General features: G+C 44.8%; 1 protein-coding gene and 2 long non-coding RNA genes across 4 annotated transcripts; 2 read left to right on the top strand and 1 right to left on the bottom strand.

Annotated features, from left to right (window-relative positions):
* Positions 1-2,208: 2,208 nt before the first annotated feature.
* On the top strand, positions 2,209-54,795 carry OLFM1 (olfactomedin 1). 2 transcript variants are annotated; one of them, XM_083722352.1, is made up of 6 exons: positions 2,209-2,841; positions 35,256-35,405; positions 41,747-41,902; positions 44,280-44,499; positions 51,721-51,827; positions 53,452-54,795. In XM_083722352.1, the coding sequence occupies exons 1-6, from the start codon at positions 2,776-2,778 to the stop codon at positions 54,124-54,126; spliced, it is 1,374 nt and encodes a 457-aa protein (XP_083578478.1). In that variant the 5' UTR covers positions 2,209-2,775; the 3' UTR covers positions 54,127-54,795. The 2 variants fall into 2 exon arrangements, with proteins under 2 accessions (XP_083578478.1, XP_083578477.1); XM_083722351.1 differs by lacking the exon at positions 2,209-2,841 and adding an exon at positions 25,848-26,646.
* A 17,268-nt stretch (positions 54,796-72,063) lies between these two features.
* On the top strand, positions 72,064-79,503 carry LOC310836847. The gene is made up of 3 exons (XR_014560263.1): positions 72,064-73,792; positions 77,878-77,952; positions 78,987-79,503. It is a non-coding gene; the product is annotated as an uncharacterized lncRNA (long non-coding RNA).
* Positions 79,504-93,909: 14,406 nt separating this feature from the next.
* Positions 93,910-105,458, bottom strand: LOC310836841. The gene is made up of 3 exons (XR_014560257.1): positions 105,338-105,458; positions 98,609-98,693; positions 93,910-94,844 (listed from the first exon to the last, which is right to left on the bottom strand). It is a non-coding gene; the product is annotated as an uncharacterized lncRNA (long non-coding RNA).
* Between the last annotated feature and the right edge of the window lie 38,721 nt (positions 105,459-144,179).

A 144,179-nucleotide genomic window follows, 5' to 3' on the forward strand; every position in this document is an offset into this window, starting at 1 on the left:
AAGGCCACCTAGCTAAATAATCCCTGGCAGATGGCCACCCAACTTCTTAAAAGTCTCCAGTGAAGGAGAGTCCACCACCTTCTGAGGGAGTCCTTTCCACTGCCAAACAACCCTTGCCACCAGAAAGTTCTTCTAAATTATTCAGATTCTCCTCTCCTGTCATTTTAATTTCCTTTGTTGGTGGCTTTTAAAGAGAGGTTAGAATCTCACAGGGATTCCTTAGCTGTGCTTCCTGCATTGCAGGGGGCTGGACCCTTCTATGATTCCATGAGTCTGACATGGGGAAGGTGTGTTGTGGTTTGGGATAAATGTCCTCCTTGGCCAAATTGGGAGCCAGTGCCTAGAGGAAGCAGTGGTGCAGTTGCTCACCCTTCTATAGATACTACTCTAGATTTCCAGAGATTATTCTTGGCAAGCTGTTAGAGCATTGCTGCCTATACTTTTTGCCACTAAAGCACATTCTTTCCCTCAAAGAATTCTGGGTACTGTAGTTTGTGCCTCACGTAATTGTGATTTCCAGAAACCCTGAACGAACCACAGTGGTCACCATCTTGATAATTTGTGTCCTATTTTTATACAAGAAGCATAAGACAGCATGTGATTTTCTTCTGAATTTGTAAATATTTGGTGTGTTTTTTAAGCACTCTGCTGCTGCCACTGCAGTTAAAGTCTATCATTAGATGGTGACCTGTTCAGGATTCTTTGGCTGTGATTCCTGCATTGCAGGACAGAATGACCCTTGTGGTCACTTCCAACTCTAAATATTCGATGATCCTATTATTATTATTATTATTATTATTATTATTATTATTATTATTTCCATATTGCAGTTGGAATGAACAAGCAAAAGGGGGAAGATGCTCTGAGTCAGGATCTCATTGGAAAATCCTACCACTGTGAGTTTCTGGGAGGGAAGAGGCAGCAGCGTCAGCATTTGGTGAATCAGGGCTTTGGAATATAGGACGCAGCTCAGAGGTATATCTAGGGCAGTGTTTCCCAACCTTGTGCCTCCAGCTGTTTTTGAACTACAACTCCCATCATCCCTGACTAGCAAGACCAGTGGCAAGGGATGATGGGAATTATAGTCCAAAAACAGCTGGAGGCACAAGGTTGGGAAACACTGATCTAGGGGTTGGTGAAACTGGTCTCCACTATGGGCACAGGCCCAGGGTGGTGCAAAAACCACTCCAGAAAACCATCTCCAGTTATCTGTGTAAGGTTGTGAGTTTAGACAAGAGCTGGGAGCTAAGCCGTAAGAGAAGTGCCAAGGTGATGTGAAGGTAGACCACTGGAGACTATGGCGTGTATAATGTATATTATTGTGGCAATGTGACACCTCTGTCATGGTGAGATCTTGCACTATGGCACAAAGATGCGTGAGTTTTTTCGCCCTTCCTCCTTGCCACACAATTACTCCAGATGCTTCGAGAACTTGAGTCACATAAAGTGTAGTCATTTCTAATGTGGTTATTGCAGTAAAGTGTGTGGTTTTTTTCCCTATGGGGGTGCTGATACAGTTTGCCAAAGGCAAAAGGGACCCTAGGTACACCTCTGAAACTTCCTTATACAGAGTCATGCTGGTCCAACTAGCTCAGTGGTGTAGACACTGACTGGGAGCAGCAGCAGCTATCCAGGGTTTCCCAGCCCTATGTGGAGACACCACTGGGCTTGAACCTGGGAACTTCTGCATGCAAAGCAGGTGTCCTGTACGTTGAGATACCTCTCTTCCACAGAGGGACTGCTCCTCCTGGGAAGGCTATTACTGCCAGGGAAAGTCCACTCGCTGCCCCCCCCCACCCACAAAGCTCCTTCAACTTGCATATTCAAAGCAAAGCAGTTGTCATTATTGGGGGGGAGCACCCAGTATTTCCCAGTTTATCTCCAGTAAAGGTTCACTGAGCACGTGGACCTGCCCCTGAACTCCCCCATCCGTGGGAATTTTGGGGTGAGGAGGGCATGAAGCGTAGTTGAAACGGGAGGTTTAGAGGAGGGGCTACGTTTTCCCATATGGAGCTGGGGTGCATCTTCAGAAGTGGAGGTTGACCATAGAGAGCTGTTCTCGATCTGGGTGGGAGGGGAAGTCTTTCCAAACACCCTGGGCCCCTGGTCAGCCCCCTTCCCCTCCCTCCCAATGCATCCACCCACCCGATCCAGCCTCACTTTCCCTCTGTTTAGTCAAATTCACCCCGCCTTGGCTGATGTCACATCCTGCTCCGACAGCCCCCCCCCCTTCCCAGTCAGTGCCTTGCAAAGCTTCCTCTCTTTCTCTCTTTTTCTTATTTTTAATCCTTACTTTAGCCCCCCCTTCTTTCCTCCTTCCTCCTCAACCCCCCCGCTTTTTTTCCCAAGGCAAACTTTTGGCAGGAGAGAGAAAGGAGAAAGACACACCATCCTTTGGGGTTGGCTTGAAATCCTTCCTCTCCGATGCTTTTCCGATCAGGGGAGCCATTGAAACACCCAGTGGGGGGGAATCATATAACCAGAGACCGGGAAAGGAAAGAGCTCTGAGAGGACGAGAGATAGAGGGGAACTGGGGGGCGCATTGCCAGAAATAGAGGAAGATGCCCGGGGCCGCTGAAGCTGGTCGCTGTCCCTTCCCAGGGTGGTGCTGAACCTCCTCAAGAGAGGCAGCGAAGCATCCTTTGCAACGGGCTGCGACGGAATCCGGGAGCTGAAGAGGCGGCGGCAGCAGGAAGGAAGAGACCCCCACCCCACCAAGCCCCGAGGACGAGGCGGCTCAGTCTATGCCCGAGCCTGGAGCCCCCCGCAAGAGCCATGCGACCCGCCAGCAAGCTCCTCAGCCTCCTCTTCCTCCTCCTGATGGGCACAGAACTCACCCAAGTAGGTGCCTTTCACCCTAACGTCACCCCATCCTTCCTTCCCCCTCCCATTAATGCCATGCACAACCAACACCACTCTACACACACACACACACACACACACACACAAACACACACACACACACACACACACACACACACACACCAAAGCACAGAAGCTTTTCAGCTGTCCCCTCTCCACCGTTTCCCCTCACCCCACATTTACAAACCAGCATGCCATTAAAGGTCATTATTTTCTCCTCCTTCTGTAGGGCCGGGGGGGGGGCTAAAATTGGTCTGGAGAGGGTGGGGGTGTCTAAGGCTGATGTATTTCATTTGTGGAGAACCGCTGCATCTTTGGAGACCAGATGCCTGAATGCTCCCCCGCGCGCGCACACAAGCTGCAACTTCAATTAAAAGTTGAGGTCCTGCCCCAAAGGGCAGAGTCCCTTTTTCTGTTGTGCTTTCGCACTTTTCGTTTGGGGCGAAAGAGTGAGAAGGAGAGAAGACTGAGGTCAGCGGTGGCAGGAGCTATCCAATGTCCTGAAGACGGGTGCTGGCTGCTCCCCCCACCACCCACAAGCTTGGGAGTGGTGCGGAGCAGGTGGGACGCTAGGGAGGGAGGGGGGAAATGGGGGCGTTGCTTCTAGGGGAAGCCTCTAAAGGAAATCTGGCCTGGCAGATACTTCTCAAGTTACTTAGCAAGAGGATAAGCCAGGGGGAGATGGGCAACCAAGACTTGAAACTGAAAAAGAGGCTGCAGACCTCAAAATATCTATTATTTCAAAGATTTCAAGAATTGTAGAGTTTGAAGGGACCCAGGGGTTTACTACTCCAACCCCCTGCAATGCTTCTGTCTATGTATGCTTCCAAGTTCAGATTCTACAACCTGTGTCTTTTCCTACCCTTTCAATAAAAATCAAAGGAAGTGGAGGGTGTTGGGATTTGTAGAGAGTGGTATTCAAATGCCACTTCGATGTTTCTTGCAGGAAGAGTGTGGGAGCCCTTCCCCCACCTTCACTTTCCCCTCCCCCAACCAGGTAAATGAGTCTGCAAGGGAGAAAAAGATGACTTTTTTCATGGGGAGTTATTTGCTTTTCTTCAGCCCGTTTTCCCATCCCGTGCTGGGGAGAGGGCATGGTGAGAAGTCCTCTGGATATGTTGTATCCAAGCTGTGACCAAAGAGAGAAAGGAAGGGAGTAAATAGGAATAAGAAAAGGACCCTCTCTTAAAGAATCCTTGTTCTCTACTCTGTTCAGGGGGGGAAATCCTGCCATTTTCCTGCCTTTTACATCCCTTCCCTTGTTTCCCTGCCTGGTTTCCTTTGAACCTGAAATGTATTGAAGAGAGCACATCTTTAAAACTGCTTCCAACACAGGTCTGTTAATAATACAGAGGACTGGTGGCTAACTGGGAGGGTGTTAGAAAGATGTGGGTTTTTTATTTTAAAAAACCAGGGATGGGGAGAGAGGGTTTGGGAGTGGGGAGGTCTGGCTTTTGGGGGGAGGCTGAAGAAGGCTTGCACCTGGCAACCAAAATTTCGGTGTGAGTGTGTGGAGAGAGGGGGGGTGATCATGCCTATTAAGGGAAACTGCGCATGTCCCAGGGTTGGACAAAGGCAAGGGTGAAACGGGAAAGACTTGCTCTGAAATTGACAAAGAGCAGCTGGTCTGTTAATGTGCTGAGACAACACTGTGTTAAAGTATCCCTGCTGAGTGGTACAATTCTCTATCTCCCACCTACCCCCAGAGATGAATAGGGGAGGCATTTCTTTCATGGGGTGTCTCAAACTGGTAGCTGGTGCCCCTTCCCTACCCACCACCCCCACCCCTCCAATGCAGCCCATACTACTCCAAATTGCATTTATGATCAGAGGCACCTGTTCTCCCCACCCTGATTCCCCCCCCCATCTTTTTGGTCAAGGACAATGGAGGCATTTGTCAGGGAGAGAGGGAGGGGAACAGGTCCTTGCATTCTGCATCTGGACACAGGAATAGTGTGGGGAGAGGCAGGTGGGAAAGTAGATGAGGAGGACAAATGAGACAGGGACAGGCTTTACTCAGCATCACTCTCAGGTTTATTGCATATACCCCAGAGATGGAGGGTGGTGGGTGAACCAGGTGGCAGAAAGGGTATGGCTTGTCTCCTGTGTCCTGAGACTGGTGGTGGTGACAATAATAAGAAATCAATTATTACACACAAACACACACACACACACACACACACACACCATGGTTAATTGGGGAAGGGCCATGGCTCAAGTGGCAGAGCACCTGCTTTGCATGCAGAAGGTCCCAGCTTCAGTTCCCAATGGCATCTCCAGGTGGAGATGAGAATGTTCTCTGCCTGAAACCTTGAGGAGCAGCTGCCAGTCAGTGTCTAACTCAGTACAAGGCAGCCTTATGTGTTCCTATTCAAATTAGCCTTTTACTCAGTGTTGTATGCAGAAGGTTCCCCCATTTCTATTTATTCAGAACAATGAGGACTAGGTTGTTACTTTTTGTTTAAGGGAAGGGTCATAGCTTAGTGGCGGAGCATCTTCTTTGCATGCAGAAGGTCCCACCTTCAACCCCCAATGGCATCTCCAGGTGGGGTGGCCTGAAGTCCTGGAGAGCTTCTGCTGCCAGTCAGTGTAGACAATACTGAGCTACATGGACCAATGTTTGGACTCTGCACAAAGCAGCTTCCCATTAACTGAATTATGATTTGATAAATGCATATCCAGAGATTAATATTAATGTTGTTGTTGTTTCCAAACCAGAGCATCAGTGCTGATGACCACAAGTTGCACAACAGTTTACGATACTGAAAGCATGTTACAGGGATTCAGTCATCCTTACATAACAACTCTGAGAGGCAGTTCAATATTGTTGTTACTTATCCCCTACAATGCAGACTGAATGGGGGTGGGGAGTGGCAGATAGGCCGAAATGAATTTATGGCTGAGGTGAGATTTGGAGGAGGGTCCTCTGTGCACTCTTTGCCAGAAAAGTGCTGGTGTGGTAATGGTGGCATTGGAAAGAATGTCTCTGAATGTGTGGGTTTCATTCTCCTGGCTTTCACTGCTCCATTCCCATCACAGGCCCACTTCCATCATCCTGAAGACCTCCTGATAGGACAGTGTCTGCAGGGTGCCTTCTCCTGCACAACACAGGGGTTGGTTGGAGATGTAGGGGATTTTTATTTCTTTATTTCATGAAATTTATGCACTGCTTAATTAAAAAAAAAACAAAAACAACCTCAACGTAGTTTCCCCCCCCCAAAAAAAATGGCAAATAAAATTATCAATAAGAAAAATTAAGAGTAATTTAAGACTTCCAGAAAAGTTAAAATAACAGTAGGGATAAATCAGATTAAAACTCGGAGCAACTTTCTAAACATCCAAGTAGGTTTGTCTGAACATAAATGCTTTTAGCAGGTGTTGAAAAGAGAAGGTGAAGATGCCTGCCCATTTTTAATAGGCAGGGAGTTCCAAAGTGTAGGTGCTGCGACACTAAAATATCAATTCCTTACAAATGCACAATGGTTATTATGTGGCTCTTGTCACAGTGACAGTTCTACCCATCACAGCAGTGGGCATATATGAGGGATGATGTGATCTTTTGGGAAATCTGCATAAGGCTTTATATACCAATACCAGCACCTCGACCTAGCCTAGATTTATTATGTGAATATTGTGTAATGGAATGGAGGGCTTTCAGGAGAATAGCAAAGGTGCCTGTCTGATGTAGTTGGTTGTTGGGCATGCAAATAGATCTGAGGCGAGGGGTGTGGAAATATTTCCACTTCCACAGTTCCAAGTTAGAAGCAGCAGGGCGGTGTTGGGAGCTCACTTCTGGAGGAAATGCTTCTCTCACACACGTTTCTGACCGTACATCTGACTGGATGCTGCTAAAGCATCTCCAGGCTCCCAGTTAACTCCTGATGAATATAAGGGTATAGGAAGATAGATGGATGGTCCATTGCTGTACATGGCAACTTTCTAAATTCTATTGTAATCTCCCCCTTTGTTCAGAACAATGAGGACTGGAATCTTGCTTTATAAAGGTGAAGAGCCACCGCTTAAAGGTAGATAAACTGCTTTGTGTGAAGAAAGTCCCAGATGGCAATTGCCCCAATTGCATCTCTAGACAGTGCGGGGGAAAGGCTCCAACTTGAGCAGAGCTGTGGCCACTCAGTGTGGACCCCACACTGAGCTAGATGGACCAATGATCTAACTCAGTGTAAGACAGCTTTCTTATGTTCCTGGGGAGGGCAGTAGCTCAGTAACAGAGCATCTGCTTTGCATGCAGAAGATTCCAGATTAAACCCCTGGCATCTCCTAGTAGGGTCAGGAATTTTCCCTGCCTGAAACCCTGCTGAGATGCTGCCAGTCAATGTTGAGAATTCTGAACTTGATGGACCAAGAGTCCTATGTTCCTGCTCCTTGCTTTGCTACCTCAATGCTATTTGATTTCTGCAAAGGAATCTTCCTGGGCTGTTCAAATTGAAGCTCTTGCTCTTTCACCACATAGCCCAGTTTCTAATTCCTGGACTCCGCAGGGGTTTCAGATTTCCATTAATCTTTATCACCTGACACACACAGTCCTCACTAATGGCTTTGTTCCAGACTCCACCCAGTCCCCATTGCCTGCAGGATCTCATTTATATTTCTGTGCCAAATCTACATTTCCAATTCCTTCTCCTGTCCTCTCTCTTTCTCCTCCAAGCCACTGCCTCCCCATCCCTGATGAAAACCAGCCCAAGAAAGGCATCATTGACCTTTAAGGAGATATAATGTTTTGGTCCATAGGGAAAGGTTTGGGTTTGTTCATGATGGCTCAAAAAAACAATGTTCATGGCTAAATGCAACAATATGCATTCTGCTTTCAGAGCCAATGGAACAGACGTTGCAACAGTGTAGCAAAGGTTGACCCAAAGATTGGGGGGGGCTGATGCACATTGCCCTCATGTGACATCATACATGTCTCCCAACACTATGCAGGCCAGACCGGCGCATCCTAGCAGAAAGCTGGACCAGCCTGTGTGGTGTAGGGAGACACCATGCAGGCCAGTGCAGCCTTCTACTAGGCCTCACTGGTGTCAGAAGATGCTGCAGGGGCTGGCACGACCTAACACGAGGTTGCACAAACCTGTGCAGCATCTCCCAACACTGTTCAGGTCAGATCAGCCTTCCACTAGTGTCAGGAGATGTTGCACAAGCAGGTGAGACCTTGCTTCTTCCAACAGTATCTCCTGACACTGTGCAGGCCATTGCAGCCTTCCATTGATGCTACGCTGTGCTTGGCTTGGCAATTCAGCCTTCTTCGCCCTCTCTGTATTTGGGGGACTGAGCCCCCTGCTAAGGAATATTGAGGAAGCTGATGATACCTCCACCCCCTAAAGTCTACAGCGCAGGCCTGAGTAGAGTAGGAAGATCGGCTCAGAAGAGCATAAGAAGAGCACTGCTGCTTGATCAGGCCAACGGCCCATCTGGTCCAGCTTCCTGTTCCCACAATGGCCAACCAGATGTCTCTGATAAAATGGTGAATGAAAGCAGATCAGAGAAGGATGAAATGGGAATTAAAGAGGACTCAGAAACTTTGTAGAACAGTATGAATGATTGCTAAATTAGGAGGGCGAGGTGTTAAGAGTTGGAGGCAACAGATGGTAAAATGGAAAAGTCCTTCACACAGGTGTCTCGAGGAACGGAACAGCCAAATGGCGGAGTAGTGATGTTGGAGGAGTGGAATAGAGCCATGGATGGAGAGATGGAGAGAGATTCTGAGCTGGCAGAGATAGAGTTGAGAGGGAAAGGACTCTGTGTACAACTTGGAGTGAATTCAGAGGGGAAAGCTATCAAACCTCTGGCACTTTTCTTGGAAAAAATAATGAAAGAAGCATAAATGGAAGGGATAATTTTTTTAATCAAGATGTAAAACCACTGCAAATACAACAGGAAATGGGAATGGAAGAAACAGATTTGGGTGCAATAATTTGTGTGCAATAATTAATACATAATAAGTAAAGAACTATGGAATATAATTTAATATATTATCACAGCGGAGGGACTCCTGTGTGGACAAGGCTGGAAGGACTTGATTTGATTAGATAAAATCTATTGCTGGCATTTATTAATAATAATTATTATAAATGTATTTTTGGACTTTATTGTACAAAAAGGAAAATCTGTTTTGTGTGAAAGGGAAATTGTCTGGGTCTGAAGACTGGGAAAATATTGCCTAACAGAAAGTTGATTGGTTGGGTGTCATTCTAGAGCGAATATTTCGAATAATTTCCTTTATGTAACTGACAGGTGGAAAATTGGAAATCCTTTATATTTTCCTATTTTTTGAGTTTCCTTTTCTCTCTCCCCCCCTCTGTTTTTGTTTTTATTTAGATTTGTTTCTTTTATCTTACAGTAATCCAAAAAAAACTGAATAAAATCTTATTTAAAAAGCAACAATGATGAAAGGAACCAGGTTCAGTCCCTGATAACACGCAGCTAGGGCTACGGAAATAAAACCCTGGAGAGCCACAGCCTATCAACAGTACTTAGCTAGACAAAAACAATGGTCTGACTCTGCCTAAGGCTGTTTTCAAGGTTCCTATTTAATTCAGCAATTCAGTCCAAACTAGGGGGCACAGCTCTCTCATAGAGCACCTGCTCTGCATGCAGAAGGTCTTGGATTCAATCCCTTATGGCATCTCCAAGTGAGGCTGGGAATGTCCCTTGCCTGTAGAGCTGCTGCCAGTCATTGTAGGAAGAGTTGAGCTAGAGGGACCTGGGGTTTGACTCGGCATCAGGCAGCTTGCATCCTTCCTACTTAAGTCATCAGAACTAGGTGGAACAGAATCTTCTTTAGTTTGGTGGTCAAGGGCCATAGCTCAGAGGTAGAGCACCTGCTTTGCATGCAGAAAGTCCCAGATTTAATCCGCAGTGACATCTCCAGGTAGGGCTGTGAATGTCCCCTGCCTGAAGCCCTGGACAGATACTGCCAGTCAGTGTAGACAATACTGAGCTGGATGAACCAGCGAGCTGACTCAGTATAAGGCAGCTTTTACATTCTAGATTTGTCAATTCATAGCAAGTCCATGACTGAGCTGGGTCTTTTCATGCTTTTGATTGCTTTATTCCAACCTGTTCTCTTATGAGGTGTGGGAACCTATAAACTGAGACGATGCACTAAACATGTCAGTAATGAGTAGCACTTAGCAAACTGTGTGCAGATCACTTTGCATTCATTATCTTAATAATCTTTATAGTAATCAATTATGGTAGGATGTGTTTGGGGGCCTTTGCTTTATTTTGCCACCCCTTCCCCTGAATCAGACTATCTCATTCCATTTCTCATTTCTCCCGTCATAACTTTATTCCCAACCCCTGCCATTTTTGCATCAATATGCAAAAAAGAAAGATCCCTTGTAAAGATTTGCCTGTGTTTTCACACACTTCTCTCCTAATATGCCCCAAAACATGTACATTTTTGCAAGAAATCTTCCTTAATCAACGTAATGTTACATACCACCCCAATCTCCATGAGTGGTGCAAGATTCCAGGGGTTGAAAGCAGGGCCAGATTTAGGTTTGATGAGCCCTAAGCTACTGAAGGTAATGGGGCCCTTTATATGTCCAGCTGTCCTTTGTCAACAACAAATTGTCGCTGTTTTGTTTTGAATATATGCTATATGGTAATTTATGAAACTAATAATTTATGAAATCCCTGCAACGGGGTGAGCTCCTGTTGCTCGGTCTCTTCTCCTGCCATGCCAACCTAGCAGTTCAAAAGCGCGTCAAAGTGCAAGTAGATAAATAGTAGGTACTGCTCTGGTGGGAAGGTAAACGGCATTTCCGTGTGCTGCTCTGGTTTCGCCAGAAGCGGCTTAGCCATGCTGACCACATGACCCGGAAGCTGTCTGCAGACAAACGCCAGCTCCCTCAGCCAGTAAAGCAAGATGAGCGCTGCAACCCCAGAGTCGTCTGCGACTGGACCTAACGGTCAGGGGTCCCTTTACCTTTACCTTTTAATAGGTATCTAAAGCCATTTGCACACAACAAATAGGAGCCTACACAACACAAAATACTGTTGCTGTGTGTAGGTTTTATTTTATTTGTTTTATATTTTGGAAATGTACATCCAGGGTTTTTTTCCTTAAAATTTTTTGGGGACCTCCAAGAGAGAGGGGCCCTAAGCTATAGCCTGTTTAGCTTATACGTAAATCCAGCACTGGTTGCAAGTGGTTTATTTACACATACATACAACCTGCACCTAGATGGAGAGAGTGCAGGTCATTTACATCCCAAGAGGATCCTGTTTCTCCCATTGCTGTAGCTTCAGATTCCAAGAGACCCCAGACTTCATGCCTGACCCTCTCTGCAGCATAAAATAGACTGCCTGACTTCATTCTCTGGGGCCCCTCCTGCTTGCAAAAGGAACACTTCTTTTCCTATATTGCTTACCACATTGCCCACTGTAACCCAGGAAGCTGTCGTGAATTCCACAAGCAATTCCCAATATAATTCGCGGCCTTAATACTCTTAGCCCAGTACTTAATTGGAAGATTTGCATCTGCTAACAATGCTTTCATTTGTGTCTGCAAGACACCTCCCCTACACTCTGCTACTCCATTCTCCTGAGGCGTTGCCACATTGGTAAGTCTATGTTAAATCCCTTGGGAACGCAACCAGTTTCTTAGGGAGCTTGCCATAAACTCTCCTCCCCTGTCTGTCTGAATAGAGCACACCTTTTCACCAAGTTGCCTTTCTACCCTTCTTACCCAGAACTTCAAAGTTTGGGCAACATCAGACTTTTGCTTTAATGGATAGACCCAGCCAAATCTAGAATAGTCATCCACTAGAATCAAACAGTACTTGTTATGGGAGACACTTGGTGGAAAAGGGCCAGTTACATCAGCATGAATCAACTCCAGTGTTGTTGGTTTTTTTTTTTTGGTTTCTCTCTGGCTTGCTCTTGCTACTGGGCAAGTCCTGCTTTTAACCTCCTTGCAGATACTACAGTCTAAGTAATTATCACAACTTTTTATGTTTTTCATTCCCCCACACAACTCCAATGTTTTGTTCAGCACCTTAAAGCTAGCATGAGCCAGACGCCTGTGAAGGAGATGAATACACATATCATGGGTTGGGACATTTTGCACATTCACAACCTTAGACTCACACTGCAGTACATACATATTGGTTCTAAGGTTAGCATTTGCCAACACTGCCCCATTTTGCTTTATCTGGCACTGATCTCCCACAAAGTTTACTTCAAAGCCTGCTTTTGCCAAGTCAGGAATGCTCAGAAGATTGTTTTGCAAACTAGGCACACACAACACATTCCTGAATGTGTGTCCCAGCTGTGGGAACACAACCTCCCCCTCACAAACCACATTAGCTTTCTGGCCCGTAGCAAGACTTACATGTTTTTTGTTTGAAGCCCTAGCATCAGTCAGCAATGCTTTTCTTTTACAAAAGGTTTGAGAAGCTCCACTGTCCAGAACCCACAGATCTTCATTTTCTTGACCATCTGCAGACACCCAAGCGGTAGACTCCCTCTGCTGCCTCCTGTGCTTCTGCTGTTTTTGTTGTTTTCTCGGGCAATCCCGAAGCAGATGTCCACTGGACTTGCAGCAAAAACACCTTTTTACTTTGTTGACCACCGGCTGGTCTGCAGCAGCTCCTCCTGGCTGTTTCTCCGGCTCCCAACACCTCTGCTCCTCCTGGCTGTTGTTCCTTCTGGGATGCTCCAACAGCTGGGCTGAGGTCATATTTCGCTCTGCACGCCTGTCCTCTGCATACAACCGTCCGGTAACGTATTCCAGAGTCAGCTTATCAGTCTCTACCGACTTGAGGGAATTGACCAGCATATCATAGCTGTCATCAAGGGAACTCAGGACTATAAAGACTTTGTCCTCTTCCCCCACAGGCCTCCCTCTTAAGACTAGCTCCTGGAAACAGCCTGTTAGGAATTTTAGGTGGTTCACCAGGGAGTCCCCCAGTTTCTTCCGACACCGATACAGTCTCCTGGTCAGTGTTATCAGTGAGCCAGCTGTCTCTCGCACATGGACAACCTTGAGTGCATTCCACGCCTCACTTGCCGTCACCTTATCAGCTATGTAGACTAGCTGGCTGTTGTCCACTCCAAGGATGATCGTAGCCAAAGCTTTCTCATCCTTTTCATCCTCCTCAGGGGGCTGCAGTGGAGTTTCCACCACTTTCCACAGGCCCTCACGCTTGAGGAAGTGTTGCATGCGGACCGACCAGGTGCTGTAGTTCGTGGCCGTCAGCTTCTCCAGCAACATGCCACTTCTGGACTGCTCCATCCCTGCAGCTCACCTCCAGCACCCACGGCTAGATAACTGCCACCTGTACTCTGGCGCAGCAGAAGCGTGCTGGGCCCATAACCCTGTTGCGAATTTCTCGCAGCACTTTTTAGCGAAACGCTCAGAGTCCCAGGTTTCTTTTCAGTGCAGTCTTTTTAATGTGAGCTATATACAAGTATTTACAAAAACAGTCTATACAGAGTACCTGCTCCTTAAGGCAAACGAATACTCTACACCACAGCACCACCATACCACAGCACAACCACCACAATTACTGTTAAAACAGGTGATAGCCAATCATATTCCTGCTGAGTCACTCTGACCCAGCACTTCACAGAGTATTGCATCAGCCTGTTGAAGCCTGCAGACTTACTCAGCATCCTGCGAATCCCAACAGAAACTTTCCCCACCGATCTCTGGTATTGTCTTTTGCTAATTACCCAGAGCTCAGGGCAGGGTGTCCTCACTCATCAAGCTCCTGCTAGGCTGGCCTGGGTCATTAGCACTGGCAGGGTCTAGGGATTTCCAAATTTGGTACAGTTTAATGAAACCTTGATTAATTCTAACTTTTACTAAATCCAAGAATTATTGGGGAGGATCTGGCACTCAGGAGTTTAGGGGATCCTTGCCCCCTCAAAACTTATAACAATAACATAAGCATTGGTGCACACTCTCCTCTAGTGTTGGAGTCAGAATGTGTTACCAGCTATACTCAGAGTAGACTCATGAAAAGGAATGAGCTAAAATTAAGCGTGTCCACTGCTTCTCTCTCTCTCTCTCTCTCTCTCTCTCTCTCTCTCTCTCTCTCTCTCTCTCTCTCCTTGATTTCTTAACTTATATTCAGTGTTAGAAACTGAGATATGAAACCTAGGAGCTAAATGGCACCTTAATCCTAGGTTATGGGCACAACAACGGAAAGTCTAGACACACTTTTTTATAACAAGAATACAAAGCTGAATATGAATGAACTGCAGCTAAAATATTATGTTCATTTTTCACATGGTCTAGTCCTTCCCCTGCTTACCCCCTTAATATTCTTAAGAGGGTCTCTTCTCCAGTCTTCAGGGAGTAGCTGGAAGAGGGGAGGCAGAAAAAAGGTCCTCCTTTCCTTCCACTCTGCTTATATCCCTGCCTTTCCGCTCGAAAGAGCCTGGAGTGGCAAAGAACAGGCAATAAAATCATAATAAACATCTTTAAAATAATTATAGTGCAGATGCAGACTGGGAAAGATCTTCATTTCAAAGGCTTGTTGGAAGAGGAAGGTATTCAGTGGATGCCAGAAACAGTGCTTGTCTAATACCAAAGGGAAGTGAGTTCCAAAGGGAAGGTGCAGCAATGCCAAAGAACTGATTCCTTTCACTGTGCAGAACAGACCTTCTGATAAGATGGCATTTGCAGGAGGCCCTCTCCCACACAGCACAGTAATTGACTGGGTGTGTAAGGGGTGAGACAATCATTCTGGCATCCTAATCCCAAACTCCATGGGGCTTTATGCACCAAAAACAGCACCTTGAAATTAGCCCATGGTCAGGTGTTGTGTCTACCTAGAGAGCCAGCCAAAGAGCCTCCCCCCCCATCATCACCAACAGTCCAAGAGAGAGAAGGACAGAATGGATACAGGTTTCAGCCATGGACTAGAAAGAAGTGTGTGTGTTTTATAAGCAAAGTACTGTTTATCTTGAGTGTAGGTAAGTAGATGATAAATAGATGATGATAGATAGATGATAGATATAGATAGATGATAGATAGATAGATAGATAGATAGATAGATAGATAGATAGATAGATGATAGATAGATAGATGATAGATAGATAGATGATAGATAGATAGATAGATAGATAGATAGATAGATAGATAGATAGATATAGATAGAAGAGAGAGAGAGAGAGAGAGAGAGAGAGAGAGAGAGATGATGATGATGATAGATAGATAGATAGATAGATAGATAGATAGATAGATGATAGATAGATAGATAGATAGATAGATAGATAGATAGATAGATAGACAGATAGATAGATGATAGAGATAGATAGATAGATAGATAGATAGATAGATAGATAGATAGATAGATAGATAGATAGATGATAGATAGATAGATGATGATAGATGATAGATAGATGATGATAGATATAGATAGATAGATTAGATAGATAGATGATAGATAGAAAGATAGATAGATAGATAGATAGATAGATAGATAGATAGATGATAGAGATAGATGATAGAGATAGATAGATAGATAGATGATAGATAGATAGATAGATAGATAGATAGATAGATGATAGATAGATAGATGATAGATAGATAGATAGATAGATAGATAGATAGATGATAGATAGATGATAGATAGATAGATAGATAGATAGATAGATAGATAGATAGATGATAGATAGATAAATAAATAGATAGATGATAGATAGATAAACGATAGATAGATAGATAGATAGATAGATAGATAGATAGATAGATAGATGATAGATAGATAGATAGATGATAGATAGATAGATAGATAGATAGATAGATAGATAGATGATAGATATAGATAGATAGATAGATAGATATAGATAGATAGATAGATAGATAGATAGATAGATAGATAGATAGATAGATGATAGATAGATAGATGATAGATAGATGATAGATAGATAGATAGATAGATAGATAGATAGATAGATAGATAGATAGATGATAGATAGATAGATAGATGATAGATAGATATAGATAGATGATAGATAGATGATAGATAATAGATAATAGATAGACAGACAGATGATTGATTGATTGATAGATATAATTTCATTTGTGATTCCACATTTTTATGAAAGTCTTGGTGTTTTCTACTATTCTGTTATGGGCTATGGAATAATGCAATAAACACAATTCACTCATTTGTATTGATGAAAAACTCTGGAAGCTCATATTGAAGAAGGTCCACTCTTCTGGAGAAATCCACTTCCCTTCAAAAGTGGCCCCAGATATATATATATGGAGGCCCCTGGAACCCAGAGCAGCTGGGTACTGAGATCTCCAGCCTCGTCTTGGCATGCACAGGATTGTGTCGAGCACTCCCACTTTGTTAAGCAGCATGGAACCAGGTGCCTGGTGTTGTAAAAGAGGGTCTCATCCATGCAGGATTGAGCAGTGGAAAAAAGGGCTGGACTCTTTGGCCCTCCCCACAGCTCCCACCATGCCTGGTCATTTGACACAATGATGGAGTCCAGAAGCATCTGAAGGGCACCAAACTCCCTGACCAATGTTAGAAGCGGGACCTGTTGATGCCTTCATGCTCCTGGTGGAACACTGGGGGCCCTAAAAGAAGCCAGAGTGACTTGGGCCTTGTCCACCTCTCTGTTTGTCCTATGCCTAGAAAGCATGGGGTTGAGAGGGGTTTTTTGCTTGTCCCATGCTTTCTAGCCACATGTCTGAATGGTCTTTTCTGTTTGCTCCACTACTTTCCCCAGGAAAATCCACTGTTTACAACTGAATCAGAGCAAACATCAATCCAATCCATGGAAAACCCAACAGGCGTATGCTCTAATTCAGTGATAAAGAGTGGGTTTTCCCAGAGAAAAGCGACTGAAGAAGTGGAAGTGTGGATGAGCCCTTAACCCAGAGGCAGCAATTCAAATGGGCAAGTTGCAAATTGGATGGTGGTGGACTGAGTTCAGATCTTGCCTCTCTGCCACAGATCAGACCAACCAGTTCCATATCTTTGCTGCTCAATCAATTCCAGCAATGCCTGTGGCTCAAATCGGGGGGGGGGGGGGAGGAATAATCATGCCGCATGCTATTCCTTGCCACCTGGCCATAAAAGAGCAAAACAGATGAAGGCCATGTGTGGATCAGGAAAATTAACTACGAGCCCCCCCCAAATTTGGGATCCTCTCCAAACTGGCACCAAGGATTTTTTCCTGCAGCATTTTGCAGCAAAAAAACCCATGTTTTGCAGTGCTCCACAGTCTGAGCAATTGATATATCAAACATGGGGTTTGTACTTAGCATGAACTATGAACCCCAACATTTTGGATCCTCTCCAAATGGTGCCAAAGTGTGAATCCACAACCAAGCAAATGAAATGGATGGCTTCTTGTTCATAAGCTAACCTTGGGCCCTCTCCACACACACAGACACACACACACACACACACACACACACACACCCCTCCACTGGTCAATGCCTCTTACGCTCTTCACCTGTCCAATTCAGTTCAATGGCAATTAGTTTGGCATCACTTTGCACAAGGACACTAATCCTGATTATGAGGACAGATAAGACCAGTAATAAATATAACCTGAGGCTGAAAATGACCTCTCTCTCTCTCTTTATTGGTGAAAGCTGAAGTTGGTGAAATGTGACATGAATTGGCTCATGAAATGAGGCAGCTACCTCAAGTGATGGACTGGAGGGTTGCCATTTGATTCTTCCTCCGTTTCCACAGGTATCCTCCTCTCATCATGCTGATAACACACAGGTGCGGGGAGGAATCAAGGGCAGAGGTGCCCTAACAGGCAAGGCAAGATTGGGGCCATCATTATAATTTATAACATAGCAGGGCGAGAGGCAGGCAGGCATGATATCTGGGACACAATCTGCTAGCAAAAATGGAAATTAGCTGCCAAAGAGCAACTGAGCTAAGTTCAAGGCACTGTTTCAGTTTAGGACCTGGATACACCGATCGAGCACTGCACTCTGCAAGGGAGGGCCTCCTGTAGATGCCATCACCCCACTGGCAGAGGAAGAGACATGTGGGGGGGGGGAGTGCACTACCCCTGGCAGTGCGATCCCAGCAGGGTGCCATTGTGGCTGCACCCCCACCTGTGCTGGGCGCCACGCCCCTACAGGCAGCACACCACACCTCCGGGACACGCGTCAAGTCCCTACAGGCGGCACGCTCCACCTCCTGGGGCTGGAGCATGAAGCTCTGCCACTGCATCACCCCAGGATGTCCCTTATGCACAATATAGGAATCAGGCCTTTAGTGTTGTGCTGCCTGCCTTTGGAACGCCCTGCCCTTGGGTGTTAGATATGCTCCATCTCTGCTGTCTTTTTGGCAACCACTGAAGACCTTTTGAAGAGCCTTTTAAGTGGAGATCTTTCACAGTCTGCATGTGTACTGGAATTCTTTTTAGCATGTTTTTACTGTCTTATCACTTCCTGATTGCCGGCCAGGGCTCCTTTTATTAAATATAAATTTAAATAAATAAATAAAGCTATCTAATCATCTCTTCCCTGTCTCTTCTTCTGGCTACAAGTATAAGCTGACCCCATCCACCTTTTCCTCGCTGGCTCTGATTTCAAGGCCACACAATATCTTTGTCCCCTTCCTCTCGGGACATGCTCCAGTGTGGTCAATACCCTACTTAAAACATGGAGTCCAGGTCCTGAATAATTTAAACCCAACAGTGCAAATTAAGCAAATGTTATTTGGTCAGATGCCATCAGATTTGATTGATGAGGCAGACACCTGAGCTGGTGTCATCTCATGGATCACTCCAAGCTTTGCTTGCATGAAGACGCTCTGTGCCAAGGCCCATATGCCAGAGGATGACGCAGGAAGCCCCTTCAGTCTCTAGTATCTTGGGGTGCTGAAACCCCAAGTTCTTTGAGGGGAAGAGTCAGTCAATAACCAAAACTTCAAGAGAAAGAATAGAAAGGAATGGAAGGGAGCAGATAAAAGAAAGGACTGCTTCACACTGTGCATCGTTAAACCATGGAAATTGCTTTTTCTGCAGAAGGCAGTGATGGCCACCAACTTAGATGGCTTTAAAAGAAAATTGGACAAATTCATGGAGTTTTAGTAGAAAGCTACCAGTAGCTACTAGCCACAGTGGCTATGCTCTGTCTCCACAGCTGGAGGCAGCAATGCGCCTGAATACCAGTTGCTGGAAATAACAGGAGGGAAGTTCTGCTATTGTGCTCAAATCCTGTTAGCTGGTTTCCCACAGGCAACTGTTCAGTCACCGTGAGAACAAGATGCTGGAGTAGATGGACCCAGTCCAGCAGGCTTGTCTTATATTCTTAAAGCTTACTCTCCCACCCCCAGTCCAACTGAATGACTATTTTGCAATTTGTCTTGCGATTCACATCTTTAGCAACTTTCCAACTGATCCAGGTTTCTCATTTTGCTCTTAAACAGCACAAAGCCTGATCAGCTGGAATGTTGCTAAAGATCTCACGAAACCCTCAGCTGCTTAGGCATTGCCTAGGGAGGTCTTATTCCAATCAACTGAAGCCACGGTTCTCAAAGCGAACAAGGACTAGGGAGGGCTAGATGGCTTTAAAAGAGGTTTAGACAAATTCACGGAGGAGAGGCCTGACAATTATGTTCTTCCTCCACAGTTGGAGGCAGCAATGCTTCTGAATGCCAGTGGCTAGAAACTGCAGGAGGCAAGAGAACTGCTGTGCTGAGGTCCTGCTTTTGGGCTTCCCATTGGGGATATCTGGTGGACCATTGAGAGAACAGGATGCTGGCCTAGATGGGCCACTGGCCTGATCCAGCACACTCCTCTTGTGTTCTTATGTTAAGGGAGGTACTGAAAACTTATTGTAGGGAGTTTTTTCCTCTCTTTTGCTGAGTTTGCTGGGGAGGGGAGGGGACGTATTGTCAAAAAGAAAGGGAATAGGAAGAATGGATTTTGTGTGTGGACCTTTGGGGAAGCAGGATGGTCATGCCCCATCGATATTTGCAAAGCCAGACCAAAGTAGGCACCTCCTAATTCAATTTTAAAATCTTGATAGAGAGCCACCTGTTCCCATTTAAAATTAATTGTCATTTTTTCATGTACTCAAAATGAAATGAAGACTTTCCCCGTCAGCTCTGCTTTATTCTGGGGCCTTCACTGCTCAGCCTACATGCTTCTGCCATATGTGGCTTGTTCCATTGCTGATGTAAGGACCAGCTGCTCTGAGAAAGGAAACATCCTCCGCGCAAAGCAGAGACATCTGCCAAGTGGGAAGAGGAGCATCACTAGATGGGCTTTAAGGATTTCAAAAACATCAAAACACGTCTTGATGTCCCTCTGCCAGTCCTCAGAGTGGCAGGTGATTGGGTGGGAGGCAGGTTGGAAACAGAGCCTAAAGTTGCATGGAATAATCTCCAGTTTCATTTTGGGGTTACCAATTGCAATTTCAGAGGAGCAGAAATATTTATTGACAAGAAGGAAAGGGGGAAAAACAATTCACATGAACTCATGCAATACTAGGCTGCATCAACAGAAGTCTCCAAATCAAGGGGTGGAATAAGCCTGCTGTATTCTGCCTTGGTCAGGCCCCACCTGGAGTCCTGTGTCCATCTCTGGGCACATTAGTTTAAGAAAGATATTGACAAGCTGGAACATGTGCAGAGGAAGGTGACCAAGATGATGAAGGGTCCAGAAACCAAGCCTTAGAAGGAATGGTCACGGGAGCTGGGTATATTTAGCCTGAAGAACAGGAAACTGAGAGGAGCCATGAGGGCAATCTTCAAATATATGGAGGTCCATCCCATGGAAGACGGAACAAGCTTGTTTTCTCCTGTTCTGGAGGGTAGGACCCCAAACTAATGGATTCAAATGTGAAGAAAGGGGATTCTGACTAAAACTTAGGAATACAGTGGACACTTGGGTTGTGAACGTGATCCGTGAGGGATGCATGTTCGCAACCCGCAGCGTCCACAACCCGCAGTGGCACGTCTGTACATGCATGGGTTGCGATTCGGCGCTTCTGCACAGGCGCAAAGCACGATTTAGCGCTTCTGCGCATGCACGACCACCAAAACCCAGAAGTAATCCGTTCTGGTACTTCTGGGATTTGGCAGGTCTATAACCCAAAAAAACGCAACCTGAAGCACCTGTAACCCGAGGTATGACTGTAGCTTTCTGGGGGTGAGAGCCATTTGACAGTGGAATGAACTCCCTCGGGAGGTGGTGGACTCTCCTTCACTGGGGGGTTTCAACCAGAGGTTGGATGGCCTTCTGACAGGGATCCTTTAGCTGTGATTCCTGCATTGGAGGGGGTTGGACTAGATGATGCTAGAATTCATTCTCTCAGGCTTTAGGGCTGCAGAGAAAAGTATTTCTCAGCCATCAAATACCTGGGTAAAGAAGAACATTTAAAAATCCCCCCTGAAAGTCATGTTGGAGACAGGCACACCTCACCAGGGATGCCATGCCACAAGTGAGGAATTTGCACTGAAAAGGCCCTGACAGGGGTTAAAGCCAGCTGGCTAGCACCCCAGCGGTCTCACCACCAACAATGTCATGTCTGTCAGTCATAGGATATTATTGTTACAATTATTCAATTCAGGCTTGTGTGTGCACGGTTGAATTTTTATTGAATTGTGTTTTGTTGTGTTTTGTTTTGTTTTGTTTTATCATATATATATATTGTAAAGAACTTTTGAGACTTCCTTTTTTTTAACGTGTATTGCAATATGCAATAAATCAACTCAAAATCAAAGCCCTGTACACATGCGAATCACACACAGAGATACAAGAAGGGGAAGATTTGGTTCTGCAGAAGTATTAATGTAAGCATCTAAAGACAAGTTGAGCATAAGCCATTCGTGTGATGCAGCAGTTACTAAAGCTAATGCAATCTTAAGGCTCTATTAACACGAGTGTCGTGTCCAGATCAAGTTTCCTTCATATTAGATGCTGGTCAGATTAGTCCTTGAGCTCTGCATCCAGGTGTGGGCACCACTCTTTTGACAAAGAATTGACATAAGAGCCTGTCCAGAGAGAATGCATAAACCATGATGTTTATGCAAAGGCTTTATTAAAGGGAAATCAATGGTCATCAAGAACCCAAAAGGGAGGTGCTGTACCTCAGTGGTGGAACAGAACACCCCAGGTTCAATCCTCAACTGCCTCTCCAGGTAAGACTGGGAGAGATTCCTTGCCTGAAACCTGAAGAGTCCCTGTCAATCAGTGCAAGAAATCCTGAGCTATGTGGATCCAGGGCAGTAGAAGTCAATTGCCTATGATGATTTATTTACACATTTAATCATGAAATATTTATATACCACTATATCACAAAAATAATATATATCAAAACAGTTTACAATAGTAAAACTAAGACATAACAATACAATAAAAGCTTAACAAGCTAAAAACAAAAATGCTAAAAGAAATATTTTATATATTGTAAATAACTCTTCATTCCTTTATTCGGAATTATGAATATAGCCCTTTTTCAGGTAAGAACTGTAGCTCAATGGTAGAGCATCTGCTTTGCATGCAAACGGTCCTGGGTTCAATCCCCCAGTGGCATCTCCAGGTGGAGCTGGAAATGTCCCCTGTATGAAACCCTGGAGAGATGCTGCCAGTCAGTGTTGGCAGTATTGAAAGAGATGGACCGATGGGCCAACTCAAAACAAGGCAGCGCATATATATGCAATTATATTATATATATACAATTATATTTATTTATACTCCATCTTTTTCTCCAGACAGGCACTCAAAGTGGCTTACAGCTAAAATAAGAACAGTTAAAAACATGGGGGGAATCATTAAAAATCATTTAAACATTAATGAAATTAAATCTATAGCTATATACACAGAGAAAGAGAGATAGCTATAGCTAAAGAAATATGGAGAGACATATACAGAGATATGATATATTTTTAAAAATACAGACCGTCCCAATAAAAACAGCACAGCACCATCCACCTCATTAAAAGCACTCAGTTCCCAAAAGCCTGTTGGAACAAGAAGGTCTTTGCCTACCGGCAAAAAAAAACCAGCAATAAAGGGAGCCAGCCTGGCTTCTCCGGGGAGGGCATTCCAGAGTCTGGGAACAGCTTGTTTATTTAGAATCATAAGGACTGGGATCTTAGTTTTGAGGGAGAACCATAACTAAGTGGCAGAGCACCCCTTTTGCATGCAGAAGGTCCCACATTCAATCCCCAATGACATTGCCAGGTAGGGCTGGGAGAAATTCCCTGCTGAAACCCTGGACAGCCACTCCCAGTCAGTGTAGACAACCCTGAGCTAGGGGGACCAAAGTTCTGAATTGGCATAAGGCAACTTCCTTTGTTCCTATTTAATTCACCCCTTCTAACTGCGGCACCTCCTTGGGGGGAGATTGCAATTCCAGTCTACTCTAGAAGGTGGCACCAGAGCCCAGCAATTCTTCAACATCTCTGGTGGCAGATGTGTGTCATCCCTCCTTTACGGTCCTTTGTCTGCAAAGAGGACAGAAACTCTGAACATCTGGGTTTTGAGGGGAGGTTACTGTTTTTGTTTTGTCTTCTTGAGGAGTCCCCTGGAAAGGAAGGAAATGAATTATTATTCCGTGCTTTCTCCCTTCGCAGCAAAATATTGCACGTACTTCAGCAAATATTAGCCCCTATGGAGTTCATGGAGAGTTACATAGAGAAACGGGTGTAGGATTGCAGCCTTTTCTTCAGGTATCTGGAGAGTTGAGAAAGAGTTTGGTATTGGCGTTGAGGGACACTCTAAAGGGACATTTGGGGCTTCTGGACTTTAATGATTAATTCAATGGGGAAGCTTCATTTCACAGAATCATAGAGTTAGGAGGGACCCAAAGGGTCATCAACTCCAACCTAAGAATGCATCAAAAGAGTCAGTGGGTGACTCACCAGGTAGCTGGTGTGGGTGGGTGTGGGTGGGTGTGGGTGGGTGTGTGTGTGTAAGGAAAATACCAGCCGGTCCTGTAACTCCCAGACCACCTTGTTTGAGGAACATAACTCAGTAGCAAAGCATCTGCTTTGCATGCAGAAGGCCACAGGTTCAGTCCCCAGTAGCATCTCCAGACAGTCCCCTGCCTGAGACTCTGGAGAGCTAATGCTGCCAGTCAGTGTCAACAATACTGAGCAAGTGGACCATTGGTCTGACCCAGCAGAAGGCAGCTTCCTATGGTGCTATTTGATTCGGCTCTTTACTCAGAACTATGAGGACTAGAATCTTACTTTCTTTTTATGAGACAGGGTACAGATCAATAGCAGAGTGCTTGGTTTGCATGCAGAAAGTCCCAGATTCAGTCCTCTGGCCACATCTCCATATAGCGCTGGGAATTCTCCACAACTGACACCCAGGAAAGAGTTACTGTCAGTCAGTGTTGACAATACTGAGCTACATATTTGAGCTTTGTGTCTGACTCGGTATAATGCAGCTTCCTATGTAAAAAGAACAGCAGGATTGCAGATCCTGATGAGAACTCATGATCCAATACAGCTCATGATTAGACCAGATTGAATCATGTCAGTCTGTTTTGGAATGTGACTTTGGCAGAATCCTCTCCCATCCCTTATGTGGACTTTTGCATGACTGGGGTGTGTCACCAACTGTACAAAGGCACTTTTTTCCTCTGGCACTGCCCATGAATTGCAGGAAGGGTCAGTCATGAGGGGAAGTGGCCCTTGGGCTGAATCAAATGTTTATAGCCGTTTGGAGAAATTAAGATGCTTGCATGATCTTTGGCGACATTTTGGTTGGGCTCATTTATTGGTCCAATTATGGATTTTTGAATTTAAGGAACAGGAGACTTTAAAGTTGCTGAGGGTGGAATGATAGTTGCAGGGAGGGACGTGAATATCAGAAGAATCCTGCACCTGGATTGGGCCAGCCCCCGAGTGCAACAGACATTCTCCCTACCTGTGGTTCCCAGCAAGTAGAAGCATAGAATCACAGAGTTAGAAGGGCCCCTGAGGATCTTCTAGTCCACCCCCCTGCAATGCAGGGATAAGCAACTGTCCCATACAGGGATCAAACCTGTGACCTTGGTATTATCAGCACCATGCTCTAACCAACTGAGCTAGAGACGACCCCCCAAGGTATACTGTCTCCAACAGTGGGGATGTCTGGCTGCAGGATCAGTACAGAAGACCATCTAATCCACCAGTTCCTATAGTTACAAAGCAGATGCCCCAATGGAATGCCCACCACAAGACAAACGTGAGCACAACAGCAGTTCTCCCCACCTGTGATTCCCAGCAACAGGTATTCAGAGGCATCCTGCCTCCAATGCTGGGAGCAGAACATATGAAGAGCCCTGCAGCTGGATCAGGCCAAAAAGGGTCCATCTAGCCCAGCATCCTTTCCAGACAGTGGCCAACCAGATGCCCCAATGGAAAGAAGCCCACAAGCAGGATCTTAGTGTAACAGAAACTCCACAGTTGTTGTTCCCCATCATCTGGTATTTAGAGGTAGGCTGTCCCTGGGCATGGAGGTTCTACTAACCCAAGAGACTTCCATAAGAAAGGCCCTGCTGGATAAGGTCAGTGGTCCATCTGCTCCAGCATCCTATTCTCCCAGTGGCCAACCAGATGCCCATTATGGGAATGACCTAAGTGCTACAGCAACTCCCCTCACCTGCATCTCCTAGCAAGTGGTATTCAGAGGTGGAGTGTCCCTGAGCATGGAAGTTCTGCTATCACAATAGACTTCCATAAGAAAGGCCCTGCTATTGAAGGCCAATGGCCCATCCAGTCCAGCACCCTGTTCTTACAGTTGCCAACCAGGTACCCCACAAGCAGGACCTGTGTGCAACAACAATGCACTCCTGTGATTTCCAGCAACTGGCATTCAGAAGCATTGCTGCCTCCTGATGCAAGGAAGTTGCATCCCTGGTGGATTTTTCTTTCTCCCCTTTCCCTTCCCGTTTGATCTGAGACAGTTCCTAGGCAGGATTTCTTCTCCGCGCCTTACCAAGAGGGGTCCTTTGCGGTCCCCTCCTTTCTTTGCTGCCGGATGCCGCCAGGGGGCGTCAGCGGGCGTCAGAAAAGGCCGGGCGGGAAGAGGAAGGAGGGAGGGAGGGAGAAGAAGGTGGGCTCTGGAGGACGGCAGAGTAGAAGGATGCTTTAACACCAGCCTGCGCTTGCTGGGCACGGCGGCTCCTCCTACCCTCTCTCTCCGCCACCCGTTACATCCCCGCCCCGCTCGCCCAGGCAGAGCCAGCGCAAGAGGCGCAGGAACAGGGGATGCTTTTGCAGAGCGGGCGCCGTCCAGCTTTGCAAAGGCGAACAGAAGCAGAACCGTTAGCCTCCGCCCCTTGCGTCTCCGTCTCTTCAATCTCCTGCTTTTTTGCAGAGCTTCCTGACTGAACCATCAGCCTGGTGCGAACCATCAGCCTGAACCATCAGCCTGGTGCCATCAGCCAGGAGCGGGTGAGGAGCGCCCAGGAAGCCTAAAGGGAGCTAAGAGGTGGTTATAGTAGCCACCGGGTAGGGACCAGGTTGCCAGGCGCCAGGGCGAGCGGGATGTGGCAGGGTTGGCCGGCTGGTTTGGGTGGCTGGTGGGCGGCGGAGCCCAGCCTGGCGCGAAGCATGGAGCCCGGCTCAGAATGAAGGCGGCGGCGGCCGGGCTGCCCGTCGAGGCGAGGAAGGGGCGAGTCAGAAGAGGAGGAAGGAGGTGGAGGCGCCCCCCGACGACGCGATGTCGGTGCCTTTGCTGAAGATCGGCGTGGTCCTCAGCACCATGGCCATGATTACCAACTGGATGTCCCAGACCTTGCCGTCCCTGGTAGGGCTCAACACCACCAAGCTGACTGCAGCCTCCGGGGGCACCTTGGACAGGAGCACTGGGGTGAGTTGCCCCTTTCTTTGACAGGGGATGGGCTTGGGAGAGGGCGGGGAGGAAGGAACAGCAGAGGAACATGGACCCTTAGTCCATCCAGCTCAGTAGTGTCCACACTGACTGGCAGCTGTGGCTCTCTCCAGGGTTTCAGACAGAGGACCTTTGTAATTGAATCTGGGACCTTCTGCATGCAAAGCAAATGCTCTACCCATTAAGAAATAGCTGCTCCTGGTGAATGTAGGAAGCTGCCTTATCAGACCCTTGGTCCCTCTAGCCCAGTCCTGCCTGAACTAACTAGAAGAGGTTATCCCAGGTTTCTGGCAGGGACATTCCCAGTCCTGTCTGAAGAGGCCGTTGCAGGGTCAAACATGGGAACTTTTGCATGCTAAGCAAGCGCTGTCACTAAGCTATGATGGCCTTTCCCCAACTGGGTGGGTTCTTGCAGAACTGGGAGCCTCCAAACTCTCTCCTCCTAGGAGACACACCTTTAGGAGGGCAGGGTGGGTGCTGGCTGGCTGGAAGTGTGTAGATCACCTTCTGCCACCTGTGGTCAACTTGGCAAGCATCTACCCAATAGGGAAGGTTACATACACAGAGACAGACAGACAGACAGACAGACAGACAGACAGACAGACATATTGCATCCAATCCATCAGAGTCTTTTTAGCAGGTGACTTGGAGAGGGGCATATATCTTGTGTCACTCCCTTCCTCTCTTTCTAACTTAAAATAGTGTGTGTATGTGTGTGTGTGAAATCATCCACCTTATAAGCAAAGTTGTCTTAAAATACTAACTTTGCTTATAGGGTGGATGGCTTCACACACACAAACTCACACACACACCATTTAGTCGCCTCCCACCACCTAAATCCCCCCTCTGTAGATCATCAGATGCAAATTTCATACAAAGGCTTGCCATTGCAGGCCTCACTGCTTTGAGTCCTTAGCAATGCCCTGACCACCAGCAGTCCTGCCTGCAGTTAGACATTTTGGCTTTCAAAGACTTCAGCTCTCTTTTCTCCTCATCCAGTCCTTGGGTGTCTTAAGATTGGGAAGTGGCTGAGGATCCTCTTTAAAAAAGAAAAAAAGAAAAAGCAAGCAGTGTTTTGTGGGGGAGGGGGGCTCTGCCCTCTCCTCTCCATCCCATCCATCAGAGTCAGAGGGAGGAGAATGTGGTACCCAATTTATGCATCTGTCCACACATATGACCTGGTGCAGCACTTTATAAATGAAGGGATGGTTTGCATACCATCCTAGGACTGAAACATCAGATGAGGTCTTGGAACACCTGAATATGCTTCCACATGTCAAACAATGCAGAAATCCCCCCTAAAAAAACAGAATCACAGGACCTGTAGTTTTATCCCCCACAGAGTGACCATTTTCAGCACCCTTCACAAACTAGAGTTCCCGGGATCATCCAAGGAAGGACTATGCTTTAAATGCATGGCATGTATTCAGTCATGTACAATGCTGACCCAACCTTATTGCATGCAGAGTTTCATTCATACTTCTTTCAAGAAATGGCTTGTTCACCTTCATGTGTGAGCAGGTTCTGGGGTGAGATTTGGAAGTGTACTGTGGAGCAGGACAGTGTGTGAGCCTCAAAGAAAGAGAGCTTGCATCAGGATCCCAGTCCTGTGCACGCTTATATGTCCCATATAAAAATAAAATTGGTGTGTGGAAAGATGGATTGAGTGGTGATTGTGATTGGTGGGGAGCATTGAAATACCCACTCTAAGGGGAATCCTCTTAGTGTTGGTCTAACAAGTGGACTTAATGCAGCGGGTTTGGAGTCTGTGATGTGCTTTGCTGGTGGGGGGGGGGGAGAGAGCACTTTGTGGCTGAGAGCATGAACCCCCCCCCCCCATAATCCGTCTCCCTAATTGTAAGCCCAGTGAACTGTGGCTGACCATGTTCATTCTCCTCCTTCCTGTTTATCAATCTCTTGCCGTGTGCAATGTCAAAATTGTGGTGGTTTTTTTATAGCCACCTTATGATGTTGTGCAAGAAAACGGTGTACAGGTGGAGAAGTGTGATGGGGCCCACCAGTTCCCACCTGTCTCCTCCTCCATCACCACCATTCCCTTCCCACCCACCCCACCCCCCAAAAAGAGGCATGAAGGATATAGGAAGGAACAGCCTTGATTTGTGCAGCAATTCATTTTATTTTTTCATCTTCAAAACGGGAGGTAGTTTTTGTCCAGGAATTAAGATGGCAGGGTGCAGTTGACTCTGGATTAAGCCCCATCAAAAACAGTGAGACGTCCTTCTGAGCAAACAGATGCTCAGATTTCTGCTGCAAATCACGCTGTTCATTGCAATATGGGGTGTGTGTGTGTGTTGCTCAGAAATGATTGCTGACTAGGTCAATTACCGTGTGTATAGGGGGTGAAACACAAGATTTATAAAGCAGCTGTAAATCTTTGTGTGTATAGAGGGAGTAAAAACAACAACAACCAACAACACCATGTCCTGTATTTGCTGTTAAAACACAGGCTCTTTAAGGGATTAGAGCAAATGAAATTGAAAGAAGCAAGCTGAAGCGTGTGCAGAAAAGGGCGGCCAAATTGATAAGAGGTCTGGAAACCAAGTCTTATGAGCAATGGTTGAGGGAGTTTGGGGTGTTTAGCCTGGAGAAGAGGAGAAGGAGAGGGGATATGATAGCCAGTTTCAAACATCTGAATGCCTGCCACATGAACGATGGAGCAAGCTTGTTTTCTATTGCTCCAGAGGGCAGGACCCAAATCAATGGATTCAAGTGAGAAGAAGGGAGATTCCAACTAGACATTAGGAAGAACTTTCCAACAGTAAGGTCCATTCAACCGTGGAACAGACTTCCTTGGAAGGTGGTGGACTTCTTTACTTGAGATTTTCAAGCAGAGGTTGTGTGGCCACCTGTCAGGCATTATTTAGTTGTGATTCCTGCATTGCAGAGGGTTGGGCTGGATTACTCTTCCAATTCTACAGTTCTACAATTCTATGAAACCAATATGCTTTTGGGAATATTCCCTGTTGCTGAGGCTGATGTGCCATTTTTACAGTGGATGTCTCAGCTGAGCAGGGAAGATTAATGATCTATTCAGGGTCAGGAAGAGGAGAGGGAAGAATCTGCTACCCAAACTCTTTTTAGACTATTCCCTCCACACTCTTCAGATGAAATCCCACCCCACCCCCAAGAAATCTCTCGCTTGTGATCATTATAGCTATGATTTAAGGTGTCATTTTGTTAGCCAGTTTCCTGGATATAGGTTGTTTTAGAAAGCAGAAGTCTAATGTGGGTGGAGAAGGGTCTGATCTCTTTTCAAGGTGTGGTTTGGGTAATTTGCAAAAGGACCAGAGCTCTTGCATATGTGAGCCCCTGGATTTGAAAAGTACATTATTATTATTATTATTATTATTATTATTATTATTTAGGTAGGTATCCCACCTTTCCTCCAAGCAACTCAAGGTGTATACTGTAGTTCTCCTGCCTATTTTATCCTCGCAACAACCCTGTGAAGTAAGTTGGGCTGAGAGTAAGTGACTGGTGTAAGAGTTTCCTGACTGAGCAGGGGGCTTGAACCCTGGTCTCCCAGATGCTAGTCCAACCCTCTAACCACTATGTCATGCTGGCTCTATTAAGATATTGTCTTCCTATTTCCAGGTGAGAAAGACAAAGGGGAGTTTGAGAGAATGTGACTCTTTGGAATCAGTGCCAAAAGGGTGTGTGTTGTTACTGAAGCAGGATAATGTTGTGACGGGGGTGGAAGGGGTGTGTTGATGTGGGAAGGGGAGACAGTGTGTGAAAGCAGAAGACATCCCAGTGTCCCAGAAGCTGGGTCGGGGATGGTTTTGCTATGATTCCTGCATTGCAGGGGGTTGGACTAGATGAGCCTTTGGGATCTCTTCCAACTCCACAATTATGTGATCCAGTGATCCCTGCCCATCAACCATGCTGGCTGTCAGGGCTGGTGGGAGCTGTTGTTTATTTATTTCATAAAATGTATATACTGTTTGGTTGTATAAAACCTCAGTGTAGTCCAACAACATCTGGAAGGCACCAAGCTGGAGTCAACTCTGGCTGGCAGCAGCTCTTTGGGTAAGGGAATGCAGAATCTGGTGTCTCAGTCCTCTCTCCCCTTGTCTGAAACATACAGATTAAATGTGGAAGGAACTATTTTCATTTGTAGGATTTTTTTTACTTCTCCTCCTTCTCCTCCCCCCCTCCCCACCCACTTTGGTGAAACAGACTGACCATAAAGATGCTTTTAAAGTGGTTAATTATTTACAGAGCTACAAAAATAGTCCCTAGAGCCGTTCTCTGGAACTCCAAGTACCTGGAAAATTTGGACAAGATGTTTCTCTGTGCATTCTAAAAGAATCACAATAAACAGTAATGTGCATGATTGCAAATGGAAAGGTGGGAGTTGCCCAGTTTATCTGAGCATTGGGTTCTAAACAACCAGGTTCATACCCTCCTACATTTCTCTGATGAAATAGGGATGTCCTATTCCATTAGTAGTAGTAGTAGTACCCCGGACATCTGACTGGGTTGTCCCAGCCACTCTGGATGGCTTCCAACTAATAATAATAATACATTAAACATAAAAACTTCCCTATGCAGGGTTGCCTTCAGGTATCTTCTAAAGGTTGTATAGTTACTTGTCTCCTTGCCTTGGGGGTCACAAAACTCCATACCCTCCAACATTTCTCCGATGAAAATAGGAATGTCCTAAGGAAAAGCAGGACATTCTGGGATTAAATCAAAAATTGGGATGGCTTCTGTAAATCCAAGACTGTCCCTAGAAAATAGGGACACGGGGGGGGGGGGTCCTGCAGGTTTCACTCAGAGTAGACCCACTGATATCAATTGGCCAATGTTAGTCACAAGTGTTGATTTTAATAGGCCTGCCCCAAGTATGACTAATGCAGGATACAACCTCATGGAGGAGAGGGCTATCAGTGTCTACTGCTTTCACAGTCAGAGGTAGCAATGCTTCTGAATACCAGTTGTTAAAAGCTGCAGGTGGGGAGAGGGCTGCTGCACTCAAGCCATGCTTGTGGGCTTCCCATCTGGTTGGCCACTGTGAGAACAGGAAGCTAGACTAGATGGGCTCCCTTTGGAGCCAAGGTCTTCTTAAGGAGGTCTGTTGTGACAGCACAACCTCCATACCAGATAATGAGGAATAACAATTGAAGAGTTCCTTGTTTTGCACCGCTTTCCCATGTGGGTGCAAAGAGGGAGATTCAGGGCATGACGCAGATCCCGCCACCTTCAAAGTTAAGTGATGTGACTTGATTTCTCAGCATCCCTCCTAATCTCTCTCATGCGCAGATTAAAGGGGTGGAATAACTGCCCTGAGATCTGCAGATGAAGGATGGATAAGATAGAAGATAGATAGATGATAGATAGATAGATGATAGATAGATAGATAGATAGATAGATAGATAGATAGATAGATAGATGATAGATTAGATAGATAGATGATAGATAGATAGATAGATAGATAGATAGATAGATAGATGATAGATAGAAGATAGAGATAGATAGATAGATAGATAGATAGATAGATAGATAGATAGATAGATAGATAGATTAGATAGATAGATAGATAGATAGATATAGATAGATATAGATAGATGATAGATAGATAGATAGATAGATGATAGATAGATAGATAGATAGATAGATAGATAGATAGATAGATAGAGATGATAGATAGATAGATAGATAGATAGATAGATAGATAGATAGATGATAGATAGATAGATAGATAGATAGATAGATAGATAGATATAGATAGATAGATAGATAGATAGATAGAGATAGATGATAGATAGATAGATAGATAGATAGATAGATAGATAGATGATAGATAGATAGATAGATGATAGATAGATAGATAGATAGATAGATAGATAGATAGATAGATGATAGATAGATATAGATGATAGATGAGAGAGAGAGAGAGAGAGAGAGAGAGAGAGACAGAGAGAGAGAGAATAGATAGATTTCATGGTGGGTCCAAGCATCAAGGAGTTGCAGTGTGTGCTGGAGGGGGCCACTTTTTTGGTTCTTGGGACCTTGCAGTTTACCCTCAATTCAAGAGAAATTGTCCTCACACAACCTTCAGACCAAAACATCACAGTAAAAAGGCAGATTTTTAAATACAACTGTATGTTTTGCCCTGCCTCTACAGCTGGAAGCAGTAAATGCTTGTGGACTTCTGTTGCTGGAAACTGCAGGAAGGGAGAGGGCTCTTGTGCCCGGGTCCTTCTTTTGGGGTTCCCATAATGGGCATCTGGGTGGCCTCTGTGAGAACAGGAGGCTGGACTAGGTGGACTAGATGGCGTGAACCAGCTACAGAGCTCTTCTACCTCCACTATCGGAGGCAGTGTGTCCATGAATACCAGTTGCTGGGAACCACAGGGCTCTTGCACCCAAATACTTCTTTCAGGCTTCCCAGGAGAGGCATCTGGTTGCCGCAGCATAGCATGGGTTGCCACCGAGAGCCAAGCGGGGCCTGCCCACTCACGCAAGGGGGAGCCTGGCTGGCCAAGGCAGCTTTTGGTGGGCAAATCCCCCTAATGTCCTCAGAGAGGAGCACTGGGCCGGGCTGCACTGGGGTCTTCCCTTCCCACCTCCCTCCATCTGTGCCTGCCCACCGTGGGCCTGGGCTGCTCCCGCTGCTGTCTGGGGAGCACAGTCTGCTGAGCGAAAAGCAAGTGCCTCTGTGGTTGCCAGCCTCTGCTGGGGTCGGGGTGGTGAGGACAGGCTGGGCTCTAGGGCTCAGAGACCCCTTGCAGACAGGCATGGAAGCCAGGAGAGCTAGGGATGAGGCCTGCCAGAACCTGCATCGGCAGTGGCAGCAGCCCCTGACAGGCTGCTCTGTCACCTTTGCAGGACGGGACAGAAGTCCTAACAGAAGCTGTAGGGGTGCCTAGTTGTACGCTCGGGGCCATGGCCCCCCTAGTCTCCCCCATGCTACGCCACTGTCTGATTGTCCACTATGAGAACACAGTGCTAGACTATGTGGCCCCCCTTTGGTCTGATCCAGCAGAGCTCCTCTTATGTTCTTAAACTCTTGGCAATGTTAGATGTGGAGATTGATGGGTCTGTGTTGGGCAAGGAGGGACCTCAGAAGCCCCCTCCCTCCAGCTTGAAGCATTGTGAGGCTCTAAACATTACATCTCCCATGAGTTCACTTAAAGGTAAAGGTAAAGGACCCCTGACAGCTAAGTCCAGTCACGAACAACTCTGGGGCTGCGGCGCTCATCTCGCTTTACTGGCCGAGGGAGCCGATGTTGAGTTCACTTAGGTGGTCTTAAATGAGTGACACCCACACACCCAAAGCTACACATCCCACCATCAGCTGCAAGACAGGGACAAGAAAGAATTCTGGCCTACCCAGTGGTGTTGCATGAGCAAGCAGCGCCGGGGGCAGGCACATGCGTGACAGAAGGGTGCATGTGTGCCAGGTGCAGGCAGGGCAAAGAGGGTGAAGGAACCAGCCATGGCACTGCAGCCAACCCCATCAGAGCATCCCTGCCCCACCCTGGAGCCAAGCAGGGGCACAGTGTGCCCACCCACACAGAGGGGAGCCTGGCCAGATGAGGTGGCATTTGGCTGGTGCAAAGCAAGTGCCCCCACACTGGGACCCCCAGCATGGCCTTTCCCAGTGCTCCGCTCCACAAGCATTGGTTCCACCAACATCAGGGGAGGAGCACCGGACCGGGCCGTGTGGGGGTTGCCTGTATAGGGGGGCTGCTTTGCGCCACCTCAAAAATCTGCGTCCGGGGCAATGGCCCCTCTGGCATCCCTGAGCTACGCCCCTGGGCCCACCTTATAGGATTGTTGAATAGATTACTGAGATGATGTCTGTACTCTGAACACTGTAGTTACTAAACATTTTTATCTGTAGCATCTGGATGTGTAATACTTTGAATTTTGTTCTTTCTCTATATAATTATCATCCTTTGCATTAATTGTCACTCACAACATGAAATAAACAGAATACAAAATTCAAAATAACACCAAAAGTATAAAAAGAACATGATGGACTAAAGCTGTCCATCCTGTAATAAAATAAAAAAAGGATAAACCCTACCCCACCTGGCTGAAAAAATGTGGTGTTGTTGTTTTAATCTCCACAGTAGAAGCTGGTAATAATGGTGACATGCATTCTTTCTTTCTTTCTTTCTTTCTTTCTTTCTTTCTTTCTTTCTTTCTTTCTTTCTTTCTTTCAATCTTTGATCCATTTCCTTATTTTGCCAGTCCTCCCCTTTCGACTTTCTATCTAGCTCCCGATTGTCTGTCTCTCCGGTATGTGGGGAGGATGTGGGGAGGGCTATCCCTCATGCATCCACCCACATTGCCAGTTCCCCACAAGAATCTAGTGGGCTGCTGTGGGAAAAGAATGCTAGGCTAATGGCCCATTGGCCTGATCCAGCAGACTCTTCTTATGTTCCTACGGACCCTATGGAACCTCCAAGTCCAGAGGCAGTTCCTAGGTTCTGTGGGGTATTTGTCCCCTGTGAGAACAGGACACTGGCCTAGATGGGTCCCTTTTGGTCTGATGCATCTCTCAGGTTCTTATTCTGTGTTCTCTTATGCTTCCTTCCCCTATGCCAAACTAGGTGTTGCCTACCAACCCAGAAGAAAGTTGGCAGGTCTACAGTTCTGCTCAGGACAGCGAAGGGCGGTGTATATGCACAGTGGTGGCCCCCCAACAGACAATGTGCTCGCGCGACGCCAGGACGAAGCAACTGCGGCAGCTATTAGAAAAGGTAACCAGGTGTCCCAGGAAGACCCAGAGGATGGGAGGGCGTAATGACTACTCTGGGATGCAAACGGAGCTGAGCTTAACTACTGCATAACCAAGTATGGATTTGAGATAAAGATTGCCCAATTGCTCTCTTGTTTTTTGGGGAGGGCGGGAGGAGTGAATATTTGTAACAGAACTTCAGCTTGAATGTGTTGTTTCCCTACACTTGCCTTGCCCCACAACTACAACCTCTAATGGATTTTGGTGATAGGTTAATCATCTAAAGTTTTAAGTTGATTAATTGGTGGAACTTGCTTTTAAAAAAAACAAAAATCAACCACAACAGGGGGTTATGTCCCTGTACCTTCCACCAACCTACTGCTATAATCTTTAATGAACTTCAGTAGTAGATTAATCTTGCAGGTCCTCCTTTCCAAACACAATGCATCCTGTTCACTAGGCAAGCATTCATGTCATGAGCTGATTATTTCTCTTATTTCCCGTGGGAACATTTCTCATCTGGGATCTGTCCCTGCCACTCTCCATAGTTTCTGCCTGGAATTGGCTGCTGTTGACCAGCAATGCAAAAACAAGGGAGTGGGCAAACTCCTGCTGCTCAAATATGTGAATCAGCTATGCCTGGAGTGTGGCTTCAGGGTAATTCTTTATGTTCGGGTAACTGAATTGCAGATAATTAGTGTTCCGATAGCGGGACCTGCATGCATTTTTAAAGGGTTGTGTCTCCCATCCTTACTTCACTCCAGAAATACAATATTTAATGCACTTCAGTGGTAGGTTAATCAACTCAACTTTAGTTGATTAATTGGTGGGGCTGAAAGTTGGGAACTTGTTCCTTTAAAAAAAAAGTCTATTATTATTATTATATTAGGAAATAGAAAAACTGGTGATGAGTTCCAGCTGAGTCATCCTGAATGTCACCCAACAACTCTCCCTTCAGTGTATAAAATGTCAGTTATTTGCAATTTTATTTCATTTGAACCAACTGATTGAGGAAAAGGCAGTTGGTAAAATGGCTAAAATGTTTAATCTTTGCATAAGGTTCACAGTTCACAATTTTGAAATTCTTGCATTCGATCAGTAGAATTATATTGGTTGGAGAACATAATACCAAGTCCAGTTGTATGGGTGAAAACCTGGGTAATTATGAAATTGTGAGCAAAAAGAAATGCATAAAATCACACACACACACACACACACACACCCTTCTCCAGTTCTGAACTGTGATATCTTTATAGAGGATTTGGCCTTCTCCCTTCTGCAGGTACCTTTTATGAGATATAACCTTCCACGGTCAAACTTTAAATACTGATGCATGTCTGCTGCCAAACCCTGCCAAATTTCAAATATAGCAATTGCATGTCATGGGGTTCTTCTCACATTTTAAATACCTGAGCACCCAGGGGCATCTACCTAGGGAGAATATCTGACATTTAAAAACTTGCAGGGGAAACTTACCGGGAAGAGCAAATTTTGTTCTGGCTGTGGAAGGGATCAATTAATTTGCTTTCATTAATTCGCTATGCTTGGATGTTACGGTGCTGAAAGCCGCAGGAAAAAAATATTTTTGAAAGCTTGAAGCACTCTGATGCATTCTTGTTAATTAAAACCGTGAAAAGATCAAAGCCTTGGGTGTTGTCCCAAATAAATCAGCAACAGGAGTGGGTGAGTATTACTATCATCATCACATCGCCATGGTTTGCATTACTCTCCATTCACAGAATGCTTTAGCATTTTCAGAGAGCCAGTTGGCCCAATTTTTCCCTGATATATATATTTTTTAAAACATAGGAAGGAAGCAAAATTAAAATGGAGCACCATGCTGTTGTCTCTCTCCTCCTGACATTAAAGAAAAGCTAGAGTAAGATGACAGCATGGCCCACATCAAATGCTAGCCAAAAAAAAGGAGTTGTGATATGTAGCGATGTATATTTTACACCAACACTCACGTGATCTGATTTTAATAGCTTGGAGGGCAGAGAGATCAGAAGAATCTTATTAAGGGATATAATCTTAGGATCTAGGGATTCTTTGCTTAATGGTTTCCACTGATCATGCATAAATTCTTATGAAATGACATCTTTTCTACCCCCCTCCCTTTGAATTAATTGGATTCTTGTGGGTGATACCATTATCCCTGGCATTTGGAAGACTATCTGCCAGGATTTGATTAATATTTCCATATCTATATATCTATCTATTTTACCTCCAACTCTGGAAGTAAATCTTATCTGGTCCAGAATTTCTAAATCTATACTTCTGAATCCTTGCATAGGTTCAAACTGAAGTCCACTTGAGCTGCTGGTTCCCAAAAAAATTCTAGCCACCGACTACTTTCTTCCATAAAGTCATCCCCTGTGCCCCCTACCATACCCTACAAAAAAGAAAAAATCAGAATAGCAATCTGCATGAACCACTAAGGAAGATAATAACAATAAAATTCAAAGCAGTCTCCATGAATTGCACACCTATTCAAAATCCAATTAAAAGTATTTAGTTTAATTAATTCAACAAAATTGGTGAACTTGATCTGTTGATATCAGCTTTTTAAAGTTTGGTAGTCATTTACCCCTCCAGCACGTCCCTGCCAACCACTTGCCTCTTAGTGCATCCCAGGTAATCCCATCTCCCCACAGTGGGTGTACTGCCTACTTTGGGAACCATTGATTTAAATGAACACTCCATTTCTGACTGTGGACAGCCATTTACTTCTGGCAGGTTATGTCCTTCCGCTGACAATGGCCTCCGAATGATATTCAGAGGTATAGTTCTCCTGAGCATGGAGGTTCCATTGAATTGTTAGAGTTCGTAGCCACCCAGCAGGCCAAATCCTCTGTGAAGAAAGGTGGACTCTTGTAACTTTTGTATTACGAAAAATCACACCATACTTCATGGAGACGTTTTAAGCAGCACGGCTAGCGTAGCTTAACCCCTGGGAAGGGAAAGCAAGCTTAACTATGAATGATCAAAGATGGACTAGCCTTAGAGTGAAGGCTTGAACTATACTTCCAGAGGGGGGATTATCCTCCCAGGAGACTGGCGTGTGACAGAGGTGATCCCATAGCTGAAGGCATTTTGAAGGATAAATTGGTGCCTTCTCCCCATCCCATTTGCAAGAAGTGATGGATCCCATGACAGAAAATGGATCCTCCCTTTCTCATGACAATAGAACTTGTGGATATCCAACAAAGCTGGATGTTGAAAGATTCAGGACAGATAAAATGAAGTCCTTCTTCATGCAATGCATAGCTAAACTATGGAACTCATTGCCGCAGGAGGCAGTGATGGCCACCAACCTAGATGACTTTAAAAGAGGATTAGACAAATGCATGGAGGAGAAGTCTATCGATGGCTACTAGACACAAAGTGCTATGCTCCGCCTCTGTATTCAGAGGCAGCAGTGGGAATCTGGTTGGCCACTGTGAGCACAGGATGATGGACTAGATAGGTCCTTGGCCTGACCTAGCAGGGCTCTTCCTATTATGATAGCAGAACCTCCATGCCCAGGAACAGTCTACCTCTGAATACCAGACACTGGGGCTTAAGAACTGGAGGATACTATTGCACTCAGGCCCTGCTTGAGGGCTTCTCATTGTGGCATCTGGTTGACCCCTCTGGGAACAGGATGCTAGACCAAACGGGCCTACTTTGGCCTGATCCAGCAGGCTATTTTGATGTTCTTGTGTTGATTTCCTTATGCTATTTCCACATCACCATTTTTGCTTTTAAAGAACAGAATAGAGACACTTGTTCATCAGCCTCCCACACACAGAGAACTGCAAAAAAGAGGAAAAGGAAAATCTAATTATGTTTGGAGAGGCTGAAAGTATAACATACTATTAGTGGATTGTTATAGCAAGGCAGATCTGTAACAAATGGAAATGAAGGTGGTTAAAAACACACACACACACACACACACACACACACACACACACGGTTCAAACATAGAGAGAGAATCTCCTAGAGTGGCTTTTCACAACATTTTAAATAGAAAGTTGACATTTCTATGAAGGGGTGTAACCCTCTGCTGTTTGCAAAGCATGAAGGCTGCATACAGAACTGGATTAAATGAACATTAAAAGTATTCCTGGGCTCATTGTTGCTCAATGTCTTTGTAAACAACTTGGATGAAGATATTGAGGGAATGCTCATCCAATTTGCAGATATCACCAAACTGGGAGGGGTACTCAATGGTGCAGAAGTCAGAATTAGGATTCAAGATGTCCTTAAAAGATTGGAGAACTGGGTCAAAACTTACAAAGTAACATTTGATAGGGACAAATGTCAGGTTCTATGTTTAGGCAGGAAGAACCAGTTGCACAAATATGATATGGGGGTGCCTGGCTTGCCAGTAGTGCATGTGAAAAGGATCTAGGGGTATTAGTAGATAACAAGCTTCACATGAGTCAACAGTGTGATGCAGCAGCAAACAAAAAATGAATACTATTCCAGGCTGCATCAAAAGAAATCTAGTGTCCTGACCAAGGGAAATAATAGTACCTCCCTATTCTGCCTTGGTCAGACCACACCTGGAATACTCTGTCCAGATCTGGGCACCACAATTTAAGAAAGCTATTGACAAGCCAGACCAAAGCTAACAAAAGGAATTTCAATGGGGAAAATGTCAGGTTCTGTGTTTAAGCAGGAATTAGAAGCTACACAAATACAGGATGAGGAAAAGCTGGGAAATGTTATGTACTGTGTGTTATGTACACAGCATCAGTGTATAAAATCAGGCTGCATACATGCCATACATTTAAAGCATGCAGAAGCATGTACACACACACACACACACACAGAGAGAGAGAGAGAGAGAGAGAGAGAGAGAGAGAATTTTGGGAACTATAGTTTACCCACCACAGCTGCCAATTTCAAGCACCCTTCAGAAACCACAGTTCCCATGTTTATTTGTGTGGTTTTTTTTAATGGTGGGATTCTTTAAATGAATGGTGCATAGCCAGCCTTGGTCTCATTCATTAGATGGCTTTTTACATGGCACCCACCTCTTCCTGAGTCTCTTCTTGTGATTGATGCTGTAATATATCAAGGTGAGTTCATGGTGCCTAGCAACTGTCTCTATCGCTGGGGTTCCCGCTTTATCTGTATCCAGCAATCGATGACTGTCGGGTGTAAATGAAGAGGTGATCATTCACCTTACAGTGAAGACATCCTTCTTAGTCAAACACACCCAGGCGGTAATGAATTGCCTCCTCTGCTTCAGAAGACAGGTGAGTGAACAGAAGAATGAAAAAAGAGGCTCCATGATTGTCCTCATTTGCACTAAAGATGATGAGTTTAACTGGTTATAAGAACATTGGGGATGGGCTATAGCACCTACATGCTTATTCAGAATCATGAGGACTAGAATCTTGCTTTATTTTTAGAGGAAGGTTGGTAGCTCAATGGTAAAGCAACAGCTTTGCATGCAGAAGGTCCCAGGTTCAAGGCCCAATGGGATCTTCAGGTAGTTCTGAGAGAGAGACCCCTGTCTGAAATCTTTCCAGTCAGTGTTGTCAGTACTGAAGTACTTGGATCAGTGGCCTGACTCTACCTACTAACACAGCTTTCTGTTTAATTGAACCTTTTATTCAGAACTATGAGGACCAGAATATTCCTTAATTTTTAGGGGAAGGGCAATAGCTCTGTGGGTAGTGCCTGCATCCTCACCAATTTCATGGATAATAAAATGAAACAGCACCATAAGTTCAGAACAGGAGTCCATCCAGTCCAACAGCCAATTCTCACAGTAGGCACCTACAACAAGAAAACTCATCAGATGTTCCCCATTCTCTGGTATGTAGAGCTAATACTCCGTGGGCATGGAGGTTCTTCTATCACAATGGGCATCTATGAAAAGATGCCCTGTTGGATCAGGCCAATGGCCCACCAAGTCCAGTATCCTGTTATCCAACCAGATGCCCACTAGAGGAAGCCCCGCCCCCCATCAGAACTTGAACACAAGTGTCTTCTCCATTCCTGTAGTTTCCAGCAACTGGTGTTCAGAAGCATTGCTGCTTCCAACCATGGAAGCAGAACATGGCCATTATGGCTGTTGAAACCCTTGACCTCCATGAATTTACCGGTAATCTGTCCAATTCTCTTAAAAGCCTGTGATTCAGAGGGAACATGGCTTCCAGCTGATAGCCACTGATCAGCATGGATTTGTTCCATTAGAGTACCAAGCATAAGTAGAAACATATTCACTATTTTTCCTCCATTCACCTGTCTGTTGAAGCTGTGCTTGTGGGGCGGGGGTGGGAAACTGACTGCTTCTCAAGTTAACTGCTTCTGTTTATCTTCTGTGTGTCCCTGACCTGCCTCCCTCCAACCCACCTTTCTGCTCAGGTACAAAACATGTCCCAGTCAATAGAAGTGTTGGACAGGCGGACCCAGCGGGATCTACAGTACGTTGAGAAGATGGAGAACCAGATGAGAGGCCTGGAGTCGAAGTTCAAGCAAGTGGAAGAGAGTCACAAGCAGCACCTGGCCAGACAGTTCAAGGTGAGCTTGCTTCTTGCCCAGGGGATGAGACTGAGCTGCCTTGGGGGGGGAGGGTGGTCTTAGCTCAGCAGGTAGAGGGTTTGGTTTGCATGTAGAAGGTCCAAGGCTCAATCCCCAGCTAAAGCTGGGAAGTTCCCCTGCCTGAACCGCTGAAGAGCCTCTGCCAGTCAGTGTAGGTAATGCTAAGCTAGATGTACCAATGGCAGAAAAGGGCAGTTTCCTATGTTCCGATCGACTCAACCATTTATTCACAGCCATGAGGACTAGAACCTTGTCAAAAGAAAGGCACTAGCTCACTGGTAGAGCATCCGCTTTGCATGCAGAAGGTTCCGGTTCAATCCCTGACTTCTCTGGGTAGGGTTGGGAAGAGATTCCCTACCTGAAACCCTGGAGAGCTGCTGCCTGTCAGTGTTGGCAATACTGAGTTAGAGAGACCAATGGTCTGACTCAGTATCCCACAGCTTCCTGTATTCTGATTATTCAGCCCTCTCTTCAGAATTGTGAGCGCTAGAACCTTTGTTTGTGTGTGAAGGGCTGTAGCTCAGTGGCGGAGCATGCAGACAGCTCCCTAGCAGTATCTCCTATTATGGCTTAGAAAGTCCCCTGTCTAAGACCCTGGAGAGCCACTGCTAAGTCAGTGTGGACAATACTGAGCTAGACAGACCAATGGTCTGCCTCAGTATAAAGCAACTTCCTATGTTCCTATGTTTAATTCAGCCCCTCTTCCAGAACCGTTAGGACCGGAATCCTAATGTCCTTTTAGCTGGAGGTGCCTAGAGCCAAACCATTTTAGGACTGCATCGCAGATGCTCTATCACTGAGTTATGATCTATTCTCATAGAAAGGATGCAGGGCTGTGCACTTATAGTGCAGTTTACATAAAAGTCATGATGTGAAATCATTGGAAGGTTTCCTCCACACACACACACACACACACTCACACTCACTCACTCCCTCCCCGATGTATTCATTTAGAGGAGAAAGGAAATTGTCCAGCTCAGACTGGCTATTGACCCTTCCGCAACTGAATTTAGAAGGGGTTTTTTGTTTTGTTTTTGAGAGGGACCTCTTAAACCTCAGGGTCCTTTCCCCTTTACAACCCTACCATTGACAAAGTCACTGTGTGGATGAGAGAAGGATCCCATTCACACCATACATTGAAAGCATGACAAAAGCCACTTTAAGCAGAGAATTCTGGGAGTTCTAGTTTGTTAGTCTCCTCTCAGAGTGGTTTAACAGTTAATGCCTCTTTCAAGGGAACTCTGGGAATTGGAGCCCTTTGAGGAGAAGGGGGGAGGGGTGTCTCCTAACAACTCTCGGCACTCTGAACAAACTACAGTTTCTAGAAAACCCATAGCTGTTTAAAATAGTGTCAAGGTGTTTAAAACATAGGGTGTAACTGTGCCCAAGTCATTAAAGTGTTTTTCTTTTCTTGGGGGTGGGCTGGGGGTGGGCACCTGTTTTTCCAGATTGCAATCCCGCTAACTGCATTGACTTCCGAGTAAACCCACCGGGCTTGCTTGAGAGTCAAGCACAGTTAGGAAGACCAGAACCCATTATTTTATTTCGTCTTAATTGATTAATTCATGTTTTAAAAAGAAAAGAAACAGTCTGTTAATAGCTGCTGTCTGTTTAAGGAGGTTAGCAAGCTAGCTGTTCAACCGCCTCTCATTTTCTTGCTTTCAGGGCTAACTTAAAAGAAATTTTAACACCCAATGTCGCACTGACTGAAGAAGCCGTTCATTCCCCCTCCATGTAACCATGAAAAAAAAAGCAGAAAGCAGAGAGCCTTTCCCGCCATCCTTTGATTTCCTCTTCATTTGATTATTCTTAATTATTTTTGTTTCCGTTTTTTGGCAAATTAGCACCATTATTCCAGCGTCACAAACAGCCGAGAGTTCTAACTTTTGCATGTAAACTGTTAGAGATGCATTTCATGACTAGTTTTGCAAAAATCCTTGTTGATGCATTATTTATTTATTATTATTATTATTATTATTATTATTATTAATTTATGGAAAAGGGAAAAAAAGAATTTGTGTATGTGACTGAAGCATGTAACCTTAAGATGTTGCATTCTAAAAAAAAAAGAAAAAAAATTCTAAATAAAGGCCTTTTTTCCCAAATAAGATGGTGTGCTCCAGACTGTTTAATATTATATAATATATTTATATTTATATATCCTTTCCACATTTGGACACCCACCCCCACCCCTACTCAGCAAGCATTAATAATACTAATAATAATGGTGGTCTTTTGTTGTGAGGGTGTTGGAGAAAGCACATCCCAGGCAGGCAGCTCTCTTAGAGGTAGGCGAGGGGTGAGCAGGGCTTTTGCAGACCAGAGCATTGAAACCAAGCTTATTTTAACCTTGCAGGCGATTAAAGCGAAAATGGAGGAGCTTAGGCCCCTGATCCCTGTGTTGGAGGAGTACAAGGCCGATGCCAAATTGGTTTTGCAGTTTAAAGAGGAGGTCCAGAATCTGACGTCAGTTCTTAACGAGCTCCAGGAGGAGATTGGCGCCTATGACTACGAAGAGCTTCAGAACAGAGTGTCAAATCTTGAGGAGAGACTCCGGGCTTGCATGCAAAAATTAGGTAGGCCTGCACGACCCAAGCGAGCAGGAGGAGGAGGACCTGCCCTGGTGGAGGAGAGGGCAGGGGGCACATGCCTCTAACCCGTTTAATGTCAACCAGTCACCAAGACTCAAGAGGTTTAGGAGCTATGTGTACAGATCCGAGCTTTATGTCAAGATGACATAACCCTTCCTTGAGGGGAAGGGGGTGGTAGCGCAGTGGGTAGAGCATCTGCCTTATGTGCCAAAGACTGCCCAGTTCGATCCCCTGCATCTCGCGGTAGGGCTGGGGAAAGATTTGCTGGAGAGCTGCTGCCAGTCAATGTCAGAAACACTAGCTGCAGTGGCGTAGGGCGGGTTGTCAGCACCCGGGGCAAGGCAAGTAATTTGTGCCCCCTAACCCGTGGATTTGCGCCCCCTAACCAGTGGATTTGCGCCCCCTAACCCTAACCTCCAGGTGTTGCGCCCGGTGCGGCCGGCCCCCCCCTTCACCCCCCCATGCTACGCCACTGACGTGCTGTGATTCCTGCACTGCGAGGGGGGGGGGTTGGAACAAGATGACACTTGGGGTCCCTTTCAACTCTACTATGTTATGATTCCATGACCTTGACAGATGGTGGACTCTCCTTTATTGGAGGTTTTACGCCGGCTCCCTTGGCCAGTAAAGCGAGATGAGCGCCGCAACCCCAGAGTCGGCCACGACTGGACCTAATGGTCAGGGGTCCCTTTACCTTTACTAAGCAGAGTTTGGATGGCCATCTGTCAGGGATTCTTTAGCCTTGATGCCTTCATTCCAGGGAGTTGGGCTAGATGACATTTGGGGTCCCAACTTTACAATTCTCTAATTATATGATTCTACTGGGCAAGATACACCAATGGTATAAAGTAGCTTCCAATGTTCCTACTTAAGGCAGCTCTTTATTGAGAACAATGAGGACTAGAACCTTACTTTATTCTTAGCAGGAGGACCATAGCTCAGTGGCAAAGCACCTGCTGTTTATCCTCCCAGGAGGTCCCAGGTTCAGTCTCTGACATGTGTAGCTGGAGCTGGGGAAATACCCTTTTCTGAAAGCCTGGAGAGCCAGTGTCCATTTGGCCCCTTAATTCTGAACAATGAGGACTAGAAATGTAATATTTAGGGGAGGGTCTATTACACAGTGGCAGAGCACATATTTTGCATGCAGAAATCTCCATGGTCAGTCCCAGGAGGGGCTGGAAATGCCCCCCCTGGTCTAAAACTCTGGGAAGCTGTTGCCAGTCAGAGCAGATAGTACTAAGCTAGGTGGAGCAGCACCTGTTTTCAGTGCCAGTTTTAACCATGGAAAAGAGAGGGAGGGAGGAAAAAAATAAATAATGAGAGAAAGCGTAGGCAAAGGTGCTCATGAGGTGGTGCAGAGTGCATTTCCTTGAGTCTCATAGGATCTCCACAGATCAGGAATCAGGTTTCCAAACTGGGTGTTGTTGTTTGGCAGTGGCGTAGCGTGGGTTGTCAGCACCCGGGGCAAGGCAAGTAATTTGCGCCCCCTAACCCATGGATTTGCGCCCCCTAACCCTAACCCCCAGATGTTGCGCCCGGTGCGGCCGGCCCCCCCTGCACCCCCCACGCTACGCCACTGTTGTTTGGTTAGACTCCAAAGTATCAGGCAGCATGTTTCAGCTGCTCCTTGGGGCTTTGGATCAAGTGATTCTTGGAGAGCCCACCCCCATGGCGAGCCACATTGGAAGTGATAGGGAGTACAGTACTTCGATATGTGTTTAGGGTGTGTGTGTGCATTTGCTGTACAGAGGGAGAAGTGAAAAATCCCGCTGAACACACAAATCCTTGCAAGCACCAAAATATGTTCTTTGGCAAGCACTCTGAACATGCTCAGAGATACTCTCCTTTTTATCCATTTTGCAAAAATGGAGGAGGAAGGGGGGAAATAAGTCCCAGCTACTGCATGATTATGGTTCCAGCCCCAAAATGTCCTATAAGCTGGTCTGTGAACTTGGAGACAGCGATGCTCTTGCCTTGTTCTACGTCACACATTCCTGGAATGCATTGCTCATTGGCTACCATTGGGTCAAAGTTCAAAGGAGAACCTTGAAAGGAAACAAATGATTCAGGTAGCAAGGATATTGTTCATTAACTGCACACGTCAGCACATTCACACAGTAGGGAGATTTCAGAAGCACTGGAGTGATGCCCACAACTCTGTGCCAGGAGATAGGCTTGACATTCAGAAGGCCCCAGGTCCAATCCCCAACAGATCTCCAGGTACAGCTTGGAAAGCCCTCCTATCTGAAATTCTGGTGAGCTGCTACTTGTCAGCATCCACTGAACTGAACCAGGGGTCGCCAACCTTTCTGGAGTGTGATTTTTCGGGGGGTGGGGGAGTGCTACCACTCACCAAATGGCTGCCATGGAGGCAACAGCTGGGAATCACAAGCAGGGAGAGTTGCTGCTTCTGTGGTCAGGTTCTGCTCATTGGCTTCCTATTGTAGCATCCAGTTGACTGCTGTGGGAACAGGACACTAGACTTTAGAGGCCCCCTTTGACTTGATGTAGCACCCAGGCTCTCTTTAGGCTTATTACGAACACAGAACTATGAAGTCTTGGTCACCCCTGACAATCACCCCTGCTGATGCTTTTACTCCTGGGTCCACAACAGGTAGACCTCAGGCCCTATCTGTTTTCCTGGAGGGTGACTTCTGCTCTGCTGCCCTTCAGTTTCCAACAAAATAGGTGGCAACCTGGATGAGACTGCTTGAAAGGATGAGGTGGAGCCTTTTCCTTGTTTCCCATTACTCCTGTCTCAAAGTGATCCTCAGGCCAAATGAATCAGTTGTAGCCAATGATACTCCTACTTAGAGAAGACCCACCGAACTGATGGATGTTGCAAATTTAGGTATATTAATTACATCACCTCTTTTCTGACTAGAACTTAAGTTGGATGCCAGCATAATTGTCCAGTATTATTTATTGATTATATGCTGCTTACATGCCAAATTGGCTCCCAAGCGGTTTACAACTCTAAAACCAATCTGTAATTAAAATAGACAATAACAATTCCATTGGGGCACTAAGACATCCTTCATTAAAATAGACAATAAAACAAGCAATTGAGAAGCAAAACAGTTTTTAAAAATCAAAAGAGGTAAAACTATAAAATCAGAAGTTTGGTTCAAGGGAAGTGTTCTCAGGAATCAACAGGGCTCATATTTGAAATCACTGCACTGAAGACCCCTAGTCTGCCCACTTTCTGATTCACCAACTCTGTAACTGGGGCCAAATTGTTATCTTCTACTGTATTTCACACACACACATTCATCAGAACTTCAAAACCTGGGTGCTGAGTACCTTGACAGACTGAGATCATTTTGAAAAAGGATTAGATGCATTCTCTGAACCCACTTTTTTGGGGGGGGGCAGGTAAATTTTCAATGTGGGACAGAAAAATGTGTAAAATTGTACATTCATTCAGAATGAGAGCCAAAGCATTGCTCTCATTCCACATGGGCTTTATGACACCTGGTGGTGTAGCAGTACAGCCTCAACCTGCTCAGAATGCAATCCCCAATAAAGTGAGATGTTAGATCTTAGCAAATGGCACCAATTGAGGCAAGTAAGGGAAGGTGTCAATACAGGTAATGTGGAGGTAGGAAACAGTCACAGGAAGTGTGAGCAAAGTTTTGGAGAGTGGTTGTTTCCCCCAGCCACCTCTTTCCACACTGAAAATGATTGCACATTATCATTTGGTGAAGCCAGTAAATGGATTCTTGGTTCATATATGTGTGAATGCTAGTAAATGAAGTTTATATAAGAACATAAGGACAGGCCTGCTGGATCAGGCCAATGGCCCAACTAGTCCAACATCCCATTCTCACAGTGGCCAACCAAATGTTCCAATGGGAAACTCAATCATGACCTGAGCAAAAGAGCCTCCTCACTCCCTAGGGTTTCCAACTGGTTTTTAGAAACATTGCTCTCTCCAGCTGTGCAGGCAGAGCACAGCCATCATGGCTCCATGAATTTGCCCAGTCCTCTTTCAAAGCCATTCAAATCAATGACCATCACTCCTTCCTGCAGGAGTGAGTTCAATAGTCTTAACTATTTGCTGTATGAAGGAGCACATCCTTTTATCTGCCTCGAGTCTCTATCCACTTTCTCCATGCTATGCATCATTTTAGAAGTTCCTATCATGTCACTTATCATGTTACTTGCCTCTTCTCTAAACTATAAAGTCCAAAATGCTGCAGCCTTTCCTCCTAAGGGAGTCACTCTATCCCCTTGATCATTTTGGTGGTCCTTTTCTGAACTTTTTCCAACGTCCTGTCTGAGATGAGGGGACAAAAACTGAACACAGTACTCCAAATGTGGCCACACCATAGAACTGTATAACAGCATTATGCTTCAATTCAGCAGTTTTATTTTCAATTCCATTCCTAATTATGTTCCAAGGTGTACTTTGTGCCTCCTGTTTTGAGTGTGAGGTGCACATAAAATTATGGAACTGGTTAGGGGTTTGTGTCTTATTTCTGTGTTCCCAGTAACAGCTAGGGTCACAGACAAGAATGTAGGAAGGAAGGCCCATGGAAGGCTGTCTTGAACCAGATTCTTTCTGGAGAGGGTCAGGACCGTGCACAGGGACAACGGTGCAGGGTGGAGTACATGTGGAACACACATGTCAAGACCATGGACGTTGCAACTGACAGCAGGAAAGCCCTGTTTCAGGCATGGCCAAACTTGGTCCTCCAGCTGTTTGGGGACTACAACTCCCATCATCCCTAGCTAACAAGACCAGTGGTCAGGGATGATGGGAATTGTAGTCCCAAAACAGCTGGAGGGCCAGGTTTGGCCATGCCTGCCCTATTTGAACATACTTGGAACTGATCCTGGGACCTTTTGCATGTGAAACATGTAAAAAAAAAAAAAAAGCCCATCTCCTGAACTGGCTTAAACTGAGTCCATCAGCGTCCATCGGAGAATTGATCCATCTAAATCCATGAGAGAGGAAAAGGGGTCTTTGGACATCTCCCAACACCCTTAACAAACTATAGTGCCCAGAATTCTTTAGAGGAAGTCATGATTGTTTGAAGTGGCATCATAGTGCTGACGTGAACATGGCATAGGCAGTCCTAACAGCATTGAAAACATCAAGCAAGGAACTCTCAGTTAATACAGTGGCATGCCAGTGATCAAAAATGCCAGCTTAGATGACTGAGAAGCACTATAATTTTTGGCTCAATAGCAGCTGCCAAATACCAGTCATCCAACAAATCAGTGGTTTTGTAAGCAAGAGTGAAAACATGAAAGAGTTATCTCTGCTCCATCATCAAAAGTCCTGATTCTGGTCAATTTCCTTTCTTTGCTCCTTTGAACCATTAGCATCCCAGCTGTTTTCAGAACAATTTCCTTTCTTAGGAGTGCCAGAAGGCAGTTTTCTTAATAAGGCTGCTGTTTGTTAAGAGAAGGAGGCCACTGGATGTGGCTGACAATTCTCAATTTAATTACCATTAATTAGAGAAGGAGGAGGGAGTCATAAGCACTGTAACCGCTCTAATGCACCGTGATGATGATGTCAGCTGCTGTTTGGAATGTGCTGTTCAGATCTCCACTGCTGCCCAGTGTTTAGCACTTTCACAGCTGACTCGAGGTTACATTTTGCTACCCAGAAAGAATCCTAGAATTGGAGTATTGGAACCCCAGGGGTCTAGTCCAATCCCCTGCAATGCAGGAGTCACAGCCAAAGAATCCCCAACAGATGGTTATCCGACCTGTGTGGATGATCATTGGATGATCCAAGAAGGGAACCCCTGCTGTGTCTCACAAAACCAATCTTTTTGTTTTTGTTTTCACCTGAGCAGTTTATGAGTGTTCTGTGGCATCACAAACACCCTGGATGCTGATTGAATCATAGGATGGTTGAGTTGGAAGGTTCCCAAAGGGCCATCTAGTTCAACTCACTGCAATGCAAGGGGCTACATGCCTATCTGGGTGCAAGGTGCACTGGAATCCTAACATCCTGTGTCTCCTTCACTCACTTTGGTAAGGTCATCTCCAGGTAACAACTGGGAAAGTCCTGAAACCCTGGAGAGCTGCTGCCAGTCAGTGCTAACAATGCTTATCTAGATGAACCTGTGGTTTGGCTCAGTTAAAGGCAATGCCCTGTGTTTCCTCTTGAAAGAGGAGTGCTTTCTTTGTAAACTCAGTTTTTGAAAAGAGGGAATTTCCTTGCAGATGGATAGAACAGAAGAAGCTAAGAAGAGCCCAACTGGATGAGGCCAATGGCCCATCTAGCCCAGCACCCTGTTGTCCCAGTGGCCAAGCAGAAGTGTCAATGTGAAATCCATAAGCAGGACCTGAGCACAACAGCAACACTCTCCCCACTTGTGATTTCCGAGCAACTGGCATTCAGAGCTAGACTCCTCTTGGGCATGGAGGTTCTGCTCTTCTGTACTGTTCCCGTTGTCTTAGGAAAGCAAACAATATCCTGCAGGATGCATCTCACCCGGGACACAGTCTGTTTGTACTACTGCCTTCTGGCAGGAGATACAGAAACATCAAGTCAAGGACAAATAGACTGAAAAATAGTTTCTATCCAAGAGCTGTGGCCTTCTTAAATGCAGTAACTCGATAGTGTGACCTGGGAGTTTGATGGGTGTGGGTGTGGGTGTGGCTGGAATGTGGTTTGTTTGGTTGTTGTTGTTGTTGTGTTGCTTTTGTTGTTTTTAAGGGATGGCATCCAATTTCGTTGCACTTGTGCAATGTTGCACTTGTGTAATGACAATAAAGAATCTATCTATCTATCTATCTATCTATCTCTCACAGTTGACCTCCACATGGAGAGCATTGCTGGGGCCCCATCTAGTCCAATCTCCTATTCTCACAGTGGCCAACAGATGGTTATTATGGGAAGCCCCAAGCAAGACTGAGCACAATAACAACTTTCCCCTCCTGCAATTCCCAGCAAATGTTACTAAGAGTATGACCACCAGGGTTAGAAAAGGGTCTACTCAAGACACAGTGAAGTGTATACCTGTATAAGAATTCTGCACATGGTCTGCTAATGTTTACAGGGGCTTTCCTGTTCACATTCAGTGATAGTCCTCCAGCCAAGGACCTGACTGGGTGGCTTATGAAATGGAAAGCCATCCCTCCACCCCACCCCAAAAAAATTCCCAAGATAATGGCTGATTTAGACAGGGCACCATTAAAATTCATATAGTTTGCTCACTCCCATTGTGTTCAACCTTTCTGCAGCCTGTGGGAAACTGACAGCAATAAGTGACCCAATCACAGTCAAGACATCTGGATCCAGGTTTGGCTCATGGATGACAGACCCACTAGCTCCAGAGGGTGAGAGCAAGGTAAGATGATGAACCTCACTGCACCTGTAACATGATCCTGAGCTTCTTCCTTTGATCCCATACTAAACCATGGACTGCCACCAAGGGATATGTGGCAGTTCCCATTCACAGAATTATGCTTTCATGGAAACCCCCCCCCACACACACACACATAACTTTTCATTGTTTCTCAAAATGTGTCCATTATTTCGTAGCCAGGGTCAGGTTCCCTAAGGAACTGCCTTGTCCCATATATTCCTATGCTCCTTATATGGGATGCTGCAGAGAGTGTATCATGCCCTCTAGTATGTAATAGAAATGGGGCTTTTAAAAGTCATCGCTTGAATGCAGGGTATTTAATTACTATATTGCTTTACAGGACATGCAGTTAAATGTATGAACTGACTCCGTAGAAATATATTCCATCTGTAATGGTATTGTGGAGACCCCAATTTCCCAACTGAACCCACAAGCTGTTGATTAGCATTGAAACACAAGGTTGAATTAGTTCTCAGTTCATTCTTGGTGCTACTTACAACAGGCAGAAAATCAGAGTGTTGCATACAACTACTCAGAGTAGACCAATTTAAATTAGTATACCTAAGCGGGTCAAGACCAGCAACATAAGAAGAGTCTGCTAGATGAAGCTAAAGGCCCATCTAGTCCAGCATCCTGTTCTCACAGGATGGCCAACCAGATATCCATTATGGGAAACCAGTAAACAGGACCTGAGCCCAAGAGCTCTCTCCCCTTCCTGCAGTTTCCAACAACTAGCATTCAGAAGCATTCCTGCTTCTGACTGTGGGGACAGAGTACAGCCATCGTAGCTGGCAGTCATTAGTAGCCTTCTCTATGAATTTGGCTCCTCTTTTAAAGCCATCTAGATTGGTGGCCATTACTTCCTCCTGTGGAAGTCAGCTCCATAGTTTAACTATGCTCTGCATGAAGAAGCCCTTCATTTTATCTGTCTTGGATGTTGCAATATTCATCTTCTTGGAATGTCCATGAGTTCTAACCTTATGAGAGAGGGAGAGAGAGAAATCTCTCTCCACTTTCTCCATGCTGTGCATAATTTTATAAACGTCTATCAACTTACAGTTTCTCTAGACCAAAATGCTGCAACCTTCTTCTTTTTTTAATTGTTATTGTTGCTGCTGTTTGTCCTACACCCTAAGGTCCCAGGCATTAAAACACAATAAAAAACCATTTAAAACAACTGACAAACACAGTGGTACCTCAGGTTAAGTATTTAATTCGTTCCGGAGGTCCGTTCTTAACCTGAAACTGTTCTTAACCTGAAGCACCACTTTAGCTAATGGGGCCTCCTGCTGCCACCGCACCGCCATAGCACGATTTCTGTTCTCATCCTGAAGCAAAGTTCTTAACCTGAAGCACTATTTCTGGGTTAGCGGAGTCTGTATCCTGAAGCGCATGTAACCTGAAGCATATGTAACCCAAAGTACCACTGTTTATAAGGTGGCTCCTAAAAGCATGCACGTCAAGTGTCAGAAGCCTGGGCAAAGAGGGTGATGGATCTACTCTGAGTAGGACTAACTTTGGACACAACGTTGTATCTATACAGAATGTTTCTCAAACATCTTTTTTCCTTCTTCCTAATGCTGACATCTGTATGCATTTTCTGTAGGTCTGGTATATGGACAGCTATCACAACAATCGCTTTGTCCGGGAGTACAGATCCATGTCCGATTTTATTAACACAGACAACTTCACCTCCCACCGCCTCCCTCACCCATGGTCTGGGACTGGACAAGTGGTCTATAATGGCTCCATCTTTTTCAACAAATACCAAAGCCACATCATAATCAAATTTGACTTGAAAACGGAGACCATCCTTAAGACTCGTAGCCTGGACTATGCCGGCTATAACAATGTCTACCACTATGCCTGGGGTGGCCACTCGGACATTGACCTCATGGTGGATGAGAATGGCCTGTGGGCCGTCTATGCCACCAACCAGAATGCGGGGAACATTGTCATCAGCAAGTTGGACCCCAACACTTTGCAGAGCATCCAGACTTGGAACACCAGTTACCCCAAACGCAGCGCTGGAGAAGGGTTCATCATTTGTGGCACATTATACGTCACCAATGGTTACTCGGGGGGTACGAAAGTGACCTACGCCTATCAGACCAACACTTCCACTTACGAATACATCGATATCCCCTTCCTAAACAAATACTCCCACATTTCCATGTTGGACTACAACCCCAAGGACAGAGCTCTCTATGCATGGAACAACGGTCATCAAATCCTTTACAACGTCACCCTCTTCCACGTGGTCCGATCAGATGAATTGTAGTCCACTTTTTTCGTTGGGAAAGGAACTGAACCATTAAACAAAAAACAAACAAACCTGGAAGGGATACATACTATGGAAATATATTTTAAAAGAAAAAATAGATATAATGAAAAAGGAAAACAGCTGCCAAAATGTCAATGTGGGAGTCTCCGGTATTTAAACCTGCAAGAGATCTGCGCTCATACCTCTCCGAATTTTCAATCAAACATCTAACTCGTGTTATAGACCTTTGGGAGGGGGGGGGGAATGAAACCAACTTATTTGCAGCTGGAACTGCACTTGACAAATTAATTTTCTGTTCTTGGGTGTCTTATTTTTCAAGGGCAGATGGTCTGTCTGTTCTCTTTCCCTACTGTTCTGATAGCAAAGTTGTAGTTATAAAGTACAAAGTAAAAGGCGATGACTGTTGGGGGGAAAACTTTATCATGGGGATGTGGGGGGGAAGGGGGGACACCTGATTCTTCAATTGCTCTCTTATTTTTTGGTGCATTGCATGGACAGTTCCTTCCATCACAGTCAGCTATGATGAGGTGTTGAAGTTGACTCACATCAACGGGCTTCTCAATTTTAATTTTTTGATTTTACTTTTAGAAGGAATGTTGCAGGTAGATATTGTCTCCCATGGCGCCTACTCTCGAGTATTTCACTCTCTGCTTCTTCTTCTTCTTTTTTAAAAAAACAAACAAACGAACATCTCCCCCCTCTGTGTTTTATGTCACCTTTAGATTCATTGTCCTGGGACCCAAAGTAGCTAATGGATCTGTGTCTCTTTAAGTAGATATAAATACACAAATAAAAAAAAAATGAAAAAAAATATATAAAAAGGTATGTATTATGGACAAGTTGTTGTACCCAAATATTTGTTTGAACATGTATCCAGCCAATATCTTGTACAATGTTATGTCTGTTATTAACCAGAGGTGGTAAAAAAACAAAAACTTTGTATGTCCAAGTTTATGCAATGAATGTTGTAAATGCCAATGATGTCATTTGGATTAATAAATGAAGGTTTCATATCTTAAAAAGTGACTAACTGTGTGGAGTGTAAATTCATAGCACCATAGAACTGTAGAGTCAGGGTTGTATGGGGTGTATGGGGCGTTAGAAGAGGGGCGATACCTTTGATGGGGGACACAACTTGCTTCTAGGGTACTTCATACACCCTTGTTCCCCACTCTTACCTGTGTCTCCTAGAAGCTGTCTGCAAGTGACAGCAGCCACATCCCGGGAAATGGCTTTGACTGGCTGGCTAAAACAGCTGAAGGTGGGTCTCAAACCCTCAGTGAGTTAGGGATTTTGCCTGCATACGAAGACAGGCTCTGGTAGACTGAGCGAATGAGACCACTAGTGGGCCAATGGTCAAGAAGGCAGTTTCTGCAGCAGGGGCTTGTCAGTCTGAGAAGGTAGCCCTTCTTAGAGAAGGAAAACTCTGTTCCTAAACCTTTATTGCCTTGTGGGATATATTCGGGAAAAGAAAAGGCTTAAGGAGTAAACCTACACAAATCTGGAGTGGGTCCCTATGGCAGTTGGGTGGCACCTTGTACGTCTCCTTTGGGAAACTTCACCAGCCACGTTGGTGCCAAATGCATTGCTCTAGTTTCCTGTGGACTACATCAGCAAGGCCAAGAGGGGTGTTGTATTGTCTGGGCACCCCAGGACCTCCATACACACTGCGCTGCCAACCAAGCAGTTTGACTTCACCCCCAAAGGCACACTCCATTGTCTCTCAAGGCAGACAGATGCCAACAACCATTAGAGGGGATCCCAGAGGTCATCCAGTTCAACCCCCTGCCATGCAGGAAACACAACAAGCCTGGGGGAGGGTGGGGAGAGGCTATACAAACCTTATTAGCTTGCTTCAAGCAATTCACACTGTTGGTGTAATGTGAACCATGGGTTAAATTACACAGTGCTTGGGCTCGTGTCTTGAGGAGCACATCCCCCACATCTGGATGTGCTGAGATAAGGGTGCCAGGCGCACTGGGTTACCATAGCAACACCAGCCAGGTCAACTGTGTTCCTTTCTGAGCCATTCACCCTCCCATTGGTCCAGGCCATATGCCTATGTGTAGAGACGGGTATCATAGTCTCCAGGGCATTGCTTTCATTATGTCTAGTCCTGCTGCATGTTTGTGTCCTGCCCTTTTTTGCTGGCAAGGTCTGACTCTGAATCTGTGAGAGTCAGGGGAAGAGACTGTGGGTTTTCCATAGCAGTGTTAGCTAGCGTGGTGGTAGTGTTGATGGATCTCTCCGTACATATGTATCTTTACCTCAAGGTCATAAGAACTGCACATGGTAGATAGCAGTGTTTAGCTTTGTCTTGCATCTGGAGACAATAAACACTTGGTTACTTTGAACTGTGTGGGAGAGGAGTTTTCCTCTTAACTGGGGACTCTGGAAGAGGATGTTCTGCTGGGAGCAAGAAATCTCTGAAGACTCTGCTGGGGCTCCACATGCTCTGCAGATAACATCACACTGGTTGGGGTGTGGTGAATGACCAACTGACTTCCACAAGTCCCAACACACACAACCTAAGAGATAGCTGATGAACAGCACTGGCTTTGCAGAGCCTTCGTGCCTCACCTTCAATGCTGCCCCCAAACTGTGGGAGCTTTTCAAACAGCCAAAGCATACCATCCGTTGTTCCCTGTGGCCCCTCTGGTGTGCAAGTTAACTGAATTTGGTAGCTGCTGAGAGCATCCACAGCATATTACTTTTCAGAAAAGCAGAGGTTTGTTCCACTGGGAGAGCTGACAGATCTTTAATTACCAGCAGTCATTACTGCATTATCATAATGAGAGTACACACAGAATTCCCTTTCAGCCTGCCAGCTGTTCTCTTGACTTGGAAACATTTCAGCCCTCTGGCATCTGCTGCTTGACTTCAAATCATTCTTTCTAGGTGGCCTGAAAAACCACAGTCAGTTGTATGAAATTAAGTGCATGGCACTGGACGATCAGCAACGATTGTGGCAAGACTGTGTAACTGCCTGTCACCAGGCTCTCCAGTCGTGCCATGCACCTGACGTCAACCAAGGATCAAGATAAATTTGTGAGGTTTGGGAGAGTCACAATTTGCAAGCAGGATCCTGAAATTTCTACCTGGCTCACCTTTCAGATTTGTATTTTATTTGTATCTAGTCATCATAGAGTTGGAAGGGACCCTGACGGTCATCTAGTCCAACCCTCTGCAATGCAGGAATCCTGCCCACAGCCATCCCTGGGTGGGCTTGAACCACCAGCCTTCTGGTTAACAGTCAGGTGCCCTGACCTATTAAGAGAAGTAAACTCAGACCCAGGTCAACTGCAGCATGAACGGATTTTGTTTGATTTATTCCATTTATACTCCACCTTTCCCCCCCCCCCAAAGGAGTTCAAAGTGGTGTGCATGGTTCTCTCCCTCCGCATTTAATCCCCACAACAACCCTGTGAAGTAGGTCAGGCTGAGAGGCAGGGCAAGTGGGGATTTGAACCCTGGTCCCCTAGGTGCTAGTCCACCACTCTAAACAGTATACCATCCTGGCTCAATGTTAAGTTTGACAGATCACAAGATGCCCCTTTAAAAAGGAAAGACTCATTTAACAATTATTGAAATGGAATAAAATGGAATGGAATAAAATGAATGTATACAAATCTGAACAAAATCTCTCAAAACCTAAAAGCATAAAACAAGATCTAGACACTCCCTAGGAAGATGTACCATCCCCTCCTAGGAATCCTCCCATCAGTTGCTGAAGATGAAAAATGTGCTGTCTTCACTGTTGGATATTTCTCTTGTGTATCCAAATGAAAGATTCATAGTCTGATGTCTTCTCATCTCTCCTTAAACTTTGTCCCAAGTATTGTTTTCTCGGTGCATTATATACTAGACAACAATTGATGCTGTGGGTATCAGGGGTCAGTCTGGAAAATGCCCTGAGTCCCTTCCAGTTCTTGGGATCCTGTACCCAGTGAGGATTAGAATTTAATAGAGGATTGTATTGCTGAGATAGTAAGAAAAGCTTCTTTGTAGGACCTTAGCTGGCCACTTGAGTATCCTCATCAGCACCCCAAAGAATGGCCCAGGTCGCAAGATCCACAACTAAGTGATGGGGCCCTCCAGGTTAAGGGGTGGTGGGCCTTTCCTCCACCCCTTATCACTTAGCTCCTAGGAGAAATAAAGAGCCTGAGTGGAGTGTGAGAGTTGAGCTGGAAGCAGCCTGGAAGCTGGAGACACAGAGACCTGCTTGCTCTGCGCTGCATCCAAAGCTGCAACTAATGAAGAAGCAAGATCTGTTCAGAGTGTTAATGTGATGGCCTGGAAATCAAATTCGGAGGCTGAACCTGAGGAATCCCAGCCTGCACAGGACTCCCCGCCTCCAGAACCAACTGAGCCAGGGCTGGGGCATGAGCCTGAAGGGTCCTCACCTGTGCTGGATCCTCAGGTGAAGGCACCAGCTGAGTCTGCTCTGGCTCCTGAGGGGATGGAGGACCCATTGCCTGCAGGTGCTCCACTCTCAGCCCCGTCAGGGGAAGGTGAGGTTGCCTCTGGGTCCAGTAACCCTCCAGCCTCTCCTGAGCTGCAGAGGCTCAGGGCAGAGAGGCGGAGGGAACTAAGTTCCCGCAGGAGGAGTGCTTGTCTCCAGGCCAGGAGAGGTGAGTCTCCTGTGGACTGGGGCCGCCCTATGCCTTGGGGCAGATAAAAGCCAGCCAGCCCCAGTCCCAAGTTGCAGGAGCAACGTTGTTGGTAGCCAGTTCCAGCCTGATCCCTGACCTGCTTCCCTGCCGGAGCTCCTGACCTCACCCAACGCCCTGCCTTGCACCCAGCTTCAACTTCTACGGACTGCCTTCATTGCACCATCGACCTCGGACTGGACTCGGACCTCGCCTCTCAGTTAGCCCCCGGGACCAGCACAGTTAATGCTGTGAACCCCTCCGACTTATGCTCAGGTTGTATAGATGTGTAAATAAAACCATGTATCCTAATGATGCCACAGCCTCCCAAACCAACATTATGCACAAAATCTTCAACCCAGTTTAAACCACAAGCACCGTCACGTTCTTGGCCTATTGACTAGGATCAGGAAAGCAGCTGATGTCTATCCACAGTTCAAAAGTGTCGTCATTTTAAGAGATCAAAAGGCATGAGGACTAGAATTTTACTTCCTCTTTTGAGAGGATAGGCCATAGCTCAGTGGGTAGGGAATCTGCTCTACATGCAGAAGGTCCCAGGTTGAAGCCTGAAAGGTTCAGGCCCAGCTAGGAAAGTCTCCTCTAGGACTAAACCTTTTTAGGATTGCAAAGCATCACTGAGCTGTGATAGAAAGGATCCTTGTTGACCTTTTGCTGGCGTGCTCTGGTCCATGGGGTCACGAAGAGTCGGACACGACTAAACAACAACAACGTTTGGGAAGTCTATATTTAAGGAATTGACTTTTTATTGTTTTTTATCTGTAATTTTAATAGATTTGTTTTGTATTGTTTTAACCTCATTAGTTTTTAAATAATTGTCTTTTCTATGATTGTAGCTTTTTTATATTTTATCTGTGTTTTGCATTTTTATTTCTAAGCCACCTTGAGTCCCAGTCTGGGGAAAATGAGGCTTGTAAATAAGAAAAAGAAAAATAATGTATAATGAATGCACTAAGTTTAAATAAACTTCATGATGTAGAAGCCCCAGACTCAGACACAGACTGATGTATTCATTTCGACGGGAGAGGCTGCTAGCTAGTGACTCTTCAGGAGAACACTGGGTTGGACTGACCAGTTGCTGACTCTCAATATTATGCAGTTTCCTGTGTTTCTATGGAACCTCAGACCCATCACCCTCCTTGGGTCACAAGGAGGAGCAGATCTTAAGTCATCTATAAATACAAATACCATCTCCAGCCTTGCCATGAACCAGCTTCACTAAGTCTCTCCCTTTTGCTTGAAATGGTCCTCAGCTCTCCCAGGGAGAGAGAGATAGATTCATCCTGGGCAAAGCAGGATTTGGATTCCAGGGCCATATGGTCCTCCTGCAGCAGGAGGAATTGAAAAGGAAATTGCTCTCTTTTCAGATAATCAGCTGAGGAGGGTGGGGGGAGAAATGACAAGAAGGCCATCTACTTAATGCACGCGTTCTCGAGACTGATTGACGTGTTGTAACAACATAAGCCTTCCACTGAGCGATAGAGAATCCCCTAGCTGCTAGAGTTAAAGACTGGATTGCTAGCTCTGCTCTGAATGACACACAAACGCGCACACACAGAGGATTAGATTCCTTCAGCTGGAGACAGAATCAATAAGGTGATTATGACCTTGTTTTTCTTGCTACGGTTGGGAGATATCCATGGAGCTGGGGCTTCCAAAAACGGGAAGGGAGAAGCAGCCGCTAGGCAAATTGCAGGTCTGAGGCTGCATAAGCCTATTTTTTTAGCATGCTGTAGCAGATGGTAGATAGAATAATAGAATAGTAGCGTTGTAAGGGGCCCCCGAGGGTCAACTAGTCTAATGCAATGCAGGAATCATAGTCCTCCTGGCAGGGCAGCCCTCCAACCTCTGCTTGAAAACATCCAATGAAGGGGAGTCCACCACCTGGCCAGCGAGTCTGTTCCACTGTTGAATGGTTCCTACTGTCAGAAAGGTATTCCTAAGATTTATTTGGAATCTCCTTTCTTGCAATTCGACTCCATTGGTTCAAAACCTGCCTTCTAGAGCAGCAGAAGGCAAGCTTGCTCCATCTTCCACATGTCAGCCCTTTAGATAGTGGAGCCCTTCCAATATTCTGGAAGGAAGACAGTTAAATTTGGCCCTGCAGAAGCCACAGCAATACTTAGGGAAAGTCAGATTATGGCATAGGACCATATGAAGGGTTCTTATACTGAGTCAGATCCTTGGTCCATCTAGCTCAGTATATTGGTAGACTTGTAAAAAAGCTAAGAAATATTGGGTACAAACATATAAATGAGGTCCAGCTCCAAGGGCCTTCTGGCGGTTCCCTCACTGCAAGAACTGAAATTACAGGGAACCAGGTAGAGGGCCTTCTCAGTGGTGGCACCCACCCTGTGGAACACCCTCCTGTCAGATGTCAAAGAAATAAACAATTACATAATTTTCCAAAGGCATCTGAAGACAGTCCTGTATTGGGAAGTGTTTAATGTTTGAGGTCTCACTGTGTTTCTACATTATGTTGGAACCTGCCCAGAATGGCTGGGGCAACCCAGTCACATGGTGGGGTATACGTATTATTATTATTATTATTATTATTATTATTATTATTATTATCTTCTTCTTCATCATCATCATCATCATTACTACCACTACTACTACATTGATGCAGAATATTTTAAAGTGTAACATTAAAATGAAGCTTGCTAGGAATAATGAATATAAAATTGAACAATATTTCAATACATGATCACAGTGGTGAAACTTTTATATGTACGAAAATGGAAATATTCATCATGCCTACGATGGAGGAACAGTTATTGAAATCATAGGACTTAGCTGAGATTATGTGCTTAATCACAGGAAAATAATTGTCAATATTTACTAAAGATTGGAAACTCGTGCAAAATTTTTGCATGGAAAAGAAAACAAGCTTAAATCTGGGTTTTAGGATCAAAATATTGTCTTATAGAAAGAGGAATTGTTGGGTGTTATCTTGGAGTGGATGTTCTGAATAATTTTTTTGTATATAGATGGCAGATGAAGAAATGTAAGGTCTCCTCCTCTCCCCCCTCCTTTTCTTTTTCTTTTTTCTCTTTCTTCTTTCTTTTTTTTCCCACTTTTCCTTCTTTTGGTTTGTGTTTTTATTTAGATTAATTAATCTTTGGTGAAAAGCTATTGAATATTCGCTAAGAACCATTGTAGATCTTCTTTTTGATTTTTAATCGTAATAACGGGGTGAGCTCCCGTTGCTTGGTCCCTGCTCCTGCCAACCTAGCAGTTCAAAAGCACGTCAAAGTGCAAGTAGATAAATAGGTACTGCTCCGGCGGGAAGGTAAATGGTGTTTCTGTGCGCTGCTCTGGTTCGCCAGAAGCGGCTTAGTCATGCTGGCCACATGACCCGGAAGCTGTACGCCGGCTCCCTCGGCCAATAAAGCGAGATGAGCGCCGCAACCCCAGAGTCGGTCACGACTGGACCTAATGGTCAGGGGTCCCTTTACCCTTTACCTTAATAAAATTATTGGAAAATAAGAAAAGGTTTGTTTACAATCACTGGCAGCAATGGCTGTCTGGGGTTTCAGGCAGGATTTCCTCCCAACACCTACTTGTTGACGCTGGGGATTGAACCTGGGACCTTCTCCTTGTAAGACAGATGCTGTAATGCTGAGCTGTTGCCTTTCCCCACAAGGACTGACAGGACCACACAAAGGCCTTTTCCTCCAGGGCACAGTGGTGTTGAGCTTCCGTGGACACCCTCTGTGGCAACTTCCCACCTAAAGGTAGGCTGGTCCCTGTTGCAGCATCAGGAAGAGCAGCACAGAGTGGCTGCAGAAAGTGACCCACTTTCCAAACCAGCTGGATGCTGATGGGGCAATACAACAGCAGTCAAGATCTCCATGGCAACAGCCTTTAATTGCTTCCCAATGCAGATTTTTTTGGATCATTGGTACAGAGGTGTAGGGATTTTATATATTTATTTATCCAGATAAATATCCGTGTGTTGCTTTTCGGGTTGGGGCGTGTATCAAAGTGGATCAGTGAAAAGCACGCACATAGCCTCACCACAGCCCAACCTACTTGGTGTGTGGGTGTGGGTGCAGAGAGTGAGGAAGGAAGGAGAAAGCTGCAGACTCTGGTCCCAAAGCACCCACACCGTACCTCTGTCCGACAGACGTGGAACCATTTTTCCAGACAGTCCACCTAGCTCAGTGTGAACCCGCAGACTAGCAACAGACCCCAAGGGTTTCAAGACACAGGGGGGTCTCTCTCAGGACTACCTGGAGAGATAATAATAATAATTTATTATTTGTATCCCGCCCATCTGGCTGGGTTTCCCCAGCCACTCTGGGCAGCTTCCAACAAAGATTAAAAATATATCAAAATGTCATGCATTAAAAACTTCCCTGACACCTTCAGGTGTCTTCTAAATGTCAGGTAGTTGTTTATCTCTTTCACATCTGATGGGAGGGTATTCCACAGGGCAGGTGCCACTACCAAGAAGGCCCTCTGCCTGGTCCCCTGTAACTTTGCTTCTCGCAGTGAGGGAACCGCCAGAAGGCCCTTGGTGCTGGACCTCAGCGTCTGGGCAGAACAATGGGGGTGGAGACGCTCCTTAAGGTATACTGGGCCAAGGCCGTTTAGGGGACTGAGCCCAGGACCTTCTGCATGCCAAACAGGTGGAAATAGGGAACTTACTCCCATAGGAGGCAATGGTGGTTGCCAATGGCTAAGTCGTCCTTAAAAGAGGATTAGACAAATCCATGGAGGCAGATAAGGCTATCAGTGACTACTAGCAACAATGACTTGGCTCTGCTTCCACAGTCAGAGACAATAATGCTTCTGAATATTGTTCTATGCCACCCCAGTTGCCAAGTGCTGCAAGATCCCAGGGGCTTGGGTTTCCCAGGTCTGGGGTTTCTTTGGATATGAGACTCCTGGGAATTGTAGCTTATTAAGAGAGCTGGATATTTTAGGGGTAAATGACAGCTCTCGGGATTCTTTGGGGGAAGCCGTGCGCTTGACGTACGTACAGTGCATACACAGCCCAAGGGTATCAAATATCTGTCACAATATTAATATGCCCACAAAAGTAAAGCTGTGATTTACTGGGGGCACATGCCAGATAAAGGGCTTGTCTGGGCAAAGGAAAAGCTAGGTCAACAGTGCACAGAGTGAAGCAGAATGAGGCCTCCCCACCCCCCTTGCAATGTGCTCCATTCCCTTGCCCCCTCCCCTTTGCTCCCTGGATGATAGATGCTACCGGGTGTTTGTATGAGCACCATAGAAACTGGATGGGTATGGCTTAATTACTAAATCCCCCAGGTGCATTCTTGGGAAGATAAATGGATGCAATATATATATATATATATATATATATATATATATATATATATGCTTTCGTAGATTTTCACGGGTACAGGAATGCAGGTTTTGGTGTCCTCGGGTGTCTTCCCGTGTAAAAGTTGGGGTGTCTAGGCGACGTTTCGACGAGGTCTCACTCGTCATCTTCAGGCTGGTGCTTTCGGCTTCTTGTTACTGGAAACAGAGCGGGATCTCAATGTTTGAGTTCCTATAAATACTGTAGAGGGGGTGTGGTGTCTAGCCTCCAGTGTTCTGGGCAGAGAGGAAGCCAAAGCACAACTAAGTGCAATACAGCCATCTTCTCAGGAAAACTCTTCACAAAGTTCAAGAGGTCAAGACACAAAGACTTTAGCAACTAATCCACACCTAATGACCCACCTAAATGGTACTCAGGATATCACTCAAGAAATCACTCAAGGTATCTCTCAAGTAATTAAGGAACAAAAGAAGAAAAGGCACACTAGCCTGGGAACTTCCTCTCTGCCCAGAACATTGGAGGCTAGACACCACACCCCCTCTACAGTATTTATAGGAACTCAAACATTGAGATCCCGCTCTGTTTCCAGTAACAAGAAGCCGAAAGCACCAGCCTGAAGATGACGAGTGAGACCTCGTCGAAACGTCGCCTAGACACCCCAACTTTTACACGGGAAGACACCCGAGGACACCAAAACCTGCATATATATATATATATATATATATATATATATATAAAACCTATTGCAGCTCTCCCTGTATCTATATTTAGAAACCATTGCTCCTCCATTTATCCACATATGGCACACAGTCAGTAGTAGCACAGTTCAGAGAAGGTGAGCCAAGAGATGGCACAGGACTGCAGGTGCTTTTCTTCCCCAAAGCTTTTATTTGCTGTGAAAACACACAAAATGAAAACATAAAATGCCATTGTTAGCAAGGTCATTTAAAACAGCACAGAGTCCAAAGAGAAAAGTCCTGGCCTCACTTTACTGAGCGAACAAGAACAGCCTATAATTATTATATTTATTTGTATCCCACCTTTTTCTCGACCAGGACTCACAGATAAAATACAAAAAGCTAAAAACATATCTATAAGACCATCATTAAAAGTTAATTAAATAAATTAAAACAACATAAAACAAATCTATTAAAATACAGGTGAAAAAATAGCACAGCACTGTTGAAAGCCCTTTTCTTAAAATGTAGCCAGTTCACAATGGCCTGCCAGAGTAAAACAGTCTTCACTTGACAGCAGGAGAACCAGGAGTGAGCCAGTCTTAACTTCTCCAGTCTAGCTTCTCCTGGGCCTGAGCTGTATGGGGCTTTATAGGTCATAACCACTGAAAAGACTCAATTTAAGAATTACCGCCCCATCTCACTCCTAAATGTGGATTACAAAATTTTTGCAGATATTCTGGCAAGTAGACTTAAAAAAGTATTAAATGAAGTGATCCATAAGGACCAGGCTGGCTTTCTCCCTGGTAGGCATTTGTTTGATAACACAAGAAACATTATTGACATTTTGGAACTTCTACAAACAAATCTTAATACTAGAGCGGCTTTAATTTTTATTGATGCAGAGAAGGCCTTTGATAATATTTCTTGGATGTTCATGAAGAAAAATTTGGAAGGGATGGGAGTGGGGCGGGGGTTTGAAAATGGTATAGAAGCAATTTATACAGAACAAAAAGCTAAATTGATAGTAAACAATGTGGTGACAGAGGAGTTTAAAATTGAAAAAGGGACTCGCCAGGGGTGCCCCCTATCCCCCCTATTGTTCATCTCAGTTCTGGAGGTGTTGCTAAACATGATTAGAAAGGACCGGTTGGTTCAAGGAATTGAGGTCGGAGTGAAACAATATAAATTGAAAGCATTTGCAGATGACTTGGTATTAACATTACAGGAACCAGTCTCTAGTACTAAAAGAGTGTTAGAATTAATTTCTGACTTTGGTCGGGTGGCGGGGTTTAAGTTAAATAAGCAAAAAACCAAGGTTTTAGCAAAAAATTTGACAGTTACAGAAACAGATGAGTTTGTGAAAGAAACAGAATTAAATGTGGTTAAAAAAGTAAAATACCTAGGGGTGTATCTGACCTCCAAAAATTTGAATTTGTTTAAGGACAACTACGAGAAATGTTGGTCAGAAATCAAAAGAGATTTGGAAACATGGTCAAGATTGAAACTTTCCTTGTTAGGCCGAATAGCTGCTGTAAAGATGAATGTATTGCCGAAAATGTTATTTTTGTTTCAGGCCCTACAGATCGTGGACAAGGTGGAATGTTTTGGAAAGTGGCAGAAGGATATTTCTAAGTTTGTTTAGCAGGGCAAAAAGCCCCGAATAAAGTTTAAAATATTAACTGATGCGAAAGAAAGAGGGGGATTTGCCCTGCCAGACTTGAGGTTATATTACGAATCTGCAGCCTTCTGCTGGTTGAAAGATTGGATTTTACTGGAGAACACTGATGTCCTAGATCTGGAAGGGTTTGATAATGCGTTTGGGTGGCATGCATATTTGTGGTATGACAAAGTTAAAGTGCACAAATTGTTTAAAAATCATATTGTCAGAAAAGCAATTTTGATGGTCTGGACAAAATATAAAGACTTATTGGAGAGTAAGACTCCGAGGTGGCTCTCTCCGGTGGAGGCCAAGGCACGTAAGAGACTTAACATGGAGGCCCATTGGCCTAAGTATTGGGAAATAATTGAAAAAATTGGAGACAATTGGAGGTTGCTGAGCTTGGAAAAACTGAAAACCAAGGTGCGAGATTGGCTGCACTATGCGCAAATTCAGGAGGTCTTTAAAATAGATAAAAAGGTTGGATTCCAGGTGGAAAAATCGAAACTAGAGACTGAATTGTTAGAGCCAAAAAATAAACTACTTTCGAGAATGTATAACTTGCTGCTTAAGTGGAATACACAGGATGAGACAGTCAAATCCGCCATGATAAAATGGGCGCAGGATGTGGGGCACAACATTATGTTTGTAGACTGGGAAAGGTTATGGAACACCGGTTTGAAATTTACGGCATGCACTGCCTTGAAGGAAAATATTATGAAAATGGTATACCGGTGGTACATGACGCCAGTCAAGCTAGCTAAGATATACCATCTGTCCGACAACAAATGTTGGAAATGCAGAGAGGCGGAAGGGACATTCTTTCATCTCTGGTGGACCTGCCCGAAAGTGAAGGCCTTCTGGGAAATGATCCATAATGAACTAAAAAAGGTACTGAGATCTACCTTACCTAAGAAACCAGAGGCCTTCCTTCTGGGCATGGTGGACCAGAGAGTGCTTAAGAAGGACAGAACCTTTTTCATGTATGCTACCACAGCAGCAAGGATTCTGATTGCAAAATATTGGAAGACACAAGATTTACCCACGCTGGAGGAATGGCAATCGCAGTTGATGGACTATATGGAATTGGCCGAAATGACTGGCAGAATCCGAGACTTGGGAGAAGAAACAACTGAGGACTGGAAAAAGTTTAAGGATTACTTGAAAAAACACTATAAGTTGTATGAATGTTAAAAAAGAAAAATGCACCTTTTAGGAAACTCTAGCTTCAGCAAATATAAGTTAATGAAATGAAAATTAAGACACAAGAATTTAGAGGTAAAATAATGAAACAACTTTATTGTGTTTAATATAAAACGTACAAGAATTGGGTTACAGTAAAATTGAAATCAGGGAACATGATAAAATGGAAGATACAATAAGTTTTGAAATAAGTTAACAAATTGCTGAAGTTTTATATGACAGAGAATGCAGGGTTTGGAGGATGTGGGGAAGTCCTTTAGATTTGATGAAAAAAGAACACGGAAATTGGTTATTTTTTCTATTCTATTTTCTTATATCTATCCTTTATTCTTTTTTCTGTATTTTTTAAAATCAATAAAAAATATTATAAAAAAAAAATATAGGTCATAACCAGCAGTTTGAATTGTGCCCAGAAACAGATTGGTACCCAGTAGATTAAGAGTCTCATGCTCTGCTGACTGAGTTTACAAATGTGAAGGAGGTACCATGTGGCACCTGGAACAGTGCCAGTTCTGCCAGCTGAAGTGGTATAGTGGGCACAGGTAGGATGAGGTGTTCTTACAGGTCAACTGGTCGCAATTTGTTAAGGGCTTTATATACTCATGGGAACACCTTGAACCTGGCCCAGTAGCAGATCAGAAACCTGTGCAGGTCTCTGAGCAGGTTTTATATGCTAACAAGGCCTCACTCCTATCAGCAGCCATGCTGCAGCATTCCACACTAACTGTGGCTTCTGGATCAAGCACAAGGGAAGACCCACATGAAGCGCATTAAAGTAATCCATGATTAAAATCAGTTTGCAACAAATTACAGCCACAGGAACAGATCTTTGTTTTGGTCTACATGGTTTTGTTTTGTTTCGTTTGGAAAATGCAAATGTTGAAGTCTGCCTTTCTATGCAGAATGATGCAAATTTCTCTCCATCTCCTACCTGGTATGCATTTATTAGTTTTCTAAGTGTTGCAAAGCAGGTGAGGTGACTTTGCACTGAGATGGAGCGACCTGTAGACTTGCCAGTAGGCTTACAATTGAAAATTCATTTAATCTGACATTTTGGCCAGAAAAACACACACGTGCCTTGATTAGGGTGGGATTACTCCTTTGCAGCATGGATTAAAGTTCAAAATCCAGGAATGCCTCTGATGTTTGGAAGCCACAGCAGGAAAAGCTGGCCCATTCAGAGATACCCCTGATGGAGCCCAAACACTGGGGATTACAAATCATTTCTGAAGGATAAAGCACTGGGTAAGGGGTTCAGAAGTAAGGCTGTAGATAAGTGGTAGAGCATCTGCTTTGCATGAAGAAAGTCCCACGTACAATTCCCAGCAACATCTCCAGGTAGGGCTGTGTAATATTCCCTGCCTGAAATCCTAGAGGGCTGTTGCCAATCAGTGTGCAAAATGCAACAGAGGTATGGTTCAATATAAAGCATCTGGACTAGATGGGCCACTGGCCTGGTCCAGCAGGGCTCTCCTTATGGAAGTCTATTAAGAGCATAATAACACAAGAGCTTCCTGGATCAGACAAATGTCCCATCTAGTCCAGCATCCTGTTTTCACAGTAGCTCACCAGGTGCCCATTATGGGAAACCAGCAAACAGCCCTCACCCCTCTTGCAGTTTCCAGCAACTGGTATTCACAAGCATTCCTGCCTCTGACCATGGAGGCAGAGCATAGCCACCAAGGCCTGCAGCCATCAATAGCCTTCTCAATGAATTTGTCTAATCCTCTTTTTAAAGGCATATAGTTTAATTATGCACTGTTGTAGCAGAATCTCCATGCCCAGTCTACCTTGCAATGCCAAATAATGGTGAAGGACAATTGGAGAATACTTTTGCACACAGGTCCTGCTTTGGGGCTTTGCACTGAGGCATCTGGTTGCCGCAGTAAGGACAGGTTGCTGCACTAGATAGGCCCCCTTTGGCCTAAACCAATAGGCTCTTCTCATGTTCTTATGAGTGAATCTTTTGGTCCTCCTAGGTAGGTATTGTCTACACTGAGTAGCAGCTGCTCTCCAGGGTTTTCAGACACTGAGCCTTTTCCAGTCATATCTGGAGGTGTCTGCTTGCAGTCCAGTGTAGCTGCCATCTTGCTCCAAAAGACTCCTAGAGTAACTGCTGCATCATTTTAGCTCTTGCCTCTTCCTTACGCTGTTGAGTGAAAAGAGAAGAGGCAGGTTAGCAACTAAGGATGCTTCATCTCTCTGCTCCTTTTCCTCTGAAAAGTGACTCTCTTCCTCTGAAAAGTGCTCTATTGTATTTGCTTTCACATCTTAAGCCCTAGAAATAAGCAGCTCAGAGGTTTCCCTTGCATTCCTCAGCATTGGGGGGAAGGGATCTGTTTTGGCAGATCTTCCCAGTATAAAAATACAGGGTTGGGAGATTGAGGACTAAGCACCATCTGCTCTGAAACAGAGGCACCCAACTGATTAACAGGTGCAAACACTACATTATACTTCATTGGGTCCCTATTAGCTCTCTATTGGATTTTCCAACGTATCCAATTAATGGGGTGCAAACCAGCACCCTAATAGTCCTAGTAGTCCTCAGTGGACACCCATTAGCTCTCAGTTTGATTTCCCGAGTTGGCAAACAAGGCACATTTGACACAAGTAGACAGTGCTGGATCTGTCAGATCGTTGACCTTTGCATCTGAAGCAGGTCACTCCGATAATGAACTTGCCCTAAGCTCCTGCAGCTCATATTCTCCAAGTGCCCAACTCCACAGATTTATGCCCACCCATCAGTGTTATTGCTTAATTGGAAAATAGATTAATTGTCTCTTTCAATGCAGCTTAATTGGATTTGCATTCACACCCTCAGGTCTTTCCCCCATGCAGAGTTCCCTTTCCTATGCATAGAGGCGTAGGAGATAATGGGGCCATCAATCTGGAGAGGAAGATGGGCTGGAGGAGTCTGTGTGTGTGTGTGTGTGTGTGTGTGTAAATATATATATATATATATATATATATATATATATATATATATATATATATTTGCTTTCGTAGATTTTCACGGGTACAGGAATGCAGGTTTTGGTGTCCTCGGGTGTCTTCCCGTGTAAAGACCTCCGGATGCTGCACCCCCCTGCAATCCCTACACAGATCTGGCTGACACAAGCCACAAAACCACAGCTCGCCCCTATACACGAAGCCAAGCCAAAGCACAACTAAGTGCAATACAGCCATCTTCTCAGGAAAACTCTTCACAAAGTTCAAGAGGTCAAGACACAAAGACTTTAGCAACTAATCCACACCTAATGACCCACCTAAGTGGTACTCAGGATATCACTCAAGAAATCACTCAAGGTATCTCTCAAGTAATTAAGGAACAAAAGAAGAAAAGGCACACTAGCCTGGGAACTTCCTCTCTGCCCAGAACATTGGAGGCTAGACACCACACCCCCTCTACAGTATTTATAGGAACTCAAACATTGAGATCCCGCTCTGTTCCAGTAACAAGAAGCCGAAAGCACCAGCCTGAAGATGACGAGTGAGACCTCGTCGAAACGTCGCCTAGACACCCCAACTTTTACACGGGAAGACACCCGAGGACACCAAAACCTGCATATATATATATATATATATATATATATATATATATATATATATAAAATATCTCCCTTCAATATCATATTGATAATCAAGGACAAGATCAAACCCAGGTGTTAAATTAACTGCATCTCTGAGAAGAATAGTCCCTGAGTGAATCTGAAACAAAACCCCATGCATATTCCAAACATGACTACGGTATTGTTCCATCTGTTAGGAGATGCAGTGGATTTGCCATGGGGCATCAAGAAGAAGGTTGAAGGGGAACCCCGGTGGTATTGGATGGGATCCTGGAATTGTGGCTTGAAGTTGCTGCAGAGACTATTTTGGAACTCAGGTGGGCTCACAATCCAAGGGAAGGCGAAAGCTCTACATGGGAACCTCAAGAATCCCTGGTAGATAGCAATCCAAATGGTCTTTTTAATAATAATAATAAAAATAAAAATTCTTCTAGGAGTCCATTCCACTGTGGAATGGCTCTTACCTAGGGTTACCAGACGTCCCTGTTTCCCGCAGACAGTCCCCGGATTTACGAATAAGTCCCCGGACAAATTCCATCCCCGGATTTCATCTAATGTCCCCGGGAAATGCAGCAGCGGCAGTCTCAGCAGCCTGGGGCAGTTGGCTCTGGCTGGCTCCAGGAGCTGCTCGGAAGTCTCCAGATGATGGTGGTGCAGGGGCTCTAAGATGCAGCTTCTGGGCTGCCTCCACCTTCCCTGACCCCAGCAACTAAGCTGTGAAGGGAGGCTTCATGCTGCCTATCAGAGCAGCCTCCCAACTCCTACTTGCATGCAAGCAGGAGGGTGTAGGGACCTCTCAGTTAGGCAACGGAAAGCCTCCTTTCCCAGCTGACAGATCCCTGCCCCCTCCTGCATGCACGCAAGTAGGAATGAGTTTGGGGCTGCTCCGATGGGAAGGGAGGCATCGCACTGCCTGAGCCTCACTGCTATTCTCGGCCCTCCTTCTCCGCCTTCCATGCCTGACCCACCATGCACCACTTCCCCACCACCACCAATGAAGAACCAACAACTCAGGGGCTGCCCAGGCTCATGGAGAAAGGAGATAGAAGCCTCGGAGGAAGGCGAAACATGGCGGTTGAAGTCAAGGCAGCGGCCACCCCTCTGCCACTGCCATCACTGTAGCATCAACGTCCCAAACATGTAGTATGTATGTATGTATGTATGCATGTATGTATGTATTTAAAGTGTCCCCAGATTCATTGAAAAAAAAATCTGGTAACCTTACTCTTACCACCAGAAAGTTATTCCTAAGGTTTGGGCAGGATCTCCTGCTTTTGTCATTTGAAATGATTGTTTTGTGTCATTCCCTCTGGAGCAGCAGAAAGCAAGCCTGCTGCATCTTCCATGTGGGAGCACTTCAGATATTCAAAGATGGCTATCATGTCACCTCTCAAAAGTGAAGAACAGGAGAGAGATGGTTAACCACAGGAGACTCTTTCAGATTTCAACAACCTTATCAGTGACAACTTCATTTTTCCCCCTAAAACAAAAAAACAAAAGAAGACAAAAACTCCAACCCATCTGTGAAAGGTGAGTCATCAGAGTGTCGGTGATGTTTTGAAAGGAAGAGCTAAATTTGGCCCTGGAACTCACAGGCTTCAACACGGATTTCTTTCTTAATTAGGACTAGGTGAAATCTAAGCCTCAATTAGAGGTGGAAATAACACCAACCAAGGCCCTGAAAACTTTAAACAGGTCTTCTGTCATTCCCCACCTGCCTTTTATACTGATTAGTCAATGGCTGATCTAATTAAATGTCAACAAATCTGCATATTACTAAGACCTCCTGATAGGGAGTCATTTTCTTGCACAGCAATGCAGAGGCTCATTTACAGCGTAATAATGCTCAAATTCTCTGCTAAATGAGAAAACATCTTTTTCCTGTTTTCTTCCTTGTTACTCTTTTGGACAGTCAGGCACTAAAATTAAAACAGGCCCAGTGGACCACTCACTGGATGGAAGCATACAAAGTAGTCAGAGGTAAAATGGAAGTGTATAAAACCAGGGGTCAGCAAGGTTTATCTTGCCTGGGCCGGATCGGTCCCACTGAGATCCGTTTGAGGGCCGGATTGTGCACAGACGTGATTTTTGGAGCCATGGAAGCAAGTCCCCGCGTTGTGCTGCGCCAGTTTAATGTAGCGCATGAGCGGGCAGCTCAGTTCGGGGGTGGCTCATGGGCAGGGCCAAGCGACCTCCACAGGCTGCTTCCAGCCCATGGGCCTTAGGTTGCTGACCTCTGGTATAAAACTATTGGTGAGATTCCTGCATTGCAGGGGGTTTGACAAATGACACTTCCAACTCTTTAATTTCATGATTATGGAGAAAGTGGACAGAGAGAATTTTTTCTCCATGTCTCTGTGGGAAAGAATATTGCAGCCAAAATTAATTTTTAGGTTTTGCCAGATAAGCAAAGGGTTAAGACACATGGAGTTCCCACGCAAATCCTCCATGCAGCTGAAGAGAAAGTATGCTTGTTCTGACCTCTCACCGACTGTTTTTCTTTTTATCTCAAGTATGTGTTTTTTAACATAAGATTCTCCCTATCTTGCTTTCACTGCTGCTTTTTGCTGGAATCAAGTCTGAAAATTTATGTAAGTAAACAACTTTGTTTTTCTTATATTACATACGTCTGTGCAATTCTTTGGTTTAGAGCAATAAAAAGGGGGTCATCCAGTCTCCTAAAGGGCCATTAAAATTATTAATAAGCTTAAGCAACTTTGTCCCAGAGATTTCTACATTTTAAGCTGCAAAGGGACTGCAATTTTAAACTCTGCTAACTGAATGTTAAAGTCACATGTGAGTAAGGGAAATAATAAATATGATCTATGTAGCTCAGAATTGTCTACACTGTTGACCAAGAATATCAGGCAGTGGTACTTTCCCAGCCCTACCTAGGTATTGAACCTGAGACCTTCTGCATGCAAAGCAGGTGCTCCACCTCTGAGCCACAGCATGTCCCCAGAACAGATGGTTTCATCTGTATAGGTGGTTCATATTCCTTAAATTTGCATTCAGTCTTGATATAGTTCTAATTCACCACCCAACCATGTCTGAAAACTACCTCGTTACCTTTTTAAATAAAATTAAATTAAGTTAAACTTTTCTCATCAGCAGTAGCAGACACTACTGGGGAAATACCTGCTCTAGCTAGCTTTTTATATCTAACCCATTAAAAAGACATATATTTATAACACATCTAGTCCACTCACATTGGCCAAACAGGTGCACATTTTAGACAGGACTTAAGTGCAACAGCAAATTTCCTCACCTGCAATTTTCAGCAGCTGTTTTGCATCTGATAATGGGGGGGGGGGGTAAGAGTCCTGCTGAATCGGGCCAATGTCCTGTCTAGACTAAAATCCTGTTCTGCTTACTCACAGTAGTGGCCATATGCCCATTTTGGGAAATCCGTAAGCAGTATCCAAACACATGAGCTTCTCCCTCCTGTGGTTTCCTGCATTATTGTCTCCAACACTGGAAAGAGAATGGCTAGTACCGCAGAATCCAAACACCTTGTGGATGTGGCTAAACCAACAGCATGGTGCTCCTGACCCAGTTACATGCTACTGGAACAGGAAAGTGCTTTTTTTCTGTTTGAAAGGGAAGGCAAGTGGATAACTGCACAGCCTGCTATGAGGCGCCCCCATGTGCCCTACACACACACATAATTAAGTAAAACTTTCAAATGGTTATATGTACTATGAGCGTCTGGAGAGTGAGAGCGTGTGGAGAGTGGGGGCACTAGCTTCAAAATCCTTTACCCTCTCTCGAAAAAAGTAGGGGAGAGTTAAAGCACCAAGCTAATTGTTCATGTTTAAAAGGAAGATTTACAGCTGTAGCGACAGCTCAGTTTCTACATTCAATTATTTTAAATTATGCCCACAATTATGTTGCATTAATTTGCGCTGCATATGGTGGGTTGCGTTGGTTTGGGGAATTGATGCAATTTTGAGGCTAAATTGATGTTGCTGCTCCTTGATAGGATAGAGATTGATCGCTTAGAAATTTGGATCATGAAAATCATAATTGGAGCAATATGGCAGTGCCATCTCTCCTGCAAGTCAATTGTCTCCACCCATTTGGAGATGACTTGTCTTGCACTAAGGTCACAGTGACACCCCGCTTCTAAGATTATACATTATTGATGCATTGTGTCACAGGAGCCTGCCAGTCAGTAATCACACAGTTCAAATATGGAGTTAACTCTTTATTAGCAAAAACACAGATATGGCTGAGTGTCAGGCAGCCTAATGAGCAATTGTGCAGCTCATTCCCAGTGGTCTTCCCCCCCTTAAAATCAGTTGCCAAGACTGAAGTCCCCGCCTACTGATCAGGGCTTTTTCCAAGCAATTGGAGACTACACCTCCATACAACCAACATCTCCTCTGCCCTTTTCATGCCTCTTCTTGGTGTCAGCTGTCACAAAATTATGTAATTTGCCTAATTAATTATGTTATTCATCCCCATTCATTTAGTATATGCAATGAAAGCACAATGCAGGTGAGGGGACAATGTAATCATTTATGTATTCTTTTGTGGACTTAAAGCAACAACAGTGATTTGTGCTAATGTCATGGAATGAATAAACGCCAGCAATTTCTGATGCCATTTCATCAGAATGCTTTAACAGCCCTATTTATGAAGAGGAGGAGGAGCAACTACATTTATAATCTAGCTTTTCTACTATAGATAAAAATGGCACAGAATGGCTTCCCCATCCTCATTTTATCCTCAGAACAATCTTAGGACGCCACATTCACAAGAACAGATATCACAATAAATTTATGTTCTTACTTCTCTACCAAGTCTCTGTTTTTTTAATTAGCAAATGTAAAAATGAAAGAGGATGTCAGCACAACCAAAGTAACTTTAATGGTTGGGGTAAAAAAATCTCTTTTCTCAGGGTACATCGGGGTCGGCAAACTAAGGGTCGCGGGCCAGTTCAGATCCAATAGCCTTCAGGATCTGGCCCACGGACTGTCCATGGATCGGGATTCTGTTCATTTGGGCTGCACCATATTTCCCCTGCATCATTCTATTTTCCCCCCTCCCTCACACACACCGCGGCAGCGCCTCATCCCTCCCTCCTCGTGGCTTCTCCCTGCCCTGCCTAGAAGAGGAAGGGGGCTGGGCTGAGCTGGCTGAGTGCCATTTTAAGCAGCCCCTCTCCAGAACCAGCCCTTTCACACCGCTCATCTTCCCTCCACCGCTGCCGCTGCAGCCCTGGTGCTCTTGTGGGCCAGAGAGCGGAGTGGATAAGCTGGCTCTTCCTACCCATGAGAAGTGGCAGCGGTGGCGGCAGCAGCGGCAGCCCCTGGGAAGGTAAGTGCAGCAGCTGGGGTTGGGGAGGAAGGCTACTTGCCCCCGCTTGCCTCTTCTTCCAGCTCTCCCCCTCCCGGTGCTGCTTCTCCAGCCCACCACAAGGTTTGAGGGACAGTGGACCAGCCCGCTGCTAAGAAAAAATTGCTGACCCCTGGGGTACATCCTTCATTGTCCTTCCATTGATATTTAAAGACCTGCTCAGCCACCTCAACACAGCCAAGGCTCACCAAGCAACTGGTGATAGTCTTTTAGGCTCCTACCTAGTTCACACCAACAATTGTGACACAGCCACACAAATGATTGACCGTTTACAGAAAGCCTTTGGAATTATTGGCAAGCATTCCCATCAAGCTTGGAAGAAGGAACTGTTCATAGAATCATGAAATTGTAGAGTTGGAAGCAACCCTGAGTGTCATCTAGTCCAACCCTCTGTAATGCAGGAATCTCAACTAAATCTGCTAAGGTCGTATTGAATCCCAATTCTGTCTGGTATGGCATTAGCTAGTCCTTCCAGTTTGCTGTCATCTGCAAATTTTATGTGCATCCCCTCAATACCTTCATCTAAGTCATCTATAAAGACGCTGAACAGCAAAAGGTCCACAACAGAGTCCTGCAATACCCCACCTGTCACTATTTTCCAGGCTGAGTAAACATTAGTACAGTGGTACCTCAGGTTACAAACACCTTGGGTTACAAACACTTCAGGTTACAGACTCCGCTAACCCAGAAGTAGTACCTCGGGTTAAGAGCTTTGTCTCAGGATGTGAACAGAAATCGTGCGGCAGCAGCTGGAGGCCCCATTAGCTAAAATGGTACCTCAGGTTAAGAACGGTTTCAGGTTAAGAACGGACCTCTGGAATGAATTAAGTTCATAACCAGAGGTAGCACTGTAAGCACTCTTTGAGTTCAGTCAGTCAACCAGCTACAAATCAACATAACAGTTCCCTCATCCAGCCTACATTTCCCCAGCTTCTCCACAAGCATGTCAAAAACCTTACTGAAATCAAGATACACCTGCGCAAGCAGAGGGTATGACTTCACAGAGTGCTCTCTAGGAATCTACAGGGAACTCCATGTGTTGTAACCCTTTGCTCACCCTTTGCTCATGATATTTTGACTGGAGCATCATTTCCCCACGAACCCCTTCTCAGGCAAAGGTATAACAATTTCACACACATTTTATTAAACCACCCAGAATCCCAGCTTGGCTTGAAGGTTCTGGAACCGGCCTCTTGGCAGAGGTTTGGTGAGAAGATCAGCAGTCATCTCTAAGTGTGGCATACTGGGTGTATGGGATGTTAGTTGCTTTGGCTACTTAATAAGGTTACATTTGGTATGTCTATCATCCCTGCAGGATCCATAATTATAAAAATAACAGTAATCTTCTCCCACCATGTCATGGCTGGAAACTGCTGACTTGCAAATTGAGGTAAGGAAAACTCCATTAAGGATATTCTGAAAATGCATTTAGAGGCAACAAGGAGTCAAGTATTTTGCAACACCGTCAGTACTGCTGGGATAGATGTTAAGATAGAACAGAGAGGGACAGTTGCATTACACAAACACCATTCTTTCCTGAAATGAAGGAATTACTGCTAGCCAACTCCGATGGCTGTTGACACCCCTTGATTGTTCCAAATTATGCCAGCCAAGCTCTCATCCACATTGCCCAGGTAACTGATCCAGATGTAAACTGCCTTATATTACAGTTTCGACAGAAAGCACAAGAAGCAAAAGTTGTTACCTTTCCTGAAAAAGAGGAAACTCAAAGTATTGATAGGGGCAAGGCTTCTGAATGCCAGTTTCTAGAAAGCGCAGGAAGGGAAAGGGCTCTTGTGCTTGGGTCCTGCCTTTGGCCTTCCCATTGGCACATCTTCTAGACCTCTGTGAGACCAGGAGGCTGTACTAGATGGGCCCCCTTTGGCTTGATCCACTAGCACTAGCACAGAGCTGCAGGAAGCAGTGCTTTTGAATTACCAGTTAATTGCAGGAGCAGAGAGTTGCTCTTCTGCTTGGTCCCAGCTTGGGGTCTTCCCTTTGAGATAACTAGTTGGCCACTATCAGAACAGAATGCAGCACTAGACACACCATTAGCTTGATCCTGCAGGGATCTTCTTATGTAGGGCACCCTGTAAAGGTAGACTACTAGGGATGTCCTGTGTCTATGTAGAATCAGGGGCCAAAATGGCAGCTCTGACATTTTGCACTAATGTGGCAGCTTCCAGATCAGGCCCAATGGAAGCCCAACAGAAAGTGCATTGCAGCAGTCCACCTGGAACTTGACACAGAAGCATTACCACATTTTCATTTGCTTTTCCCCATAGCATCCAGATCCTTTGGTTGCTAAACCTCTCCCCCACCACACCCCACTCCAGTCTGTATACATATATTTGACCGTATTTTAAAAAATATGTAAGCCATTGTTTATTCTGCACTAATTTTAATCTTTCTCTTCACTTACAGCTGCCGGTTCCTCTGGTGTTGACTTATATCTTACCCATGGGTAATAACTCCTTGCCTTTCTACGTTCTCAGCTATAAATCTTAAAGCACTTTAAAAGGGAGCATATTAAGAGCCGGAGAGAAGACAGCTTTCTACAGTTCATGAATATTAAAATTTGGAGGTTCGAACCCTTTGATGGATTTCCTGGCTGCTCTTTTGCTCCCTTCCACAATTTATGTAGCTTTACATTGCGTGGTTCGTTTCCTAAGAAAAAGTCATAGGAGCGTCACATGGAATCATAGAAATTGTCGTTGGAATGGAATCTGAGGGTCATGGAACCCAACTCACTGCTATGCAAGAATCTCAATTAAGGCCCGCTTGAGAGATGGCCATCCAAACTTTGCTTTGAAACCTCCAATGGAGGAGAGAGTCCGCCACCTTCCAAAGGAAGGCAGCCCTTCAGCTGCTGAGCAGCTCTTACCATCAGAAACAGTGTGTCATACCAAATGTAAACAAACTGTGAAAAAAGACTCTATGAATTGAAAGTGGGAATGCTATATGTACTTCTTTGTTACACAAGAAAATCTTTAATAAAAACTGATTTTAAAAAATAATGGAAATTCTTCCTGGCGTTTAGTTGGAATCTCCTTTCTTGTCATTTAAAGTTATTGGTTTGGGTCCAGGAAGTCCAACTTATCAGTGACCTAAAACCAGAGCTTTCTGTTTCAGCTGGAGCTCACAAAAGTTCAGGTCCAGCACCTCTCGTGTGGGCGCCATTGCAGCTAAAAAACTATATTCCATTCTTAGTGGTGAGAAAAACAGGAGATTGCGCGACGTTTTTGGGTGCACTTCCTCTCACTGATTTGTCATGTCTGTAAGAACAAGGCAGCTCTGACTCTGTCCTTCTCCATATCATCAACCAGCAAAAGGCTCTAGGCTATGAAAAGTGGCTCTTGAAACCCCCACCTCTGCTAATGAGGCTCTTCCACCCTCCTCTGATATTCGTTATTCCTTTTATTCCTTTCATTATGTCTAAATGTGGGCCGACAGTTACACAGCTCCTTTTTCACGCTGCATATCTCGTTCCCAATTTGCAGGATCTTCCAAATGCCTGACTTGAATTCATTTGTGCATAATCATTTTTTTCCCTTTTGCATTTGCTTCTATTATAGCTCAGAAGTGACAATTGCTGCTTGTTCAAGGGGCTTATATTTGCACAGTTTGTTTCCATAGATACTTGCAGGTCTTTGGAGGTTGGTATATTGGTATATACATATCCAGCGATATATTAAATTAGGAAGAAGGAGACTATCAGTGGCTACTAGCCACAATAGCTATGCTCCGTTTTCACATTTTTCATTGGTGCTTTTAGACATCAGCAATGGATTCCTTAGCGTAGTTCTCCCTATTGAGTCTTCCATTGGTCTATATCATTTATTTTCTGCCCTAAACCACTGGTGATATCTACTCCCATGCTGTAATAATTGCATAAGTGCATCATGCTTTTTTTTAAAAAAAAAAAAACCCTACTCACACGCTGCAGCTTACATTCATGACTATTCTAGTTCTTTCCTTGTCCCCTGTGAACTGCCATTTCCACACAATATGGGCTGAAAGGACATTTAGCATTGTAGCCAGAATTGATCACCCCAAAGCAGACCCAATGACATTAAAGGCCATGGCTAGCTTAGATCCATTCATTTCAAGGGATCTACTCTGGAGCATGATTTCATTGCATGATATTTTCAGTTCTTTCTGCTTAGATTCATGGAATTGTGGGGACCTCATGGGTCATCAAGCCGAACCCTCTGCAATGCAGATATCACAGCTGAAGAATCCCTGGCAGACTGCCATCCAGCCTTTCTTTCAAAAACCTCCAACAAAGGAGATGAGGTAGTCTGGTTTTGTTTTTTGTTTTTTGCATCTGTTTCTTATCTGTTCCAAAAGCCATTTGTAATTATCCTCACAAATTCTCCAGATGTTTCTTCAATTTCCATATATCTGATGTACTTTTTTTGTATCTATTAACCAGTTATTCGTATCTAATCCCTCTTCCCGTATATTCCTTAAGAACAGCTGGCATTCAGCTATACTGTAGTCACTTTAAACCTCCCATAACCTAGCCTTCCAGAAACAGTCAGAGATATATTTCATAGAATCATAGAACATTAGAATTGGAAGGGACTCTGAGGATCATTCTAGTCCAACCTCCCTTCGATGCAGGAATATGCAACTGTGCCACAAGGGGACAACCTGCAACCTTGGCGTTATCAGCACCACGCTGTAACCAAGTGAGCTATCCAAACTGGCTAATTTGTTTTGAAAGGTTTTATAAATTTATTGCATTTATTAGCTCTCACTTTTCCTCCAAAGAGCTTCAAATGCAATATATAGAGTTCCCAGTGAGCTTCGTGGCCAGGTGGGGATTTGAATCATGGTTGCTCCTAGGTCCTGTTCTAACATTCTAACCACTACAACATGTGGGTCTCTGGTTTTCTAGTTTGGGGTCAGATCTACACTCATGGTTTTTAACGCTAAAAAGAGTTAAGGAATTATTCTCATAATGTTCTTTTTTAACTTTCATAATGCGACACCAGAGGGCACTGCAGAGCAACCCCCTTACCAGAAACCAAGTAGAGTGGATGGTGTGGAAACAAAGCAAAAGAGAAGCCAAAAAGGACTCTTCCCTATCTTGACATTTTAGAACGATATTTCTACTATCGTTCTAATAACGTTTAAAAGGTGGGTGTAGATCCAGCCATCTGAGTTGGATAAAAGTATGTGCTGGTCTTTGTGATATTACCTTTTCTTTTTGCTGTTTTTTAATTGTACATCACCTTGAGATATGGACATGGGTGGCGCTGTGGGTTAAACCACAGAGCCTAGGACTTGCCGATCAGAAGGTTGGCAGTTCGAATCCTCGTGACAGGGTGAGCTTCCATTGCTCTGTCTCTGCTCCTGCCAACCTAGCAGTTCGAAAGCACATCAAAGTGCAAGTAGATAAATAGGTACCGCTCCAGCGGGAAGGTAAACAGCATTTCCATGCGCTGCACTGGTTCACCAGAAGCGGCTTAGTCATGCTGGCCACATGACCCAGAAACTGTACGCTGACTCCCTCGGCCAGTAAAGCAAGATGAGCACTGCAACCCCAGAGTCGGCCACGACTGGACCTAATGGTCAGGGGTCCCTTTACCTTTACCTTACACCTTGAGATAATTTTGTATATGATTATCGGTAATTATAATTATTATTCTCTTTCTTTCTTTCTTTCTTTCTTTCTTTCTTTCCAGATCCTGAAATCCCCCTACCTTCCATCTAGGAATTTTAAAAAACAATCATAAACCTCTTAATGTCTTTCATATTTGGTTCTCGATTTTATATAACGTACCATAATCTGTAATACATTATTCTTTATTCTATAATCAAGCAATTATATTACTTCATTTTTTATCCCATTCCCCTTCAGCCTATTTGCTAATACTTCAGGAATGGGGGAACCTGTGTCCTTCCCAATGCTGCTGGACTCCAACTTCCAGCAGCCACCAGCCAGCATGGCCAGTGATCAGGGATGATGGATGTTGCCCATTGGTAGCTAAAGGGAGGCTAAATACATCTCAGCATTCTGCATGTCTGGATAGGCTTGCCGAAACAAAAATGCTTTAAGCAGGCTCCTGGAAAGAGTACAGGGAAGGCACCAGCTTGCTGTCAACAGGCAGGGAGTTCCAAAGTTCTGCCTCACATTAAGATAAATTTCTTACAAGTGTGGAATAGATATTGTCCAGCAGCTGTAATGATACCAGTTCTGCAAACAGGAGTGACTGAGTGGGCACTTCTACAAATATCTGAACGGCTGTCCCATGGAAGATGGAGCAAGCTTGTTTTCTGCTGCTCCGGAGGGGAGTACCTGAACCAATGGATTCAAATTGCAAGAAATTAAACCTTAGGAAGAATTTTCTGGTGGTAAGAGCTGTTTGGCAATGGAGCGGACTCCCTAGGAAGGTGGCGGACTTCCCTTTGTTGCAGGTTTTTAAGCAGAGGTTAGATGGCCACCTGTCAGAGATTCTTTAGCTGGGATTCCTGCCCTGTGGGGGTTGGACTCAATGATCCTTGTGAATTGCAACACAGGGCAATCAACATCCAACAAAACAAACAAACAAACAAAAGTAATCCGGAGAAAGTGTTATAATGCAAATACTGCTGTCACTCTAATGCGTAAGTCTTATTCCTGGCATTAATCCAGCATCTTCAGCGAAGAGGCTGTGTTCTTCTGACACTCGAACCAAAGTCATTACTATTTCATAGATAAAAGCTTCTAAGGCCCACTCCTTCAGGACACTCTTAAAAAACACACCACATTGCCAGTTGCTAATAGATTGTGTATTTGCTAAACTGTAACTGCAGACACTCAGATTTTCCATCTTTCTTCCGATTAAGAGTTCGTTTTGGCTATGAGCCTGTTTTCAGGCTTTCTGGTAACAACCAAATCTTCCCACCCTCCCCCTCTACTGCTAAAATGACTCTACCCAGGCAGCTCCATAATCCACCTATGGCCAGGAATGAAAATCAGGGAGCCTGTTGGCAGAGAGCAAGAGAGAGAGAGCTGCATCACAGCTATAATAATTTCCTCCTTTCACAAGAAAGTAAAGCATCCTTGAGGCTTCCCAGATCACTACAGGTGCATTTAAAAGCTTTATAAATGGTTCTGCTCCCTCTCAGGGTCAATTTTCCTCAAACAAAAATCTGAAGGAAGCTTTTGAGAGGGTTGTGTGTCATGGCCTCATGAATATTCATGTCACCTCGTCTGTCTTCCCACCATCCTTTCTGCTGGTTGACACACATCTCTTTCCTTCCCTGTTACCCCATCTATTGAAATGTAAACTGTGAGCTCCCAGGGGCAGTGACTGTTATGCTGGTGCCTCCCTTCTGGACTTTCCAGGGGTATCTGGTTGGCCATGGTGAGAACAGAATGCTAGGCTTGATGTGGCCCCTTTGGTCAGATCCAGGCTCTTCTTCAGCTGATCTACTGTGATAGCAGAACCTCTATGCCCAAGGACAGTCTACCTCCAAATGTTAGATAATAGGGAACAGCAACTGGAGATTTGCTGTTGCACTTGGGTCCTGTTGGCAGAGTTCCTTCTAGAACATGGGGTTGGTCACTGTGAGGAGAGGGTGCTGAACTAGATGGACTCTCTTTGCCCTGATCCAGCAGCCAGGCTCTGACTCAATAAGTCAGAGAGACTACATCAGTTCATTGTGGCATGGGATTTTCAGCAGGAAGATACTTCCTTCTCGGGGACTCCAGGATGCCAGCTAAACCAGGTGAAGGCAGCTGATGGGTCTCAAGCCCTCAGTGGGTTAGGTACTTGCCCTGCATGTGAAGACATGCTCTGGCAAATTGAGCAGATGAGACCAATAGTGGGTCCAACATTCAAGTAGGCAGTTTCTGCACATAGAAGGAAAGTGAAGAGGCCTATTAGCCTGCGAAGGGGACCCATCTAAGAGAAAGAAAACTCTGGACCTAAACCTTTTCTGTCTTGTGGCCATAATTATTCATGAGAAAGGCTTTGGGAGTAAATCCTGGGGAACATTTTGTACCCACTGCCTTGTGGGACATCTTATGAGCAGCACAAGGTATGAGCTTATCTTCATCTGTGGGAGAGATCATTGTGTCTCACTGGTCAGCTACTGCCTGCCTTAAGCCAGGCAACCCCTGGTCAACAAAATGCTGGCCTGCCACTGTCCACCTGCTTCAGTGGGTGCTTGGAGCTCAGAGTATCACTTAACAAACAGAACGAACTTCTGCACCAGGAAAAAAAAGAAAAGAAACAAATCTCCTTGCACCCCAAGAAGCTGGAATGTCAGGACCATGTGTCCTGGCTTGTCCACTGACCTGTTGCAGATCAATGGTTCACAGAAGTTGACGATTGTTGACTGTGAGCTGAAAACACTCAATATTGATGTTGCCACTCGACAGGAGACCAGACTCGCTTCAAATGGCAGACTCAGAGAGAAGAACTACACCTTCTGTCATCCAGAAGAACTATGTATTCATGACGTAGGTTTCTCAGTGAGGAACTCCATTATGTCTTTGATAGAATCACTGACCCAGAGCTTTTCCTTTTTCTCTTATCCACCTCCAGCCTGGTTAAAATCTTGAGCGTCTGTGTGCCCTGACATATGAAACAAGGATCAGTTCTACAAGGAACTAGACCAGGCTGTCAGGAGGGTCCCAGACTGTGAACACCTATTCCTGCTGGGAGGTTTAAAGGCTAGAGTTGGGGGCGATCACCACACATGGGGCAACTTTGCATTTGGTAGTGGGTCAGGATGTCTCCAGCACTCCACATATCAGCAATGGTGACCACACACTTGAGGTGGTAGACAATTTTGCGTACCTTGGTACCACCATAACCAGCCAGTGTGGTGTAGTGGTTAAGAGCGGCAGTCACATAATCTGGGGAACCGGGTTCGTGTCTCCGCTCCTCCACATGCAGCTGCTGGGTGACCTTGGGCCAGTCACACTTCTGTGAAGTCTCTCAGCCCCACTCACCTCACAGAGTGTTTGTTGTGGGGGAGGAAGGGAAAGGAGGTTGTTAGCCGCTTTGAGACTCCTGAAGGGGAGTGAAAGGCGGGATATCAAATCCAAACTCTTCTTCTTCTTCTTCTTCTTCCATAGATGCTCAGCTGGACAAGTGTATTGGCAAGGCAGGTACAAGACAGATATTTCAGACTTTCAAAACCTTCAATTGGGCCTGGAAATAAACTGGCAACCAGTGCAAATTTTAAAAAACAAGGTCTATACGATATCTACGTAAATGGAACTCCACTAAGCAGTTGCATTTTGGACCAACTGAAGTTTCTGAGTCATCTTCAAGGCCCATCCCATGTAGAGTGCACCAGAATAATCTCACCTGAAAATTACTAAAGCATGGAGTACAGTTACATTGTCACTATGTTAATTCACCCTACTCATTCCAAAAGAAAGGAAAACCAGGGGAAATGAGGGAAGGGGAAAGCGTAATTGTATCATAAATGGAATGAAAGCAACAGCAATGGATTTTGTATTTGCTGGATTGTTTTGCATTCCAAACCGAGGATGAGTAACTGAATATATGCAATTCCCACCTCCTGTTTTTCCTCTAAGTTCTCTGACATCCCTAGGACTTCCTGGAGGTAGTGAAGCATTGTTACCCCACATATGGCCAATCAACCACATCAATCAGTGGAACTGGCAATGTTACATGTGCCAAATAATACCAGTTCCACATTTATAAAAGCACAACCTGCACTTTGGAACTCCCTGCCTATTGATATCAGGCAGGTGCCTTCCCTGTCCTCTTTTTGGTGCTCACTAAAAACATTTCAGTTGTGTCAGAGTTTATTTATTAAATAAATGAATGAATAAATAGTTTTACAGCCAAATAAAGGGGGAGGCTGTTTTCTCACAAAGCAGGGTGATTCTCAAATAAATGAGAACCCCAATGAGCTTCTTTGAGCCTCGGTGGCTGGCTGGCTGGACTCCCTTTGCAAGAAGCTGAGCAGTCTGATTCAATGACAAGAAATTCAATTATGGTGCCGGCCTGCCACTGAGTCTTGTTCAAAGCATCACAGGCCTGATGAAGCTTAGTAGGAATTAGCCCCAGTCAATGAGACTTGAATCAACTCAATTAAATGCAGATGGAGCTGACAATGGGCCTGGAGGCTCGCCGCCTGCCCTTCTCACCGGGCTCTCCAGAGAAGGCGCAGTGTGGAAATGTGAGAGAGGGGGCAAAGGTGCCATTATTGAATTCATTAGGCCCTGATGATCATCTTGGGGCAGCCCTTCCTTGACTCCCACTCTAAGCAGGAAGCAGACGTTGAATTTATTTATTTATTGTTGTTGTTGTTGTTTAGTCGTTTAGTCGCGTCCAACTCTTCATGACCCCATGGACCAGAGCACGCCAGGCACTCCTGTCTTCCACTGCCTCCCACAGTTTGGTCAGACTCATGTTTGTAGCTTCGAGAACACTGTCTAACCATCTCATCCTGTCGTCCCCTTCTTCTTGTGCCCTCCATCTTTCCCAACATCAGGGTCTTTTCCAGGGAGTCTTCTCTTCTCATGAGGTGGCCAAAGTATTGGAGCCTCAGCTGCAATATTTATTTATTTATTATTATTTATTTACTGCACATACCACCTTTATTTCCCACCTTTTCCTCCAGGGAGCTCAAGGTGGTGTACACAGATCTCCCCCTCTTAATTTAATCCCTACAACAACCCTGTGAGTGGCCCAAGGTCACCCAAGGAGCTTCACTGTCAAGCAGGGAACTAAACTCTGATCTCCCAAGTACTAGTCTGACACTCTAACCACTATGCAACACAGCCCCCAGTCTGAGCCTTGACAAGAGCTCTAGAATTTGGCACAAATCTTCTCCCAAGCCTTTCAGGGGGAGACGTTACAAAGGACCCCTTATTTGTTTGCTGCTTCCTGTTGTTGTTGTTGTTACAGAACAGTCTGTGACTTATGCCAGGCTTAGATCATAGAACTGGGAAAGGGCCCTGAGGGTCATCTATTCACACCTCCTGTAAAGCAGGGTGGTGTACAAAGGTTAGAACTGCATCCATTGCTCTGCCCTCTTTTCCTCTGGTCCTAGAATCATAGAATTGTAGGGCTGGAAGGTACACACAATGGCCATTTGGTCCAACTCCCTGCAGTGTAGGAATCACAGCGGAACAACCCCTGACAGGCAGGGCTGGCCCACCCATGAGGCAAGGTGAGCTGACTGCCTTGGGCAGCAGCATCCACAGGGGCAGCAGATCTGGCCTCCAAGAAGTGCATTGTGAACGTGACACCTATGGTGCTCTTCTTGAAGGCAGGATCTGCCACACCCATGGCAGCGCCTCTCCCCCCCCCCCCACCTTTGAAGGAGCCTCTTGGCAAATAGGAGGAGCTGCTGGTTTCCTTCCAACCTTGCTCCCAGTGTACTGCCCTCCCCGTGGCCCCTTTCTTGATGTAGATCTTCACTCAACCCTTCTTCTCTTGCAGGGGTGGGGGAGGGTTTTTTTTATTCGCCTCAGGTGCCAGCCCTGCTGAAAAGATGGCCGTCCAACCTCTGTTTAAAAACCTCCTAGGAAGAAGAGTCCACCACTTTCTGAAGTCCGTTCCATTGTCAAATGGCTCTTTACCACAGAAAGGTCTTCCTAATCTCCATGTTAATTGTGCTTTTATTTCTATATAGCTATATAGCTTTCTATGGTATAGATTTCTATGGCAACAAAAGTCTGGACTGCGTGACCAATGCCTCTGGCCCCCACCCCCCGCTTCGGTATTTCATGCCTCTTTTCCGTGATGACTCTATTCTAAGCTGCATTTTGCATTTTAATAAAAATACTAATTCTTTAAAAAAATGTTAGAGGCAGTCAACAGGGTCTGTAAGCAGGGTTTCCCAAACTTGGCCCTCCAGGTGTTTTTGGACTACAATTCCCATCATCCCTGAACACTGGTCCTGCTAGCTAGGGGTGATGGGAGTTGTAGTCCAAAAACAGCTGGAGACCCAAGTTTGGGAAACCCTGCTATAAGGATAATATGCACCATTCTGCTTGCCCTCCCCCCATTAACACAATTTTAGGTAGATCTCAAACTTGGTGCATTGTGAACCCAAATAACGTTAAGAAATGAGACAGGAAGCAATGGGCAGTGAGACTGTGGGTGGGAGGAGACTATGGGAAAGTATTGGATATTTGCATATGCCTGAGATGTGCTTACATATCCGGTTAGATCTGGATGTGAGCAGATAATATCAATATCATGTAGAAAATTGGAGCTGTTTTGTAATATCATTAGAATGGATACTGTAATCAGCCTGTTGCCATGGAGATAGGGTAATTCTGAATAGATTGCTCAACCCATTTGGAATTGAGCTAATATATGAACATGAGTTTATTCTCCAAAGTATTGCAACTCATTTTGGAAGAAAGATGGAAGCTGTTTCTTTCTTTTGTTTTTTACTTATAAAAGGTAAGAAAGAGATAATTCTGCAGATTTAGCTTTGCATTAAGATGACAATGAAGGTTTTGTTTTAAAAAGCTCTTAAAACATCAATAACTCATGCTTTAAAAATAATAACCACAGGATTCTAAAATAAATACGAGAAGGCAGTGATGCCTGCTCAGAAATCTAGCAGAATGCGGGAGTCTTAGGGGGGCAAAGGAAGCATCTGTTCATTTTGTACTCCCAATTTTTCATTTTCCTGTCTTTATATTTAATTTGCCCCCTCGCCACATCAACTTGTGAATATTCTTTTTTTTAAATAAAATCACACTAAAATTCCTTCACATTTCTCCTCACATACACATTTCCCCACCAATTTTGCCTACATATTTCCTTTAAATACATGCATTTTGCCAAATTTTCCCCAAATATAAAAATGCATTTTCATAAACAATTTTCACTTGATTAACACATTCTGGTAGAATTCCCAGAGTGTTCATACAGTCAATCCCATTTCCCAAGAAACTCTTGAGAACTGCATCTCTGAGGATGGGAATAGGGTTGGGATCGTGTCACTTAACAACTCTCAGCACCTGTAATAATCAGCTCCCAGGATTATTTGGGGGGAGGCTTGCCTGTTTCAAGTTGTTTCAGTGCTTTAAAGGCGTGGTTGTCGCCTTCATTTCAGAAAGTGTGGATTGCATAGGCCTTCATTTCATGAAGTGTGGGTTGCATAGGCCTGCATTAAAATGAGAACTGAACCAATTTCTTCTCCCTCCCTAAATATTAACAGGATGAGACTCTCTCAAGCCCCCTCAGAAAACACTTTTCCTGTTGTCTTTTACATGGGCTGGGAGCTCCAAAGAATCTTCATGTTTATTAAGCAATTGCCTCAGCAGGTACCCAAGGCACAGTTTCAACAGTACACTGGACAGCTGGACAGCTGGACAACAGTACAACAGTACAGGGTCCAAGCTGGAGAGTCTCTGAGAACAATGCTCAGATGTTGTTGCAGCACAAGTAGGCCTCAGACTGAGCCTTAAATAAGAGTTGTGGCTATTGCTCTTGCTAGATCTACCTTTTATAAGAAAAGCCTCTTCATTTAAAGGATCTCAAGGCCAGATGCCAGTGGTGGGGTGGAGTGGGATCAGAGGGAAAAGCAGGCAGAATAATTAGAAGAAAATTGTGTGCGCGTGTGCAAACTGGAAAACTAGACTGGTCTGGAAAGAAATCGATAATGGAATGAGACCAAGCAAGTTTCCATGGCTAGCAGCTCTTTACAGAATTAAGCTGGAGGTTAGTCTGTGGCGATGGGGAAACCAGAAATCCTATTACAGTGGTACCTCGGGTTACAGACGCTTCAGGTTACAGATGCTTCAGGTTACAGACTCCGCTAACCCAGAAATAGTACCTTGGGTTAAGAACTTTGCTTCAGGATGAGAACAGAAATTGCGTGACGGCGCCAGCGGGAGGCCCCATTAGCTAAAGTGGTACCTCAGTTTGAGAACAGTTTCAGGTTAAGAACAGACCTCCGGAAGGAATTAAGTTCTTAACCCGAGGTACCACTGTATAAACCCTCCTGAACTTTAACTGCAACCCACACTCACAAAACAGCATTGGCATCCCCCAATAGTTTGACATCTTCTGATTTATTTTCAATTTTTTAATGCATAAAATGACTGGAGCCTTCATGCTAATGCAGGTCAAATGCAACTGAGTTCCCTTCTTCATTTTGGACCACTTTGGGGAGCTAATAAATTCTGTAGGCAGTTGACTAGCCACATTCTGTCTATCCAGGGGCGGGGTGAGTGGGAGGTGAGAAACAACATCACCATGGTTACAGGCTCTTTTCCACAGTGGTGAGAAAAACTCATAGTACCAGATGCACATTTATTTGTTGCTTTCGATAATGGGTGTTTGTGATGTGTATGGCGGGGGTGGGGGGGAGAGAGAGAGAGTTGGTCTAGGGTGGCTCTTTGACACACCACATTTCACATGAAATTTCTCTCGCCTTCCAAGCTCCACCCACTACACCAATAGATGAATTGCATGTGACACTGTTTCACTGCCATTAGACTGTCCATCTTTCCCTCCCCCCATTAATCAGTGTACAGTCATATCTCATGTTACGCTTGCTTCATGTTATGTTCTTTCAGGTTACGTCTAGTGGTGACCCGGAAGTACCTGAAAGGGTTACTTCTGGGTTTCACTGCTTGCGCATGCGCAGAAGTGCTAAATCGCGCTTCGTGCATGCGCACAAGCACCACATCGTGCCACACACCTGCACAGATATGGCGCTTCAGGTTGCGCTCTTTTCATGTTGTGAATAGATCCCAGAGGTACCACTGTATCCAACCCCCTGTGCTGTGCCAAAAATCCACCTTCTAATTTCTTGAAAGCTTTCTCCACCACCACTTCCAAAAGAGGTTTACAGATCTTTCGTGGAAATTTGCTAGAGAAAACTCTGTGAGATCATTTCCTTTTGTGCCCTGCAGGAAGAGGGCATAGCTATAAAAGCTCCGCCCTGCCTGGTCACACTCTCTTCCTTATTTTTTCACAATGTCTGCAACGTAACAACATCTGCATCTCTGAGCTCCTGCATAACTTAATTGAAATGTGAGACTTAATTACCATTTTAAGCCTGCCTATACCAAGTTACTGTACCTGTTATTCTTCAAGACGTATTCTGAGCAAGTAAATGTTATTTTTACCTTTCACAAGCCTGTTTTTGTGTGCTTCTTATTTTAAGGGGGAGAAAGGGGGGAAATACCAGGGAAATCCAGTCTGCCTTAAAGCAGCCTGGGTTACTTATACTAAAAGGCTAAAACTAGCTGATCTAAGCTTCCCTTTAAGCTGCAAAGGGATGGCACTCTGCTGAACTCACATATGCAAGGAAAAAAGGATAATAATAAATATATCCTCTCCTAGCATCTGATCAAATCCCACAAACAAAACACATCTCTTCTGTATTAGTCTCTACAGCCTCAGCAGCTGCTGTAACTCTTCAGTAGTCTGGCTTCATCCCAAAGGAGTACTCTTCCACTGTCTCCTGAGACAGACCAAAGCCAACTAAGGGCCACATGGTGATGGAGGGTGGGGCCAGAGGCAAAAATTGGTGCAACAACAAATGTACATTTTTATCTTTGTAGAGTAGTTTCTATACACACACCCCTGATTCTCTTTCTCTGTTCTCCATTCAGGCAGGCAAGAGGCACTGCCAGAATTTGACTGTTTGCTTACTTGCTACATTTATATCCCACCTTTTTCTCCAAGGAGCTCAGAGTGGTGTACATAGTTCTCGCCTTCCTCATTAAATCCCAACAGCCCTGTGAGGTAAGGTAGGCCGAGTGTGAGTGATGGGCCTAATACCACCCAATGAGCTTGACAGCTGAGTGAGGATTGGGTTTTGGTTTTTGGTTTTATTTATAATTTTCAGGTTTATACATTTCAATAATTTTACAGTCATTTTAACATTTCAGAACTTGACTTCCTTACACCTCTTTCTGCGGTTCCTTAAATTTATTTTTAATATTTTCTGCATATCCAAATTACCTTAATTTATTCATTTATTCATCTTCTTTAAATATATACTCTTACAAAACTGCAGGTTGTTACAGTAATCCTGCCAATGTTCTTATCTGTTTACAATTGGTTTGTAAGCATTCAATAAACCACTTCCATTCTTTTGTAAAAAGTTTGTTGCCTTTCTTATTTTTCCATTAAGTTTTGCCATTCCTGCATATTCCACAGGTTTTTATATCCATTCTTCTTTTGCTGGTACTTCTTCTTCTTTCCATTTTTTGGCAAGTAACATTCTTGCCGCTGTAGTAGCATACATGAATAGGTTTCTGTACAGTTTGGGTAGTTCAGTCCCTCTAATTCCCAAAAGGGGGGATTTGAACCCTGGTTTCCCAGGTCCTAGACCTCATTTAATCCTCACAACAATCCTGTGATGTAGGTTAGGCTAAGAGTGAGCAACTGGCCTAAGGTCACCCAATGAGATTCATGGCTAAGTGGAAGGGACCTGAACCCTGGCCTCCCAGGTCCTAGTCTGACACTCTAACCACTACACCACAGATCAAGGACACATCCCAGCCAGGTGAAAACAGAAGGAATGCAAACCAGGGATGGTGAAGGGTGCAGTTCTTTTTTGGGGGGGTGATTGGCCTTGGAGACATCTGGAGGGTCAGCTAGAGGACCCCCAGACCTTATGTTCTTCATCCTTGCACCACCACCACCAGAAATAATATTGTGGGGTAGGGGACAGGACCGTGCCATAACTAATAATATCCAGACAGCAAATAATATCCAGACAGCAAACTGTGACCCTCTGGAAATCAGCACAATTCATAGCTGGGCCACACATACATACACGAAACATAGACTCCAAATGATTTTAAAAGATAATGTGTGTTTCTCAGAAGCCAACATTTCCACATAAATCTACTGGGACCCACCAATTCCGCTGACCTCAGAAAAGTGGCCAGTTAATCCCATTTGCTCATTCCACACTCTGCAACAGAAAGATGTTTTCCAAGCATGTAAGCCAAGCGGAAGGCTAACACCAGAGGGTAATGTTTATCGAGTCTCAAGGACAAATGTGGCCTGTGTTACAAGACTGCAGGGGGCAGCAGGCGGAGTTTCCATGAGAAGGGCACTGGCGGGGGTAAGGGAGAAAGTCTATTACAGAGCTCCGGCGAGAAGCTATAGAAAGCTACAGAAGGGCTTTATTATGCCTTCTTTATAGCCTATTATTTGATTCCCATCATGCAGAGGGCCAATAAAAGTGCCTAAGTAGCTGTGTTGATCTCAGTCTTGTTTCTGTTATACTGGCACCAGCTGGAAAGAGAAATCTAGCCAGCAAAATACACACAAACACATACACATTATTTTATTTTATTGCTGTTCACAGGAAAGAACAACAGGGAGGGTCCAGCATGGGCTATAAGCTTGTTGCTCACATCCTCTAGAAAGCTGCTGCAAAGTGGCACGTCGCATCCAAATCAAGTGCAAATCAAACCTTTATTTTATTTTACCTTACCATAATTTTTATTAAATTGTTTCAACATATAACAATATCATGCAGATATATAATGAAATAATGCCCCCTAAGCCAGAAGCTGCTGGTGTTGTTGTTTTGAAAAACAACAGCAAAAACCAAATAACATAAGAACGTAAGTTTTTTTTTATCCCAGACTGTTATTATTATGCTCAACGACTGGCATGAAAGAAACAAAATAAGTAGCACATGGAACACAAGCATCCAGATGTGTATATGGTTGGATAAAACAGAATTAAGAGATTTTTTAAAATAAGGTAGCATATAGTGTTTCGGAGCTCAACATTTCAAGAACATAAGAGCCTGCTGGATCAGGCCAATGGCCCACCTAGTCCAGCATCCTGTTTCCGCAGCAGCTGAACAGCAGTCCCAATGGAAAACCCAACAGCAGGATTTGAGCCCAAGATCCCTGTTCCCTCCTGTGGCTTCCAGCAACCAGTATTGAGAAGGGTATTCACTGCCCCTGACTGTGGAGGCAGAGCACAGCCATCGTGGTGAGCAGTCATTGACAGGCCTCTCCTTCAGAAATTTGTCTTCTTAATTTCACATACATGCATCATTGTAAAACTGTAGAGAAAACTGACAGGTCCCGATCTCTGCATTCAAATGAGTTCATAAAACCTGGAGCAAAACCAGCCTCTTGGAAAGCCTAGCTGGGTTGGAGAGAGGGAAAGTCTGCCTTTCGTTTGCCCAAAGTTATCTCTGGCTGTGGCATTTTATGAAGTGTCCTGGCACACTTCAGAGCTTTACATCAAAGCCATCAAAGGTCTGCTATGCCACCCCATGCCAAGAATCTTGCATTTGGAGAGAATGTCCATCTGGTGGTGAGCATTAAAGAGCCTGCTTGTCTTCCTGTTGGGAGAGAAAAGGGAAACAAGGGGACTTGGTTGCCAAGTGGATAGCATATGAAAAGGAGAACAGAACAGGTGATGGGATTCATTTGATCGCTCCTGGCTAGGTGTCCAGAGGCAGCATAGTTCTGAATGCCAGTTTGCTGGAAGCCACAGCAAGGGAGAGTTGCTGTTGTGTTTGGTTTCTCCTTGCGGGCTTCCCATGAGGGCATCTGGTTGACCACTGGGAGAACAAGGGGGATTCCCCCCCCATTTAGAAAACTGGAATTCGTAGACACCCAGTGAAGGTGAATGTTGGATTGATTCAGAGTCATACAGCACACAAACTATGAAACTCCCACGGGAGGTGGTGATGGCCACCAACTCTGAGGCCAATAGCCCAATTTAGTCCCACTTCCTCTTCTTACAATGTGAAGCCCTCAAGCACGATCTGAGCACAAGAGCCTTCTCCCTTTCTGTAGTTTCCAGACACTGGTATTCAGAAGCATTGCTGCATCCAACCGTGGAGGCAGAGGCAGAGTCATTGTGGCTAGTAGCCATCAATAGCTTTCTCCTCCTCCATAAATTAGTCCAGGCCTCTTTCAAAGCAAACTAAGGCAGGTAACTGAACTGGTTGCAGCTTCAAAAAAAGGAGAAGCGGGGGAAAGGCCACCCAGCTAATTACAGCCCAGAATTTGTCTTTCCTCATTTAGGTATTTTAATTATATCCTCTTTCTCTTTCCAGTAACTGATGCTAGAAGCTCACAATTCCCTTGGAGTGGCAATGGGAGAGATTAACATATTACTTCTGCAAATGTGCTGGCAGTGGCCTCATAGGTCCTGCAGGAGAGGAGAGCTTGTCTTCCAAGGCTTTGTTTATGGCTAGCCCCTACAGATGCCCCCTATGAGCCAAGCAGCATCCCCAAAATAAAGCCATTAATTTATTGTCATTGCCAGAGTCCCTTTTGGCCTGCTGTGTGTGTGGAAACTGCCAGAAGTCCTTCAGCAGCGTGTTTAACAGAAGCCAGAGCCTTATGCACACATTTCCAAGCCATTCTTCCACATATGACCTTTTTAACAGTGGATTAGACAAATTCTGAGGAAGGAGGCTTGCAGCCCATGAAAGCCAATGCCACAGGCTGGCCCAAAATATTTTGCCACCTAGCGCAAAAGCAGAGATAGCTCCCTGCCCCCACTTTTCACATACAGAAACTGACTGGACATTTTCCTTTCTGGGGCAAAGGACAAGATGACACCCCACTTTTCCATGCCCAGAATCTCTAGTACAGGGGTAGGCAACCTAAGGCCCGTGGGCCGGATGCGGCCCAATCGCCTTCTCAATCCGGCCCATGGACGGTCCGGAAAGTAGCGTGTTTTTACACGAGTAGAATGTGTGCTTTTATTTAAAATGCACCTCTGGGTTATTTGTGGGGCCTGCCTGGTGTGTTTGCATGAGTAGAATGTGTGCTTTTATTTAAAAGGCATCTCTGGGTTATTTGAGGGGCATAGAAATTCATTCATTTCCCCCCTCCAAAATATAGTCTGGCACACCACATGGTCTGAGGGATGGTGGACCAGCCCCCTGCTGAAAAAGGTTGCTGACCCCTGCTCTAGCATGAGCATATGGCTTTCCTCACTACTGCAGACAGCTGATCTCTCATTCATTTATGAATCATTCAAGAATAGTGGCAATACTGTATTTATTCAGAGCTCTACTCTGAATCATTACCAGCTAGGATTGCAGGAGGGTTATCCATCATAGTCAGTTCTTATAATGTGACTTATAGGAAGGTTTTTTTATAGCAGAGCTGGAGAACTACTAATCACATACCAGTACATCCTAAACCATTGTTGTTGGTAGTGTTGTAAATGGTTCCCTTTCTCCCTTCCAGTTCCTCCAGTAACATTTGGAAATTAACAATATTAATCCATCCATCTCCTCTCTCTCTCTCTCTCTCTCTCCAGATTTCATTTGTTAATTTCACCCTCACCACCAGCCTTTCCAAGGGCATAATCCCCAAACCGCTGCCATCAGAGGGATGAAATTTCAAAGTACCCAGCAAGCATAGATGGCTTTTCTCATAATCATGTAAAATAGTAATTAACATGAAATGATTAAACAATGGTGATGGATGTGACCCTCTAGCAAATTTGCAAAGGCAGAGTGGGAAATTAAGAGATAGTCAGCTCACTCCCGTGATGACTTTCAGTGATGATTTTAATCATTTAAGTTGTTCTAAAAGGAGAGCAAGAAGGCATCAGTGAGATTCATTTTGTTTATTTACTGAAGAATTTATAGATCACGCTTTCATAAAAAGTGTATCAAGGCAGCACACAGTATACAAAGTAATAATAAAATCAGCCAAGCATCAATAAAGACAAAGCATCAAATTAAAGCATCATTAAAAACATCAGTAATAAATCAGTAAATATTGGTGGGTTAAAAATAAGGGGGGAAGTCATGTTCTAAAGGACTGTCTGAACAATATGGCTTTCAGAAATTGTCTTTTAAAAAAGCAGGGTACACCTGGTCTGCATCCATCAGAGGTCGTCTAGCTCTGAATGCCAGTTGCTGGGAATTGCTTGGGAGAGTGATGCTGCTGCTGCGCTCAGCTCCTGCTCATGAGCTTCCCCTCTTTGGGGCATCTGATGAACCACTGTGATGACAAGATGCTGGACTAGGTAGGGCAATGGCCTGATCCAGCAGGCTCTTCTCATGTTTTTATTGCCCTTGAATGCCAGGATGCCAATTAGTTACTATAGCTAATGAGGCATTGACCACTGTGGGGTGGGGGTGGGGGTGTGGATTTTGGCATTGCACAGGGTGCCACTGAAATTTGAGATGCCAAAGTCCACCAGTACTGCTAGACTAGATGGGCCACTGGTCTGGCCCAGCAGCGGGACTCCTTTGATGCTCCTACCTTTAATTCTGCCCCATGTCCCACTTTCTGCACTCCTACCCAGCCGCAGCCAGCACAGAGCCCTAGCAAATTCCTCAGACAGGCTTTGAGGATTGTTCTGTCTCTTTATCATACCAAAACCAAGCATTATCACCCTGCTAGAGCTTACCAGTCTCTTCCTGCTTCATAACAGATCAGCTTTTAAATTAGGCATGTAGCCAAGGTGTTTTTTTTTAAAGAAACACCAAAAAAAAAAAAAACCCTGACTTCAACTTTCTCTGGGGATCCATTCCTGCCTTTAGCATATGCATGGATGGATACATGCATTAAAATATATTTCCTTCCATTTTTTGTAGCTCCCTTTAGTGCTTCTGGGCACGGATGTGCAAGACTTAAAGGGGAAGTTTTATAACTCATTGTGATGAAATCAGGTTGAGATAAAATCCTGTTTGGGGCTTGAGGTTCCTGGTGGCAGAGAGTGAGCCCCCCCCCAAAAAAAAAATACCAGTAGCGCCCATGAGCTGGAATGGCTAGACTGTTGGATTAGGACATGGGAGACCAGGCTTCAAATCCCCACCTGGTCCTGAAGCTCACCTTGGGGGCCAGTTGCTGCCTCTTAGCCTAACCTACCTCGCAGGGTGGTTGTGGGCTTAAACAAGGAGGGAGAACAACGTACACAACTCTGAGCTCCATGGAGAAACGAATGAATGAATGGATGTGTATATTTCCAATAGCATTTCAGTGCTCCAGCTCTATACAGAGCTTGCCTCAATGAATTATAACCATTTTTATTAACCTCCCTCCCAACAATGCCCACCACACCAAAGGTCGTAAAGGTTCAGTTGCTTTGGGGATCCGAGGGACTTGGAATTAAAATGCTGCTTACATATTGGGATGGCAAGCTCTCTTACAACGTCCTTTTCTTGGTAGGTCAGAAGAGTTGTAAACCATGCTCTGTTTTAAATATTCACCTAGGGAAACAGAAGCTCAATGAGAGTTTGTTATGAGCAGTTTGTTATGATTTGTATTATTTTCTGGGCTTCTAGCTTGGGAGCATTATTCTGCACCAGCTGCAGTTTCTGAATATCCATGTACCACAAGCTTCAGTATATGACCAAGGCACCCACAATGGCTGCCTGATTCATTTTTTCCAGGAATAGCACAGTGAGAATATTAGCCAAAGCTGAGTCCTCCTAGCCACATCTGCCACTGAAGTGTTGAGGAGCATACAATAAGATTATCAATAAGAAAGATTAACAACAATAATTTTAAACTTTCAAAAAGTTAAAGTAACAATAGAAACACAAAAAAAGATTAAAATTTGCATCAACTTTCCAAACATATGGGTAGGCTTGTCTAAACAAGAATGTTTTTAGCAGGTACTGAAACGAAGACAGGGAAGCTGCCTGTCTGATATCAACAGGCAGGGATCCCAGCAACAACAAACTTGACTCAGGAGCAGATTGGTAACCAATGCAGGTGTCTGGGCACAGATGCTATATGCTGACAAGGCCTCACTAGTGTCAGCAATCATGCCGCAGCATTCTGCACTAACGGAGGGTTCCAGAGGGCACAGAGTGCATATTGCAGTAATCCAGTCTTGAAGTAACCAGTGCATGAGGTTTAGAAGCTTGGCATCCATCGGTCTTCAGAGATAATGGAGTGCACCTCCAGGGGTGAAGACAAACCGCTGTGTTAACAGCGCCCAAGTCACCTTCCTGGGCCCCAAGCCTGGTTGGTGTGTATGGAGGCCCTGTCAGTCTCGTGGTTCGAAGCAAAGCAATACATTTGGCTGCAGGAGTTACAAAAAGGAGGCGACAAGGGGGCACTTCAACTGTTTAAGTGATCCGGATTTGTGTAGGATTAGCCTTTTCTTCTCCCAAAGATAGCTCGCAAAGCACTGGAGGTTTAGGATCAGAGTTTTCCTTCTCCTAGATGGGCTCCCTTCCCAGATAGATGAGCCCCATCTGCCCCTCTCCAGCACATGCAGAAATGCCTTATTGACCACTGGACACACTACTGGTCTCGTCCACTCCAGCCGCATGCCTGTCTTCACATGCAGGGGAAGTCCCTAAGTTTGAGATGTATCAGCTATCCTCACCTTAGCCAGCCAGTCAAAGCCGTTTCCCACAGTATGGCCACTGTCGCATGCTGTCAGCTTCTAGGAGCCACAGGTGAGAGGTGAGTGCAGGGTGGGGGCCAAAGGTGGACAAACTACCCCTGAAGGAGCACTATGGGTTCCTCATGAGAGGTTCAACCCAACCTCTAACATCCCATGCACCCCAATATACCACACAAAAGAGAGCTGGGAGGTACTAGCCCTCTCCTAACACCCCTAACACTTCCATATTGTCTGGATAAAAACTGGGTTTGTTCAGCTCACTTCCTGCTTAGCACTGACCCCCAAACCTACAGTGACCTCCCTGCAATCAGATGGGAAAGAGAGATGGAGCTGGGAATCTTACATTTAAAAAGGATGGCGAATTCACTACACTTGGCAGAAAGAAACTCATGACTTATTCATTGCAATTGTCATGCTAGGATACCTCAGCGTGGATGGTGCTTTGCAGCTGCTTCCGAGACTTTGTGGCTCGTGGTCCTTCCACCGAAGGAAATAAATATGATGGGGAACACATGTGAAAAAGATGTAGGGGTCTTAATAGACCACAAGCTTAGCAGACCACAAACATAACATTTCCTCACAAATGAAATATATTATGGTTACAAATCTATATTATACTTTACCTCGGTATCAAAAATCCAAGAGGTTGAATTAGATTCTGGATACAGGGGTTGGAAGCACACCTTAGGCTTAGAGTAGACTCAAAATACATCTTGCATTCCAGGGGGTTGGAAACTTGGCGTCCCTTCCAACTCTACGATTTTATGGTTTTCTGATTCTACTCTATATGACATATTGAAAACTGAAGGGAATAAATCATGTTAAATAACAAAACAGCAGCCTAATCTGCATTATTTTATTCCTGCCACAGAATTATTATTTTTCTTTGCAGAGAGTGGGGGGAGAACTCTGACAATAATGGGGTTATACACAGTTCACAGCTCAGATTTGGGGTAGCCATATTATTGTAGAGAGAACCCTGGGATTGAGCAACATTCCTCTGGAATGAGGAAAAGAACAAGCTATTCTTCTAAATTTGCACTTCTCCAACCCCCAAAAGTGCTTTTTAAAAGGGAAAGGGTGTATTTTAAAAGAAAATGCATATACTGTATTTATCACAAGGGCCGGATCTGATGTTGGGAATCTCATAGAATTGTAGAGTTGGAAGGGACCCCCGAGGATAATTCAGCCCAAACCCCTACAATGCAGAAATCTCCACTAAAGCATCCATGACAGAGGCCGCCCAACTTCTCCAATGAAGGAGAGTCCACCACTTTCCGAGGGAGCCCGTTCCACTATCAAACAGCTCTTACTGCCAGAAAGTTCTTCCTGATATTTAGTCTCCCGAGTACCAAGAAACCCTAACCTTGGGAACTCCCTGTCTATTGATATCAGACAGGTGCCTTCACTGGACTCTTTTTGGCACCTGCTAATAACATTTTTGTTTAGGTAAGCCTGCCTAGATATTCAGAATGCTGGTGTGTTTTTCGTTTATTTGAATGTTTTTATTGTTTTTATTAATAATCCTATTCTATGCTTTTTGTAAGATGCTTTGAGGTTTTCCACAATCCAGAGCTGTGCAATTTTTATTAAATAAGTAGTGAATAAAACCCAGCTCTCTTATTTTTGAGCATCTTTTTCTCCCATTTTTCAGAATGTGCCTGGATTTTGGGGAAACATTAAAATGCCCTACCCTGCTTCCCCGTCCCTTTGTGAAAAAGTTAATCCCCGAAAATAGCTCTCAACGTCAGTTTTTCTTTCAAGGCCTTTCTGGCAAATAATACCAGCTGCCACCCTTTCATAATGGATGAAAGATGCTTGCAGACCAGGTCCCGCTTGCAGGTCTCCTGCCTGCAAGTTGGCCACTATGAAAAGGAGACTGGACTAGATGGGCTATTTGCCTGATCCAGCAGGACTCTTCAGATGTTTTCTGGAGCTTGGGGAGCAACCTCTGTCAAGCCAAATGGTGAATAATTTAGAATTTGCTCACGAGAAGAAAGGAAACTGAAATTTGTGTGCGTGTGAACTTCTACGTAGAGTAGGATTCTGTCCTCTCCTTCCTATACATGCCTTTGATACAATCTAGTATAAATAATGCACACATCAATGATACACAATGAAACTGGTGGATATGGTTCCTCCCTACCCTGTAAAGTGTGGGAAGGTTTTGGGATGAGGGACAAGCAAAGGCAAAAATCATTTTGGCTCATAACAAGAGGAACTGCAAGCATCTTTCACCCATCATGAGAGGATAGCAGCCTGTGCAGAATTTTGGTTTGGTTCTGTTTTTAATGCAAAGCAAGGGAAACACATGAAAAGGCTTTTGTGGCAAAGAAGGTATTATTTGCCAAGAAGTCATTGAAATAAAAATTGATTTTGACAGCTGGGGCTTATTAATTATTTCATAAATTTTGCGTTCCACTTGATTATAGAAAACCTCCAAGCAGTTTACAGAAAGAATAGAGCAATTGGATTGTTAGTAAAAACAATGAAAACATTAAAAAAATTAAACTAAAAATACACCAGCATTTTGAATATCTGGGTAGGCGTGCCTAAACAAAAATAGTTCAGTGATTTCAAAATCATTGCACCAAATATAGTTCAATGATTTCAATAGGCAGGCAGTTCCAAAGGGTTATGGTTCGCCATTTAGTGTTCCCGCCTGCCGCCTGGTATGTGTGTGCACGCGCGCTGGTGGGCAGCACACTTACCCACTGGAGGCCCAGCTACCACGCTGTGGCTGGCAGCTCCCTCGCATGCTGGATCCCAGTGTCGGAGAGGGATTCCACCTCAGCCCCTCTCTCTCTTCCGCCCTGGGTCAGGCTTGACCTGGGGGTGCAGCTGCAACTTGCTGGCGGCTGCACCCTCCCCCATTGAGAGACATTTGGGGAAGGGAATGAGGCACAGCTTGGCAAGGCATGGAACTGTTCCTAAGCCTTTCCCCCCTTGCAACCATGAGGTCTAGAAACTTGTTTTTATCCACCATGCAATTTAAGGAAGCTGAACTGCATGCAGGAAACTATTTCCCGCATACCAAGCCAGCATCTGCATGTCTGGGGCAATTCAGAGTATGTGTGTCCCCTTCTCCATTTTAGGACTGAAATGAGGCTTCAATCCTGAGATAAGCTGGGGGGTGCTTTTAGGCTGTGGCGTGGAAATAAACATCTAGGTTTCCCCACCTCCGCACATGTGCCAATCCCAACCATCATCACTGTTTATTTGTAAACTATGTTCAAGGCCACTTTACAGCATGAAAATATTCACCTAATTACTAAAATATAACAAAAGTAGTCATAAGCAATAAATAAAAACATTTTGAAATATATGTCACAAAATTAAACAATTCCCACAGAGGCCACAATAACGTCTAAGAATTTTTTTTAAAAGCAAAATTAAATACTGATCCCAACAAAACAATACTGCTAAACAATATTCCACCCCAAGAGCCTGTAGGTATCCTCACACATCCTGCTCAGATTCCTAAAAGGAATGTAGACCTGAATTTCAAAGCTTTTTTCCCCCCATTTCTTTTTTGGAATGGTCTGAGTTATTATGAAACATGGATTTCCCTTATATCATTCATAATTTAAACAACAAGAGGCTGGTTTCCATGGTACCCAAGAGAAGGATGCTATTAAATGTTGACAAAGCATCTTTGATCTCTGCAGAACTGAGAATTTTCTTATTCTCCTTTCTCCTCCTGGCTCATAAAAAGAATCTCTCTTTCTTTAAAGTCTTTTGTCACATGTAATTACTTCGTAGTAGTATTAGTAGTTGCAATGTTAGAGCTATTCACAGTAGACCTGCTGAACAGCTTTCTCCCCACTCAAGCCACTGGAATGACTTGACCTATATTAGTCACAACCAGTCAGATTTGTGGCCAGGTGGGGGATTTGAACCCTGGTTATAGAATCATAGAATTATAGGGTTGGGAGGGACTTCAAGGTTCATCTTGTCCAACCCCCTGCTCATCTAAAGCATCCACGACAGATGGCCATCCAACCTCTGGTTAAACACCTGCAACAAAGGGAAGTCCACCACCTTGCCAGGGAGTCTGTTCCACTGTCAAACTGCTCTTACACTCAGAAAGTTCTTCCTGATATTAAGCCTTTCTTCTAACTTGAATCCATTGGTTTGGGTCCTAACCTTTGGAGCAGGAGAAAACAAGCTTGCTCCATCTTCCATGTGGCAAGCCTTCACACAGCCATTGGTACAGGTCCTATCCTCTCTCAGGTCCAAGTTCTCATTTAATACCCACAATAACCCTTTGGAATAGGCTAGGCTGTGAGGCAATGGCTAGCCTTCAATGTCACACCCAGCAAGCTTCATGGCTGAATAGGGATTTGAATCCTGGTCTCCCCAGTCCTAATCCAGCACTGTAACAACTGCACGGCACTGCCTCTCCAAAAGTTACACAGAAGTAAAAGGTGTGTGTATGTGTATGTGTTTAAATGAATGCTCAAAGATGTTGGGGGATTTGCTCTCAGAGCAAACTGCAAGAAACATTCAAGCAGAGGGGGAAAGGCTTTTGCGGAGGAGGGCTGTGTATAATTCATATCCCCCAAAAGCCCCTCTTAGCAGGCAAAACATGGCCCTCATCTTTAATTAATTCCTGGTGAAATATTTACACCTATTAAGCAGAGTAGCTTTTTAGTGCCCCCCCTTCCAGTTTTTTCTCTCTCTCTTCTCAAGTGAGATGAACAAGGAGAGGAAAGGCGCTGGAAGTAGAAATCAGTTAAGAAAGTGTCAAATCTGAGAAAGTCATTTTCCCCCCATAAGATTTACACAGTGCTTGATGGGGTTGTTGTTTTTTTAAACAACAACAACAAACAAACCTCAAAGCAATTTACAAAAAAGATAAAACAATTATCACTAAGAAAATATAGCAGTCATGTTAAACTTCTGAAAAGTAAAAATAACAATAGAGTAAAAATAGATCAAAACTCTTATCAACTTTCTAATCATCTGGGTAGCAATGTCTAATATTTTTAGAAGGAAGCAAAAAGAGGCTAGGGAATGCAGGAATTGATTTAAGTACTCGGAGAGGATATATTATTCAGCTACAGTGGTTACAGATGCTTCAGGTTACCGGCTCTGCTAACCCAGAAATATTACCTCGGGTTAAGAACTTTGCTTCGGGATGAGAACAGAAATTGTGCTCCGGCGGCACAGCGGCAGCAGGAGGCCCCATTAGCTAAAGTGGTGCTTCAGATTAAGAACAGTTTCAGGTTAAGAACGGACCTCCAGAACGAATTAAGTTCTTAAACCGAGGTACCACTGTATTATCCTTGCTCATGTGAGTGAGATCAGCAGAGTACCATCGTTTGCAGCTTAAACTTGGAAACTAAGGTTTATTTAACCTAACCTTATAGAAACAAAAATTCAGCTAGCTTTACTGGATTTTCCTTGGTACTATCCCATTTCTCTCCCTTTAAAAATAACAATCACACACACACATTGTTCTGTGAAGAAATAAAAGTAGCATTTACTTACAAAACCTAGGTATTGAAGCAGCTATTACAGAAGCAAAATGAAGGCAGGTTGATAACTGCTATTTAAGTTACAAAAGTATAAAGCTGAAATTAAAAAATGGTATCTGAGCTGCTTGGTTCAAACATACAGGTGGGGTCAACTTGGAAACACGATAGGGGGAAAAGAGAAGGCCGCCCAGGCAGGAAGGAAGTATGTAGTGTTACAGCTTCCTGCCAAGGCAGACAAAGGAAGTGATCTCACAGAGTTCTCCCTAGCAAATTTTACAGGAAGGCTTTGTGAGCCTCGGCCCCTTCATATCACCATCTGGCAAAGCATGAATTGTTGGTTTGACTGCAATAATGCCCCACAGGGAAGGCGCCTGCCTGCTGTCAATAGGCAGGGAGTTCCAGAGTGTAAGTGAAGCCACACTCAAAGATCAGTTTTCTACAGCTGTGGAATAAGAATTATTTGGCACATGTAACAGGGCCAGTTGCATCAATCGAAGTGATCGAGTGAATGTATAGGGGGTAAGAGAATCTTGTAGGTTTGCATTTAAAATCTGGAATGCTCAATAGTTAGTAACTTTCTGGGCTCCTGAGTCTCAAGGTTTACTACCCTTAATTGGGCTGGCTTTATTATCAGACAGAGTGGTAGGATCTGTGGACAGGGATGGCTACTAGCCATGGTATCAGCTGCTGGGAATTTTAAGTGGGGAGAGTTACTGCTGTTGCACTCGGGTCCTGCTTCAGAGCTTCCCGTTGGGGCATCTAGTAGGCCATGATGAGGATAGGATGATGGACTAGAGGGCCCCATCTTTAGCCTGATCCATCAGTCTCCTCTTTTCCATGCTAAACAAAGCCAGCTCCTCCTACGGCCTGGTTTCCAGATCCTCGATCATCTTGGTCGCCCTCCTCTGCACATGTTCCAGTTTGACAATATCCTTCTTAAATTGTGGTGCCTAGAACTGGATACAAAACTCCAGGTGTGGTCTGACCAAGGAGGAATAGAGTGGAACCATTACTTCCCCTGACCTTGGCACTAGACGTCTGTTGATGCAGCCTAGAATAGCATTAGCTTCTTTGTTGCTGTTGCTGCATCACACTGTTGACTCGTGTGAAGCTTGTGGTCTACTAAGAGGTCCTTTTCATGTGTACTGTTGATTAGGGGTGTAGCCTGATGTGGGTTGATGAAGCTGCTCAGCAAAGAAAACCAATCTAGCAGAAGGTCTAGCAGAAAGTGCCTTACTGCACCAAGCTTGACTTCTTCTCTCTGATGTCTCCTTTTCATCTGCTTTCTCTGCCATTCATTCTCAACAAGTTTTCAAATAATCTGCAATATTAAAGTGGGTTTGAGCGGAGTGGGGGGAAGGAATCAGCCGCATCTCTTGAAATCAATTCTGAACGTCTTTTTTATCACTTGTGTCAAATCTATTTTTAAGAGACTGTCAAGATTGAAATTGTATATTCAAAGCAGGGCGGGGGGTTGGGAACACATTAGCATCCCTGCGCTGTGAGGCATAAATATGCAAGAGTGGAGGAGAGAGGATTTCTTAGGGTGTTGCCGATGACATCCTTCTGCAGATATCAAAGCACATCCTCAACAGGTTTTAATTCTGGAGTGAGATCTGGCCTCCCTGCTCCCACTGCTAGAGAATTATCTGCTGGACTGTGCATATACAGCATCTACCTAAGCCTTTTAGTCTCTGTCCCCTCCAGAAACTCCCCAGTCCCCACCCCACCCAATACACTTACTCTTTCTACTATACAGGGATGGAGGGGGAAATAATTTGGTCTGCATTTTAAAACTCAGCTGACCTAAGTCACACCTCCAGGGCAGGTACATTTACAGGGAAAGCTGTTTGACACTTGAGGGGGACTCCCATGGAAACTCACCTCTTCTGTCTTTGGAGGCTTTTAAGCACAGATTTGATGGCTATGGGTTCGACTAGACCAAGGGTGCCCCAACTTTTTTCAAAGAGGGCTGATGAGGTGAACATGCGGTGAGGGCCGACCAAAGTTGTTGAGGTTTTGTTTTACAATTTTACCCCAGGACATTTACTGCCAAGGGGGCCATATTAAATCGGCCCGCAGGCCAGATTAGGCCCCCAAAACAGACTTTGGACATGCCTGGACTAGATGATCCTTGGGGGTACCCAAGGATTTTGCAGTTCTGATTCCATGAAACTTTTGGCATGCCACCCTCCTTCCAGCCTCTTCAGCTATCACAATTTGCTCCCCAGCAAGACCTCACAGGCTTGCAACAGGTTCTACTTCTCCATATAGCAAAATTCAATGGTGGTGTGGCAGAACAGGAAGAGCCCTTGGGAATCAGGAGGAGGTAGTTGGGGCAGAAATTTGCCTCCCCCCCGCCCCACATTTGTGTGTGTTTGGTGCAGAGCCAGGGAGAACTCACACCTGTCAAGGCCAACCACAAAATTGTTGGTGCTGGAGAGATTATCAGGGAGAGATTATCTTAAGCACCAGCCTGTTGTTAAATATTCACTGGTGCAGACTTTTCCTTTTGCCTCAGACGACCAGTGGAAAGATGGAAAGTGTGGGTAATAATTAGATTTGCTGCCTCAGACCCTGCTTAAATCATTTTGGGTGAGGGGGTGCATTGCAGTAACAAGAATTGAGCCCAGCTGCTGTTTCCATCTGCACTAAAAGCCCTTTGCAAGGAACCAGAAGAGGGGGAAGGGAGCATTTGTTACATCCTTCATTTGCAGCAAACTGACCCAGTCCAATGCTCTTGAGCCTAGCTGCAGATCCCAGTCAGCTGACCCCCCCCCCCTTATTTCCAAATTTTGCAATTGGGTTTTGCTGCAGTTTGATTATTTGGGGTTGATTCGTTTCATTTATTTGTTATATATAACCTGCCCTACAAGGCACTACTTTGGGGGGGAAATGGCTGCAGCACCTCTGGTTTGCACACTGTCTCAGAGGGATTCTCTCATCTGTGTAGGGGAACATCTCACCTGACTGCCCCTCTCACGAGGCAGCTTTATTTAGACCCCAGGAATTCCAGCATTTACACTGGTGTGGTGCCTGCCGTGGATTATGCAATGCAGGTGGCCAGGAGGCATGGATTTACTTTCCTGCCTTCACAAAGGAGGTGATTTAGGGTGAGAGAAGAAGGGGAGGCCTCCCCCCAGAAGCTGCTTTTCTCTCCTGGTATGAAAATTACATCAAGCGCCTAATGGGCTGTAGAGTGCTGAAAAGTTCATGAGTCACGTCAGCAAAAAGAGAGAGAGAAAGCTCTTTTGCACATCATAAATATTTCATCTGAAATATCATTATATTTCCATTATCCTTCTGTCTTCACTACAGGCACAACCCCGCTGTTTTCAACACAGTTTGGGGCACCTGGCCATTTCTTCATCTTCACACCGCACCCAGAAGGAGCAGAAATTCATTAGAACATACAAAGAGCCCAATTAGTCCAGCATCCTGTTGACACAGTGGACAACCAGATGCCCCCCATAGAAAGCCCACAAGCAAGACAGCAACTCTTCAGTTTCTCTTCTCCATCATCTGGTATTCAGAGGTAGACTGCCCTTAGGCCTGGAGGTTCTGCTATCAGAATAGACCTCCATAAGAAAAGCCCTGCAGCTGGATCAGGCCAATGGCCCATCTGGTCCAGCTTCTTGTTCTCACAGTGGCCAACCAGGTGCCTCAAAGGGAAACCTCCAAGGAGGACCTGAGCACAAGGGCACCATTCAGGCCAACTCACATTTTTAATGCAAACCTAATTTGCACTTTGCAAAACAATATGCCAAGCAAAACATAGCTATCCTTCAAAATTTGTACTACAGTAGATGCTCGGGTTGCAAACGTGATCCGTGCAGGATGCACGTTTGCAACCCACAGTGTTCGCAACCTGCATCTGCGCATGCGTGGGTTGCAATTCAGCGCTTCTGGACATGCGCAACTGCCGAAACCTGGAAGTAACCCATTCCGGTACTTCCAGGTTTCGGGGGTCCACAACCCGAAAGACGCAACCTGAAGTGGCTGTAACCCGAGCTATGACTGTGCTCTGAATTTTGCAACGCTTTTCTTCAACCAAATAAGGTGTACCAAAACAATGCATATATTAGCAGAAATTGATGGCAAAAAATGTGCATATTATGCACATTCCTCGAACCCTGTTGGAGATTATGAAGAATTTTTAGCCCATTCCGTGTGTGAACTGGTTTACCAACGCCAGGAGGCCCATATTTTGTGAATGACTAGAGCTCAGTTCATATCACCCATGACTTCCATCAACCTGCAAAAAAAGCCTTTCAGAGCTGTTGTATACAACATATTGACAAAGGCATGACTGGCCTGGATTAAGCAGAGGATGTGGGAAGGGAGATAATTAAATAAAGCCAGCCGGCATGCTTAAATTGAGATATCCATAAAGGGGGCCAAAACTGGCTCATCAGACAGTTTATCTGACTTTCTTTTAAAAACATCACTCATGGCAACAGAGTCAATGTAGAGCCTGGGGCATCGCTACTGGGTCTCCCTTTTTTCCTCCCAGTTGTACATCAGATCTCAAATGATTTTTCTATCTTTTCTCTTTTCCCCATAAAATTTTATTGAAGCTTTTTCATACTACAATAAGATTAAAAAAACAAAGTAATTAAATAAAAACAAAAAAGAAAGTAGGGAAATGCAAAGTCCTCTCTCAAAGGTAAATCTTAACCTTTGTCTCACACTGAAAGGGATGGACCCCCTCCCCCAACTCTCACCTGGGAGCTCCCCTTCCTTCTCCCAGCCTCCCAGCCTAGAATTCCTCCATTCTCTGCCTCTCACACAGGGTTCTTCACCGACCAACAATCATCTTCAGTGCTTGAACCCCACTAATGGTTCATGTTACACAAATTTTAAGGTACACAGAAAATCCATCCTTTGCCCTTCAAAAATTAGGAAATATTCCCTGAAAAAAATAAGCACTTTGAGTTCACAGAGCAATCCTCTTGACTCTCTTAATGACCCCAGATATTTTCTCTGCCATAGAAGGAAGTATCTTGAGAAAACCCTTCCCAATGGTTCTTTTCACCAGCAAAATCCTTCAAATCCTGTAAAAAACATAAACATCTTGCATGATCTTGTGACCATGGATCTTAGAACTAAGGTATTTGTCATTTCAGAAGAATAGCCCAGGCTGGCCATTATCAGGTATCTTGACAGTCACACTCCCAAATTTCTGTTGTAGATCGCCTCTTTCTGTGACACCTGTCTGATGCTTTTGGGTGGTCTTTGGCTACAGGGTGGGCAATTTCTAAAGTATTTTAAAAGTTGTTTACATACATTTGTTCTGGGTCCTCCTCACCTCCTTGCAAGTGGAGATGTGTGGACTCTGTTGCAACAGAAAATAAAGATCTGCCTTTCTTTCTCTGGTTCCTGCCTCCACTCATTCTTCTCTGACCGATAATAAACTTGTAAAAGCCAACCCCATTTTTTTCTTAAATCACCCAGAGCAAAGGACTCGAAGGAAAACAAAGGAAAAGAAAGAAGAAAAAGAAAGGAAATAATACAAAAAGAAAGAAGAAAGATAAAAAGTATTTCCAATTTTCCATCTGTCAGATTTCAGATGATTTTAACCAGAAAGAAGGAACATGTGGATTCAGACCACCCTCCTTCCCTCACCTTCCAGCCCCCAGTTCTGCCCCATCTATGCTGCTTTTTGGAAGTCTTCCTTTTTAAATTTTTTGGAAAGATTTGATAGGAGTTCCCTCCTGCAGGCTTTGTCTGCCTTCTGCAGGAAAACTCAGGCACAGACATGAAAGGAGTTTCAGTTGAAACAGAAAATAACAAGAGGAAGGAGAATAAAAAGAAATTCCCTGTGGCATCAGAAATCCAGGAACAGGGAATGGGTGGCAAATCCTTTCCCTGCCCAAATATGAAAGTGTCATATCTTAGCTGTGATTTCTGCATTGCAAGGGGTTAAACCAGGTGACCCTTGGTTTCCATTCAGACTCTACAGTGTTTTTATTCTATTATTCTATGACCTCAAGAAGAATGGATAGTGAGCAGGAGAGGGAACCTGGGAGAGAGATGGTGGATGGATTTTTCTGTAATTATTTATTAATGCCTATCTTTCAATTTATTATTTATTTCATTAAAATTATACACTGCTTCAATGTAAAAAAAAAAAACCAACTATACCCTACATGTGATTTACAAAAAAACTAAAACAATAAAATAATCATTAATAAAAATTAACAACAATAATTAAAAAAAATTCAAAAAGTTAACCACAGACTAAAAACAGATCAAAAAGTGCATCAATTTTCTAAACATCTGACAGGCTTCTCTAATGTTTTAAGTATCAAAAAGAGTGCAGCAAAGGTGTGTGCTTGGTGTCAGTAGGCAGGGAGTTCCAAAGTGCAGCTGCTACCATACTAAAAGATGGAGTTCTTACAACTGCAGAAGGGGTGTTAGGTGGCACCTGTAACAGTGCCAGTTCCTCCAACTGAAGTGGTCAAGTGGGCATATATGGGGGAAGGCGATCTCACAGGTAAACTGGCCCCAAGAGAACTAAAGCTGAAAGATCCTTCCATCCTAGAGAAGCAAAACTGGCAGATCCTTCCATCCCTAGTAATCAGGCAGCAATCTCATAACAACAGCAATTACCAGATTTAGCAAAGGTTTTTCTTTGAATGCTCAAACCCTCCTGGTCAAAGAGCCCTAGATTTGTCTTTCAAAAGACAGGTGTTATTTATCGCTGCAGCTAATTGCAATCCCTGCTTAAAAGTGGAGGTCATATGCCTGGCGTTCTCTGGTCCATGGGGTCACGAAGAGTCGGACACGACTAAACGACTAAACAACAACAACAATATATGCAACGGTTGATTCATAACTGACAAACAGAAGTCAATAAGGCAGCAAACAGTTTGCAGCCGTTGGCCTGATTAATGGGCTCTTTCCTCGGTGCCAGCTGCCATCGACAGGCATCTTTTTCTCCTACATGGATAGTGCTTCAATGGTCCCAAAATCCAGCTGATAGGATAGATTTGCTTCTGCCTTCACACAAGGCAATCTATCAAGATTCCCTTCAGGGACTGGAATTAGTGGGTATTTTAATGTTCGGGATGGGGGAGTGTGACCTTTCACAAATAGTGATATAATACTAGTGATATAATACTAGAACTCAACGGGTTATTCAGTGTTGGAAGATTCAGGACCCATTCAACACCTATTCAGTGCTGAAAAATTCACGGCAGTCAAAAGGAAAGACATCCGTCTTCACATAGGGCAGAGTTAAACTATGGAATTCAATCCCACAAGAAAAACTGATGGCCACCAACTTGGATGGCTAAGTTCTACCACGTCTGTCAGAGGCAAGTAAGGAGAAAGCTGTTGCGCTCAGGTCATGGCGCATGGACTGATGGTGATTGCTAGCCACGATGGCTGTGCTCTGCCACAGCTGTTGGAGGCAGTATGCCTCTGAATGCCAGTTGCTGGGAATTCTGTGGCGAAAGTGGACAAGAGAGTTTGTCAACCTCTCTCATAATGCTAGAACCCAGTGGGGGCATCCAGCGAAGCTGAATGTTTGAAAATTCAGGACAGTCGAAAGGAAGGACTTTCTGCACAAACAGTGCATAGTTAACCTACGAAATTTGCTTCCACAAGGCATAGTGATGGTCAACAACTTGAGTGCCTTTAAAAGAGGATTGGACAAACTGATGGAGGAGAGAGCCACCAATGGCTACTGGCCATGACGGCTGTATTCCAAATTCAGAGGCAGTATGCCCCTGAATGCCAGCTGCTGGGAGGCACAAGATGGGGGAGTTGCTGTTGCACTCAGGTCCAGGAGATCCTGGCCTTTGGTTCAAATAGTGCAATGACTTTTCTATCCACTTTCTCCACGCCAGGCACCATGTTATGGTAAAGCAGTGTTCATGCAAAGAGACCACCCTGTTGCACTTCCGACAGCTCAGGGAAGCAAGCTGACATTTCTCTCCTGCCCCTCTTTATTTCTCTCCGTCATCCTTCAATTAATGCATTTGCCTCGCCTGTCTGGCCTGACAAGAGGGCCAAAGAAATGCAAGCCCCCAAAGGCCGCTCCCCATCTGAGATGTTTTGATAGGCTGTGACATTTTCAAAACAGGCTGTCTGCTGCACAAGGGCCCTTGACAATATCCGGAAAGAGAAAGCAATTCAGAGTACAAAGACGGGTATCGATTCAGGCCGGGAAGTAAACTGGATCTTTCCAAAATAGCTTGGCAGGGCTTCTTGCCTGCCCTCTGCCCTCAACACAAAGGGTTTTTTGGGTGAGCAGAGTCAAGGTTGGGAAATGAAAGACAGGCCTTCGCTTTTGAGGTCTCCCCTCAGGTCGGGGTCCCTTGCCAGTCTGGTGCCCCAGCCCACTCTAGCACACACACAAACACACAGGTCACAGCTTACCAAACCCCTGCATAGATTCATCCAAAATCATCCTCATCCAAATCCATCTGAGACAGCTTTAATGAGGGTCAAAATTGCAGGGAGCATTTGCTACAATAGAAAAGGGCAAATGTCATCCCAAGAAAGGCATTGAGAAATAAACCAGCACACATAATAAAGCCTTTGTCTTTAATCTGTGGTATGGTTGTGCTTCAGACACTAAATAAAGCTCTCCTTGCTCCACTGAAAGAACAGAATTCTTACAGAGCTGGAAATGGCTTTATTAGCCATCAATCAGCAAAGCGAGAACATGAGACCAGTGGTCCATCTACTCCAGCAGCCTTGTCTTCACAGTGGTCAACCACATGCCTATCATGGGAAACCTGCAAGCAGGACCCAAGGGCAAGAACACTCTCCCCTCCTGTGGCTTCCAGCAATTTCAGAAGCATTGCTGCCTCTGACAATGGAGGCAGAGCATAGTCATTGTGGCTAATAACCATTGGTAACTTTCTCTGACTCCATGAATTTAATTGTCTTTTAAAACCACCCACGTTGGTGGCTGTCACTGCCTCCTGTAGGAGAGAGCTCCACAGTTTAACCATGTGCTGTGTGTTTAACCATGTGCTGTGTGAAGAAGCACTTTCTTTTATCTGCAGTTTAAAACTTCAAAATAAACATTGTGGGGTTGGGAAAGGGCTGTAGCTCGGTAGATCCTCCGGTTTGCATGCAGAAGGGTCCCAGGTGAAATCCCCAATGGGATCTACCCCTTATCTAAAACCCCACAGAGCCAATTAGTGTAGACAATACTAACCTAAACTGACCAGTGGTCCAATTCAGTATAAGGCAGTTTCCTATATTCTTTAATTCAGCCCATTATTCAAAATCATGATGACTAAAATCTTTATGCATACTAATTTTGAAGCCCAGCAGGGGAAGGGCGTCACTATTTGGAGTTTTTTCAAACAGGAATAAATATTGATCTTTCCTGTAGGCACTATGTGCTCAGGGGCCTCAAGGAAGATAAGAGGGCCCCCATTGTGGCTTCAGGAAAGGTAGGCTGGGGCTGCCATGTTGAATGCGTCAGCTCAGCCCTGCAGAGCAGTGGCAGTGCTTGGTTTGACCTTCCTTGAGGCTTCTATAAGACATTCAATGTACTCCAAAGCCCGTACTTGGATAGTATTAGCAGCACCCACAAAGCCACATAGGTTGGTCCTCTCCAGGGTCATCTGAGACCATGAATTAAAGTATTCCCCCACCCCGTGCCACCACTCCAAAAAAAATAAAGCATTTATTTACTGCTATTATTTGCATGCTGCCCATCTAAAGATCTTGCAATAAATAAAACAATTTGGATTAAAAAATAAGATATAAAACTGTAAAATCAAGGCAGGTGTCAACACTGATGGCATTCTCTTATGGACTGCCAGTAATTACTGTATTGCCAACTGGACTGACATTGCTATTTTGTTCTTTCTGCTTCTTGCGCCTGGAAAGATTCTTTAGTTTGACAAGCACTAATAAAAAATGAAACAGGGGAATCCCCACTTGCATGCTCCCATTTACACTTACATTTACACTTATACTTACATTTACACTTGCGTAGGAAGCATCGCAGGTGGCACTGTGGGTTAAACCACAGAGTCTAGGGCTTGCTGATCAGAAGGTTGGCGGTTCGAATCCCCGCGATGGGGTGAGCTCCTGTTGCTCGGTCCCAACTCCTGCCAACCTAGCAGTTCGAAAGCACACCCAAAAGCGAAAGTAGATAAATAGGTACCACTCCGGTGGGAAGGTAAACGGAGTTTCCATGCGCTGCTCTGGTTCGCCAGAAGCGGCTTAGCCACATTACCTGGAAGCTGTACACCAGCTCCCTCAGCCAGTATAGCGAGATGAGCGCCGCAACCCCAGAGTGGTCTGCAACTGGACCTAACGGTCAGGGGTCCCTTTACCTTTACCTTTAGGAAGCATTGCCAAAAACAGACAGGGATGGAATGAGATGGGGCAGGGGCAGACCAGGGGAGTCCCTACTTATGTACATCCTGATGATACGATTCTGCTGTATCTCACAAGGGAGCGACAGAAAGAATGTGGCTGGCCAAGGGAGCCATGGACTCAAAAAAGATGAAAACCACTATGATAAAGGGATCCTGGAGGTGGTGCTCCTTTCTGGAGTACCTGGTTGATGTCTTTTACAGTGGTAACTCGGGTTACATACGCTTCAGGTTACATACGCTTCAGGTTACAGACTCTGCTAACCCAGAAATAGTACCTCAGTTTAAGAACTTTGCTTCAGGATGAGAACAGAAATCGGGCTCAGGCAGCGCGGCGGCAGCAGGAGGCCCCATTAGCTAAAGTGGTGCTTCAGGTTAAGAACAGTTTCAGGTTAAGAATGGACCTCCGGAACGAATTAAGTACTTAACCCGAGGTACCACTGTATATGACTCCCTCATCACTGATTCGACCAGTGGTGGGCTTGTTGAAACAGGTTATATACTCAGTGCCTAAGCCAAAGCCACTTCCTTCTATAATCAATAAAGTTGTGGCCTAATTTGAACCGAAGAACGTTGTAGTAAGTGGTATTTTCAATACATGTTGCAGTGTCTGGGCACGCACACCACAGCTTTTTTTGCTGTCTCAGGCCCCTTGCTAGGAAAGACCGGGTGGCCCAACCCCTCCCACCCCCAAACCCAAGATAATTTCCAGACACGTATTTCCACAATGAAGACAAATGAAGGTGTTTTCGTCTGCTGGCGCACCAGTATTGTTCAGCTCTGCCAGTAACGGGGTGAAAATGAGATGCTGCAGCAGCAGACACCTGCTGATTTACAGGCCAAATGCTGCATTTTGCAAACAGATGGGCACTGGGTGGGTGGGGGAAGGAGGGAAAAAAAACACCTTGCATGTTGAACTTTAGCGTAGGCAGAAGGAATGTAAAGAAACAGATCTATTTAGGAGCAGGAATCTCTGATTATGCAGTTATTAATCAGTATCCAAAGCAATAATAATAATAATATTCCCACATGTGCCTAAAGTGATCCAGATATTATTTTCAGAAAGGCCATTCACTGCTACAGCTGTATGAACAATTTGAATTAAGGCTTAATTATTCTTATTACTTAAACCAATCTCAGTGCATTATTTATCTTATGATTTTGCCCTATATTTTTGTTTGTTTTGATGTGCATCGTGATCTAGTGCATATTGTTTGCAGTTTGTTTCGTCTGTTGTATTCTTTTATGATTTTGTATGTTACTTTATTATGAACATTCCAATTTTGGCATTTTATACCTCCTGCTTTGGAAATGTGATTTCATTGCACTTGTTGTTGAAATTTAATTAAAAATATTTTTAAAAGAAAGGCCCTTCACTACATGTCTGATTTGGTAATTGCCCTTGGAACCTAAAGTAAAATGTACACAAGCTCATAAGCATTGCTATTAAACAATGAGAGGAATCAATACTTTAGAAGCTGGGGGGTGGGGGAGCTGGGAGGGAGTGCTTGGTTCTTTGTCCTATTGCAATGTATCAACCAGTTTGCAAAACCAAGCTCCCTCGAGATGTCAGTCTTAGCTCTCAACACCCACCACTGCTGCAGAAGAAGGAAAAGCTGTGTATCAGACCAACTCCATGCAAGGAGGCAGGGGGTGAGAGGTAGAGTTTAAATTTCCTTTAATAAATAAATAAATAAAAAGAAAAATTATTACTGCAGTATTATAAAATAGGGTGTGTGCTTATTCATACATTTTCCTCTACTGAAGTTTCAAGTAAATCTTCAGACACACCCTCACCACAGCAAAGGAGGTTTAATGCCACCATTATGAAGGGGACAACTTTTTGGGGCCTAGCAGGGCTTAAATATTGCATTTAAGTAGGATTGCCATATTTCAAAAAGTGAAAATCCGGACACAAATGTTGTTGAGCTTTTTGGGGCAAGGTTGTTGGGCAAAATCTTGGGGGGGGGGGGGAATTGCAGCTTTTAAGCTATTTTTTAGAAAATTCGCCAAAAAAATCAACTCTTCCGATATGGGCTGCCATACGCCTGGGCTTCCCCAGACATTTTGACCGATTTTCAGGAATTCTGCTATGTCCAGCAAATTCCAGACATATGGCAGCCCTGATTTAAGAGATTAACTTCCCAGGAACTGTGTTTTATTATGTATTTCCATGGAAGGGGCAATCTCTATCCTATGTACACTTAAAACATGTGGAAGATTTTGGATTCAAACCTAACAATGCATATCTATGCTAGTTAGTGAATGAAGGTGTTAAGGACCACTGAGTTCTAAATTACTAGAGTAGAATCTGTGGTGTCATGTCCCCTCATATCCAAGGTGGGAGGAAGTAAAGTTTACTTCCTGTTCATTTCTTTCTCTTTCTAAGCCTCTTCCCATTGAAGTATGTAACTGGGGCTCCAGACTCAGACTGCATGTTTGAGAACAACTTCTCTATTTTATAACCAATAATACCTTACCTATATTGTTTCTGCTGTAGTATTGAGCAATGCATGGGTGAGACCTCTGATTACTGTAAGTAAAGCATTTAAACTTACTTAAGGTTGTAGTCTATTCACTCCGAGATGGGTAGAGGTGGGGGAGCACATGTCCGAACTTAATACTGGATATTTAAGGGTCTAACAAACACTGTTTTAAATGCAGCTAGGGGTTCTTTTTGACCAGAGATTGAGTCAAGTCCCACATTTTTAAAATTCAGGCAGTCAGCTGTTTTTCTTTTGTAGCTTCCCACACATGGGACTTTGGGATCAACTGGTATCCCCCAGTTATTTCACAACAAAACAGAGAGTTACCTCCATTGAGCACATTGGATTTACTTATGTGTAAACAAGACTTGAGTTTTCACAGGAAGCAATTAAATCTTCAATCCTGGATCATGGTTGCTTAAGATTAGGCAGCCCTGTTAAATTAGCAATGCTGATGTTGGCATCTGGTTCCCAGTTCTGTATGTGCATGGCTGATCAAAACCCAGCTCAGTCAGCAAACTTTCTCTTTTAAAGAACTAAAGTTTATATGTCCCTGAAATAAGCTTTAATTTCTCCCCTAATAAACCTTGTCTTGTTAATGCTTTTGACAACGATAACCTTTTCTGACTGGAAAACATTTTACCAGAAATTTCCTGATTAGCCTTAGTAGGTATATATTCAAGTTAGGTCTTGGCATGTTTAAAGCACTACTATTATATCTTATATTTTGTAATGGTTTCAGCTAGACAACATAAATAAACAATGACTATTGCATCACTTTGAACCATGAATACTTCCCCCAACGCATCCTGGAAGCTGTAGTTTGTTAAGGGTGCTGAGAACTGGAGGGAGGCCCCTATTCCCATCCCAGAGCTACATTTTCCAGAGTGGTTTTAAGAACCAACCCCTCTTCACTGGGAAGCCTGGGAATTGTACTTCTGGGAAGAGAATGGGGTATCCTAACAACCTTTAGCATCTTTTGCAAACTACAATTCTCAGGGTTCTTTGGAGGGAAGCCATGTCTGTTTAAGAGTGGTCTAAGAGTGCTTTCAGTGGTGCAGATGGGGTCCAGATGAACAGGCAAATAAATCCAAGCACGCTGGCCCAGCAGCCCTCAAGCAGATCATGCTTTCCAGCCAATGCAGAACTGCTTAGCCTGGCTGTGTGCCGAAAACGGCAAAGTGTGCCACTACTGGGTTTTATACTCCTGGCTCCGAGGCTTATAGCAGCAACTCTGCTGCTCAACCTTCCTCCCTGCTGTCTGACCACCATGACCATTTTCCTGTGTCCTGTGTCCAAAGAGTCTCCCAACAAGAGCAGCTGCACCAGTCAACTGTGCCCACCCATCACCATCCCAAACAAGGGCAGGAAGAATTGTGCAATCCCAAAGACCCTCCAGTGGGCAGACTCCAAAGGAAGGTGGTGCTTAGGGAGCTGTACTCCTAAGCACTAATCAGTGGATATTTTAAAAAAGAAAAAGAAACATGTTTGGGGTCATGGGAAGCCCTGACAATCTCTCAAGTGGCTGCAACTTCAGGGAGATGTTTTTGTGTGCCTTTAACTGGAAATAGAAGAGGGATCCATTTGTCTAAGAAGTTCCTGCTGGATCAGGCCAATGGCCAATCAAGTCCACCATCCTCTTCTCACAGTGGCCCACCAGATGCCTATGGGAAATCCGCAAGCAGGATTGGGCACAAGAGCCCTCTCCAATCCTGCAGTTTCCAGAAAGTGGTACTCAGAAGCATTACTGCCTCTGACCACAGAGGCAGAGCATAGCCATTTGGGCTAGTAGCCATTGGGAATCTCCTCCTCCTCCATGAATCTATCTAATCCCCCTTTAAAGCCATCAAAGTTGGCAGCCATCACTGTCTCCTGTGGGAGGGAGTTCCACAGTTTAACTATGTGTTATGTGAGGGAGGGCTTTAGCTGTCTGGAATTTTCTAACATTCAGCTTCATTGAAAGTCCACAAGTTACAGGTTATGCCGTGCATGATTTTATAAGCTTGTTAATCATCATCATCAAGTTGGATGGTTTTGAAGGGAGTTTAGACAAGTTCATGATGGGGAATACGGCTATCAGTGGTCACTAGCCATGACAGTTATGTTCTTCCTCCACTATCAGAGGCAGTATGCATCTGAATACCACTTGCTGGGAATAACAAATGGGGAGAGTTCCTGTCGCGCTCAGGTCCTGATTGTAGGTTTCCCATTTGTAGGTTTGGCCACTGTGAGAACAGGATGCTGGACTCATCCTTTGGCTTCATCCAGGAGGGCTCTCCTTATGCTCTTAATGCCTGGAAGGCACAATGTTGGTTAACCCCCTTTCCTAGGGAATTAGTAGCACCTCTGACATTAAGAGACCTTAAAGGCTGTCTTAACTGCCTGGACACCCACCCCATACTGGCCTGCCTTCTGGCAGAGTTTGGTACAAAAGAGCCTGGTTTCAAATCACCACTCACAGGAGTCAGGAATGCCATACTCTCCATTTATTGTTGAGCTCAAAGACCAGGAGACACAGTCTGCAGCCCAAGCTGAGATCTCCCCTGTTTTTCTCCCATTTCTGTTGTGAGAGCTGAAAAAGATTCTAGCCTCCCAACACTCATAGATTTTGGATCAGAGCCAGTGAGATATTCCCCCACCCACCGCCCGCCTTGAGTGTCTAGTGTTGGTTATTCTCTGTCTCAGATTCAGATCACTGTATTCTCTCTCTCTCTCTCTCTCTCTCTCTCTCTTTCTCTCTAGCTTCTTCTTGTTAATATCACCACAAATCAATTTGAAATCACGGCCTGCTGTCTGCCTAATATTTCTAAATAATTTATGATCAAGGACCTAATTCTCTTGAGATGCCACCAGCGTTAAAGGCAATTCTGCATTCAGATCATGTTCCTAGTTGGAAGGAGTCAACTCCACGCAAGCTCTTTTGATTTGTTCTTGCCGGTATGGGATTTGTGAATTTTTTTAGAGTGGAGCATTCTCCCTCCTTTAAAAAATTGAGTTATTTCCCTCTCTCCCTCCAACTGAAGAATAAGTTGTTATCACTGCAGCTCCTGCTGTAGACAGCCTGTTCCATATTGATGCTTTGGGATGTAGCAATACGCTAATGTCGTACAGAAATTAAAGTGTTTACTGTGCATTTTTTGTTCAAGCTCCATTCATCACCAGCTTTAAATTTCCATCTCATGCCAGTTACTCTGGTGGAACAGCATTGGCATAAACTGTGAAAACAATGCTGAGAGAGAGAGAGAGAGCAGACATTGTGCAGTGCTATAAATAGTGCTTACCACTAGGTTATAATATTACAATGATGGGAAATTTTTAGGCTTGTCCAACACGGCAATAATCTTCGTGCTGACTTTTCCCCTAAACCCCTCAGCTGAAGGAGCTTATCGTGGGCACTGCAAATTGTACCTGATTCTAACTGGAAGGGGTGCAGGGTTGTTGTTGCCATCTATCTATCTCAGAAGACCATGAAGTAGTGTGCTTTTGGGGGTGAGGTCAAACTGCTGGAAGGTTGCCGCACCTGCCGTGGCTGCAGAGACTGAAATGGGAGAGACATGTTTTATTGCCGCTGGGGCAGTTGAAGGCATCCAGTTGTGCTGCTGCAGATGCACCGTGGCGTTTCTTCTCTCTGCACTCTTCCCAACGGTCATTCCTCCTCTTGTCACTGCTACTGATGCATGACCTGATGGACTGCCTCCAGCATTCCCACATGGCAGCGTTGATGTTGCCAGCCCTCATGTCACGTTTGCAGACATCTTTGTAACACAGAGTTGAATTTGTCCAATCTGCTTTTAAATTCGGTAGAAGGCTATTGACAGCTATTAGCCATGATGGCTATGCTCTGCCTCCATGGTCGGAGACAGTAATATGAATGCCAGCTGCTGGAAACCACTGGTGGGGAGAGCGGCTACTGTTGCACTTGGGTCCTGCTCGTGGGCTTCCCATTGGGGCATCTGGCTGGCCACTGTAAGGACAGGATGCTGGATTAGATGGGCTCCCTTTGGCCTGATCTGGGAGGGCTCTCCATATGGGCATCTACTATGATAGAACCTGCAGGGACAGCCTAGCTCTAAATGCCAGCTGATGGGGAACAAGAGCTGGTCAGATACTGTTGCACTCAGGTCCTCCTTGTGGGCTTCCCATTGGGGCATCTGGCTGGACACTGCGAGAACAAGAGGCTGGACTTGGACAAGATGGATTGTTTCAAGAAGAGAGATATTTCCAGATTTCTCTGGCAGGGCAAGAAGCCTCGAATAAAATTTAAGATATTAACTGATGCTAAAGAAAGAGGTGGATTTGCCCTGCCAGACCTTAAACTTTACTATGAATCAGCTGCTTTTTGCTGGCTGAGAGAATGGCTGCTTCTTGAAAACACTGATGTGCTGGATTTAGAAGGTTTCAATAATGCATTTGGTTGGCATGCATATTTGTGGTATGATAAGGTAAAAGCGCATAAAGCGTTCAAAAACCATATCGTTAGAAAAGCACTGTTTAATGTTTGGATAAGATATAAGGATTTGTTAGAAAAGAAAACCCCAAGATGGTTCCAGTTACAGATAGGTAGCCGTGTTGGTCTGCCATAGTCAAAACAAAAAAAAATTCCTTCCAGTAGCACCTTAAAGACCAACTAAGTTAGTTCTTGGTGGGGAGGGGTATTACTCAGAAGGGTGGTGGGAATGGGTGATTGGCAGATAATTACAGGACAGAAAACAGAGGAAGATGGAAAGGAATTGCTGAAACAGTTAATTGAAGTGGAATACAAAAAGGGAGGTGTGAGGAGGTCGTGGAAACAAGTGAATGAAAGATAAGATATTGAAATTATTGGATGTGTCTTAAATTGTTTTTGTTTTGTTTTGTTAGTTTAATGTCTTAGTGTTAGTGTTATGTAGTGTTTTTGTTTTGTATTGTACTGTATTGTTTTGTTTATTTTTTTTCTTTTGTAGTGTTTAAACTGTTAATAAATATTATTTTTTTAAAAAAAGAGAGAGCAAGAGGCTGGACTACATGGGCTGGTTCCCTCTGATCTGATCTAGCATGGCTATATTTTTCTTCTTAAGAGCACAAGGAATGAAAAATACAATTGAATAGAAATTAAAATTCAGCACATCAAAAAAAGAAGAAGTACAAATTGGGTTGCGGCATTCACAATCCCTGAGGGAAATGATCATTATTAGTATTGGTGGGCGATAAGTTTTGTGTTGTTTGTAAGTCTCCGGCTCACGTCTTCAAAGAGGCTCTCTTGAGATATCTTGGCTTGAAGCTGAAGAGTCACTAAGAATTCCAAATAGAGGCATATTTTACTGGAGGCATTTGAACATTTGGGGCATCATAGAACAAAGGAATTGTATGTAGAGTTGGAAAGGACACAAAGGGTCATCTAATCCACACCCCCCCCCCCCTGCAATGCAGGAATCACAGCTGAAGAATCCCTGGCAGATGGTTATCCAACCTTTGTTGGAAAACCTCCAAGGAAGAAGAGTCCACCACCTTCTGAGGGAGTCCGCTCTACTATCAAACAGCTCTTCCCATCATATTCTTCTGTTGATATACAAGTAGTCATTTCTAGCTTAGCACACACACATACAAATTAGTACACACAAATTTTATGACAAAAACCTCTGACTCCCCCACCCCCGAGATTCATAAGTAGCTCCCATACACCCTTGCTCAATCTTAATACAGCTACTGATTCTGGAGCAGGAGAATTAAGGAGTCAAGAGCCCATTGGGTAGTTAATTCCTGCTCACCTCTGAAGTTATAAAAAGTGATTAATGGGTTGGAGCAGCTACTTTTCAAGGAGAGGTTAAATGTCTGGGGGTTTTTAGTTGAGAAAGGAGCATTGCCATGGCAGGAATGTGAAGGAAGTTTATGAAATTATGAACACCGCAGACTCAGTCTGGAGGGAAAGGATTTTCATTCTCATATAATATTAGAAAGCCCAACTGAGAGGCTTGTCGGTTGGTTCACGACAAGCTAAAAGAACGTATTCCTTCAAGCAACAAGTTGTTTATTCATTTATTCATTTCATATACTGTAATTTATACACTACTTGATTGTTTAAAAAACTTGAAGCAGTTTACAAAAATAATAAAGCAACAAAATTATAATACACTCAGAAAATCAAAACCAGCAATAAACTAATAACACAAGCATTCCAGATATCTGGGCAAAACAATATGTTTTTTTCCACTCACCAAAGGGAGTACAGAGAAGGAGCCTGCTTGATGTCACGAAGCAGGGAGTTCTAAATTGTAGATGCCACCACACTAAAAGATTGATTTCTGACAAATACAGAACAGGTTTTATGTGGAACCTGTAGAAGTGCCAGTTGCTCCAAATGAAGTGGTTGAGTGGATGTAGACTCCCTTGCCTGAAACCCTGAAGAATCACCACTGCCAGTCAATGTAGATGATGCAGAGTTAGACTGAGCAGTGGTCTGACTTGGTATAATGCACCTTTCTATATCTCTGTTTAATTCAGTCCTTCATTCAGAACCATGAGGACTAGAATCTTACTTAATTTTTTTCAGGGAAGGGCTGCAGCTCAGTAGTATAGATCACCTGCTTTGCAGACAGAAGGTCCCAGGTTCAATCCCCAAAGGCATTTCCAGGTAGGCTTGGAAATGAAACCCTGCCTGAAACCCTGGAGGGCTACTGCCAGCTAGCACTGACATAGATGGACCAGTTGGCCTTGCTCCGGGCAAGGCAGCTTTCTGTGAGTTGTGCCCCAAAAGCACCTTGGGCATGTCCTCATTTGCTCCTCTGGGGAGGAGGCAATGCTGGACTAGATCAGCCCTCTTAGGCCTGATCCAGCAGACCCTTCTAATGTTCTCACACACCACATCAGGATATACACAGCACTGGCTCACAGAAGCCCCTGCATATCCTAGCAACCGTCTGAACCTCTTGATCTTGAAAAAACTGGAAGACACTGCTGGATTGCAACACACATTTTAGCGCATTCGAGATGCATGCATTGCCGCTGTCAACCTCTCCACTTGCCAAAATGAAGAGGAATGGGCTCAAAATAGCAGACCTGGGTCTCCTTGAAGTGCCGGGAGGTGCATTCTCTGTTTGCAAATGCAAAGTAAAGCAATTGCCTGCCTGTCTGCGGATGGCACGGACGTCATGAGATCTGAGCGTACAAGATGATGAAGCAGAAGACAAATGGGGCAGGTGTTTGATTTTTTTATTTTTTTGCAGCTGTGACTTCAGTTCTACCCTAAACAATGTGCAAGTCGTACCCTCTATTACAACCCTGTAGTCTGGGGTGGGGGTGTTGCACTGATCAATGAGAGTGACACATATGGATTAGAGAGCTGTTTCTATCACACAAATCCATCTCTGACCCTTTTTTGAGAGGCAGAGAGTTGCATCTGTAAGCAGCATCAGACCAGTTGGTGGGGCAGCACCCCATTTGGATCAGCCTCCGCTGGTAGGGCAAAAGCCAGAGAGCCTATCAGTAGGTGGCACCAGAGCCAGTGACAGGCAGAGGCAACTAATAATTGGTTTACCCAGTCCTCTTCCTTGCTGAATTCCACAAAGAACATAAGGGGAACCCTGCTGGATCAGGCCAATGGCCAATCTAGTCCAGCATTTTGTTCTCACAGTGGTCAACCAAATGCCTGTGGAAAACACACAAGCAGGACCTGAGTACAGAAGCACTCTCGCCTTTTGAAGCTTCTAGCAACTGGTGTTCAGAAGCATTGTTGCCTCTGTGGAGGCAGAACACAGCCATCGTGGCTAGTAGTCAGTGATAGTCCTCTCCTCCATGAATTTGTTCAAATTAATGGCCATCACTGCCTCCTGGAGGAGCGAGTTCCACAGTTTAACTATGTGCTATATGAAGAGGTACATCTTTTCATCTGCCCTAAGTCTTCCAATGTTCAGCTTCATTGGATGACCACGAGTTCAAGTGTTATGAGAGAGGGAGAAACCCCTTTCTCTTTCCACTTTCTCCATGCCACACATAATTTTATAAACTTCTGTCATGTCACCTCTTACTTGCCTTTTCTCTAAACTGAAAAGTCACAAATGCGGCAAACTTTCCTCATAGGGAAGTCGCTCCATTCTCCACCACCACCTTGATAATTCTGGTGGCCCTATTACAGATCTACAGTACCCTTATTGAGGTGAGGCACCCAGAACTGCACACAGTAATCCAAATGTGGTTGCCCCATAGATTTATGTAATGGTAGTTACATTTTCGATTCCTTCCCTAATGATCCCTAGCATGGAGTTTGCCTTTTTCACGGCTGTTGCACACTGAGTTGACAGGCAGCATCGCCACCCCCTGGACCGGTTGTTGTAAGTAAGGAGGATCGTAGGTAGCGCTGGCTGGGGTTGCTGAGGCAGTGCTTCTTTGTGCCCTAATGGTGGCCTGCACCACAAGAAGGACAAGAGATAAGGGTGGAAGGAACAAAGCAGAGGGGGCGGGGAACCAGGGGGAGATAACTGACAGATGGGGTGAAGAGAAAAGTAGGTGGGAGGGGAAAGCGGAGAAAGGAAGAAAGGGGGAAGATTCAGGGATGAGGAAAGTGGGTCACTTCCCAGGAGCATTTGAAACTTCCCTCCATGGTGAGCAGCAGCAGCAGCAGCACAGGAGGGAGCCGGGAGCAACAGCTGAGTTGCCACCTTGCCTTTCAATTAATTAAAGCTTAAGAAGAGGAAAAAGAAAGACCCACACAAACACATCGGCCCACTGGCCACCTGTCTTCCTAGTTAGGGATGGGGGAGGAATCCTGTTCGGTTTGCCTTTTAACGCCAACCTCCCTCATTTGCACTTCCCACAGAGAATGCACGAAAGGCAGCCAACCCTCTGAAATCTCTGAATTTTGCAATGCAGCTCTCCAGCCAAATGATGTGTTACCCAAATGCATTGTGTTAGGGAGCCTTGGGGGGACCTTGCGTATGGCAGAGCCCCATGTGGCCCTCCAAAACTCTCAGACTGGCCCTTGTGTCCCACCCTTTTGCTCCAGGCTGCTTCCCTCACTAGCCCTGCTCTGCACCCTCCAAAGGATGACTTAAGGAGCTGCTTGATAGTGGAACTGGCTACTTTGGAAGGTGATGGACTCTCCTCCATTGTAGGTCTTTCAACAGACATTGGATGACTGTGTCTGGCATTCTTTTGCTGTGATTCCTGCATTGCAGGACATTAGACTAGATTGCCCTTGAGTCCCTTACAACTCTATAACTCTTCAATTCTATGATCTGTCATGTGTTGTTTCTGGCAGCAGCCGTTAGACTCAGTCACTATCCTCCAGAAGGATTTTTTAGTCCAAAGGCAGAGGAGTAAGTTAAAATTTGGCCTTCAGGGCCCCCTATAAGCCAGGCCCCCACTGTCCCCAGATGGGCACTCGCCGCTTTGCCTGCCATGTCTCAGCAGCCCGCCCCACTGATCAAGTCCTTTTGCATCTGTGATTAAAACTGCTTTAAATGAGCAAAACAGAGACGCGTGAAGAAACTAATGCCTCATTGCGAGAGGGAGACAGCATTGATTTACATTATTCCCCTTGAATGCTTTTAATCAGGCCTCGTGAGCAGGCGTTCCAGCACCAGTGCAAAGGGAGCTGGTTAGCCACCTTAACTTAGTCATGGGTTTCTCAAAATAAATACAAAAGTTTGAATCCTTACTCAGCCCTGAAGCTCACTGAATGACCTTGGACCTCTCAGCCTAACCAACCTCACAGGATTGTTGTGGCTGTGAAATGAGAAGGGAAGGGGAAACATCCTTGGGCTCCATGGAGAAAAAGCTGGGATATAAATGCAACAAATGAACGAACAAGAAATGTATTGCAAAACATAATGTATTGCAAATCTGCCCCAAGCAAACCACAGATCATGCAGCCGGATCCTGGCTTTCAGGGCTGGTCCCATTGTACATGACGACCCAAAGTAACCTTTGATGAGGAAGGAAGGAAAGGAGGGAAGGGGGGAGGGATATGAAAATCTCTTCGAACCAGAGGATGGCTTTTAAGGTTCTTTGTGTGGGGAAACAAGCAAATGCACGAAGCATGCCTCCATGCCCCCCTGGAGACCAGTGCAAAATAAAGCAGCTTATGCCAGAAATGGGGGCAAGCAGCTGGAGGGTTCCTGCATGAAATATTGAGAGCCTGAGACTCACTGGAGGAGGCTGCGCGACTGAGCACCTCATAAATAAAGCATCCAACTAACCCGTTTGCAGGCAGTGACGTCTGCCAGGGAAGGGTTTGGGGACTCAGCACAAGATCTATTTGTGTGCGCAAATGTGCAGGATCTATGTTTATACACACACACACATGTCGCTCCCTAATAGTGTTTGCTAAAAACGTAACATTCCATTTATTGCAGCTTCTAAAAAGCTCTCTGTCAACCTGCTAAGGTGTCTCAAGGTTGCTTTTTACTGGTGGGAATATAAACTGCTGCAATATTTTTGAAGTATGATTTTGACAGATTTTTTTTTTAATTATTGTTTGTTGTCCATGCTTAATTTTGATGCATGATTGTGACAGCTCAAATAGTAATTGCAGTTCAATGGAAAACAGCCCAAAATCTGACACTGTGGCAACACTTGGTGCCACCAACTCTGAAATGTTATTATACTGGAGAAAATTACACATAATTTGAGATTTCAACAAGGACTAAAACCAGGCACTTTTTATATGATTTGGCATTATTTTATTACATATACAGCAGAACCATCATTTTCAAGATAAGCCTCATCACAAGCCTGGCAAATCTACAGTTCTAGAATTCTATTATTCTAAGACTTGATAATCAGATCATGCTCGTAGTCTTTACTTGGACTTTGTTATTTTAACCCATGTACTGAATCTATTTTAGTACATATTTTATGGTTTTGTTTTTCATTTTTTAATTATTATCTGTTGTTATAACTGTTCTCACTGTTTTATATACATTATTTTAAAAACTTAAAAAAATTATAACCCTACCCCCACCAAAAAGTTTGTTCTGCATGTTAAAATAATTGAAGATTGTGTGAAAGGGGTGGCTTCCAGGATACCTGGGGAAGGGTTCAGATCATGTCATGGATGACAGTAATCAAGGAAGAAACCCAAAGTCTCTCTGGAATTCAGAGAGCGGGGGGGGGGACCTTTTAAGGGAACACCTGCATGCTAATTTTGCATGTAGCACTGAGCCAAAAATCTGCCCTCCAAACAGCTCAAAGGTTTTCTCCACCTACCCTCATTTACATATTTATTTTATTTTATGAAATTGATATAGCACTTGATGGTAAAGGAAAACTTCACAGTTATTTGCAAAAAAAAAAAAAGGGTAGAACGACAAAAAAAAAAACACAAAAGCAGCTATTCAACAGCAGAATACAGGCTACAGGTTAGGGCACAGAAGCACAAATTTGTAGAGTTCAAAGGGACCCAAAGGGTCATCTGGTCCAACCCCTTGCAATGTATGAATGGTAGACTGGTAAAAGAGAAGAAAAGATCACCCAGTGAGCTTCATGGCCATGTGGGAGGTTTCCAACACTTGAATCACTACACCACTCTGGCAAAAGATGCCTCATCTGCTCACTGTATATCCATCCATTCAATAAGTGACTGGTATACATACACACATACACATAATGTATCTTCATTAAGATAGCTAAATACCATTTTTGGTCTCCCTTACTGTGAAAAGGAGGCGGGGAGAAGAAGGGAAAATTTGTCTGCAAAATGAAAACCTTGCCAGCCACAGAGTGAAATATAATTCAAATAGCTCCTGACAGGTGTTCTAACACTGATAGATGACTGAGAGAGAAAGGAGCTATCTATACAGCTGGCATGGATCTCATTTTGTGGTGGGAAACCGCAGGGGCCACAGGGAGTCAGATGCCCCCTCCGCTTTGCAGGCACTGCCAGACCAAAGCAGCCCAACTTTTCCTACCACGTGGACCACAAGAGTACTTCAAGACCCACTCCCTCCAGCCCTCACCCTGCCTTCCCCAAGTCAGATAACTGAGGCACCAGGCTTTGAGAAGGAGGCACAAGTCTCAGGTAGGGTGAAGAGCCCTCTCATCTCCTTCCCAAAGTTGGGAAAGCGCTAACTAGGCTTTGGGCAGGAGGAACCTAGGACCCTGTCAGAGCCCTCATACCTCCTTTCCAAAGCTCAGCACTTCACTTACCTGGCTTTGGGAAAGCAGAGTGAGGCCTGTGGAGGAGGGCATCAAATCTTTCTGAGGGCCGTCAAAAAACGTCCTTGAACCATGTTTTGGACCACCCTGTGTTAAGACAGTCCCCATGCTTCCCAAACTATTCAATTCCCCTCTTCAAGTTAATACAGGAGATTTGATATGTTTGCCATAGAATCATAGAAGTGTAGACTTGGAAGGTCCCCTGAGGGTCATCTAGCCCAACCCCTGCAATACTGGAATTCCAATTAAAGCATCCATGATGGATGGTCATCCAACCTGCTTGAAACCTTCAAGGAAGGACAGTCCACCATCTCCCGAAGGAGTCTGTTTCACTATTGAATAGCTCTTACCGTCCGAAAAGTTCTTCCTGGTGTTTAGTTGGAATCTCCTTTCTTGTAACTTGAATCCATTGGTTCAGGTCCTACCATCTGAAGAAGAAAACAAGCCTGCTCCATCTTCTTCCATGTAACAGTTCTTTATATATTTGAAGGTGGATATCGAATTGCCAAGGGACACGGGTGGCGCTGTGGGTTAAACCACAGAGCCTAGGACTTGCCAATCAGAAGGTTGGCGGTTTGAATCCCCACGACGGGGTGAGCTCCCGTTCCTCGGTCCCTGCTCCTGCCAACCTAGCAGTTCGAAAGCACGTCAAAGTGCAAGTAGATAAATAGGTACTTCTGGCAGGAAGGTAAACGGCACTTCTGTGCGCTGCTCTGGTTCGCCAGAAGTGGCTTAGTCATGCTGGCCACATGACCCGGAAGCTGTACGCCGGCTCCTTCGGCCAATAAAGCGAGATGAGCGCCACAACCCCAGAGTCAGCCACGACTGGACCTAATGGTCAGGGGGCCCTTTACCTTTACCTATCAAATCACCTCTCAGTCTCCACTTGTCCAGGATAATCATACCCAACTCCCACAACCATTCCTCATAAGGCTTATCTTGGTCGCCCTCCTCTGCACATGTTCCAGCTTGTCAATATCCTTCTTAGTGGCCCCCAGAACAGGACACAGTATTCCAGGTGCACTAAAGGAGTTTGCAGATGTCCTCCCAGAACCTCCGTCTATAATCTTGGAGAATTCTTGAAGAACAGGTGTGGTCCTTGCAGACTAGAGTGGGCAAATATTGGTCCCATCTTCAAAAAGGAGGGAGGAGGGTACCTGGTTGGCCACTGTAAGAACAGGATGCTGGACTAGTTGGGTCATTGGCCTGATCCAGCAGAGCTCTTCTTGTTTTATTAGGAAGGGGGGGGGGATATGTCTTTAGATGTGATACCTGAATTGCAGGGGGTTGGACTAGATAACCCTTGAGGTACCTTCCAACTCTACAGTTCTATTATTCTATTCTCTTGTGTTGGAGCACTTTCTATCTGCAAAGCTTCTAGTTTCCCAGGCTAGTGCTTTGACCTCTTTTCCCCAGAAAACTATACAAAAATGGGGCAAAACTGAAAAACGGTCAATACAGAAATATGCAAGAGAACTGAGCTAATCGCCTCAGATGCCTTCAATCCAGGAGATCCATTAGTTGCATCTCTGAATACAAAACACTTCTGTGAAGGCTCTGACGCGAGGAGAACAAGCCCTGTGCCCTTTTCCTGAGATTCTCCGCTGCCTAATTTCAAAATAATATTGTTCTCTGTTAATGATCAATCGCAATTACTAAGTCATTTATATCCAATAAAGGCTGCCGCAGGAGGTCCGCGCAGTGATGCCTGGGTAAATTCGCACCCTGGCAATGGCTTAATAAAGCATTATGATAAGCAATCATGTTGCTGGTAGGAGCACAAGTCTTAGGTGCTAATTGAAGCAATCCAGCAAAATGTCAATGACTTTTTTCCCCTTCCCCGAGCCTATGAAATATTCATTAAAATCAGGCATTTGCATGAGAGGCAAATTGTTTATTTATACCTTTTTATTGGGCTTTTCTAGGAGGTTGCAGGAATGCACAGCATTTGGGATGCTTTCGGTTTTGTATGTCAAGTGCCTTTTTCAAGTTGTACGTATCACTATTTCCCCATTCCTTTGGGGGAAAGGACTGTGCCTCTGGATTGCATGCAGAAAATCCCAGGTTCAGTTCCCAATGGTATCTCCAGGTAAGCTTGGGAACGTCCCATGCCTGAAACCCTGGAGAGCTGCTGCCAGTCCGTGTTGACAACTCTGAGCTAGATGGACCAATGGGTCTGATTCAAAAGAAGGCTGCTTCTTAGGTTGCTATTTAAATCAAGGCTATTCAGAATCATCAGGACTAGAATCTTCATGTTTAGGGGAGGGGATGTAGCTCAGCAGCGGACCATCTGCTGCGCCCGAAACCCTGGAGAGCCACTGCCAGTCAGAGTAGGCCCTACTGACTTAGCTGGACCAATGGTCTGACTCAGGATAACATAGTTTCTTTTGTTGCTATTTAAATCAAGTCTTTATTCAGAACCATGAGGACCAGAATCTTACTTTGTTTTCAAACGAAGGGTCATAGCACAGTGCTAGAGTGGAAGGTTCCAGGTACAATCCCTCCAGATAGGGCTGGGACAATCAACTTCTTGAACACTGAATCTTTATGGACCAAGGGTCTCATCCAGTGTAATGCAGGTTACTGTGATCACCCAACCTGGGATAGGGAGAGTTTGGAGGGCCAGGAAAGTTAGGTAACTGCAGTGAGATTTGACTCAGTATGTGAAGTGGGATAATGGAGGAGCAAATGGAGGTAGGAAAGGTCAAGTCTGCGAAAAAACCAGGCACCTCCATTAATGTAGGTCTCCATGTCAGGCAGCTAATGCCTACTATTTAGGATGGGATGGATGCCAGCAAAATCCTCCTATGCAATTTTCCATCACTAGTAACATTTTCATGAAAAACACGGCACTTTCCTGCTGCCCTGTCCTTTAAAAGAAAAGTGTTTAATTGTAACCAAATATAATGGACTATTGGGCTTTCATAGCTTTCTCCTCCACATATATGTCAAATCCTCTTTTTAAACTATCAGGTGGGGGGGAGAGGGGGAGAGAGATGGTGTCAGAGGGCAGGGTAAAGAGGTGTGCTTCCAGCACAAGGTGAAAGCTATGCAATGAAGGTAACAGGCACATCTCTACAGGGAGCAAATTCCACAGCTTAGGGGCTGCCAAAGAGAAGGCCCTTTTCCCTGACCTGCCAAATCTCTGAGGGCAGCAGAGCAACCAACAGGACCCCCTCTACCAAGCTTAACACTGAATTGAAGGAGGTGGCTCCTCAGACAGCAGCTACATGAAGCTACTGAGAGCAGGTGACATAAAGCCCATGAAACAATTGAGGAGCCTACACTACCCTAAACTCTGTATAGACAAAGCCATTGGCAATCTAGTGCTTTCTTGTTATTTTAGATTGGCTTTGTGCGATCAAAGTGCAATTGCTGGGCTCAGCTGTTGGGGGCAGCAAAGTGCTGTTAAGAGCTCCTGTGCTTTTAATTAAAAGCTTCCACCTTGCTGATTCTGTCCCATTTATTGCTTCCTGGGTAAAGAAGTAATAAATTGCCTCTTAATTCCTCAGCTTCTGTTCCATTCAGGGGGTGGAGGTAGTAATTACTAATTTCTTTCTGCTGTTTTCTTATAGCTGCTGATACCATGTTTTTTTGTGCCATCCGCTACTAGTGGAATTAAAACAGTTCCAGGCCATTTAAAATCTCAGTCGACAGTTTATGTGTTACTGTGTTTTAATGCTTTAATTGCTTGACTGTGTTTTTTATTGCTACTTAATTGATTATTGGCTATTGATTTTTTTTTAAGGTTTAATTTTGTGAGCTATTCTTGAGTGCAGACATGTTGCAAACAAAACACACTGCTCTTGAGGCGCAGGGGAGTCAGTAAACAAGGTGCAGGAAAGAGAAACACCCAATAAGTCTCTGGGTGTACAGCAATTATCACCCCTAGTAGGGAGAGAACAAATGGATGAATCTGTCAATATTTTTCATTCTTCTCAGCTTCTCATTTTTCCAGCCTTCAGTCCAGATTGCCAAATGTCTGCATTGTTTGCAAAAGGAATTTAAGAGTCCTCACAAAAATTCATCATAGATTTGTAGAGTTGGAAGGGATTCCCAAGTATCATCTAGCCCAACCCCCTGAAAAGAAGGAAACTCAGCTGAAGCATGACAGATGGCCATCTAACCTTTGCTTTAAAACCTCCATTGTAGGAGAGTCCACTACCGTCCAAGGGAGTCCATTCCCCCCCCCCTTTTCACACAGTCTCTTCTGGTGGGATGTTGAGTTGAGCCACAGTGGTCTCTCTTCTCCTGTGTCCTCCTAGGATGCTTTGAGAAAATCAAATAAAATTGACAACCAGGCACCTGATCAAAATTAAATAATGACAGGGACTTGGCTGCATCCCATATTATTTCTGGCAGCAGCATGACAGGCATCATTAGACAGAAAGAGAATGTGGTGTTTTTTTCACGAGTCAAAGCTACAAATGATCAAATTCCAAAGCTTGGTTATAAGAGCTAGACAGTACACTGCGGATTGAATGGAGGGGTTAAAGAAAAACCCTACAAGTGTTTTTTATATGTCTATAAAGAAGTGCTGTTGATAGCAAGCCGGCACAAAGTATGACCCCCGTGGACCCTCCTCCTTGCTCCACTGCCAAGGTTTCTCAGTGTGGGGTGCTGCTCAAAACGAAGCCCTGGATCAATAAAGCCTTTTCCAAACAGGGAAATCAATGCCAATGGCGCAGTTTGAGAAAGCAGCCTGGTGATCACAAAGCTATGTTTGGCGTGCCCCAGGCAGCAGGAACATGGTGTCATTTTAAGCCAGGGCAGTTGTAAGAGGCCTCCCCCACAACACAATGGCTTGGCTCCTGAGAAAGGTGTTTTTTTATAATAATAAAAAATTGCAGAGAAATTGAAGCACATTGATCTCAATGGCAGGGGTAAATGATGGCAGAAAAGCGGGTGGGAGACGGGAGGAGAAGCACTGCAGGGGATTGGACTGGATGACTCTTGTGACCCCTTCCAGCTCTACAATTTTATGATTATATATACATATATATATGTTCAGATTTCCATATAAAGAAAAAGAAGTGGGGGAGAGAGAGACAGACAGACAGACAGAGAGAGAGAGAGAGAGAGTGTCCCCTGTGGCCGTGTATGTTGGTGATCCCCATGGGCCAACTGCGCTGCAGCAACGCAGGTTATTAGGAGGGCATCTCTCTCCGAGAGACCTTCCCAAGCACCCCATTGGGCGCCATTGCCACGGACACCAGAGCTGTTAATCTTGCAATGCCCTCCTGGTGCTTTATGTCAGCAGTGAGAGAAAAGCTCTTCAGAGATTTACTAAGAATGTTGGCAAGGAAAGGTCTGTGAATAAAAATAAAAAAAAGCTTTGCTTTTGCAGCTATTAAGGCCCGGCATCATGCATCTAGGTATTGGATTCTGGAGCAAGGTACTCCCAGCTGCCCGTTATTTGTCCTCTGCAAATAGCCGTCTCTTTCTGGTCACAAACTGCATTATGATTCTTTAAATTGAGTTAACGGCTCCATGGATGGGATGGGGCTCAAAACATCCGCCGCAGATGAGTTCCATGAGGCCGAGCATTTGGAAGCACAGGCAAGAGGGTGGCTCAGGCATAGAGGAAAATGTTATTGGCACTTAAAACATAAGACGAGTACTGCTGGATCCGGCCAGGGGTCCAACTGTTCTAGCATCCTTTTCTCAAAGTGGCTGACCTAGAAGCCAACTCCAGGGGCTGAAGGTGCTTGGGCACCCACAGTAATATAATTGTGGGGGCCGGGCATCCAAAAAGTCAGTAAAAAAGCCGACAAGGACAGAAGCAGTTCAGCTCTGTCCTCCACAGCCAGCCTCTTTTTCTGGGTGGTGGGGCTCAGGTGACTGAGTCTGAGTGGAAAAGGGGGCCTTGCTGGCTGCTGGCTATATGACGTCGCACACACTACGTGCAGGTGTGTGTGTGATGTTGCCCATCTGCGTGCAGTGGCAGTCACCCACAACCCTGAGGGCAAGATGGCACCCCTGGTGGCCGACCTGATGCCCCCATGGGAAGCCTGCAAGCAGGACCTGAGCATCACAGCAGCAACACTCTCCCTCATTTTTGATTTGCAGCTACTGGCCTCTGGCAGTGGAGCTGGAATATAAGGAGAGCCTGGCTGCTAGATGAGGCCAAAGGGGACCCACTTAATCCAGCGTCCTGTTCTTACAGTGGCCAACCAGATGCCTCTTCTGGGAAGCCCAGAAGCAGGATATGAGTGCCCCAGCAACTCTGCTCTCTTGAAGTTTCCAGCAACTGGCATTCAGAAGCAACTAGGGAGGTACAGCATGGCCAGTATTTTAATTAATATTCTCCTGGTAGCTGACAACCTCCAGGGTCCACATACCAGTTGTGGGTGGGGCTAGCGGCAAAAGAAAGCAGAGCAATACATGTATGGTAGGTTGTATCTCAAAGTCGTGCAAAATCCAGAGGTTTCTACACACACTCTACACATCTCTCCATCCTTCACCCAGGTTAAGCAAGAGGCACCATCACGGTTCAAAGAAACTCAAGGAGGAACATGGCCTAGGGAGGGTTTGAGGGTCAGGCAGAGAGCCAGAGAGCTATGTTTGGCCCCCGGGCCTTGTTCCAAAACTTCCTGGGCAAGCTAGAACGTGGACTGAGGAGGGCAACCAAGATGATAAAGGGTCTAGAAACTAAGTTATGTATAATGGTTGAGGGAGTTGGATACATTTAGCTTGCAAAAGAGGAGACTGAGAGGTGATATGAGAGCCATCTTCTGATGATATCTGAAGGCCATCTTCCATCACGTGGAAGATGGAGCAAGCTTGTTTTCTGCTGCTTCAGAGGTTTGCATCCTAACCAATGGATTCAAATGACAAGAAAGGAGATTCCAACTAGGAATAATTTTCTGATGGTAAGAGCAGACGGTAAGAAGAACGGACTCCCTCGGAGGGTGGTAGACTCTCCTTCATTGGAGGTTTTTAAGCAGAGGTTGGATGGTCATTTGTCAAGGATTCTTTAGCTGTGATTCATAATTGCAGGGGTTGGACTAGATGAACCTCAAGATCTCTTCCAACTAATTATACAATCCTGTGTTTCTATGATTGAAGCACATACGCTTTAGAGCACATCTCTCCTTGCAAGAGGATGTTCCTTTGACTTTGTCATGACTTTCTCTGGTGTCCTTGTCTATTTTTAAATTCAAGGATGCCAACTAAAATAAATTACTACGTTTCTGTGAAGTCTTTTTTTAAATATATATACATTGAGCTGGGTCCTTAAACTGTTGGATTCTTTGCAATCTGCCAGGAGCAAGCGAATGCCAAGGGCAAACCTCCTGCATTCTACACCCCCCCCCCATTACATCTTCTCTGCTGCAACAGTCCTTACCTCCACATTGTGTTCTGCTTCTCAATGACAAACCGCAACAAACAGGCAGTGCTGCCTCTCAGTGGCGCCTGCCAGAATCTCCTTGTAGGTTTTACACATTGATTGCTTGCTGCACGGATACCAATCACATTTTTCTCTGGGTGGCTTTTGAAGCATCAAAGCAGTGGCTACCAACCCTGATGGCTATTTTCTACCTCCCCTGTTAGAGTCCATGTGGCTCTGGATGCCTGTTGTCGAGAATCAGACGTGGGAAGAGTTGCTGCTGCATTCAGGCCCCGCTTTGGGGTTTCCCATTGGGACAGCTGGCTGGCCATTGTGAGAACTGGATGCTGGGCAAGATGGGTTTATGGTACAAAACAGCAGAGCTCTCCATATGGAGGTCCACTGTGAGAGCAGAAGCTCAGGTTGACCATCCTGAAAACAAGATGCTGGACTAGATTCCCCCTTTAGGGATGATCCAGCAGCCATGTTTGTCTGATGTTACACCACCCCTGTCATAGATAGTATACCTGTGGATACTGCCCGCTGGGAATCACAGATAGGCAGAGTTGCTAATGCACTCGGGTCTCACTTTTGGGCACGTTCTTAGGTTTAATGACAGCACCTGCCTGATATCACTAGGTGGAGAGTTCCAAAGTGCAAGTGTTGCCACAGTGAATGAATGATTCCTTACAAATTTGAATCCATTCATTTAGAGGATAGGACCTGAACCAATGGATTCAAATTATAAGAAAGGACATTCCGACTAAACATTAGGAAGGTTGGAGATTTTTAAATAGAGGTTGGATTGCCATTTGTCAGGGATCCCTTCACTGTGATTTCTGCATTGCAGGAGGTTGGACTAGATTACCCATAGGGTCATTTCCAACACTATGAAATGCAAAACAGACACTGTTTTGCCCTGTAGAAAAGTCTGACACTTTGGACTGAGCTCACAAAGGCACTGGCATCTGGGGCAACTGGGGCAGCATTAGTGCAATGTGTCTGGAACGATGCATCCTAGCAGCAACTTTTCCACCATTGAAAAAGAGCAGACCTGAGCCACTGCAAGCCCCAAAGTAATCCTCAGGATAACCTGCATCAACCTTTCAGGCTGCACCCGTACAGCAAAAAGGCTCCTGTCAGATTACATAATGGCACATTACAAAATCAAAGCCATCAAATTGGTGCTACCCAGCAGAGGCTCTTCTGGGGGCCGGTGATGAAAGATTCCCACAAAAAAACAGGGAAGACATTAATAAGCTGTTTGTTCTTGCCAACACACAAATCATCATACAGGAGAACCCTCCAGACCTCTCTGTGCTTCTGTAAGATGAGAAAACCCTGCCCAGGGAAGGCAGCGGGGCCTCCAGGAGGGGAGGATCTGCTTCCAAATGTTCATGGGCTGAGCAAAAGGCAGCTGGGAAAATTTTCCTGCTAGGTGATTTTAAATCAACAAACCTAAGAACCGTAAGAAGAGCCTGCCAGATCAGGTCAATGGCTCATCTAGTCCAGCATTTTCTTCTCACAGTTAGCCCACCAGAAGCCTCTTTTGAGAAACCCACCAGCAGGATTCAAGCACATACACACTCTCCCCTCCTCTGGCTTTCAGCAGCCAGTGCTCAGCAGTATTACTGCCTCTGACCATGGAGGTAGAGCACAGCCATTGACAGCCCTCTCCTCCATGAATTTGTCTAATCTTCTTTTAAAGTCACCCACGTTGGTGGTCATCACTGCCTCTGATGGGAGCAAGTTCCATAGTTTTAACTATGCACTACGGGGAGGACTTTATTTCAGCTGTCCTGAATCTTCCAACATTTGGCCTCACTGGATGCCCACAAGTTCTAGTGTTACGAGAGAAGGAGACAAAGTTCTCTCTCTCCGCTTTCTCCATGCCATGCCTAATTTTATAAACTTCTATCATGTCACCTCTTACATAACGTTTTTCTAAACTAAAAAGCCCAAATGTTGCAACCCTTCTTCATAGGGAAATCGTTCCATTCTTCCTGCCTTGAGTTGCCCTTCTGCAGGTAATTTCCACAGCTGGAAGCAGCAATGCTTCTGAATACCAGCAGCTGCTGCACTTGGGTCCTGCTTGTGGGACCTATGGTACCGTTGGAACATTTGGGTGGCCACTTTGAGGACAGAAGATAGATCTTTGGTCCAATCCAGCAGGACTCTCCCATATGGAGGTCCAGTGTGAGAGAAGAACCTCCATGCCCAGGGGCAATCTAGCACTGGATGCTGGTTGCTGAGAATCAAAAGTGGGGTGAGTGGCTATTGCACTCAAGTCCTGCTTGAAGGTTTCCCACTGGGGCATCTGGTTGGCCACTGTGAGAACTGGGTGCTGGACTAGATCGGCCATTGGCCTGATCCAGCTTCAGGGCTCTTTTAATGATGTCCAGCAACATCTGGTGTGCACAAGCTTATTCCTCTGCAAGGGAGAGGGGGCAGGGTATGTGTTTTGATGTGCTTCGTGCCACACGAATTCCTCAGTGATGCCTGAATTTGCTGGCAGACCTATTACTGAACTAATTATCACTTTCCTCACTGCTGATCTTCTGGAGGCAGCTGCGAAGGCCGCTCAGAGCCCAGGAGCAGCACAATCTCACTCTCACTTTGAGAGAAAGCATGGGGGTCACATTAGTCTTAGGGAAATGGTCTTGGTGAGAAAACAGCAAGGCGTTTTTGGTCAGCAATGTGAGGAACGTCTTTTCTAGGGAAGATTCAGCTCAGTCAAGGATACTGCTGAGTGCTGGCTAGGTAGATGAGATCAGAAGATGTAGTGCAGGAGGGGGGGAACTATTTGAGACAAGGACTATTTGAGAAGGGCCACAGCATAGTGAGAGAGCATCTGCTTTGCATGCAGAAGACCCCAGCTTCCTATTTATTCAGAACCATGAGGACTAGGGTCTTACTTTATTTTTAAGTGGAGGACCACAGCTCAGTGGCAGAGCATCTGCTTTGCATGCAAAAGTTCTCAAGTTCGATCCCCAATGGCATCTCCAAGTACAGCTGGGAGAGACTCCCTATCAGAAACCCTGGAGAGCTGCTGCCAGTCAGTGTAGACAATGCTAAGCAAGTGGATAGCTGATGGGGAAAGTGGTTAGAGATATTTTTTCGTCCTTCTCTTAGTTCTAGTGCTATACTACTTGAATGACTTTTAAAAAGGATTGGACAAATGCATGGAGGAGAATTGTAACCAGCCACAATGTCTCTTCTTCCTCCATGCTCAGAGGCAGCAATGCTGCTGAATACCAGTTGCTGGAAACTACAGGAGTGGAAGGTGCTCTTGTGCTTGGATCCTGCTGGCACAGGCATCTGCTTGGCCACTGTGAGAACAGGATGCTGGATTAGGTGGGCCCCCTTTGGCTGGATCCAGCAGAATACTTTAGGCATCTAAAATGATATCATCTGCCTAATGTCAATAGGTAAGGAGTTTCAAAGTTCTTACAATCTTAATTGTTGGAGAAAAGCAAATACATTTCCTTCTCTTTACAAACTTAATGCATGTGTTACAAGGACACTGTTTGTCTAATTACCGAGCCACCCCCGGCTTGTAGCCTCTCTGTCTAAGTTAACTCCACCCCTAAAAGCCAAGTCATTCTGTTTATCTTCTCTCCAGAAAAGATGTCTGCTATTTTCTCTCTCATCTCCACTCATCCTATAAATAAGTGTTGCATGAATAAAGCCTTTGAACTTCAGAAACTAACTCTTTATTCCAATCTGATTCACACAAACTGCACTTATCGCTTTTCAAAAAAATAAAAATCACAAACTAATGAGGAAATGCAGCAAGATGAACCTAACAACTAGAAAAGAAAAAAGAAAAACCGAGAGAAACAGAAGTCATCCCTACTCCATGGTCAGCTTGCTCTCTTATGTTAGGGTAGTGAGAGCCCGGATGGTTCTGCAGATGGGATTCCCCATTGAGAAGAGTGCTGCTGTGGTGAGCATCAGCTAAAATTGATCAAGCATACTCTAATGCAGAACGAAAGCAACTCTGGTTAGCAAGCCTACAAAAGCAACCACAAACACTCCCCCCCGCCCCCGGCTTGACCACTTCCTGGTTTTACTTCATGTATATTGAACACAGAAGAAGCTGCCTTTGGATTCCCTGGCAGCATTGTTGAAAGGAAATTCACCTGAGATAATTCACATAAGAAAAGCCTGCTGGATGCCCCTACAGGAAATATGCAAGCAGCACCCAAATGCAAGAGCTCTCTCCCTTTCTGTGATTCCCAGCAACTGGTACTTAGAAGCATTGCTGCCTTGTGGATAGTATTATGAGAGAGGGAAAGACAAATCTTTCTACTTGGGAGACTGCCCTCGTTCCGAGGGATTTTTATTTATTTATTTATTGGTTGCATTTATAACCCGCCTTTTCCTCCAAGGATCTGAAGATGGCATACATGGTTCTCCCTCTCCTCAATTAATCCCCACAACAACCCTGTGAGTCAGTGACTGGCCCAAGGTCACCCAATGAGCTCCATGGCTGAGCGGGGATTTGAACCCTGGTCTCCCAGGTCCTAGTCTGACATTCTATCCACTTCACCACATATAGCAATCTTCAGGGCTGTGAAAGAGCCCTCAGTAATACAGGAAAGAGGTCCATCCCCAAATTGAATTAAGTCTCAAGGACCTGAAGTTTTTCACAGCAACCCATCTCCCACGTTGAGAAAATAAATCCGCAACCAACGCAGGTCCTCATTTACACTTCTGCTTTCTTAACTTTCCCCAAGATGTGATCAGAATGCAAATTATAAATATGAGAGGAAATGATTCCATTCCTGATAATAATAACCACACACACACACACACACACACACACACCAAACATGAAAAGAAAAAAGTCAGGCAGGAGCTGGGTGGGAGATGGAGATGGGGATTAATGCAGATGGAAGGAGGAAAGAGGTAATTAAAGCTGCCTGGATCTGTGCTTAGCCCCAAAGGAGCCCCTTGAAGCAGGCTGGGTGCTCATTAAAGAGGGATAATTAGAAATCCGACTCCACTCATGAACCACTTTGAATCCCCAGCTCTGATCAAGAGGCCTCCAGCTCTTCCCTCTCCACGCCCGAAAGCCCTAATGAGCAGGAGGCAGTCAGCACCAGGAGATTTAGGGGGCATGGCAAATCACACCTCTGCCACCCATGCAAGCAGGAATCTTCCGAAATGACACCTCAGTGAGAGGAAGGAGGTCCAGAGAGCAACGGGAGAATGCCCAGCTCTGCATTGTCCTCCAAATGCTGGACATGGGTCTCTCTGGTTGCCTCACCTACAAAAGGACATTGTAGAGCCAGAAAAGGTTCTAAAAAAAGGATTAAAATTCATGGGAAAGAGGGCTATTGATGGCTACTAGCCACAACAGCTATACTTCCACAGTTGGAGGCAGCAATGCTTCTGAAAGCCAGTTGCTGGAAACCACAGGAGCAGAGAGTGCTCTTCTGCTCTAGTGCTGCTTGTGGGCTCCCCATAATGGGCATTGATTGATCCCTGTGAGAACAGGTTGCTGGACTAGGTGGGCCCTCTTTTGGTCTTCTTATGTTCAAACTGAAAGACACAGGAGCCATTCCAGAAAGAGAATGGGACATCACCTCTTTGCTCATGGCTTGCCTCTGTTTTGTCTTTAAGGATAAACCAGCCATCAGAAGCATCTCCTTGGTGCTTCTGTGTCCCAGCATTGAGCATCATTTCATTCTCACACGCTGCATCCCAAATATCTTTATTCAAGCTTCACTAGGGAAACCAGCTCCTCTCTTTCCCCTCTGTCACTTCTCTGCTCAAGGAAATAGAGGCAAAAGACATGGATCACATTACTAACCTCACCATTTTCCGTCATAGGAAATGGAGTGTACAGCAAACTAGGAAGCAAACGCAGCTAGCCAGCCGTTTGCTCAGTGACCACAGGTCAGTCATCCTTGAAAGCAGCAAGCAAAAGGCAGGACTGCATATCAAAAAGGACCAGCAAATTTACATCTAGAGGTGTAGTTCATGCATTGGTGACTTCTGTGCTCTCTGTGAGGCTTCCCTTGTGCTTGATCCAGAGGCGGCAGTGAGTGCAGAATGCTGCAGCATGATTGCTGACAGGAATGAGGTCTTGTCATACAACAGCTGTGCTCACAGATTTGCACTGGTTGCCAATTTGTTAATGGGACAAGTTCAAGGTGTTGCTATTAGTATATAAAGGCCTTAACAACATGGGACCAGTTTACCCATGACATTGTCTTACACCAGATGCGCCAACTCAAACACTTCAATGATCAGAACTGGTATTACTACAGCCGCCACATAATTCCTATTCTGCCTTTATAAGTACTCTATCTCTTAGTGTGGCAGCACCTACACTTTGGAAGTCCCTGCCTCTTAACATCAGTCTTTGTTTAGGCAAGCCGGATGCTTAGAAATCTGGTGCCTGTTTTAATCTGTTTTTAGTCTACTCATAGAATTGTAGAGTTGGAAGGGACCCTTACGGTCATCTAGTTCAACCCCTTGCAATGTGGCAATCTCCGCTAAAATTTGAACTTTTTCCCCTGACAAGGGCTTAAGTGGCTTACAGCTAAA

This window comes from Podarcis gaigeae, assembly GCF_964106915.1.
Source record: "Podarcis gaigeae genome assembly, chromosome: Z".
NCBI lineage: Eukaryota > Metazoa > Chordata > Lepidosauria > Squamata > Lacertidae > Podarcis > Podarcis gaigeae.

Excerpts from the sequence above, each read along its gene's own strand:
- OLFM1 (XM_083722351.1), top strand. The coding sequence starts at position 26,497 with ATGTCGGTGCCTTTGCTGAAGATCGGCGTGGTCCTCAGCACCATGGCC. Across the intron at positions 35,406-41,746 it reads TGCGGCAGCTATTAGAAAAG|GTACAAAACATGTCCCAGTC; the intron begins GTAACCAGGTGT and ends CTTTCTGCTCAG. Across the intron at positions 41,903-44,279 it reads ACCTGGCCAGACAGTTCAAG|GCGATTAAAGCGAAAATGGA; the intron begins GTGAGCTTGCTT and ends TTAACCTTGCAG.